Below are 105,308 nucleotides of genomic sequence, written 5' to 3' on the forward strand. Positions count from 1 at the left end.
TTAATAAAATGTGTGAGAAATAGAAAATAGGGAAATAGAAAAAGGAAGTTTATACCACACCTTTTAGTAAATTCATATGTACAATATGGGCAAATCGTATTACTCCACATCAACATATTTCCCCATGTAAAGCAAGGATATGCGTACACAAGGCATCCCATACTCCCTTGCTCTCTGGGATCCAGCTCTGTTTATCAGAGGCACACTGTCCGGTTGTTTGTGCTGACTTGCAAACCAACTCTATCTTTGACCCATTTGGGGCAAAAGTTCTCCTCCTTATCTTCACATATTTTGTGCAGTGCACAGAACACCCGATAACATGAATGGCACTGGGCACACTAACATCCAAACAGGTTTGTAGGCAGCACCACCTTGCCTTCAAGTTGGCAAATGCACATTCTACTCTCATCCTGCAATTACTCAGTGTGTAATTAAACCTTCTTCTGCCAGATGTCCTTAAATCAGGGTATAGGTTCATGAGTCAGAACAGGAGGATAGGATGCATCCCTATATAATAGTGGGCAATGACACATCACTGCTATTCATATTATTAGGAGGGAATAATGCCTGTTGTTGTCCAAGTAGGTAAATGCCATATCTCCTGAGCACCCTGGCACCATGTATCTTGTTGGTGCAGCTCACGTTAGTTTTCATTTCCCTCCTTCTGTGCTATTATGCAAGGCCTGCATAAAGGACAGTTACCTGTTCCGTAACTGGCGTTCTTCAAGATGTGTTGCTCATGTCTATTCCACAGTAGGTGTGCGTGCTTGCCACTTGCACAGGCGCCGGAAGTTTTTCCCTTAGCAGTACCCATCCTGGGGGAGCACCGCGGCGCCCCCTGGAGTGGTGCATGTATATTGCGCTATAAGGGGAGCCACATGCTCCCCCCACCCTCGGTTTCTTCTTGCTGGACAACTCCGACAGATAGGAAGGAGGGCGAGGTGTGGAATAGACATGAGCAACACATCTCGAAGAACGCCAGTTACGGAACAGGTAACTGTCCTTTCTTGTTCGAGTGATTGCTCCTGTGTATTCCACAGTGGGTGATTCCAAGCAATATCTGTTGGAGGTGGGTAGGAGTTCACACTAGACCAGGATGGAGTACCACCCTGCCGAATCCAGCGTAATCCCTAGACTGGGCGACGATCATGTAATGTGAAGTAAATGTGTGAACTGAGGCCCAAGTGGCCACCCTACAACTATCTTGGATAGCGACATGGGCTAACAATCGGTGGTGGGTGAACCCCTGCCAGATCGTAACACATGTGTATGCATGAGGTGATCCAGCGGGAAAGACGCTGGGTGGAGAGAGGTCGCCTCTTCACCCTCTCGGCCGAGGTAACAAAAAGCTATGAGGATTTCCTGAATGGCTTAGTCCGTTCCAGATAAAAGACCAGCACTCTACGCACATCGAGCATGTGGAGGCGGTATTCCTTGTTGGATGAATGGGGCTTAGGACACAGCATGGGAAGAAAGATGCTCTGTTCCATATGGAAGGTGGAGACTACCTTCGGGAGGAACGCCAGGTGTGGGCGAAGCTGGACTTTATCCCTTTGGGAGACCGTATAGGGGGGCTCAGAGGTCAAGGCCCTAAGTTCCGAGACCTGCCAAGCCGACGTGATCGCTACAAGGAAGGCCACCTTCCATGAGAGGTGAGACCAGGAACACGTGGCCAGGGGCTCAAAAGGAGGTCCCGTGAGTCGGGACAAAACCAGGTCTAGGTCCCATTGCAGCATGGGGGGGTCTAGTGTATGGAAATGAATGGTCAAGGCCCTTCAGGAAACGGGAGATCATAGAGTGGGAAAAGACCAAGTGCCCTTGCACCGGTGGGTGGAAGGCCGATATGGCTGCCAGGTATACCCTGACCAAGGAGGGTGCCAGTCCTTGGACCCTAAGGGACAGGAGGTAATCCAGAATGAGCTGGAGGGGTGCAGAAGAGGGGGAAACTCCTCACTCATTCGCCCACTTGGAGAACCAAGACCACTTTGCCAGATATGTCCGGCATGTGGATGGCTTCCTGCTTTCCAGGAGGACCTGCCTTACCTGCTCCGAACACCTGCCCTCCTCCTTGTCTAGCCACAGAGCAACCACACTGCCAGGTGGAGCATGGCTAGATTGGGATGGTGGAGGCAGCCCCCATCCTGGGAGAGGGGGTCCTGGCGCAGCGTCAGCGTCCTCGAGGGCACCGCCAAGAGGCGAAGGAGGGTCCCGTACCAGCGCTGGTGGGCCCATGCTGAGGTTTTGAGGATGACTCTCGCCTTGTCTGCTTTTATCTTTGGCAGGACCTTGTTGATGAGGGGAAATGGGAAAGCGTAAAGGAGCCTGCTCGACCACCGCAGAAGGAACGCATTGGAGATTGTGCTCCTCCCTACCTTGCCTCTGGAGCAGAACCAAGAGCAATGCTAGTTCTGGCGGGTTGGAAAAAGGTCGACCTGGGGAACTCCCCACTCTTGGAAGAGCCAGTGAGCGACCTCCGAGTGGAGCAACCACTCGTATTGAGGGGAGAAAATCCTCCGAGGTGATCCGCCTGCATATTGCGGATGCCCGGAAGGTGTATGGCCCTCAGGGAGATATTTTGGGCTATACAGAACTCCCATAGGCTCAGGGCTTCTCGGCAGAGGGCCAGGGAGCGAGTCCCGCCTTGCCTGTTGATATTGTACATGACGGCGTTGTTGTCCGTGAGGACTCTGACCATCTTGCCGCGAAGGCGTGCATGGAAGGCCACACACACCAACCTCATTGCTTTGAGCTCTTTGACATTTATGTGGAGGGACAGATCCAGGATTGATCAAATCCCTTGAGTCTGTGCGTTCCCTGTGTGGGCTCCCCAGCCCAAGTCCAACGCGTCGGTCACCAGGTCTACAGATGGGCTGGCATCCCAAAAGGGAACCCCTTGCAGCATATTGCTTGGGTAAGACCACCATTGAAGGGAAGCCAGTATCGGGGATGGAACCGTGAAAACCTTGTCCAGCCCATCCCGGGCCTGAGAGAATTGGGAGGCTAGTCAGAGCTGGAGGGGCCTCATTCAGAGTCTGGCATGGTGGACCACGTATATACATGCCACTATGTGGCCTAGAATTCGAAGGCACGCTCTCGTCGTTGTCACTGGGAAGGCCGTGACCGAGGCAATAAGATCTTTCAGTACCTCGAACCTGTCTGGGAGGAGAGAGGCTGTGGGCCTTGAGGAGTCCAGTAGTGCTCCAGTGAACTCTGTGCTGAACTGGAACTAAGGTTCACCACTAGGCCAAGACCGGCGCATGTTGAGAGGAGCATCCCCATATAGGTCTTTACCTCAGAAGTTGAGTGGCCCTTGTGAAGCCAATCATCCAGGTATGGGAAGATCTGGAGCCCTCCCTCCTGAGGTAGGCCGCTACCACAGCCATACACTTCGTGAAAACCTGGGTGCTGTAGACAGGCCAAACGGGAGGATCACAAACTGATAGTGGTCTGACTGCACTAGGAAGCAAAGGAAGCGCCTGTGCCCCTTGAAGATATGGATGTGAAAGTACGCTTCCTGGAGGTCCAGGGATGCATACCAATCCCCTGGGTCCAGGGATGGGATAATAGAAGCCAGGGACACCATGCGGAATTTGGAGTGAGCCAGAAAAAAGTTTAGGCCCTAGAGGTCCAGGATGGGTCTGAGGCCCCTTTGGCTTTTGGGATCAGGAAGTACCAGGAGTAGAACCCTGTGCCTTGGAATTCTACTGGACTCTTTCCACTGCCTCCAGGTGCAGAAGACAGTCCACCTCCTGATCTAGGAGTAGGGCATGCTCCGGGTCCCTGGGGACTACCAGGGAGGGCAGGTGGTTTGGCGAGGGTGAGGTGAACTGCAACATGTAGCCCCTGGAAATGGTGCTGAGGACCCACTGGTCTGATGCTATACGGGACCATGCCATGCGGAAGGCAGACAACGGTTGCAGAACACAAACTTTATTAACTGGGGGGTCTTCCTGGCAACTGGTCCGGTGCCCCCCTGCAAATAGTCATAACTGCCTCTTGCCCTTAGAGGGTCCAGGCTTCCGGGTGGAGGGGGACTATCACTGGGACCAGCGTTTCTGGTTTCTGAGTCTTTTATGTGGGGGCTCGTATCTGCTCCTCTCAGGTTCAGCCAACGGTTGTGGCCTGGCCTTGTCCTTAGCTGGAGGGACGTAAAGGCCCAAGGTCTGCAGGGTGGTACAGGAATCCTTCATCCCATGTAGTCTGATGTCTGTCTGGTCTGCAAAGAGTGCCCTTCCATCAAATGGAATGTCCTGCATCAGGGATTGGGCCTCCAATGACAGACCCAACAGGAGGAGCCACAATGCCCTACACATGGAAATCACAAAAGCCATCAATTGGGCCGCAGTGTCTGCTGCGTCTGACGCCACTTGCAGGGCTGCTTTAGCTGCTGCTGCCCCCTCTTCCACCAGGGCCTTGAAGTCCTTCCTGTCCCAATCTGGGAGGAGGGTCTCAAACTTAGGCAGAGACTCCCAAAAGTTAAAGTCATATCTGCTCAGTAAGGCCTGGTGGTTGGCTACCCTGGTGGTTGGAAACTGGCAGAGGAATAAAGCTTTCTACTGAAGAGGTCCAGTCATCTGGGGTCCTTATTTTTGGAAGTGGGTGCAGGCTGGCCCTGTTACTCCCTGTGTTTCACCGACTCTACTATAAGTGAGTTAGGTGCTGGGTGGGAATAGAGGTATTCGTGGTCCTTGGCCGGCACAAAGTACTTCCTCTCAGCCTTCTTGGAGTTTGGTGCCAAGGAGGCAGGAGTTTGCCACAGGGTGTTAGAAATGTTGGCTATACCCTGGTGCAGGGACAGAGCCACATGCCCAGTGCTGAGTGAGACAACACATTGAAGAGGGAATTGGATGGGCCCTCTGTCTGCTTGGTCTGCAGCTGAAGGCTGGATGCCCCCCACTTTAGCAGGTCTTGGTGCGCCTTGAAGTCCTCCTGTGGGACTGAAGGTGGATGTGCCGTTATGGTGTCGGGGAGAGGGCCTGCATGGCACCAAGGGCCTCGGTCAGTACCAGGGGGTAGAGCCCCATATCAAAGTCCAGGCACGGATCTGCTGACTCATGGCCCACCAACTTGTCTAGTAGGCAACTGGACGAGGCCGATGGAGCCTGAGACACTCTGACAACTGAGCGAGTCCCCATCTGGGCAGGAATCAGTGGCCACGGGACCCATTGGCACCACTGCCCTTGCCACGGGGCCCCTTGCCACTGACCTGGCTGGGAACCCAGTGGCACTATCTGTCCCAGATGAGCAGCACGGACCGAGGACGGGCGGCTGGGTGCCGAGGCTGAGGATAGCATCGAGCACAGTGTCTCGCGAGAGTGGTAGGAGTGGTGGTGCCTGCGACGCTGGCTCCCTCGGGCCCCAGACCTCAGTGTTGAGGAATGGCACCCACTCAAACTGCTGCTTCGGGAAGTCCGGTGCCCCTGCGCCGAGGCATCGCGAGGGGAGCCTTGAGTGCGATATCTAGGTGAGCGGGAAGCAGAACGAGATGACGACATCTATCCCATTGAGAGCGACTGCAGTAGTCATGCCATGAAAGGGAGCGTCCCTGGTGCCTCTCACGGTGCCTACGCTTGCTGGCAGGTGGTTTCGAAGGCCCCGAGACTCCCATCCAGGCAGCGGCAGCCCAGATGGCCTGGCCAGCGTCAAGGGCAGGCGTGAGCTACAGGAAGATGGGTCACTGTATGCCAAGCGATGCGGGGAGCGGTCCTCGGAGTGGGAACTGTGTGCCACCGGGGAGGCTTGATGGGCACCCAAAGGAGGCTTGCCACGGGACCTGGGGACTGTCCCCTGCTGCATGCCCAGGACCGGCAGGCTCATGATGTCTTTTGCAGCCTGCATCGCCTGTGGCGTCGATGGCATCTGTACCGGTGGGGATGCACGCATGAACGGCACCAAGCTGCTCCACTCAGCCTGAGTTGGAGGCCTTGAGCCCGGGGGTGGGTGAGGCCTGAGGCCTCCCCTCTATCCTTGTCTTGGCGCCGCTGCGAAGTAGGGCCTTCCCTTGTTTCTTGGAGGGAGAGCGGTGCCAGCTGGTCAAGGGGGCCTTGCTTTGCCCGGACGACACGGCAGCAGGGGCGGAGTCTGCTCGGCGCACCAGAGTTGGGCCAGCACCAACTCCGTCAGGAGAGCTTGAAGTCTAATGTCTCTCTCCTTCTTAGTCCTTCGCTTAAATGATCTGCAGATCTTGCAGCTGTCACTGATGTGAGTCTCACCAAGGCAGCGGAGACACTTAGTGTGAGGGTCACTCCTGCGCATAGAACGGCAACAGGAGTTGCACGACTTGAAGCCTTGGGCATGGGGCATCCCCCGAACCCACTCTAACAACTGAAGAAACAATCCATGAATAGTACCACTAAGGTTGAGAAGAAAAGCTGCAGCAGAGCTGGAACACAAAGTTCTGACTACATTCACTGACGGCAAGAAGGAACTAAGGGTGGGAGAGCGTGTGGCTCCCCTTATAGCGCTATATACAGGCGCCACTCCAAGGGTCATCGTGGTGCTCCCCCAGTATGGGTACTGCTAAGGGAAAAACTTCTGGCACCAGTGCATGTGGCGAGCACGCACACCTACTGTGGAATACACATGAGCAATTGCTCAAGGAAGAATGAGCAAGTTAGTATTCTTGTGGTGGTATATTCATGTGCACCTTGTGGTGGCATACAGTGGATACATGCTATTGATGGTCCCAGCACAGTTTGAGAATTCTATTCTCTCAAAGCCAGCTATTATTTCAAAGGGTGAGGCAGTGTTTCAGTGCAACGGCACACCCTCTAGCCAAGTGTGGCACAGCCCCTGGGCTCACATAGCCTAGCAGTGCTGTCAGTCTATTTCCGGTGCCCCAGGAGTCTGAAAACCCTTTCTACACTCCTAAGTCCATCACATGGTTAGTAGGGAAACCCAGGCCTGCCCACTCCACTGGGTTCCAGCCAGTGGTGCAAGTAGAAATCATTTCTTGTTGGTAATGCACTCATGGGAGGGACACAAGGGGGGAGGGGGGCATGTGACCTCCCAACGTGACCCTCCATGTGACTCCTGCCCCCAGCCCGCCCCCCCCCCCGCTCTACCTGTCCCCTCTGACACTCCCCTTATCTGTCTAAAAATTTACACCTGCATCTGTTAAACATGATGCTTTTGGCCCCTGTTGCCATCTGTACTTCCAGGTGCCATTGAAGATCCAGCAGAATCCCAGATTGAAAAAACTTTTTAAATGAAAGAATAGGAAGAACAATCACCCCACTTTCCCTTAACACACTATCAGTGCCTCCCCTTATGTCCAAATTAACATTCTGCCAGCTTACCTTTCTCTAAGGGTATGTTCTTTATGCGCTTCAACATGGCTTTAATCGGTCCTAGCACTATAAAAAAACACCCCAGCCCCACGAAGGGAATAGCTACCAGCTCTGGTGCACTATCTACACTAGCACTTTACAGCGCTGAAACTTGGATTGCTCAGGGGTGTGTTTTTTCACACCCCTGAGTGAGGAAGTTTTAGCGCTGTAAAGTGGCAGTGTAGACAAGGCCTAAGTATTGCTCTCCACTGTGTGATCTGGGTTTGATGGAACAGAGGCATAGAACTATGTGTGCCATGTGCATTTTGATAGAACTACAGCCTAAATTGTTTTATTATTTTCCTCAGCATGACATATAGGAGGGGCAAATAAAATCAGCCTGGCAGAACGTGCATGAGAATGGTCTCTGGACAGATAAGCAATTGATCAAATCACATTCTCTGATCTCTTGGGGTCAAATTCTGTTCCCATTGAAATCAAAATAAGTTTTGCTATTGACTTCAATGGGAACAGGCTTTGACATTTGAAGAGGAAAGAACAAAACCACGCAAGCAAGGGCTATGTTGCTTATACCACAGATATCAAAGGCTGCTGACTCATGTGAGGAAAGTCAGCTGACATCTGATTTTTGTCCATTACAAGGGAGAAATCAGCAATCAATGAAGCTAGAACAGTCTTTGTACCATATACAACTCAAAAGTCCATCTGCAAAGGATCATGGAAATATGAAGGCTCCAGATTCTCTTAAAGTTTTCAGTCCCTTGGTTAGAATGCTCCCATCAGTATATGTTCATAGTCCAGAGGCTGGAGCAGGAAACAAAACCACTGTTTAAACACCTTCCATCTCCCTCTTCCCCTCTTGTGGACTCCTGACCAACTTAACAGCACAATACATATGCTAACGAACTTTAACAAAGCCTTTGTTTAAGTTTGTTAGCATATGTATTGTGCTGTTAAACCCAAATAAAGAATGAATGCCTTCCCTAGCCATGTTCTGATCCTTTAAGGAGCAGAGTGCAGCTCCACACACACACTCCCGGGGGAGGGGAGGCTAGCCTCCTCAAATCTTTCCGGTACCCTGTACCCACTAAAAATCTCTTGCTGGTACTGTCTACTGGAGCATACCACCCTACTTGGAATCCTGGTTCCAGTTCAGGGCTCTTGAGCTAGGTAAGCAGAATCAGGATTCTTTGACTCTCACAATACCCTGAGCTTCTTTTCCTCTCCTCTCCTGCATCTCTGCAAGCTCTCCTGCTTATCCCCTCCTGGGATGTTGTCTTTGGGCAGCTCTCGAGTAGCTTGCTGGCAGGAGCTCCTTTCTCCAGTCTGCTCACTCTTCTGGTAGCCATCATGTTCCTCTGCTTCCCAGCCCTTTTATCCTCCCAGCTACTGTGAGGCTTCCAATCAGCAGTGGCAAGCAGTGCCTGTACTAACCTTTTGGTCACTGGTCCAGAGGCGGGTACATAAACCCCATGACACAGGGATATTAGCAATCTTCACCAGCTATGGGTAGACCACAGCAATGATTGCCTCACAAACTGCCATCACTACACCACCAGCAGCTGGTATGATATGAAACTGGTTAGCCGCCAACTTGTAGCAGTCTGGGGCAGCCTGCTTCCAGATGCCAATGGCAACCCACTTCTGGATTGGAATGGGTGCCCTCATGTGTCTCCCGGTGCTGAAGGGTCAGGGAAAGCTCCTCATGTAGCTCCATGAAGGTGTCCTTCCTCATGCAGAAGTTCTGGAGCCACTGCTGGTCATCTCCATATGCATGACAAGGTAATCCCACCACTCTGTGCCCGTGGTTCTGCTCCAGAACCACTGGTTAGGATGGAAATTCCATAGCTATTAAGCTCACATTATATGTCACTGCTTCACCATGTCTGCATGCAGCCTGCATGATCCCCTAACCAAGACGTCTGCTTCCTTCTCAGGCAACAGATCACTGCTGAAATGCCTTCTCTTTGCCTGAAGTTGTAAAAACAGGTGTTGCATTAATGCCAACAGCTAGAACAGGTCATGATCCTGAGCTGGAGCCATGCCGTGGCATCTGCTGGAATTGTGGCTGCTGACAGAAATGAGAATCATACAGAGGCGGAAGTACTTTAGTTTACTGCATTGGTGGGCTATGAATTCTTATGCACAGGAGACCAGGGAGGATACAAGTCCTCTCACAATACACTGGGATAAAGCAGATCAGCTTAGTATAGCACTAAGAACCATGGGAAATACTATGGAACCCAGAAATACTAGCATCTAGCCTGGGTTAGTGCAGTGCCAATGCAGACACAGATAAAGTGTCGCTTAACATCATGGACACGCCACATCCAGGCTTCTCATACCTTGCTGCTCAGACTCAGGTGAACTGCAGTGAAGACATACCCTTAGATTCCAGACTCCAGAGAGGCAATAAGAACATCTATTCCATTGCTTTAGGGAGAGTAAGTAGGAATTTAAGAGGGAGGGACATAAGATATCATGTGGAGAGGCAAAGGGAAGGGAGGGCCCCCCATCAAATTACAATTCTTCCAACAGACCAGACATTTCTCATCAAAGATGTCTGAGAAGGGTAGGAAGTAACTGAGAGCATTTGAACGAAGAAGACGACTAATACTGTTTCTACAGCAAACTTATATTAGCTGACAGACACAAATGGAAACAACTCCTAGAGAACAAAAAGAGAAAGGTAAAGCTACGTTTGGATTTTGTCTTTTTAGAGATGTCATGAGAAAACATTAAAGGAGTTAAATAAACAAACAAACTGATTTGCAGTTCCATTAACATGTAGATAGAGGTGGGATGGGTTTCCTTTAAAAACAAATATATGCTTAAGCACTTTGCTGGATTAGGGACCATAGTATTGAGCACCTTGTAGGCACTCTATGCCAGCAGGAGAGCTCTCCCGCCAGCATAACAACCCTCCCACTAATGAGCGGCAGTAGCTGTGTCGGCAGGAGAGTGTCTCCCTCCAGCATAGTGCTGTCCACATTGGCACGTTTGTTGGTGAAACTTCTGTCAGTCATGGGTGTGCTTTTTACTGACTGAGAAAAAAGTTTTATCAACAAAAGTGCCAGGTATTCTTATATCTCACATGCCTACTTTTCTATAGATTATCATAACCTTGCAGAATTCAAAAAGCCTAGAATGTTTAATAACAACATATACACATTGTTAGTTATCATAAAAACATCCTTACATCTTTGCTTTTTTCCTATTTCAACATCATTTCCACCTAGCACAAAAGAAGAATGTTGTCCACTAGGACAAAGTGTGAATAGGTAAGCAGGTCTTTGCTTGAAAACATTTTTCTATATTGCAAAGAAATCCAAATATTCCTTACGTTCTGAAGCCTGTTCAGTCAGCAAAACACTCGACAGTAAGACAATGAGAGGTAAGAAGTTGCTGAAATTGGACATTGTGAAGCTGTTACAGTAAGAGACGACTCAAATTCTTCTCCTCTATCTGTTGAACAGCTGTTAAAGGTAACAGTTATTACTTTTGTTTTTATCATAGCAGATCAAAGATCATGGATTTTGAACTTGGTTTATAGCATCCTTCCCTGCACATAATTACTAATTAACCTCTCTCTAATAAACTTACTGGCATTTTTATTAGCATATAAATCTTCTATCGTTACTAAATATGTCTATAAAAATCTTTATTATTTACCCCTTTCTTTCTGACCTCTTGCAATCATGTAATTAAAATCACATTAGTGGCATAAAGGGTTAAAGAGATTCAATAAGAACATTTATTTGTTTAGCTTTGTTCTTTCTTTAATGTAGCTTTTCACACAATTTAGTTTTCTGAGGACTGAAATACTGTGGGCGAAATTTAATGGTCTTTGATATGCAGGAGGTTAGAGTCAGGGGCAGTTCTAGGCATTTTGCCGCCCCAGGCACGCCTGCGGGAGGTCCGCCGAAGCCGTGGAACCAGCGGACCCTCCGCAGGCAAGCCGCTGAAGGCAGCCTGCGGGAGGTCCGCTGAAGCCGCGGGACCAGCGGACCCTCTGCAGGCAAGCCGTCGAAGGCAAGCCGCCGAAGGCAGCCTGCCTGCCACCCTCGTGGCGACTAGCAGAATGCCTCCAGTGGCTTGCCGCCCCAAGCATGCGCTTGGCGTGTTGGTGCCTGGAGCCGCCCCTTGTTAGAGTAGATAATCTAATGGTCCCTTCTAGCCTTAAACTCTATGAAATCTATGAAACAGAAGCCTTACTAACACAATGAATATAAAGCATTTTATTAGTAAACATTTTTAGAATTAACAAAAAGATGTATAATGACTTTTTCCTATTTGGCATAACTTCTGTGTAACAGTTTCAAATAAGAGAGAGAAAAAGAAAAAAACAAAATGTCAAACCTAAAACATTCAGTAACACATTTTAGTATCTAATATTTCATTTTATGATTAATATTTGTATGGCAAAGATTCATGTATCTTACTTCACTGACACAAAGGCACCCAAAAAGTCTGTAATATTTCATTTCATTGGACTGGAAGAGGTAGAACACTGCAAGAATATTGTGGCCTGCATCTATCAAGACATCTTGATATCAGTTAGCTATAGAGCTAAGGTAATTCTGAAGGACATTGATCAAAAAGCCATTTACTCAGGAATAAATGCACTAACATTTATTAACATGCTGTCAGGCCAATAATGGCTTCCAAACATTTTCCCATTTGGAGTTTAGAAATGCTGAGAAATTTTCCTGTAATTTTATTTAAAGGAAGTGAGCTAGCTCTTTAGGTGCAATTGAGCTCTGCTTGATGCAGTACCCAGTGGAAATAAAGGTGGCTTTATTTTACCTTTTAAAACACACTCCTTTCAATCTTGGGTTGGCTGGGCTCATTTTGGCCCCCAGCACAACTTAGAGCAGCTCAAGGTTGCTCTCATATGTACCTTACTGTAATGGTCCTTAAAGGACCTTTCTGGATGTCAAGCATTACTGGAGTATAGTACCACTTTATCCATACCTCTTTCCCCTGGCCACACCACAGTTTGGTTACAAAACATGTTCATCACATGTTCAATTTTTTGCTATGATTTCTATGGCTGACAATATTTGCGCTTTGATTTTAACACCACTTCTCCCAAAGTTTAAAACGAAACACCTACATCTTTACTTTTTAATGCACATAATATCGTCTGAGTTTATACATCTTCAATTCTATTTCTGAAGGGAGGTATTTACAATTCTATGTTCTTTACCGTAAAGTTTCCAGTAAGACTGATAATTCTTACACTACAGAAATTTCCCCTGAACTTTGTTCTTTCTGTATATGAGGAAATAAACTTAAGATTTATTTCAGACTGAACTTTAGCTTTATTCAGGTCACTGTCACAACCCTGTTGCCCTGTCGACTTCAGGTGTAGTAAACAAAGATCTTACACTTATAATATGCTTTTCATCCCACAGGTTCACACAGCACTTAAACTAACATGAAAACTATAGAGAGGGACCATTTATCCAGCACTGAAATGCAGCCACGATTCTAGCAGCACACAAAGACACTATATAAAAGTGAGTGGTAGTAGACCACTACTGAGCCTGAAGTGCAGAGGGAATGCAGGGAGGCAGAATGGACCCAGATATGCCTGCAGGAAAACTGCAAGGACACTATCATGGTTTTCCTGGGGTCGCTCTTTTGGAAAAGTTAATGCAAGGTTTGGGCCAAGGGGAATTGTACCAAGAAAGATAAAGGTAACAGTGCAAGGGTCCTTGTAGGGTATGTCTATACTGCAATTAAACACCTGTGGTTGGCCTGTGTCAGCTGACTTGGGCTCACAGGACACAGACTCTGTGGCTATTAAATTGCAGTGGGGACGTTTGTGCTCAGGCTGGAACCTGGGGTCTCGACCCCTCAGTCCAGCCCAAAGCCTGGGCTCCAGCCTGAGCCCAAAGGTCCCCATTGAAATTTAATAGCACCACAGTCTGAGACATGTGAGTACAAGTCAGCTGACACAGGTCAACTGCAGGTGTTTTACTGCACAGTAGACATAACCAAAGAAGTCTGATCAGACCCAATGTAACATCCTTAAATGAAATTTGGTCTAGACTCTGAGATTAACATTCCTACATGACAAAAAACAATATGCCATGGAATCTTTAATGGTCACAAGTGATCAGGAACTTGATTTCATAAATTCTATCTGCAAGACAGAACCTCTTGCTGCACAATGCCTGCTAACCTCCCTCCCAGCACAGTGGTTCAATAGCAAATGTGTCAGCTATAGGGCGGACTATACCAACACTACTTCCTGCAGTTTCCTGGCATTCCTGTTAGGCCTCTTATCCAAGAACTGAGCCAGCTCAATGTGATTTAACATGTGAGGTCTGATGGGATCACAACACAAATGGGAATTGATTGGGTGTCCTTTAGACTGAGTTTGTTTTCTAAATTTGTGGAATTAAGTCTCTCTAGAACAGGGGTGGCCAACCTGTGGCTCCGAAGCCGCACGCGGCTCTTCAGAAGTTAACATGCAGATGGAGCTACAGGCGCTAACTTTCCAACGTGCCAATAGAGCTCATTGCTCAACCCCTGGCTCTGCCCCAGATCCTGACCTGACTCCACTCCTTCCCCAAAGGCTCCTGCCCCTTCCCCAGAGCCTGCTGTGCTCTTGCTCCTCCTCCTTCCCTCCAGGAGCCTCCTGCACGCTGTGAAACAGCTGATTGTGGCGGGTGGAAGGCATAGGGAGGGAGAAGGATGCGCTAATAGGTGGGGCTGCTGGTGGGCAGGAGGCACTGGGGTGGGAGGTGGGGGTGGGAGGGGGGAGCTGATGGGGAGGCTGCTGACATATTACTGTGGCTCTTTGGCAATGCACACTGGTAAATTCTGGCTCCTTCTCAGGCTCAGGTTGGCCACCGCTGCTCTAGAAGAAGGAAAAATATATAGCTGATGGGGGAAAAAAAATCAGCTACTATTCAGAAATACATTTACTTTGGCCAGATGATACAAGCTGCTCTAACCAGGAAAGTGGGGTGCAGAGAATTATCAAGACTCAGTAGAGACCCTTTGGTAGACTGAAAAGTCTCTTGAAGGGCAAATTCCCTTAATTAAAAAAAAAGTTGCAGAAATGTGCACACTGCAGCAAATAGAGGAAGCAGAAACTAAAAAGTGCACAGAGTCACGTGGGAAGATGTATACTTGGTATGAAATAGAAAAGAGGAAAACAAGCAGAGAACTTTAAGACTGAGAAAAGTCTGATTAGTCTGCAGTGATGAAAGACAGATGTTGGACTGCCCTTATTGTCCATTTCCTCCCACCTCCTGTCCAGCCATCCTCTCCCTTTCCGTACATATCCTCCTCTCCGAGCCCTGAATCATCTTGCACACCCAAGACTTCCACTGCTCTCCCCGTCATGCCTAATGCTTCCAACATACTGTCATGTCTCCCAATTCACTTATCTTTGTGACAGAGTCCATCCCCTACGCAAAGAAATTATAGGAGAGAACACTGGAGACAGCCCTCCAATATCCCCTTCTGGGCAGAGAACATAGAACTGGTACAATGGAAAGCAATTGCTCCCCATAAATCAACTGAGTTTAGCTCCCCTCCGTCTTTCTTTTTCCAGTCTCTCAATGATTGATTTTAGTGATCCCAACAGCCTGCTATGCCATGAACCTGAGGCAGGGGAAATGTGAGTATTGTGATGCTGATTTCCATTGTGACTACCCATCTGCTCAGGAGCTGCTGGTTTAAAAGAAAGTAGTAGGTCACAAGGATAAGTAGGGGTAGGATGTAACTAAGGCAGAGGCAAGGAGCGGAGGCCAAATTACCACATTAGTGAAGGAAAGAAAGTGCTTTTTGAAATGGTGAATGAGGAATATCTCCCAAACGGTGGCCCAGCAGTGATCCATCTCCCTCCTGGGAAGTAATCAGTCCTCTGCCTCCTGCTTTCCACAGGTCTGGCCTTGGCGCTGGCGCCATGAGCTGTTTCCGAATCCGTCCGGCAGAGCCCCAGGACTGTCCTGAAATCCTGCGCCTCATCAAAGTAAGAGGGACAGTGAAGTGTGCAGGCATCTTTCCCTGAGTCAGTGTTTTTCCAAGTTTCCTTTTTAAAGCTTACTACTATTTCCTGTGCTAGGCATAAACCTCAGAGCATCTTTATTAGCTACTACTGTTAATGTGCTGGTGGATAATGGTACATAAGACAAATTAGATAGATGTCTCAGACAGACAGAAGTAGAAGTATGAGGTATAGACGTAACCCTTGCCTAACCTCTCTGATACCCAGTCTTTTTGTTCCCCCAATCCATTTCCCCTTTTAACTCCATTCAAAGCACATGACCACCTGCCCCCTTCGTGTCTTTCTCTCAGTCCTATTTCCCATCCTTCCTCCATGCTGCTCCCTCCTGGTCCTGGTCTGCCATGCTTTAATCCTCTTTGCCTTCAGCTCCTTTCATTTCTTCCAAAATACCATAAACCTCCCTACAAAATAAGTGACCTGGTAACAAGACTGGGGAAAAAAATCAAACTATAATTATGGAGCTACCAAGACATACAGCCCTGTGCTAAACTTCACCACTCACTCACACTGCTTTTCATTACCTCCGTCCCCTTACCGTGATTAGTATGCTGTATCTTTACACTATAAACTCTGAGATAGGGGCCTTATCTCTAAACACCTAGCACACTCCTGGTGCTGTACAAATATTCTAATCAATTATGAATAAAGATGGGAAGAAATTCAGTTTTCACTGACATGTAGACTATAGATGATGTTTGCTTAAGTTTATATAGAAATTTGTTGAAATGTATGTTGGCCCAAAAATCTATTGCCTAAAAATACACTTGATGACAGTTGGGCAAGGCCTGGTAGAATACGAGTGAAGTAAAGTGAGACAAGGTAGAAAAGCAAGCTGGAGATAAGTTATGGCATAAACCTAGGTCATGTTGTAAATGTATTTTGTGTTCCAACTGGTTTTTACAATTATTTTAGATAAAATGTTAATGTTTTGAACAACGCAATCTATATAGTTAGTTATGGGTATGGCATTTACACATATATTAATTAAAAAGATGGTTCATGTTACCTAGCAAATAAGAAAGCAGAAAATATTTAATTATAGTAGCGGAAATACAGATAGGGTAAAAGGTGGATTTAATGTTAATTAATTAATTAAGCCCCATTATTATGTTGACAGTACACTAATTTTATATTAGAGGTGCCCATCCTCCATCAAGGTTACCGAAAGGATTGTGCCTTGTGTATGGACTAATCGCCATAAATATATAATTTAATTTTAGAATATAACCCTGCAATGCATTTATACTCATAATTTAATGCCAGTTTGCTTAACTATTTTATATTAAAGTTTTTAATTTTATCACTCATTGTGTCATTCACAGTCCACCGCTAAGTTACATTTTCTGTAACCAGCCTGGTGGCTTGAACCTTAAAGAATTCAGTTTGATTTTATTCCTTATTTTTAAACTTACTAATTGGGAACACATAAATCAAAGGTTACATATGTGAGATTCATTAGTTGTTAGTCTCCCAAGGAAAGTAATAGAAACCTCATCACTTGGCATTTTAAAATGCAGACTGGATAAAGCCCTTAGGATGGAATTCACTTCTTCAAGGATGGCCTATACCAGCCCCTCTGTGCTGTCAATGTCCCATGTTAACCCTGTGTGTGAAGGCAAAGTGACTCAGAGGAGTCCCTCTTTATCCCCTGTATACCATGCAGATGGGTTCCATGACAACTTTAAACATACTAGAATGGAGAAGCAGCCTGGGCTTTGGGCGTGCCTCATGGATCCACACTTATGTGGACCAGTAGATAGGACCAATTACCAAGTGCCAAAAGATTGCACTGCAACTCTGAGTCTTGCCTATATGCTGGAGGTGATGATAATTCCATGTCCTCGATCCCACACCTTGCTCCTCCTAAAAAGCTTGTGCACTCACTTTCTGCATTGATCTTCTCTTCAAGACTGCACAATGGACTCAATTTAATTGAGTTTGATTTTTTTTTAAATTGCCCTTCCTAAGATCTGTGAGATATATATATATATATATATATATATATATATATATATATATATATATATATATATATATAAAAATAAATGTATTCAGGTTTACCAATGCCATAAAAACATTTCTCAAATAAAATACCTAATGCCCACAAAAAATATGTTCCCCTGCCTACTTCTCTGTTCCCCTTTCTTTTTTTATCACTCCTGAACATGGTTATTCTACCAATGCTGCACAACAAACTGCCCTTCATTTCCTTCTCTGTGCCTTACTCCATGACACCTACAATTACCTCCCATATCTGGTCAGAAATGCCTGCACCCTCTTCACAGACCTCTTTAAAAGTCCTTTCAACATGTCGAAAGGGAAAGCAATGGTGTTCTTCTGACAGAAACATTAAAAAAAAAAGGAAAAGAGGAATGGCAAATGGAGCACTAACAAGAGTCATGCTTAGCTTCAAACACAACCATTTTTCTTCTTTTTTCATACCATTTCCCATCCTTCAGTTGCACATTTTCTCACTAGATTGCAAACTATTTGGGAAAGATCTTGTCTTCTTTCTCATCTGTAAAGTTCCTAACACATTTTGGCTGATAAATAATTAGTAGTACTAATACTCTGGCTTTGGACACGGAGTGGTGAGTTACACTTTAAGATTGTGGCAGGTCCTGACTGGTGCATTAAGAAGTGAAAGCCTGCAATATCCCCACCCTCTTTGTGCCCCTCTGGAAAGGCTAGTCACAGTTATCGTGGATAGAATTGGCCACTGTGGGAAGAGCGCTGAGGTGTGGACACAACCATGTCCCTGTCCCTTCCTGCCAGTTGAGTTGATACATTGTGGATGCAAAAGCTTATATTATCCCATTTCAAAGACTGGAGTAACTTCAACTTCACTGTGCACGACCTCTGAGCCACAGTAGGAGTTAGGCAGAATTCTCACAGTGACAAACACTGCACAATAGCCCAAGTACAATCCCCACAGTGTGGCCAGTGGGTAAGAGGCACAATCTGGCCATTACTATTCATATTCATCTCTCCCTATCAGGCCTTTAAAGATATCCTCTTCTCTAGAGGTGATGTGTCTGAGACTTACATCTAGGAAAAAAACCCCAAAATCTGATGTTGTTCCCAAACTGGGGTCCTCCAGTTGCCATTTTAACTTTTTGTATTTATTCCATTTTCCCTTTCTAGTTTTTGACTGCATCTCACCTGCAAGCTAGGGAGGATATTACATCATGGACCCACAAAACAAAGGGCTAGTAAGGTTAACATGCAAAGGAATGATATAACATTCCTCTATGCAAGAAATAAGTCCAGATACTTGTAAGCTAAGAGAATATGCTCCTACACCTGTTGGAACAGTACTCTGACTTATGAAGTCAGTGCAAGTGATACAGCAATCCTTCCCATAGATAAAATCTTCACCAACTTTAGGAAGCGTTCATTCCTCAATGGTCCATGAGGAGAGTTTTCTAATCAGTTCTGAAATTCAGGTCTTTTGCAGGGGTAGCTAAAATACTGCCCTCTTTTGGAGTTACTTTTCACTAATATGGCAGCAGCTTTCTGGAAAATACTCAGCCAGCCTTAACAGTAGTTTTTCCATTATCATTTATAGAGTTCTGCTGATGTGACAAGACAGCATGCTACATCCTTCACAAAATACTTAGGAATGTTCTTTCTAATACAAACAAAAAGTATCGCTAACGGTTGGAGCAGATTAGTGGAACTTGGAACTCCCATATTCTGTTTCTAGCTTTACTACCCAACTTACTTCAAGACTGTGGAAGTCATGGGTGTAGCAACTACCCTCTGCTTCCATTTACCTGTCTCACAAGTGTTGCGAAGCATCATTAATTAAAAAAAGTCACACCTGAAATGTTGAACATGTACATGCCGTACAAGTGACACCTAAAATTACTATAAAACTAACTAGCAGTGTATAGTACTAGGTAGTATATAGTCAGTATCACTATTTCTTATATGTAGTTCTCCTGATTTTTTAGGTCTTTCAAACAAGGGAGATTTTGTTTAACAAAAAAATAAAAATGGAATTGTAAAATCACAAAAATTGGAAGGGGGATTTGGGATAGAGTAGTCTATGAAACTACTTCTCTTTTTAAAAGTTGACTAGACTTCAAGCTGACAGCCTTTAATGATAAAAAGTGCTATGCAAGTGTAAAAGTATTATTATGGTCAGATTGTGCTCAGTTTATAGAATAACACATATGCTGCAGTTTCCCCCCCCTTTTCCATAGTGAACTAGAATGTAGCAGATATAGAGCAACAGTTTCTGCCTACCTCACTTGCAGAGTTCACTGCAGGATTGGGGCCTAAGGTAGTATTTTGTATCGAAATCAAAGTTTAGCATAAACCTTAATATTTTGCATAGTATTCTGTGAAGACTGCACCTATTGATGAAACCTCAAACTCCAATTTGTTCATCCAACAGGAACTAGCTGCATATGAAAATATGCCAAATGCAGTAAAATTAACAGAAAAAGGTAAGATTATACTCTAAATAAAAACACGTATGGAAACCTATACATTATACAGTCGAACGTCAGAGTTACGAACACTAGAGTTACAATCACACACCTCATTTGGAACTAGAAGTATAGAATCATCAGCAGCAGAGGAAAAACAAACAAACAAACAACCCCCTCCCAACAGTACAGTGTTAAAGGTAAACTACTAAAAAAATAAAGAGAAAGTTTAAAAAAAGATTGGTAAAGGTAAGGAAACTTTCTGTGCTTGTTTCATTTAAATTAAGATTCAGATGCATTTTTTTCTTCTGCATAGTAAAGTTTCAAAGCTGTAGTAAGTCAATGTTCAGCTGTGAATGTTTGAAAGAAGAACCATAACATTTTGTTCAGAGTTATGAACAACTTCCATTCTTGAGGTGTTCGTAACTCTGAAGTTCAACTGTATATAAAAGAACTATGTACTGTATATTTTTGAAAGATTATGATGAATATTGCTGTTGGAGGCAATGCATTATAGTAGTTAGGACAGACAGAAAGAACTCAGTTCTATTCCCAACTCTGCCATTGGCTTACTGCTACTTGCAGTTACACTTAGGCTATGTCTACACTAGCGACTATGTTGGCAAAATTTATGTCACACAGGGGTGTGAATATTCCACCCCACTTGAGTGACATAAGTTACACTGACATAAGCCCCGAGCGTGCACAGCACTACAGCGCCAGGAGAGCTTCTCCCGCTGACATAGCTACCACCACTTATTGGGGGTGGTTTAATTAGGTCAAGAGGAGAGTTCTCTCCTGTCGGCATAGAGCAGCTACACGAAAAATCTTACAGCAGTGCAGTTGCATTGGTACAGCTGTGCCACTGTAAGCTCTCTAGTGTAGACATAGACTCACAGACTTTAAGGTCAGAAGGGACCGTTATGATCTTCTAGTCTGACCTCCTGCACAATGCAGGCCACAGAATCTCACCCACCCAAACCCCTGACCTATGTCTGAGCTACTGAAGTCCTCAACTTGTGGTTTAAAGACTTCAAGGTGCATTCTACAGCAAGTGACCCATGCCGCACGCTGCAGAGGAAGGTGAAAACCCCCCAGGGCCTCTGCCAATCTGCCCTGGAGGAAAATTCCTTCCCAACCCCAAATATGGCAATCAGCTAAACCCTGAGCACGTGGGCAAGACTCATCAGCCAGACACCCAGGAAAGAATTCTCTGTAGTAACTCAGATCCCACCCTATCTAGTGTCCCATCACAGGCCATTGGGCATATTTACCGCTAATAGTCAAAGATCAATTAATTTCCCAAATTAGGCTATCCCATTATACAATCCCCTTCATAAACTTACCAAGCTTAGTCTTGAAGTCAGATATGTCTTTTGCCTCCACTGCTCCTCTTGAAAGGCTATTCCAGAATTTCACTCCTCTGATGGTTAGAAACCTTTGTCTAATTTCAAGTCTAAACTTCCTGATGGCCAGTTTATATCAATTTGTTCTTGTGTCCACATTGGTCCTGAGCTTAAATAATTCCTCTCTCTCCCTAGTATTTATCCCTCTGATATATTTATAGAAAGCAATCATATCTCCCCTCAGCCTTCTTTTGGTTAGGCTAAACAAGCCAAGCTCTTTGAGTCTCCTTTCATAAGACGGATTTTCCATTCCTCGGATCATCCTAGTAGCCCTTCTCTGTACCTGTTCCAGTTTGAATTCATCCTTCTTAAACATGGGAGACCAGAACTGCATGCAATATTCCAGATGAGGTCTCACCAGTGCCTTGTATAATGGTACTAACACCTCCTTATCTTTACTGGAAATACCTTGCCTGATGCATCCCAAGACTGCATTAGCTTTTTTCACAGCCATATCACCTTAGCGGCTCATAGTCATCCTGTGATTAACCAATACTCCGAGGTCCTTCTCCTCCTCTGTTACTTCCAAGTGATGTGTCCCAAGTTTATAAGAAAAATTCTTGTTATTAATCCCTAAATGCATGACCTTGCACTTTTCATTATTAAATTTTATCCTATTACTATTACTCCAGTTTACAAGGTCATCCAGATCTTCCTGTAGGATATCCCAGTCCCTATCTGTATTGGCAATACCTCCCAGCTTCGTGTCATCTGCAGACTTTATTAGCACATTCCCACTTTTTGTGCCAAGATCAGCAATAAAAAGATTAAATAAGATTGGTTCCAAAACCGATCCCTGAGGAACTCCACTAGTAACCTCCTTCCAGCCTGACAGTTCACCTTTCAGTATGACCCATTGTAGTCTCCCTTTTAACCAGTTCCTTATCCACCTTTCAATTTTCATATTGAGCCCCATCTTTTCCAATTTAGCTAATAATTCCCCATATGGAACTGTATCAAATGCCTTACTGAAATCAAGGTAAATTAGATCCACTGCATTTCATTTATCTAAAAAAATCGGTTACCTTCTCAAAGAAGGAGATCAGGTTGGTTTGGCATGATCTGCCTTTTGTAAAACCATGTTGTATTTTGTCCCAATTACCATTGACCTCAATGTCCTTAACTACTTTCTTCTTCAATTTTTTTTCCAAGACCTTGCATGCTACAGATGTCAAACTAACAAGCCTGTAGTTACTCGGATCACATTTTTTCCCCCTTTCTTAAAAATAGGAACTATGTTAGCAATTCTCCAGTCATACAGTACAGAGTTTACAGATTCATTAAAAATTCTTGTTAATGGGCTTGCAATTTCATGTGCCAGTTCCTTTAATAGTCTTGGATGAAGATTATCTGAGCCCCCCGATTTAGTCCCATTAAGCTGCTCGAGTTTGGCTTCTAGTTTGGATGTGGTAATATAAACATCCATATCCTCATTCCCATGTCATCCTACCATTATCCCTAAGCTCCTCATTAGCCTCATTAAAGACTGAGGTGAAGTATTTGTTTAGATATTGGGCCATGCCTAAATTATCCTTAACCTCCATTCCATCCTCAGTGTTTAGTGGTCCCACTTCTTCTTTCTTTGTTTTCTTCTTATTTCTATGGCAATAGAACCTTTTACTATTGGTTTTAATTCCCTTTGCAAGGTCCAACTCTACATGGCTTTTGGCCTTTCTCACTTTATCCCTACATGTTCTGACCTCAATAAGGTAGCTTTCCTTGCTGATCACTCCCATCTTCCACTCTTTGTAGGCTTTCTGCTTTTTCTTAATCACCTCTCTGAGATGCTTGCTCATCCAGCTTGGTCTACAACTCCTGCCTATGAGTTTTTTCCCCTTTCTTGGGATGCAGGCTTCTGATAGTTTCTGCAACCTTGACTTGAAGTAAATCCAGGCCTTCTCTGCCTTTAGAGCCACAAGTTCTTCAGTCCAATCCGCTTCTCTAATTTCCTTAATTTTTTTAAGTTAGCCCTTTTGAAATAAAAAACCCCAATCATAGATCTATTTTTATTTATCCTTCCATTTAGTTTGAACTGAATTAACTCACGATCGTTCGAACCAAGGTTGTCCCCTACAACTATTTCTTCTGTGAGGTCCTCATTACTCACCAAAACCAAAACTAAAATGGCATCCCCCCTTGTTGGTTCAGCAACTACTTGGTGAAGGAATCCATCAGCTATCGCAGCCAGGAAAATCTGAGCCCTATTATTACTACTAGCACTTGTCCTCCAGTCTATATCTGGGAAGTTAAAGTCTCCCATGATCACACAATTCCCATTAGTATTTACTTCATTAGAAACATTGAAGAGGTCTCTATCCATATCCAAATTGGATCCCGGTGGTCTCTAGTACACCCCAAACACTATCCCAGGGGAGACTCTAGTAGCTTTCTTCCCCAATGTGATTTTTGCCCAGACAGACTCGGTCTTATCCATTCCATCACTTTTTTCTTTACAGTCTACCTCATCACTGATACACAATGCTACTCCAACACCTTTGCCTTTATTTCTATCTTTCCTAAAGAGCACATAGCCTTCAATACCTGTACTCCAGTCATGACTACTATTCCACCATGTTTCTGTTATCCCTATGTTTCCGTTTCACTTCCTGCACCAATAGCTCTAGTTCCTCTATTTTGTTACCAAGGCTCCTTGCATTAGTGTACAAACATCTTAATTTTTGATGTTTGGCTTCTCTTACATTCTTTACCTGATTAGGCACAGAAATTCTACCGCTAATATCACCTATTAAACTGGTATCTACACTATCCTTCCTCCTTATGTCCATAGCTTTAGAGTCACACAGTTTGTCTCTTCATCTGTTACTGGAGAAAAACACTTACCTCATTTAAAAGCTACGAGATCTTCAGCTGCAAGATTCTTAAAAGTGCTGCATAAGTGTGAAGTATTTTATCCCTTTCACATACTTTTCTTTTTGCAATTGGCTTTATTTCCTGTCAGGTTCCATACTGAATTTGTATCCTGAGAGAACTGTAAATAAGAACGCAACGCTAACTTTTAAAACACAGAAATTTAAGTTTTATGTTGTGTGACAAATGGCATTTCATCATCTGCCTCAGCCTACTTATTTCTGGCCTTGATTAAAGGAGAGGACAACAAACTAGGGTCCTGATCTTGTAGTCTTTACTCATGTGAGGAGTTCTACTGAAATCAGCAGGAGTACTCATATGAGCAAGGGTTGCAGGATCCGTCCCCTCAACATTGTTATCACTGGTTTAGGAAAATTTCTTCCAATTTAGTTGCTAACTGAAACAGTAGGTGAAATAATCAAACTACTTTTAAAGCTCCAGTTCCAGATCAAAAGTGAAGTGCAAAAATTGAGTTTTTATATTTAAGACTTTACTGCTCTAAACCATGACCCTTGAATGTTTCCTTGAAGCACTGTTGCAGCAGAGTTGGAAGTGCTCATCGTGGGCCTGATCCAAAGCCCACTGAAATCAACAGAAAGAATCCTATTGCCTTCAATAGGTTTTGGATCAGGCCTCGTGAAAGGGCCAGTTCAGCTGTAAATGATAGTTTCTCATGTCTATGTTTTGATAGTTCAAGAGCAGATACATGTTAGTACTTTTCCCCCCAAATATTGATGCTTGAACATTTTCCATTTCACATTTTATTAAAGATTATTGCAAATACAATCTAGTGCATTAATATCTAGAGTCATGCTCCTAAATAGCTTTTATTCTCACCATAACATACCTATTTCTTTTTCCTTTTATTCCAATCTACCCCATTTGAACACTCCATGCATTCTTCTGGAAAAGGCTGATGGACTGTAATGGTACAACCATCAATAACTATTTCCAAGTACTCCCTCAAATGGAGAGCTACTTTACAAATATTCTTATTTACTTTTTATTTTTAATGCAGTAAGCTGGCCATTAACTCACAGGTTTTAATTTTAGATTTGCTTGAAGATGGCTTTGGAGAACATCCTTTCTACCACTGTCTAATAGCAGAGGTGCCAAAGGAGGGACAAACAGGAAGTAAGCTAAACATCTTTCAAATATTTATCTATTGATTACCTCTAACAATTCCTGATTACACAAAGACAGGTTTCAGAGTAGCAGCTGTGTTAGTCAGTATCCACAAAAAGAACAGGAGTATTGGTGGCACCTTAGAGACTAACACATTTATTTGAGCATAAGCTTTCATGGGCTATAGCCCATTTCTTCCAATACATCCGAACAAGTGGGCTGTAGCCCATGAAAGCTTATGCTCAGATAAATTTGTTAGTCTCTAAGGTGCCACCAGTACTCCTGCTCTTTTTGCGATTACACAAAGAGTGACATAAGAGATAACAAGACTGAGAAGGCTGAGGTTGTCTGAAGCTCCAGTATGGACCCATTAGCTGACCACAGCAAGGGAACTTCATGGATTTTTCTTTTAGCTATTTTAATAAAAAATTCATTGCCATCAATGGATGAATGAACAGAGACTGAATTATCTTCTCTATCTAAAAGGTGTTCCCCATCAGTCATAATTGAGGCACACGGGTGCACATTCCACTTTGTCGGTTTTTAGAGATTGACAGGAGTGCCAGTTAGTGGTACTAATTCTGTGGATGTGATCAAATGATAATAGAGATTAGACTATTGTTAGTAAGGTAAATAAATTTAATCTGAAACCAGTTCCTTATGAAGAACCCCTTCACCCAGTACTTCCAGATAATTTTGCAAAATGCTTTTGAAAATACATTCTGCCTTCTTGATTACACCTTAGTATCAGCAAGTATCTGAGGTTTCCTTCCTAATAGCTAAGATTTTACAAGTGTCTTCTGCATGAAAAATACCCAAGACTTTTAAAACACCCTGCAGTTTGGAGTGCATGCCTTTCGATATTATTATAACAAATATTGGCTTTGTGGTGCTTGTTTCGTCTGAAATCTATGTTTGCTGCATTTTAACATGATTCAGTACACAGGAATTTTCACTGAGAGCTACCTGTGTTTATATCAAAAGTTTCCTTAAAAGGCTGAAGGATAGCTATAAAGAATCATATTGACATTATACTTTACATAAGCTAACTAGTTATTTCACTTTTTCTGTTCTTTCTGTCAGGTAGTTGCATTGTAGGCTATGCTATGTATTACTTTACATATGACCCTTGGATTGGCAAGTTACTTTACCTGGAAGACTTCTATGTCATGGAACCGTATAGAGGTAATAAATAAATGGATAAACAAACAAGCTTGTTAACAAGCCTCACTCTTCACAAAAAACAACAAATAATTACTCATTTACTCTTTCAGTATGAATTAGCTTCCAGATTTCTCTTTCCATACTTCTAGGCAATACAGTTCTGTAAATAAATATCCTGCAACTTTTATAAGGGAACAAAGCATTTCCAACCATTAGAGGACTTTGTCTTCTGAAACATAATATATTTGAACACTATTATTAATACATTCTGTGCATGATTTTGAGAACTCTTCCAAGAAATTATGCTGAAGAATTTTGAAACTTTAAAGGTGAAGCTAATATTGTTTTCTAATGTCAGTGAAATAGGTATATTTTAATTTTTAATCATGTTTAAAAGCAACTTTTAATGCCTTTAAATTTAATTTAATAAAAGGATCAAGAGCCTGACATGCAATAGAAGTGATATTGAAACAAAATAAAAAATAATCAACTTTTAAAAAAAGTTCCCATGCATGAAAGTGCTAAAATATATCACAATTACTCACAAATAAAATCAAATTTAAACAAATTCCAAAATTTCATAATAGTACAAGTAATCTCAAATGAAAATATATTTTATGCAATAGTTTAAAAGTAGTACTACTTCACTGTAAATCAACATTTCCTTATGATCCAGTCAAAACACACATAACTTAGTTCAATACATTTATCATATAAATTAAATATACAATTATAGAAAATGCATATTTTCTCACTCCCAATGACATTATTTATTAGAAAAGTAATTTCCTATATGAAAGTTACATTAATTTGAATTTCCCATTAAATATTTGAAATGTCCAACTATAATTTCATAAAAATATATCTTGCTATGAAACTGTGTGTGTGTACTGATATTTTTAATGTTTGCACTATTTAATAGGCTTGGGCATTGGCTCGGAAATCTTAAAGAGATTAAGCCAGGTATGTAACATTTAAAACAAAGATTTACAAACACTGCATAATTTAAATGGTCATTTCCCTCATTTTCTGACCTATGACAGCGTAAGATTTTGATTAATAAATTCTCTGTACAGTATATGATGAATTAATGTAACACAAACATGCATACTTGTTTTCATATAGATTTCTTTTCCTGCCAATGCAAGTCTGTTCTCAGCAAAATTTTATCTAGTGATTTTTTTGGTTCGGTCTAGTGGTAAATGGACTCTTAAAGCAGTGGGACTTCTACATCTTATACAGGGAGATTTTCTCTTAACTTAATAGAGTCTCACAGTTCAGTTAGGAGAATCCTTCTGATATTTTGTTTAAGTTTCCCTATGCTCAATTTCATACGGTTATATACCCTGTTGTACCTCTTTAGAAACACACTAGGTAATTCTTCTCTGGCCTTCATACTTACTTTCAAATAATTAGGGGGAAAATCTTACGCGTGTAAAAAGATCCCAGTAGGCAACAGAACTTGTGTGATTATGCTGGAGTACAAGAAGCCCTTCAAGGCGTCTCCATTAATTGTGTTCCAATGACCTGGTCTGCAGAACAAGAGAGGTCTTAGATATGTGTCTAACGAGCAAACTAGGCAGAGTTTAATGGGTAAACTAAGCACCCCTGTGGAAATCAGCAGAACAGCTGCAGCCTTCCTATTGCAGTAATAGACGTGGATACGCTCCAAGGCTAATGTTGGAATATGTCCCTACACTGTAACTAGGAGCAAGCCTCCCATGCTTGTGCTAGTGGGGCTTGCACTAGTGTGCTAAAAATAGCTGTGTGGATGTTGCAGCACCAGTGACTAGCCTGAGCCTTCACTAGTGCTGCAACATCCACAGAGCTGTTTTTAGCACACTAGCTCAGGCCCTGCTAATACAAGTTTGTCTATGTCATCTGGGAGGCTTGCTCCAAACAAACAGTCATGTAGACATACCCTTGGAGTTGCCATCCCTGGCTTGGCAGAGGGATTCTCAGGTGGCCCATATACTAGTGTAGTGCAGAGTTTCCAGAAGTTGGACCAGAGACTAGTTACACTGCCTTTTTTCCCCTCCGTTTAACTAAGAGTGATCTAATCTAGCAGGCTACGTGCTTGTTCATCCTGTGAATATCATGATGACAAAAGAGAGTAAGGCATCCCTGCAGAGAATTTTGGCTCAAACTGTTGCTATTTTCTTGAGTTCATCACTATACCATGTGCAAAAAGGGACTAGCTGGTTAGAGAACATGACCTGCTCTGGCATCTGCTGTATGTGCAGTGGCCTTTTGAAATGGTACCACTGGCCCTTTTCATAGATTGCTCTTTCTATTTATAGATGAGTATCCGAACTAGTATTGGAGAAGGCATCCCAAAATAATGCCTTGCAAGTAATACAGAATGCTATCTGTTGAAAAGTAAACAATCAAAACAAACTGTAGCTGCATGCATTTCCTTGTAGTCATTTGGAACAAGCCATCTATAGAGTACTATGTGAGACGTGGAGCTTTAGACCTTTCCACTGAAGAGGGCTGGCATCTCTTCAGATTTGACAAAGAGAATCTTCTCAGAATGGCATCTGGAGAATGAAGGAAGTTCCCATTCACCATTCCAAGATTTGTGAGAGATTAGATTATTACTCTGCAATCAGTTTGTCCTGCTTTCGGTTCTGCGCAATAGAACATCTGCTGCTAACACCATGGAGTTCCAGTTTGTTATGCATTTAACAAGATTAATCAAGTCTATGTAACTGCTTTGTTTTATGACCAGCACCTTTATTACTATTCCGTACTATTAGAGTTACTAAAGTTTCTTTCATCGTTTGTTACATAACTGGACACAATTCAAAGAGACCCCATGTTTATCTCCCCCCATCACATTAACAAATAGATGTATATGTTAAAAGTGTTACTGTACTGTATGCATTGTATCACAAGCTTATTTATATTTAAAGTAATCCTGCCTGCTACAAAAACAAGTCTTATGTTACTAACCTCTTCCACGATGTGACATCATCAGTATGATGAATGATTGTGTCATCTTTCAGGCAGGTAGTAGCCAATCAGGATTAGAATTTTTCATCTAGTTCTTTCTCATCTCGGAGGTGCAAGTAGGCATCCCCTGTTCATGAGCAATGTAGCTGGAGAACATGATCATCTAAGCTAGTCACTTTGCCTGAGACTAGTCATTCACTGTGGCATTTGTGGTCAGTTTTCATATTGGTGTTGCTACATCACAGAGAGCAAGGTGAGAGAGATTTTTTTTCTTGTGATGCTGGTGCTACCATTAATGAATGATGAATGGATCCAGCTACAAGGGAGGAAGGAGTAACTAAGGAGAAGTTAAGACAGACTAGGCTAAAGTGGCAAGAGGAGAAGATGACCATGAAGAGCCTATTCAGATGAGCAAACCTCCTGAAGGTAGCCTCTTTAAAACTGCTGAGGAAGAACCCCTATCGGGTCTTGCTGATCAAAGACTTCTTCAGCAGATGCAAATCCAGCCAGTCCTGCAAGTTTGGATCCTACAGAAAAAGACAGATTTACACACCTTCTCCTCTTTATGATCCCCTCTGAACAGCATGAACAGAGACCTGGATTTGGGGAATATTTTACATGAGGTAATGCATACTGCAAGCTCTAGGGGATCCAGGGAATGCCACCACACCAAGTCTGGTCTTGGGGTCATGGCAGAAGTTGGGAAGCAAGATCTCATTGCTAAGGATGAAGGCTGAGAGGCCACCTTCAGGAGAAAACTGGGGTACATTCAGAGAATTAGTCTCCCCTTGTAGAAAATTACATATGAGGGATTGCAAGCTACAGGTACAAGTTTCTTGACTCTTTGGGCTGAGAGCATGACAACTATAAAGGCCACTTTCCTTGACAGGAAGACCATTCAGAATGGTAAAGATGTGTTCCAACAGGTCAGAGTAGATTATCTATGGAGGGGAACTGTAGACTTTAAAGTAGGAGACTGCTTTCAGGAACCTGGCTAACAGTGGGTTGGACCCCACTGGGAACCCTTCGATGGAACTTCTGCGGACACTGCAGGAGGAGGCCTGGACCCTAGGGCAGCTAGTAGAGAACCTTTTGTCAAACCCATTCTGAAAGAATTCCTGATTGGAAGGGATATTGGATTCCTGGTCAAGATCCCAAGGGATATGCAATACTAGGAAGAAGACAGACCATACAGCTATAATAAGCAGACATAATGCTCTTCTTTCAGGAATAGATGAGGCAACACAAAACCAGTATTTATTAAGCGAACCCATCTCAGCCACTCTGTGGCTATGACAACAGGAAGACGTTGATTTCTTTCTGCTTTTTCCCTTTTATCTAATTCTACAAAACACTTAGATAATTCTTTTACAATTGGATAATGCACTGAGTTTATTAGGAAAGACAAGACTAATTTGGTCACTGCAGATGACAAAAGTTAAGAAAACTGCTGGAACCGGAAGATTTACCATATTCAGGTTTTAATAAAGTTTTATAAACATACAGCTTTTTCCCTGAAAACACACAGACTTCAAGGTTCTCCTTCTAAAACACTTCTGTAAGCATTATTGTACGGTTTCTGAATGAATCATGGAATTGTAATAAGTTCAGTGTCTGTCTTGGCAAGACAGACAGATAGAATCAAATTCAGAAACTTCAGTAAGTGCACATTAGTACTCTGCATCTTGGTCTCCAACACTATATTACGGAACTTCAGTTTAGGATTCCCAATTTCTTTTAAAATATTCTTAATTCATTTTAAAATAAGATTTGCAGAGGAAAGGCAATCTGTAATCCTTTGTGTTACCTTCCCACTTTTTCATAACCAAAAGGATTAAGAAGTGAATGATGGTTAACTTTGTAGAATCTAAATCATGGGTCGGCAACCAATGGCACGTGAGCCAAATTTGTAATGGCACGCAGCTGCCTGCTGGGACTCCCCTGTGCCATTAAAAATCCTGCCCGGTGCAGCAAGCCGCAGGGTCTGCGGTCCTGGGCTGGAGCACTGGGCCTAGCACAGCAAGCCGCTGGCCCTTCCCCTACCTTCTCCCCTCCCCTGGAGCCCTGCCGCCACTCACGCAGAGCTCTAGGGGCTGTGCGCTCCCGCGGGACGGTGTTTGGCTCTGCGGGGAGGGAAGGACGATCCACACTCACCCGGAGCCCTGCTGCCACACGTGCAGCGCTCTGAGGGGTGGGGCTGTGTGCTCCCGCGGGGCAGTGTATCTGGCTCTGCTTGGAGCCTCAAGATAAGGGGTCCGGGGCTGGGGGCAGTCAGGGGACAGGGAGCAGGGTGGGTTGGATAGGGGGTGGGATCCTGAGGGTGGTGGTGGCTAGGGGCGAGGGTCTCTGGAGGGGACAATCAGGAAGCGGGAGGGTGGATGGGGCATGGGAGTTCCAGGGTCTGTTAAGGGGAAAGGGGTGAATAGGGGTCAGGGCAGTCAGAGGACGGGAAGCAAGGAGGGTACTGGGGGGACAGTTAGGGTGTGTGGGGGTCTCTGGAGGGAGTGGTCAGGGGACAAGGACCTGGGGGGGTTGGATGAGTCGAAAGTTCGGGGTGAGGGGGGCTGTCAGTAGGCAGGGGTATGGAGAGGGGTTGTGGCAGGCAGGGAGCAAGGGGAGGGTTGTATGGGTCAGGAGTTCTGGGGGTCTTGTCAGGGGGCGGGGAGTGGTTGGATGGGGCACAGGAGTCCCAGGGGTCTGTCTGGGGTGTGGGGGGGTGGATAAGGGTTGGGACAGTCAGGGGACAAAGACCAGGGAGGCTTAGATAGGTGCCCTGACACCTGCACCCCCCTCACATCCCCAGCCCCCCCCACCCCATGCACCCCCCACATCCTCACCCTCACTCTGAGCACCAAATGGGAGCTCCTGAACCCCCCCACATGCCCACCTACATCCCTCATATCATATGGGAGCTGCCCAGGTAAGTGCCCCAAACCCAAACCTCCTGCCCCAACCCTGAGCCCCCTCCCTCATTCTAGCTCCTGGCCAGACCCTTCACCCCCAGCCCTGTGCTCAGTGAACTCCCACCCTCAGCTCAGTGCAGAGAGAGGGGAAGAGAATGGGCCAGAACCAGGGAGAAGGTAGATACCCATTGTATGTGGGCAGAGCTGGGACCCTAGACTGGCAGCAGGCTGAGCGGGTCCGGCAGCCGGGATCCTGGCAGGCAGGAGCTGGAGGATGGAATCCCTGAGTGGCAGTGGGTTGAGCCGCTCAGTCCACTGCCGGTCTGGGGTCCTGGCCGCCAGCCCCACACAGCCCGCTGCCGGTCTGGGGTTCTGGCTGCTGGACCCTTGCCAGCCAGGGTCCCGGCCACAGGCCCCGCTCAGTCAACTGCCAGCCTAGGTGAACAGAACCCCAGACCAGCAGTGGGCTGAGCAGGCCGGCAGCATAAGATCAACATTTTAATTTAAATTTTAAATGAAGCTTCTTAAACATTTCGAAAACCTTGTTTATTTTATAATACAACACTAGTTTAGTTATATAATATAGAGACTTATAGAGAGAGACCGTCTAAAAATCATTAAAATGTATTATCGGCACGCAAAACCTTAAATTAGAGTGAATAAATGAAGATTCGGCACACCACTTGTGAAAGGTTGCCGACCCCTGATCTAAATGCAGTGTCTCTCCTCAAGCCATTGACTTGATTCATGCTAAACTTTCAGTGTCTTTTGTGTGTGTATTACATGGTATCTGGGGACATAAGCATATGACTTCCAGTGACACTAATGGATATCTTGTGGCTAAATCACTATCTCTTTAAAAATTTACCTCTAAGTTTCACACAGAAAATTGAACTGCATTTCCTCTTCTAATCTATTATTTCCCTCAGTTAGGTGAGATTCAATTTCAGAAGAACAAGAAATAATATATATCTTGTATTGTCCCACTGTTGTAGACTCCTAAAGCGCAAGCATGCAAAGACACATGAATAACTTTATGACTTTGAGTAGTCCGAATAAATTCATCTGATCCTTGCCTAGCCAGATATTGAAATCACTACACTTTCATGTTGGATTCAATGGGAATACTCATGGTGTGTAAATTATGCACACAAAACAGTTTGCAGGACTGAGACCTTAGCCACTTAACAGGAACTAAGTATTTTAGGTATTTTTGTTTTTTTGTTTTCTTTACTGAAACAGCCATGTTGTTTTTTTAAAAAGAGGCTGCTAGCCATAGGCACAAACTACTTTTCACATTTTTTTTAACTGTATGTTGATACTAAACTGTTGACACATGTGATGTAGGCATAACTACTAATAACTACTTCAAGAGGCAAAGAATTGTGTATATGTTCTGCTCCATAAATGACAGCAATAGCTCGATAGTGCCAGAACATGCTATTCTTCATAAGTCAAACAAACAGTCCTTAAAAAGGATTTCCATTTTGTCTCAAAGCACTTTATCATGTCAAAATTTTACTAGAATGAAAAATTCACTCTAAATATTTGCTCATTCTTACATTCACAGAAATCCCACTGAAGTCAATGGGCTCTGGGTGTGCATGCTTCAAAACAGACTGTGGACCTTGGTTTTATTCTTACTAACCACAACTTTTTATTCTTTTTTTAAGTTAAGCTGTGAGAGCACTTTCATCCAATAGTATAACTGCCTGTTTTAACCTCTGTGTCACTAAAATGCCCAACTTTCCTGCCATAATTTGCTAATATATTCCACATTAGCACAAACAGTATCAGTATCATGGGCTAGAGTTGATGGAGCTGAAAAGCAACTAAATAAACATCAGTCTATGTTATTAAAGGTTGACTGAAAACTAATGTGTGGTCTACAAGAGATGCTTTGAAGTCTAGCCTCAATTTTTCCTTTTCATTTTAAATGTTACTTTAAAATCAGGAATGCTACACACATGCAGAACAAAATTTATTTTCTATTCTAGTTACCTCAGTGGAAGAGGTTAACAGCAGTGATTTTTACAAAAGAAGGAGTTAGCTTACATAAATCTTAAAGCAACTGAATTTGAGAGAGTACAACAATGACAGCTGGTTTCTTTTGTATTATGAATGCTCAGACTACTAAGATATTTGAGCCAACATAGATGCCAAATGCTATCATTTGTCCATAGCATTCCAGAGCTGGAAGTGAGTGAGAAGGGGGACAACAATAAAAAGATGACTAGATTACTCTTTTACTGCCTTTGAACTACTGAGGAACTGAAAGACAGAAATACATTTACACTTTCAAACCCGTCCCTTATAAAGGTGATTTATGTTTATTAACAACTTGACATTGACAACCCTGATATACCCCATTGCAAGCACATATTGAGAGAAATATAATTTTCAGTGTCAAACAGGTAATTATTGTTCCAAGAAATTAAAATATTTAATTGCTTATAGGTAGTAAGAAACAGTACACAGTAAACAACAAGGACAAAGTAGATTGACTGTACATATTGGGATTTAAGAAAATACCTGATTAAATTATACCACATTAGGTACAATGATACATTGCATAATCCTTCCATTTTTCTTTGCTATTGTTAGTACTTCCCAATATTTGTAAATTGGTGCCTTAGCTTCTAGTACTGTACATATCCACATCCTCTGGGCTAGACTGACCATGGTCCATAAGCCTGGGGTCAAGCTTAAATTTTGCTGTCTTCGCTACATCTGTTAAAGATATTAAAATGAAATAAAATTATAATAAAGGCATAAAAACTTTTTTTAAAAAAAAATGCTTATTCAGACGTTATACATACTGATAGTGTGAACATTCAAGCATTATAATAAAGTACTCTACAGTTATAAATTAATTGTAAATTACATTGGTGTGAATAATGCAGGCAAGTTGTTGCCGTGCAACGAAAAATCACAGGAAGTAAGAAAAACATTTGAAAGATCTCCAATATCTGACAAACTCATCACTAAATTGTTTTCACAATTACAAAGTAATCTATTAAAAGCCTGATGATGGCATGCCCAGAGCACTGGCACAAGGGAAAAGGGGGTAGTGTGTAAGGCTCTCCTTTACACCATACTGCTGCTTCCTGGGGCAGCAGGCTCTGCAGAGCTGCTACATCCCTCCCTTCTTCAGGTGGGAAGTAATGAATGAGACAAATTGAGAAGCAGACAGAACCTTGACTCTCCCCCCAGGAGCACACTGCAGAGTATGCTGTAAAAGGATCAGTTTAGTACTTTTTGAGAGCAATAGGGAGACTGAGAAGCAGATAGTGACTGAGTCACTATCTCCCTCACAGCTGGTCCAGGGGGCAAACTGAACAACTCACTGCACCATACTATGAGCTAGATCACAGACGGATTACCTAGGCCTAAATCAGTGCAAATAAATTCACACAATTTGACTTTATTGGTGATTTTGTAAGTTTATTAAAATGTGGAGGCAACACACACAGTGCAGAGAAGAGAGGCAAAGGAAATGCCTTGTACAAAGTGACTCTCCCAAACCATGTGTAGAGTTTATGAAATGTGAACCCCATCCAGCCCATCTGAACCAAAAAGATAGAAATCTATTGGCTCCACTGGGGACACGGAATGGCTTCCACCTGGAAATGTGGTGACAAACAGGAAAATCTTTATTTTACCTTTCAACTTGTATAAGTATATATGTTTAATATGAAAGAAAAAGTGGGAGCTGAGGGAACTGAGAAAGTTATGTATAAAGAGACCCAATAATTCCACAAACTGAAAAAGGAAAAATAAAGGAGCAACCCGGGATAAAAAAAAGGATTCATATGTTAAAGATCGTATAGCGGGACATGTCACCCAGGGACCTCCTGGTGCCAACTCAGAAGAGGGCACGGGGTGCACAGGATTACAGGGATCTTCTGGTTCCAATCTCTACATAGTAGTTCATCAAAGGGAGTCATGTAAAGTCTCTACTGAAAGCTTGTGTCACATTGACCACTGTAATCACTGTGGAACGTATGTACAGATAACATGTAAGGAGTTATGTATATATACACACAAAATTATGGTCTGTGAGTTGGAGCTGGTCACCAGAAGGTGTTAAATAAGTTTCTTTCAGGCAGAGATGCTTATCTACCTGTCCGACTTTATAGGTGTGAGTATTGTATACTTCACAATGAAAGCCGATTTAGTCTGATCAAGAGATGAAAAGTCTCCAGGGGAGATTCTAGACAGGAAAAAATAAGCAGCAGGGGCTACCATGTTTACAAGTGAAGACAATGGATCATGGGACATGTCTGGGGTGCAGAGGTACACCCTGTTATGCTTCACCTAGACTGACAGTGTATTTGGTTCATAAGAAAAGGATCACAATCAAGTCTGGCTGAAAAATGCTGGAAAGACTTTGGGGTAAGCTAAACTTGATTTGACAAGATTCTTTTTTTGGTTTTGTTAATTAAATCTAGGCTCTAGACTGCGTGTTAGGATTTTGTTTTATATGTAACTATTTTTCTCCAATATTTCTACTTGCTGTCACTTGAATCTTTGCTCTTTATTTTTACCATCTTGTTTTTACCATAAACATATCTAAGTGCTATGTGTTAAGCGGAGCTCTGATAGGGTATAACTCGTAAGCTGGGTGTACTGTTCCTTTGTGAGCAGAGGATCAGTGAATTCTGTAAGTATCCACTGGGCCAGGGAATGGGTACTTCACGGAGATGCTTGGAGGACTCAGAGATTGGAGCATGCCCATCATTAACCTGTAAAGAAAGAGCGAGGCCTGCAGAGGCCTGGAAGGCAGTGCTTGTGGTGCTAGAGGCTGAACCACAGGAGTCACAGACCAGGATTCCTCACACTGAGGACAGGTGACAGCAAGGTGCCTCAATATCATGGGTATCCCTGGGAATGTAATGAGGATAAAAACAAACAACAATACATTTTAATAGCAAGTTCCTAACAAGTTATGTTTGGTTACATAAAGACAGATGAGCATGTATAAAAGGTGATAGGAGGATATTGGAAGAACTTAATATTTTCAAATTAAAATTCACATTATCAGTGGTAGGGGAAGCTCTGTTTCACTAGATAAGGCCAATACCACTTTTCTTGATTACTACGGAAATGATTGTTACTGACAGAAGGACATATTAATTTCACTTAAATGTCACTATATGGATTGAGTTGTTAATTATGAGCACATTCAAGGATTTTTCACTATCAGCATGCCATGCAATGGATCACTTATTGATCACTTAAGATGCATGAAAAGCAACATAGTAAAGAACTAGTGAAAATCAAATACAATGCTTCACATATACATTGTGTGTGCTTCGTCAATGCCCTAGGGTAGTAGCTCTCAAACCTGTGGCCCCTAGACAGATGGCTGATCACCTGGTGCTGGACCTCTCTTTGTTTCCAGCTATTTTTACAGATACCTAGATATTTCACTACAAGAGAGCCAGGATGCCTGCAAAAGCCACTGGAAACAAGAAGAAGCCACACTAGTTGCCTTCACAAGTAAGCTGACATGAGGAAACAGATGTTAGCTTCAAGCAATATTATCTTTTTACAAAAGCAAATGCTGAAATTTCCATAGAGAAGAAGATGTGCAACTGACAGAAAGAAGGGTCCACGTGATTAAGAATGGGAAGTGGTCTACAATACATATTTTTTATTGAGGTGTGGTCCACATTGTAGGACCTATCACCTCTTTGGGCTCTTGATATAGCATACTAAATTTTATGGAGTTTACCACATCAGAAAGCTAAATTTGACAGGCCTGCTAGAGTTGCTTTTTAAAAAAAGAATAATGAAAATAACATTAAATAATTCACAATTCACTGCAGTTGATGCTAATTTGAGTTTCGTACCTGAAATGACATTTGGCACTTTTATTTCTGCGGGCAAAGGCACTGGATCTTTTGAACTCTGAATCTTCATTACAGGAGAATCTGTTACAGCAAGTGGTTTTGACTTAACCTCAGATTCAAGGGTTGTTTTTTTAATCTCTGCACTTTTATCCTCTCCCACAGCTGGTTCTGGAACTTGTTGCACATGTGAACTAGGCTAAATTGCAAATGAACCAACCAAACAAAACAGAACAATATTTAGGTGTATGTTTATTATATTGTTGATAAAGGAAATTACAAAAGAGCTGTCACGTTTTAATAAATTATTTCCAGATATGCATTCTGTGTGTACAAACTTTCATACCGAATACACAGAAATATGCCAAAAGAAATTAGTTTACTGTATGCCTCAATTCACTTCATGTTAGATTCAAATAATTGACAATATTCCCTGATGATGTTGAGGTTGTTTGCATAAAATAGGCACCACAATAAGGGGACAGAAGATGCATTTCTGAACACTATCAAGATACAAGGAACTTCAGTTTGACGTCTGGAAGCTTGTTTAATGGTTAATGAATACTACTACTAAAAGACGGTTACTCACCTTTGTAACTGTTGTTCTTCAAGATGTGTTGCTCATATCCATTCCAGTTAGGTGTGTGCGCGCCGCGTGCATGTTCATTGGAATTTTACCCTAACAACACTCGGTGGGTCAGCTGGGCGCCCCCTGGAGTGACACCGGATATATACCCCTGCCAACCTAACCACCCCTCAGTTCCTTCTTGCCGGCTACTCTGACAGTAGGGAAGGGGGGCGGGTTTGGAATGGATACGAGCAACACATCTCGAAGAACAACAGTTATAAAGGTGAGTAACCGTCTTCTTCTTCGAGTGACTGCTCATATCCATTCCAGTTAGGTGATTCCAAAGACTTACCCTAGGCGGTGGGGTCGGAGTGAGATGTGGCAGAATGCAAAACCACCGAGCCAAATGCTGCATCATCTCTAGACAGTTGAAACAGAGCATAATGCGAAGCAAAGGTGTGGACTGAGGACCAGGTAGCTGCGCGACATATTTCCTGGATTGGTACGTGAGCCACGAAGGCAGCAGATGAAGCCTGAGCCCTGGTAGAATGTGTGGTGAGATGGCCCGAGGGAACATGAGCCAAGTCATAGCAAGTGCGGATGCGTGCCATCACCCAAGAGGAGATCCTTTGGGAGGAGACAGGTAGGCCCTTCATTCGGTCTGCCACTGCAGTAAAGAGTTGGGGCAACTTACAAAAGGGCTTCGTCCGTTCGATATAAAATGCGAGTGCCCTACGGACATCTAGGGAGTGCAATTGTTGTTCCCGTCATGATGAGTGCGGCTTCGGGAAGAAGACCGGAAGGAAGATGTCCTGATTGGTATGAAAGGCCGATACCACTTTAGGGAGGAATGCTGGGTGTGGTCGCAACTGCACCTTGTCCTTTTGAAAGATTGTATACGGTGGGTCCACCGTGAGCGCCCGAAGCTCGAAGACTCGTCTGACCGATGTAATGGCTACAAGGAAAACTGTCTTCCAGGACAGGTATAGCAGTGAGAAAGTTTCCAACGGCTCGAATGGTGGAGACATAAGTCTGGTTAAGACTAGGTTGAGGTCCCAGGTAGGGGCAGGGCAGTGTACTTGGGGGTATAGGTGTTCCAAGCCCTTAAGGAACCTGGAAACCATAGGGTGTGAAAACACGGAGCGGCCACTTTCACCTGGGTGGAAGGTAGAAATGGCCGCCAAGTGCACCCTCGATGATACCGCTAGGCCCTGCTGTTTGAGAGACCAGAGGTAGTCCAGGATGGTGGGGATCAAGACCTCGATGGGATTAACATTTTGTGTTTCGCAGCAGCAGGAGAAACACTTCCATTTGGCCAGGTATGTAGACCGAGTGGAATGTTTTCTGCTACCAAGGAGTACTTGCTGCACTGGGGCAGAGCAACATAACTCTGACTGGGTTAACCACGCAGGAGCCATGCCGTGAGGTGAAGGGACTGCAGGTCTGGGTGGTGAAGCCTGCCGTGGTTCTGAGTTATGAGGTCTGGATGACGAGGAAAGGTGATTGGGTTGGCTATCAACAGGTCGAGCAACATGGTGTACCAGTGTTGCCCGGGCCACGCTAGAGTGATCATGATCAGGTGAGCTCTGTCCCTGCGGAGCTTTAGTAGGACCTTGTGAACCAACGGGAATGGTGGAAAGGCGTAAAGTAGATGGCTCTTCCACGGAATCAGGAAGGCATCCGAGATCGAACCCCGGGAGAGACCTTGGAAGGAGCAGTACCTCTGGCATTTCCTGTTCTCGCGGGAAGCAAAGAGGTCTATGTGGGGAAATCCCCACTTCCGGAAGACAGAATGTATAATGTTCGGACGAATCGACCACTTGTGAGACAGGAAGGATCTGCTGAGTTGATCTGCCAGTGTTCCGAACTCCTGGGAGAAAGGACGCTACCAGGTCTATTGAGTGGGTTATGCAAAAGTCCCATAGTTGGATCGCCTCCCGACAAAGGGGGGAGGATCGTGTCCCTCCCTGCTTGTTTATGTAGTACATGGCCGTTGTGTTGTCTGTAAACAAACACTCAGACACAACGGCCCTGTAGGTGTTGCTGGAACGCCTGGCACGCCAGGCGGACTGCTCTTAGTTCTCGGACATTTATGCATAATGCCAGCTCCTGAGACGACCAAAGACCTTGAGTGCAAAGATGTCCGAGGTGAGCACCCCAGCCGAGAGATGACACATCCATCATCAGGGACACGGAGGGCTGTGGCGGATGGAACGGTAGTCCTGCACACACCAGGGAGGGCGTCAGCCACCAGTCGAGGGAGCCTAGGATGCTCGGGGGAATGGTGACTACTAGGTCTATGGCGTCCTTGCCTGGGCGGTAAACCGAGGTGAGCCAAGTTTGAAGGGGACGCGGATGTAGTCTGGCATGCTTGGTCACGAACGTGCAGGCAGCCATGTGACCGAGGAGGCTGAGACAAGTGCGAGCCGAAGTTGTCGGGAAGTTTTGAAGGCTTTGTATAATTGATACTATTGCCTGAAATCGGGGTCATGGTAAACTGGCCCTTGCAAGACTGGAGTCCAGGATGGCCCCAATGAACTCTATTCTTTGCGTGAGCACTAGAGTAGATTTCTCTAGGTTGATCATCAGGCCTAGTTGCATGAAGAGGTCCTTGACGATGCCCACATGACAGGTGACTTGGGCCTCAGAGGTCCCCCGAATGAGCCAATCGTTGAGGTACGGGAAGACATGTATTCGACAACGACGGAGGGAGGCAGCGACTACAGCCATGCACTTCGTGAATACCCGAGGGGCTGTAGAGAGGCCAAACGGAAGGACCGTAAACTGAAAATGCTGATGGTTGACCACAAACAGGAGGTACCATCTGTGCAGAGGGTAAATGGCAATGTGGAAATATGCGTCCTTCAGGTCGAGGGCGGCATACCAGTCTCCAGGATCCAAAGATGGGATGATTGTCCCCAGGGACACCATGCGGAACTTCAACTTTTTCATGAACTTGTTCAGTCCTCGCAGGTCTAGGATAGGCCTGAGGCCTCCTTTCATCTTGGGGATTAGGAAATAGCGGGAATAGAACCCCTTGCCCCTTAGGTCCTTTGGTACCTCCTCTATATCTCCCATGGCAAGGAGCGTCCGTACGTCTTGCAAGAGGAATTGCTCATGAGAGGGGTCCCTGAAGAGGACAAGGAGGGGGGTTGGGAGGGAGGGAGTGAAATAAACTGGAGGTGGTATCTGAATTCTACCGTGCGTAGGACCCAACAATCTGAGGTTAATTGGGTCCACACAGGGAGGAAAGGGGAAAGGCGGTTGTAAAACTGAAAAGGATCCTGGGAGACTACTGGTACACCGCCCTCGGGCGCACCTTCAAAAGTTTGGTTTGGATCCCGTCGTTGACTTGGAGGGACCGTTATTCTGACCCCTTTGAGGCCCAGACTGTCGTCTGCAGTTGCCTCAACCTCACCTCCTGACAAAGTCCTGTCTTGGTCTAGGCGGGGGGTAAGGGCATTGAGGTTGGGTGCGGAAAGATCTTCATTGAGTCTGTGGTGTATGCATCCCGAGTGAATGCATAATCACCCGATTATCTTTCAGACTCTGTAGCCTAGGGTCTGTCTTCTCAGAGAAAAGACCCTGGCTATCGAATGGCAAGTCTTAGATAGTGTGCTGAAGTTCAGGTGTCAGGCCTGACACCTGACGCCATGATATACGCCTCATGGCGATTCCAGAGGCCACAGTTCTGGCTGCCGAATCGGCAGTGTCCAGCGAGGCCTGGAGAGAAGTTCTTGCCACCTTCTTTCCTCCCTCCAATAGTGCCTTAAATTCTTGGCGAGAGTCTTGTGGGACCAACTCTGTGAATTTCCCTACCGCCTCCCAGGTATTGTAATTATACCTGCTAAGTAGGGCTTGCTGGTTCGTCACCCTGAGTTGGAGGCCTCCCACGGCCCAACAAATCCATGCGCCCAGCCTCCTTAGATTTTGGGGCAGGGGCTTGCTGGCCATGGCACTCCCGTTCATTTATGGACTGTACAACCAGTGAGCAGGGAGGAGAGTGCACGTATAAGTACTTGTATCCCTTAGAGGGCACCATGTACTTCCGTTCCACACCTCTGGTCATGGACGGAATAGATGCTGGGGATTGCCAGATGGTATCTGCCTTAGCTTGAATCGATTGAAAGAATGGTAAGGCCACGCGAATTGGTGCATCCGCCGACAGTATATCTACCACGGGGCCCTCAATCTCTGGAACCTCCTCTACCTGGAGGTTTATATTCAGGGTGACACGCCTCAGGAGGTCCTGGTGTGCCCTGAGGTCAACTGGAGGCGGGCCCGATGAGGATGTCCCTGCTACCGCTTCATCCAGGGAAGAGGAAGACGAAAGGCCCGGGACGAGTGGGTCCTGTGTGGTCTCCTGATCATGGGGGACGTCAGGGACCGGTGGGACCTGAGGGTCCGGTGCATGGATGGAAGGTTCCTCTGTACCCGCAGGAGTGGGGCGGCTGACAGTGGCCTCTGGCACCCGGTGTTCCGATGGAACGGAGCGCGATGTCACTGCGGGTCCACCTTGGGCTTGGTGATATGCCCAAGGTGTCCAGAAGGACCACTGATGAGGTCCCTGGTCTGGGCCATGGGTCTCTTGGAAGACTCAGCTGTGAGTATCCGAATCACAGTCATGTGCGTAGGAGGCACTGTCCGCATGTGATGATACTGATGTATGGCGAGACGGCCACAGAGGAGCTGAAAACACTTGGAAAGAGTCTCTGCGTCTGGTATCCGTCTCCACGCAGCACCGGAGAATGGTACCGGGCATCATACTGGTACCGGGAATGAGACCGGGACCTGCGACCGGAGTGGTGCTGTGCCGGAGGTGCGGTGCCATGAACGGTGCCGGGAGCTAGATCGGTGCTGAGAGTATCAGGTCGGTGAGCGTGATCTTGAACGGTGCTGCGAGTATGACCGGTACCGAGATGGAGAGCACTACCGGGACTGCGAGCGGCATCGGGACAGAGATCAGTGATGGGACCAAGGACGCCGGCGGGACCTTGATCGTGTCGGGTGCCTTTCAGCGGTGCCGAGCAAGGTTGGTCTCAGCAGAGCAGGCTTGCCTACTGATTGGATAACCCAGACCGGCGATGCCGGGGTTTGAGGCAGCGCAGGGTCTGTCAGGGCAATCAGTTCCCTTCCTGTAGAGAATATCTCCGGCGTGGAGAGAACAATAAGCTCAACTACGGCATGTGCCGGAGAGCCGTCAAGCATCGGAATCGATGGCTCTTGTGAGGCCGGAATCAACGGCACTGAAGTTGTCGGTGCCGTAGCAGTTGTCGGTGCCGGGCGGTCCAACTTAGGCGGGTGCTCTGACTGCGACGTAGGCACGGACATCGCAGGAGTCTTGTGCCTCTTGACCCGCGGGGAGAGAGCGCGGTGCCGGGCAGGTTTCTGGGCCGGCAACGGTTGGTGCCGAGGGGCCTTCGCGGTGCCAGTGTGCTCCGGTGCTGAAGATGCACTTCTCCCCGGTGTGGACTGTCCGGCGCTCGGTGCCGAGGGCGGAGGAGTAAGGGCTGCCTCCATCAGGAGCTGTTTGAGACGAAAGTCCTGCTCCTTTTTCATCCGCAGCTTGAAGGCCTTGCAGATGAGGCACTAGCCTGCGAGGTGGGATTCCCCGAGGCACTTAAGGCAGGAGTCGTGAGGATCTCCTGTCGGCATCGGCTTGCAACAAGCCGAGCAGGGTTTGAAACCCGGTGAACCAGGCATGGACCCCGGCACTGGGTGAGGGGAAAGGGCTAATCCCCAACCCCTCTTAACTATATACAATAACTACATTAAAGAACTAATAAAACTAAGTAGAAATATAGAAAATTGAACTATATACGCAATGATGATGAAAGAACTACGAGAAGCTAGGGTGGTGGAGATTAGCTAAGCCGCGCTCCACTGTTCCAACGACCAACACAGGCGGTAAGAAGGAACTGAGGGGCGGTTGGGTCGGCAGGAGTATATATCCGGCACCATGGCGGCGCCACTCCAGGAGGCGCCCAGCTGACCCACCAAGTGTTGCTAGGGTAAAAATCTTCCGACGAACATGCACGTAGCACGCGCACACCTAACTGGAATGAATATGAGCAATCACTCGAAGAAGAACTTTTGATATACTGCTTTTCATCCAAGATACTCAAAAGATTTTACAAAGAAGGGGACAAGTCATTATCCCCTTTTACAGATGGAGAAACTGAAGCACAGAACAAGGCCAAAGCAATAGGTGGATTTACAGGAGAATGCCAGCCTTACCAAAGTTATTAAGAGACTCGGAGTTTGAATTATCACTAACCACTTAGATCAAGATAACTAACAAACCTCCTGCAGATCATTCTTGATTAGTGATGAGCAACTGTTCAGTTTAGGGGCAGGTCTACGCTATGGCAGGGATCGACGCTCTGAGATTGATCCACCAGCGGTCGATTTAGCGGGTCTAGTAAAGACCCGCCAAATCGACTGTAGATTGCTCTCCAGTCGACCCCAGTACTCTACCCTAGATAAGAAGAGTAAAGTAAGTAAACAGGAGATTTTCTCCCATCGACCCCCCCGCGGTGTAGACCTCGTGGTAACTCAACCTAAGATAAGTCGACTTCAGCTACGTTATTCACGTAGCTGGAGTTGCATAGCATAGGTCGACTTACTGCAGTAGTGTAGATAAAGCCTAGGAAACAACAGACTTTATTTAGCAAAACTGACAGTTTATAATTCTTCTTACCATGACAGTTCTTATTTCCCTAACAGTTTCTCATGATTCAACTGAAAGAAAATACGCTTCAGTCAGAATTCTGTTCATGGTTGTCAATGGAAATAAAACTGAGGATTAACAAAAATGTCAAAATTATATCAGTGTTTTAATAGCTATATCAAAATATTTGTTTGCTGGAGTAAACCAAAATATTTAATTTCTAGTCGATTAAACATTGTATTTCCATATATAGTGCTTCGATGCCTCATGCAAGTTGTAGTTTGGGCATTTTGTGCCCTCACTTTCTCCTACTGGCCTGGCTCTCTAACCAGAAGAAGTGGGTTTGTTTTTGTGGATATAGACTAACACGGCTACCCCTCTGACACTTGTGAGCCAGACTACATCTCCCATGATGCAGTGTGGTCTCCTCCTCTGACTGAGCCGTGTGGTGCATCAGCGGAAATGTAGTCTGGCCAGTGAGCTGGGTGCACTGCAGTAAATGGAGCATGAGATGTCCAAATCTATAAGTTTCTTGTGTCTGTGTTCTCACAGGGAAATGCAGTTTCCCGTTGAACCGATTCAAAATGTTTTGTTTCTATCAAAAATGCTTAAATGAAATATTTCACCATTTCTGAAATCAAAAATTTGTTTTGAACTTTCCATTTGTGAAAAATATTGCTTTCAACTTTTCATCCAAATTTGGGATTTTTTCTTTTTTTTTTTTTTAAATGTTGAAATATCAGCATTTCCCTCAGGCTAGAAATTCCAATATTTGCTCAGATCTAATTATTTATTAATTATTATTATTCAGATATTCAGCCACATTCTCATAAACTGTAAACTGGCATTCAGAACATTCATGTTTCCAAACTAGAGTAAGTCAAATTCACAAATACCTGGAATCATCAGAACCAATGGAAAATCTGCATTTTTTATTCACTAAAATGAAATGTCCTATTTACACTTTTAAATCACAATAAAATAGATATGTTCTGGCCAGCTGACACTGGATAGGCATTCACATGCTAAAAAGCATCACATTTTTCATACATTAGCGATATCAACAGAGGCGCCAAGGACTTATCCTGCAACCAATTACATGTGTTCTTAACTATGTTACCATGAGTAGTCCTACTGAAATCAGTGAGGCCACTCATACATAGAAAAGATAAGCATGTCTAAGTGTTTGCAGGTCCATGGCCTGAATAAGGAAAATGAACTATCTTCTTATGGTTGCATCTCCAGATCAATGAGGCCTATTAAAAAGGCAGTGAAGGGAAGCTCACCTAGCTGTTATGCATGCTGAATACGTTGTATAAGTAAACAGATTTCAAGGTCTATCAATCTGGGATTTGTCACAAACACTATTCAAACAATTAAAAAAAAACACTTCTACTGTAAGCTCTTTGAGGCAGGGACTGTCTTTTTGTTCTGTGTTTGCACAGCACCTAGCTCAATGGAAAACTGGTCCAGGACTGGGACTCCTAGGTGCTACAATAATACAAATAATAAACAACAACAACAACAGCAATGAGGACCTTTGTGCCTCATAACACACTTCATTGTGATATTAAATAGTATCAACAAACACACCTGTATCTTTTTGCTTAAATTTGCATTTCAGAAATCAATCCAAGGTATTGAACTGAATAACTAACTGATCATTCTTTGGAAAAACCTACCTTGGTATCTTCTTTCTGTGTGAGTAGCACTTCTTTCATAGAGGATTTTTTTGTCCATAGTGATCCTATTGCTTCATAGGTTTGATGGCTTGCAGCATATACTTTTTTCCCTGTTATCTAATTTAATTAGTTAAAATGTATTATTTTAACAAGAAGTTTTAAAAATGGTAGGGTTCACAGAACATTTCAAGTAAAGCAAATATTCTCCTTTAATAAACTGTGTAGCTCCAATACTGGAAGACAGGAAATCTGCATTTCACAAATTTGATGCACCTCCCCACACTCTCAATCTTATATTATAAATCATGTTTAAACTGGTATTGTAAATCGGTTGCAGTGCATCCATTTACACAAAATGGATTTAAAACTTAACCAGGGAATAGTGATTTGAATAAATGAATGCACTGGAGGTTGAAACAGCAAGAAAAGTTAGACATATCGTACGTATGTTACAAACTTGAAACAAAAACATGACTAATTTTAGCTAGATTCTTTTCATTCATGCAAAGACAATCATAGCAAAATGTATGCCCGGGTAAAACAAATCCCATGGTGAGGAAAGATACAACCAAGAAATAAAAGGACCTGACTGAAATTAACAAACATTGCTGTTTTGCTTCACAAAGGTCTGAATTTGTAAATTCTTACTCAGCCTGTAATTATTCAAACTTTGTGAGATTGCAGCAACATCTGTGGAGTGGCTCTGTTGATAGAATCCTCCGTGGCTGCAGCTTACTTCCTCATTCACAGAGAACTATGCACAAAGTTCTGGTACTATGGTTATGTATACACTGCCCTGCCATTCGGACTATAAGAGTGTAAATAGCAGTATACACCAAAGTGCTGTGCTGAAACTCCCCCATATGGTCACTACGTGCGCAAACTGAAAGATTCTTCATTTGTACTAACATAGTCTTGTCTAAAGAGCACTACATTTATGTAAACTAGGACTATTTTAGTTCACACCTACAGCATCCACACAGGGGAATTACAGTGCAGCACTTTGGTGCACACTGCTATTCACACCCTTGTAGCTAAACTGCGGGGCAGCATAGTTAAGCCCATAAAATCAATATTTTAAGTAGCTAGCCAACAAGTAAACTTCAAGATGACAGTCACAAGAAAATAATGAGGGGGAATTCTCTGTTTTACATGGATCCATCACTGGATGTACATTAAAAAAAAGAGCTTCAGAACTGCCACCTGTGTATCCATTCGGCAGTTTCTTGTACAGTATTATTTTAATGCATGGAAATGAGTAGCTGTTAAAAAATGCAATTTTCTGTTAATTAAAAATTTAATTGTATTGTATCTAAAAATGAAACTCTCCTTTCTCCAAGTAAGAATTAAATACAGAAAATAGCACTGTATTGGCCAAGTAAATTCAGCCATTTTATTCGTTTCTGATGGACACGTAATTAACAACTGTGATGCAATATTAAAAATTTTGATATTTTCACCCTATGAAAGAACAAAACAAAAAAAACTTACCTTAGCAAGTACTACTGCCTGAGCTGGGTAACAAACGGATACAGCTAATGTGGTAAGTCCCAGCGGGTACGCAATTTTCTTAATTCTAGAACCTATGTAAACCACACAAATAATTTAAACAGGTACCAGATACAAATGAAACATAGTATAGGATAGCTACATAATTTTAACCTCCGACTCTTGGCAACTATCTAGATCAAATCTATAGCAGGTATGACTGGCGTAGAGTTAGGGTCTGTATTCCAATGGATCAACTGATGTTTCAGTAAAATTTACTGAATTAAAAAAATGAGGATATATCTTTAATTATGAAATATTATTAAATCTTCTATATAACTTGTTCAAATTCCAATGTGTATTATCTTGCATTTATTAACAAGTTTCCTCTGCCATCATGCTACCCAACCGCCAGGCTCTCTCAGGCTTTTATGAATACTCACAGCCTTCTGTGCTCCTAACTATCCTATATAATTTTGTGGTATATGTTAATTTTACCCACTTTTTCCAGATCACTAATGAATGTATTAAACATTTGTCCTATTACATATCTCTGATGCAATCTATTGTTAACACTGATCACTTATTCCTACTCTTTGTTTACAGTCTCTAAGCCAGTTTCTAATCCATGACAGTTCTTTCCTATCAGGACTATTTAAGTTTACTTTAAGTTTCTTTGGCAACGGGTTTTTGAAAGCCCAAATAAATTGTATCTAGTAGTTCTCTTTTACCCACTATTTTGTTGACACACTTAAAATCTAGCAGACAACAGAAGGACATTTTCTTGAATAAACTGTGCTGTTTTGTCTGTATTATATTCACCTACTGGTAGATGTCATATAACTCTATGTAAATATTGTTTCAAGTATTTTACCTGGTATTGAAGTAAAAGTCATTTGTCAGTTACACACTTCAACAGCTGTTGTAAAAGTAAGTACTTGCTACTCTTCAGTGTATAGTACATTACATTAGTGAGGCTGCGTATTTTTGCTAGCACCTTAACAATTTCAATTCACCCTTGGATCTACACTATCCAGTCCTGGAGTTTTTGTTGCCTTTTAAGGACTTGATCCTGCCAGCTGTTTCACGTGGATCAGGGTCAAATTTATCAAATTGTTCCAGCACTTTTTCTTTTGACCCTTCAAACAATCATAGTGGCTCATTTTTAATTACCTATCGATTGTCATTCTATCATGTTTCAAAAATGCCCATTTTTTCAAGTTCATCTTCCATTGCCAAGTACTTTGGTTCACCAGTTTTTGCTTTTAACCTCTGCATATCTGATTCCTTTCTGGAATCCCTCCCTTAGATCTAGGCTGTCCTTTCCCCAATTCATTCTGCAGTTCTTAATGCATTTAAATCCCTCCTTTTAACTATACTACTAATGTATAATCCAAACTGTGGGGAAAGATTTAGATTTGGGGCTATTTAAAAATCCAAGGAAATGAAGATCATTTGCAAATGTGATGTTCCAATTATGCCCAGTATTCTCTTTTAATTTGTTGGTGGCTTTACCTAAAAATCACATTGCTGTAAACTTCCATAATTTAAATCTTTATTTTCCCTGACATTTATTCTTATGAAAATTTCAGAAGGAAAGATTTGTAAATTCTATAGTAATATAATAAAATATAAAGCCTACAATATTATATCATAATTTTACAAAAATTAAGTCTGGTGATTTTGAATATATATTTCATCATTTTATGAAAATTAAATCCAATGATTTTTGAATACATCTCTTCTCTCAAGCACATCTCTGTTCCTGTGTCAGTGCACCCAATTCCCCACTGTCTTACACAGCTCCATTTCAACATTCCATGTCACAACTACCATCACTTTGGTCCAGGAGCACAGAGAGAGAGACTCTTCAGTGTTCACTAGAAATACTCCTCGATTGGCCAGGAGGTTCATTGAGAGGTTTGAGGTGTTCCTTCCTCCAGGAAGACACCTACAACTTATACTGATCCTTTTAAGGCGCGGGGAAGGTATTCTGTGATGCAGAGTATTGTATAGGAGTAATTTGGATAAGTTCCTCCTCAAACCCTATCCCCTTGCTGGCAGAATTGACAGAATCTTTTTCATGTGGCTCTAGATTTGCATACCTTTCCTCTTACTGTAGAAACTGTGAATATGATCATTTACACTGTGAGCTGATTTAAAATCAATCAAATAATATATTACCAAAGAAAATTAAGGCATTTCTGATGGCACAATGGGGTCCTATAATTCTAATAAAATAATTCTTAAAATTACAGAATTACATATAAAATTGTTGTTTTAAATGAGTAAATTAAACAAAGCTGTAAAAGAAAAAAAAGTCTGCTGGTATCGCCTTTACATACTATAATAATCTGAAATCTTGGTTTGTTTGTTTTTAAAACTATGTAACTGTTCACAAGTGTTCAAAAAGTTTTTACCAAAACTTAAGTCAAAAATTGCAGAAAGCATAAAATAAAGTATGCTAAATTAAAGACGTGTCATACAATTACCAATCTGACAGTATTTGAAAACAAACAAACAAACATACCTTTTCTTGCAAGAACTAAGCCAGCTAGACCTGAAATTGTAAGTACGGTAACTTTTGGAAGAAAGTCTGGAGGCGGATTCTTCAGATAAACATATGTATCTATATATAAAAAAAAATCAAAACAACTATGGTATAATAACTGAAGATTAGTCAATTTTCTCTCTCTTTTTTTTTCTCTCCCATTTTAAGAGAGAGCAGTAAAGTCATGTCTATCAAGAGTTGAATGCTGAGGTAGGCCCTGTCTTACAACTGGATCCACTACTGCGGATACCTGCATCCATGTCAAGCGCCACTTATTGACTTATTTTGCAGGCTGACACATGGGAGTTAGCACTGCAGTATCAGGATCCTGATGTGTCATTCGTAAAATATACATTTTGCAAAGTTCACAATGATGCTCTTTAGATAGCTTTTTCTATTTAATAAAATGTTAGCACTTGTTCCTAATGCAATTGACAGGGTTTTCAGTTTTCAATGCATGTCAAAAATGTATTTAAAAATTGATGAAAGGAGATGCCACTATGCTGATGTTTCTTGATTTTTTACTACTACTAGTATATAGTGCTTTTCATCAGTAGATCTCAAAGTCTTTCACAATCTTTAATGTATTTATTCTTGCAATGCCCCTGTGACATAGGGAAGTTTCATTATCCCTGTTTTTATAGAACTGAAGCACAGAGAAACTTGCCCAAGGTCACACAGAATGCTTGCAGTAGAGCAGGGAACTGAACTGTACTCATCTAAATCCTAGGCTAGTGCCCTAACCACTGGACCATCATTTGTTTCTTTTTAATGAAACTTATTTTCCACTGTTAATTTCAGAAAGGCATCTTTAATACAAAGAGTATTTTTATCTTCAATGGCAAAATTAGGACAAACTGTGATGTGTAAATGAGAACTAAAATAAGGAAGAAAGGGAAAGGAATTCTTCTCACCTATACAGCAGTTCTGTGTACAGCAGCTGTGTAGCCTCCTCCCTACTGCTTAGGGTTGCCAAGTGTCCGGTTTTCGATCGGAACACCCGCTCAAAAAGGGACCCAGGTAGCTCCGGTCAGCACCGCCGACCGGGCCATTAAAAGTTTGGTTGGCAGTGCTGTAGGACTAAGAAGACTAGTCCGCACTGTCCTGGCACCATGCTGCACCCCACAAGCGGCCAGCAGGTCCGGCTCCTAGGTGGCCGGGCCATGGGGCTCCGTGTGGTGCCCTGGCCCTAAGCACTGGCTCCGCACTTCCATTGGCTGGGAGCCAGTGCCAATGGGAGCTGGAGGGGAGGTGTCCGCAGGCGAGAGCAGTGCGTGGAGCCTCCTGCCGCCCCCTTCTCCCTCCGCCTAGGAGCTGGATCTGCTGGCTGCTTCCGGGGCACAGCCCGGAGCCAGAACAGGCAGGGAGTCTGCCTTAGCCCCACTGCGCCGCTGACCGGGAGCCACCTGAGGTAAGCCCGCACTTCACCCCGAACCCCAGCTCCTTGTCCCAGCCCTGAGCCTCCCCAAACCTGGAGCCCCCTCCTACACCCCAAACCCCTCATCCCTGGCCCCAGCCCAGAGCCCATACCCCCTCCAACACCCCAAACCCCAGCCTTCTCCCCTATTGCGAATCCCTCAGGACCCCCCCTAGCCTGGAGGCCCCTCCTGCACCTCAGACCCCTTATCCCCAGCCCCAATCTAGAGCCTGCACCGCCAGCCAGAGCCCTCATCCTGTCCCACACCCCAACTCGCTGCCCCAGCCTGGAGCCCCCTCCCACACCGTGAACCCCTCATTTCTGGGCGCAGAGCTGTAACAAAGGCGAGGTGAGTGAGGCACTTGCCTCGGGCACGCAAAGCGGAGGGGCGCAGGTCTACCGTGATTGTCGACACTTTGGCGGCAGCTCTACCGTCGCCGTTTCTTTGGTAGCAATTTGGCAGCGGGTCCCTGAGTCCCTCTTGGAGGGAAGGACCTGCTGCCGAATTGCCACCGCTACTTTATTTATTCTTCAGCGGCAATTCGGTGGTGAGTCCTTCTCTCAGAGAAGGACTCGGGGACCCATCACCGATTTGCCGCTGAAGAATGAATGAAGCGCCAATGGCAATTTGGCGTCAGGTCCTTCCCTATGAAAGGGACTCAGGGACCAGCCGCAGAATTGCCGCCAAAGAGCCTGGAGCCGGCTCTTGCCTCGGGAGCAAAAATTCATTGTTATAGCTCTGTCTGGGCCTACCCCAGAGTCTGCACCCTCAGTTAGAGCCTTCACTCTCTCTCGCGCCCCAACTCTCTGCCCCAGCCCAGTGAAAATGAGTGAGGGTGGGGGAGAGCGAGCCATTGAGGGAGAGAGAATGTAGTGAGTGGGGGGCCGGACTTCAGGGAAGGGGCGGGGCAAGGGTGTTCAGTTTTGTGTGATTAGAAAGTTGGCAACCCTACTGCTGTTACCACAGCTATGGATTGTAATAGGAGTAGGATTACTTATGCACCACCTATATGGAGGTTTAAGCATGTGATGCCACTCCCCAAATCATGCTCTGTGCTGCTAAGAGAAAGCACAAAGGAGAAAAACTCTACAGCATGTAGCGCACTGGGAACGCAGAGACACTCGGGATGTAGAGCTTCTTGCTCCATTCCCCTTTTATCCAACCCTGCAGCAGAATCATGACAGTTCTCTAATATTTAGAAGCTTCTGAACCTGCTGAGGGCTTGGGTGGCATTTGGCCTCAAAATGTCATCTAATATTAAAAACAAAGGAATTACAAACATTAGCTAAATTGGTTGAGTCATAATTACAAAAAGAGATTAGGAGCTTCCTTTTTGTTTTCAAACAAGAGACTACGGTAAATAGCATGAAGCCAGCTTCTAGGGAAGGCATTTATACCCCTTCTGATTTATTGATTCTTGTGTTTTCTCTAATACAATATCAATATTTTTGATAGAATTTGCTGTTCTCCAGTATAAACCAGCTTTGTAACTTTCATAGCCAAACAATGAGCAAGAAGAGACTAGTTTTAAATTTTGACTATATGACTCACTTACCTTTTCCAAACTGTATTGAATCCATTATCCCATTTTTAACAAAGACATAGGCATCCTACACAAAAGAAAATTTAGATAAAGTGAACTCTGTTTTTGAGTTTAAGTCTTCAATGCCATGGATACAACACTAATACACTACATACTTTTCCACTCTGGCCAAAGTGGATCGAGTAATTACATAACAAGTAAAAGAAACAGATCAGTCAAAAAGCTTTTAGAATGAAAAATGCAGAGATACATTTCTACTTTGCTCCCTGTACATACAATGTATGTTTAAATTATATATGGATGGTGTGACAGATATTGCAACCATGTGGATATCTTTGAGGACCACATTGTATTAAGCATATGAATGGTTTATACATCATTGTGGGCCAGGGACTGTATATGGCTCCAGAGGGGAAAGGCTGTTACAGCTCTACCAGGAACAGAGCACATCCAAGCATGTGGACAAGGAGAATATAGTGTATTTAGATTTTCAGAAAGCCTTTGACAAGGTCCTCACCAAAGGCTCTTAAGCAAAGTAAGCAGACATAAGACAAGAGGGGAGGGTTTCTCATGGATTGGGGAGGGATAGCTCAGTGGTTTGAGCATTGGCCTGCTAAACCTAGGGTTGTGAGTTCAATCCTTAAGGGGGGCCATTTAGGGATTGGGGGCAAAACTCTGTCTGGGGATTGGTCCTGTTTTGAGCAGGGGATTTGATTAGATGACCTCCTGAAGGGTTCCTTCCAACCCTGATATTCTATCATAACTGGTTAAAAGTTAGAAAACAAAGGGTAGGGATAAATGGTCAGTTTTCAAAACGGAGAGAGGTAAATAGTGGTGTCCCTAGGGGTCTGTACTGGCCATATTCATAAATGAACTGGAAAAAGGGGTAAACAGTGAGGTGGCAAAATTTGCAGACGATACAAAACTACTCACGATAATTAAGTCCCAGGCAGACCACGAAGAGCAACAAAAGGATCTCTCAAAACTGGGTAATCGGGCAACAAAATGGCAGATGAAATTCAATGTTGATAAATGCAAAGTAATGCACATTTAAAAACATAATCCCAACTATACATATAAAATGATGGGGTCTAAAGTAGCTGTTACCATTCAAGAAAGAGATCTTGGAGTCATCGTGGATAGTGTTCTGAAAACATGACTCCATGTGCAGAGGCAGTCAAACAAGCAAACGGAATGTTGGGAATCATTAAGAAAGGGATAGATAATAAGACAGAAAATATCATATTGCCTCTATATAAATCCATGATACACCCACATGTTGAATACTGCATGCAGAAGTGTTCAGCCCATCTCAAAAAAGATATTGGACTTGGAAAAGGTTCAGAAAAGGGTAACAAAAATGATTAGGGGTATGGAACAGCTGCTGTATAAGGAGAGATTAATGAGACTGTGACTCTTCAGCTTGGAAAAGAGATGACTAAGGGCGATATGATAGAGGTCTATAAAATCGTGATTGGTGTGGAGAAAGTAAATAAGGAAGTGTTATTTACTCCTCATAATACAAGAACTAGGGGCCACCAAATAAAATGAATATGCAGTAGGTTTAAAACAAACAAACAAAAGGAAGTCAACTTGTGGAACTCCGTGCCAGAGGATATTGTGAAGGCCAAGACTATAACAGGGTTTAAAAAATAACTAGATACATTCATGAAGTATAGTCCATCAACGGCTATTAGCCAGGATGGGCAGGGATGGTGTCCCTAGCCTCTGTTTGCCAGAATTTGGGAATGGGTGATGGATCAATTGGTGATTAACTGTTCTGTTCATTCCCTCTGGGGCAACAGGCATTGGCCGCTGTTGGAAGACAGGATACCAGGCTAGATAGACCTTTGGTCTGACCCAGTATGGCTGTTATGTTCTTAACTAAGAACAGTGTATGAGGTAGTGGTGGTAAAGGTGAATCACTCAGTTTATAAACATCTCCAAAGAGGTACCACCCATTGGGAGGCTTCCACATACTGGTTAAAACTGGATTTTCCAGAGACCCACAGAGAAAGAAAGAGGTTTGGGAATAAAAAGGCAGTGTTTAAACAGACCCAGGACTTTCTGATCCAGCAAATTGACAGGACTTATTTTCCTGTATGGGCCCTAATCCTTGTGGTAAGGTTAGAAAGACTTTGGCCTATGCGGGCCCCATAATGCTGATAGGTGATGACTGGTATGTTTAGTGTGCGCTTAAATCTATTTATTGCTTTTATTATGCTTTTACCTTAAGAATAAATGTGATTGCTTAGAAGGAGCTGTGTGATAGCTTGTGACGGCTGGTAATACCCTGTTCATAGCCTTGAGAGAGAAAACAACACACAAGTGCTGGCCTTTAGGCTGACTGGCGTGCTGGGGATATTGCAGTGTAAGGCAGGGAGCTGTGCAGCTTAAAACTTCACAGTCACAAAGGAGTGGGACAAGGGTCCCTGCCTAGAGAAAGGTAACAGCTGGAGACTTGACGGGGCAATCCACAAAGGGGGATACACAAGCAGTTCCCCTGAAACCGTGACAGATGGTATCTTTTAACCCCCACCCTCCCAATCGCTCTTGTACATACTGAAAGTTTTTGCAAATTTCAACACAACTATGGCATTCCTTGAAAAAAAAATGTACAGTAATTTAAAAAAAAATAACCTAGGGAGTTAGGTTGTAATGTAAATGTAAAAACTTATTCTTCACTGTATCTGAAATATTTCATGTAATATTATTTAATATAATATTATTCAAAATTGATTTTTTCCCATATAGTAAAGTAATGCTGGCAGGGTAAAAGCCCAACTTCTCTATGTGCAGTTACACCTAATGTTTAACTCCTCTATAAACGTAAAGATTACATGACGTACAATAGCGATTTGCATTGAGTTATTTGCGTTCAGTGATATAGTTCAGTCAGATGTGCAACCTAGCCTCAGAAAGTAATTTACCAGTTAATCCTATTGACATCCAACAAGAGAACCATTCACATGTTCTAGTCCACAGCAAAATTCATATTTAACATTTTTCTTGAAGTAGTATGGGACGATACAGTCTGATAGCCTATAATTTGAATCATCATAGTGAGGCTTACTAAGCATAGTGAGAATTAGTATATCGCACATGCTTCAGAACATCTATTAACTTCAGATTATAAGGTATAATTCTATTTCTTTTATGAGAAATTTTGTTGCAATCAGTTTTTGAATTTATACCACAAGGGGTCACTGCTATTCAAGCATTGAAATACTAAAAACCACTTTAGAAACTGTTTAAGCTAATACACAGAAAAAGTATGATACTTTAATTGTGAATGCTTTAGGACCAAATCCTTGTTTCAGTGAAATCTCCCATTGATTTAAATGGAATCAGGATTTGACCTTGAGTAAGTACTGATGACAATGATTATGGTTACATTTTCCAAAGTGCCTATGTGATTAAGAGGCTTTCTGAACATGGGACTCAAGTCATTTAGATGCTTTTGAAAGTTTTGCTCCAAGGGTCTAAATAAAAAAATAATAAATACCAAATGGAAGAAAGGGGGAGTTGATAGTAATGAATATAAATCACAAGTTAGGAATTGCAGAAACTTGATAAGGGAAATCAAGGGATACAAGAAGTTTATTGTCATTAGACTTAGGGACAATAAGGAGTTTTTAAAATATATTAGGTACAAAAAGAATCTGACAATGACATTAGTCCATTAGTAAATGGGAATGGTAGAATCATCAATAATAATCAGAAAAGGTAGAAGTGTTCAGTACAAATTTGTTCTGCATTTGGGGAAACACAGATGACACAGTTTCATCATACAGTGATAATATACTTTCCATTCCACCAGCATATCTGGAGAATGTTAAACAGAAGCTACTGAAGTCAGACTTTTTAAATCAGCAGGTCCGGATAACTTGCATCCAAGAGTTTTAAAAGTGCTAGCTGAGCAGCTCACTGGACCATTAACGTTAATTTTCAATAAGTCTTGCAGCACCACGGGTGTTCCAGAAGACAGGAAGAAAGCCAGTGTTGTACCCATTTTTAAATAGGGTAAATGGGATGATCCAGGTAATTACAGGCCAGTCAGATTAACATTGATCTTTGGCAAGATAATGGAGTAGTTGATATGGGGCGTGATTAATGAAGAATTAAAGGAGAGTAATATAATTAATGTAAATCATTATGGGTTTAAAGAAACTAGAATCTGCCAACTTACTTAATATCTTTTTTTATGAGATTACAAGTTTGGTTGATAAAGGTAATAGTGTTGACATAACACACTTCTTTAAGAGGTTTGACTTGCGACATCTTGATTAAAAAACTAGAACGATGTAAAATTAACATGGCACACATTAAATGGATTAAAAACAGGCTAAATGATAGGTCTCAAAATGTAACTGTAAATGGGGAATAATCATCAAATAGGATTGTTTCCAATGTGGATCCTGCAGGGAGTGGCTTTTGGCCCTTTATTATTAAACATTTTTAACAAGGACCTGGAAGAAAACAAAATCATCACTAATAAAATCTGATAAAAATTGGGTGAGTGGTAAATAATGAAGAGAACAGCTCATTGATTCAGAGCAATCTGGATCACTTGGTAAACTGGGTGCAACCCAACAATTTGTGTTTTAATATGGTGCAATGTAAATGTATACCTCTAAACAAAGAATGTAGGACATATTTACTTGATGGAGGACTCTATCCTGGGAAGCAAGGACTCTGAACAACATCTGGGGTTATGGTGGAAAATCACCTCAACATGAGTTCCCAATGTGATGCTGTGGTCAAAAGAGCTAATGCAATCCTGGGATGTATACAGAGGGGAATCTCAAGTAGGAGAGGTTATTTTACCTCTCTGTTTGGCTCTGACAATTGCTGCTGGAATACTATGTCCAGGTCTGGCACCCATGATTCCAGAAGGGAAGAGGGTTGAGAGAGAGCCACGAGAACGATTAAAGGATTAGAAAACCAGCTTTATAGTGACAGGCTCAAGGAGCTCATTCTATTTAGCTTAACAAAGAAAAGGTTAAGAGGTGACTGGATTACAGTCTATAAATGTCTACACTGAGAACTAATATTTAATAATGGTCTCTTCAATCTATCCGAACAAGGTATAACATGTTCCAGTGGCTGGAAGCTGCAGATCAACAAATTCATACTGGAAATAAAATGTACATTTTTAACAGTGAGAGTAATAAACCACTGGAACAATTTATCAAGAGCTTTGGCAGACTATCCATGACTGACAAAATTTTAAATCAAGACTGGATTTTTTTCAAAAGATATGCCCTAGCAATATTTTTGAGGGCCTTCTAGGCATGTATTATACAGGAGGTCAGACTAGATAATCAGAATGGTCCAATCTGGCCTTGGAATCTATGAATTATCCCTATGTACATGAATAACCATACTCTATAGTGTATATGTGTTTGCACAACTGGGGCTTAAAAGTAGCAACAATTACGAAATGTAAGAAAAATCTACTTTGCACAGTTTCTTCAGGTTGCTCACTTCCCTTCCTATAACCTGATTATTTAGTATCAAAGATTGTTTTGGGTGATTTGCTTATTGTGAAATCTTTGTCAAAATAGAATTTTACTAAAATATCATACTTAAAGCATATCAGAGGTAGTTCATGTTGTGCTATAAGTGCAAACAAAATGTATATACTTTAAATAAAATAATCTTGCACTACTTTATAAATATTAGTTTAAAATCCTCATGACAACAGCTCTGTGGTGATGAGAAAATGGAACATATTTTATAAAAAAAGCAATATACTGACACGGAATGTATATTTACACTAGAAGATCATATAAGATTGCCAAAGTTAACACCCACCGTTAATTTGGTTAAGGGATACTGTGACACTCTGTACCTCAAAGTAGCACCCTGGAACCCCCATATTCACCGCTTGATATTATTATTCTGTGTTTTGAATAAAGTATGCCTTGTATGGTTTCATTTTGTAATTCTTGAGATGTTGAACAATAATAACCTGTTGAATTGTACGTACTATCATTGTATGTGAAGTTATGAAGTATTTCCATGTGTTACTGAAATACGTTAAGAGGTTGGGAATACCCACAACCGGCCTTTCGGTTACAAAGGAATAGTCATCAATAGGCAGACGGTTGTTAATGGCTCATCGGCACACAATGTGCTATCCCAGAGGCTTCTTGGAGAAGGCATGTACACAATAGAGATTGCTTGACTAATAGGGATTGCCTGACCCCCACATCACAGCAAGAATCTTTTCAGCAAGCTAGAAGTGTAAAAGAGAGACAGTGACATCATCATTTGGCCTCTTCCCCCTCAACACCAGGAAGAACGTCTGGAGGACAAAGATTTTGAACTGGGGAAGTTTGGTCTTAAGGTCTCTGACCTTTATACTTACCACTTGTTATCACTCAAAATCTACCTTTCCGTAGTTAATACACTTCTTTTAATGTTTTATCTTATCAGTGAGTTTTTCTAAAGTGCCTGGGAAATTTCAGCTCAAATTACAAAGGCTGGTGCATGTCCAGTTTCCTATGAAGAAGTGGCAAACTAAGTAATAAACTGAAACTGGTCATGTTTCTGACCAGTGCAAGACATTACAATTCTGGAGTGCAAGACTGGGGAGTTGGAGGAAATTGGCTGGAGCTTCTCTGTTGATGGTTCATGAGTGACTGGGAGATCATTCATGTAATACAATTGGGTGTGTCCCTGCCTATGGATGTCTGTGTAAGTGCAGTTCCAGTCAGAGGCTTGTAGCTTGACATGAGCATCACAGTGTGACAAGCAACCCAGGTTGGTGGGACACAGGGCTCAGCGGTCCCACAACACAGGTTTCACCCTGGGGACCCTGTCACAGTACATGCTCCCACATCAAATGGCACAAGGGAACCAACGTAAAGCTTTATCGGCTTTTTACCTTTGGGCATGCATTGTACACAACTTGAAGGCAAGGAGTGCTGTGCTCAGCAAAACATCTGTAGCTATATCTATGGGAAAACTACAAATTATGGAGGATTACATGGATTCACTCTGAGTTAGACCTGGTGTACACTAGGAATTATTGCCAGTATAGTAACATCACTTAGGGATGTGATTGTTTTTATTACATCCTAACAGAGATGCAGCTTATATCAGCAAAAGAGTGCTTCTGATGGTATAGCTTATGCTTATGCTTATGCTGATTCCCCAAGCAAAATAAACTATGCCAGAAAATGCACATTTTTGACAGAATAATTGAATCTACAGTAGAGTTTTTCCTAGTACGGAAGTGTCATAAAAAGAAACAAACCAACAAACCCCCACAAGCAACATTTCTATAGCAGCAAAACCTTAAATGTACACCTGGCTTGAGTCACTAGTTTAGATCCAACTCTGGTCAGCGTTATTGAAAAGATAATAGAGTTCTGACAGTTGTTCAATATCTTTATCCAAGATCAATTGGAAGTTTCAGTCTAGCTGCTACAGGACCAGAAAGCACCCTGAGTAACCCCTCAAGTATGTCCCATGGACTTACTGTATTCTTTCTTCAGGACCTCATAACTACCCCACTGATTATTCAGTTCATCCAGACAATCTCTGCATCACTGAATTTCCTTCCCTTCTTAAATCTTTTTCTCCTTGTTAGCTAACATTGCACTTTTACTTGGCATAGGGATGGAGTGTGCATGAAAATGAAAGCCAAGGCAATCTTTTACATAAAGTGTATGAACGTGCAAAATATATATCTTAGTTTGATGAAGACCATAGCAAAGATATGGTAATAACACAGATTCTTTAAATAGTGAGGTCATAAGGCTAATGGATGAAAAATAATTTTAAATGTCAAGAGCTCTAAGGTAGACATCATAAGAAATCACACAGCCTAACTGTACTAACAATGGCAGCTGAAAGAACTATGGTATTAAATACAGTTCTTTGGATCCAATTAAAAATCTGAATTATTAGCTTCTTAAACTGGAAAACAGGCTTTATTCTAATGAAAAAAACAAGATAAATGTTTTTATTCCTTTTACTTTATTGAGCTAAAACAATCTGCAATGCTTAAGTAACTCTGATTACTCTAAGTTTCTTAACATTGACATTTGTAGTTTGAGACGTGAGGTTTTAAAAATATGGAACTGACCAGGTGGTCTGAGGAGTTAGTATTACTACTTAATGATTGGGTTAATTGTGTAAAATATTTCTATTTGAATGATTTAATCAAGCAAACTATGAGAAGTCCTACAACTTGCATATTCCCAGGCATTCAAATTTTCCATCAATCCATTTCAACCAATGCAGTTGGGGAAAAGTAAAATTACACTGTCAATTCAAAATTGGGCTCCATTCCAGCAAAGACTTATGCCTCAGTGAATATGCCTATTCAGTTAGGGTGGACATAATTATTTAATTTAAATGACTTTTAAAAATAAAGTGACAAAAATAAAATGTAATAGCATTGGAAAAAACCAATACATTAATATATTCTACTCTTGCTTTAACCAAATAGTGATTTTGTATGCTGCCATTAGAGGCTGTCAAAATTGTGAAATTCAGGGGTAGACAGAAAGGGATCTGTTCGGGGTCACTGCTGTTTGGTTTGGACTGCAAGGAGACTGAAGAGGTCATCTTACTCTCCACACACCTTTCTTGGTTCCCTGCTAAGCTCAGGCCAAGAATAACATTCATACTTATCCCCTACATACCATGGCAATTTGGATTTAATTAAGTGCCCAACAAATTGGATGGAATATGCTGTTCTCTAATGTTGTACTCAAGTGTTAAATCAGGAATTCTTGAACATTTTGTCTTCAAGCATTAATCAAACTATATTTCTTACCTTGCACCACTCAACATAATGACTAGTTGTCTTTCTTAATGTAGAAAATCCCACTTGTAAATGACCAGGGTCTTCTTCAACATATCTTGATTTCAGAGGTGGCACACAATAAATGGGAAGCTGAAAGGAAAAGAATCTATTCTAGCGAGCTAGTTTCAGAAACATATAAAAAAGTCACTACATGTAAATACTAAATTTTAGGAACAACTTTGAAGAAAATAGCAAATGTTCTTTCTTCCCATAAGACAACAAAGCCTTCATATCATGTTGTATCTATAAACCTTCTTTACAAAACTGTGGTGCGGATTAATTCTTATAAAGTTCTTGGAGATGAGAAGCATTATATAAGTGTTAATTAGTAGCATTATTACTGAGTATGATATAGTGTCTCTCTCTCTCCTCTCTCTCTCTCTCTCACACACACACACACACGCACACGCACACCCCTTGTACTTTAGAAAATAAAATGATGGCAAGAATTGGAAAACCAGTTTTTTTAACATGAATACAAATATCTAAATGTGTGATATTACTTAATTGAACTTTAGAGCAATAGTAATATGAAAGTCTCTGTAAATACTGTTGTGATGAACTGAGGCTACAGCTGTGCAACTTATGACTTCTGGTTGATATTGTGAAGTTGTATTATGAAAAAATGGGGGCCTATATGCATGTAGTTCCACCAGTGCAGACAGGTCCTGTAGCTCACACACACAAGATAGGGACAATGGACATACTTGAGATTAATGACAGTGTTTCAGCCACATCAAAAGATTATAGAGAAGCACAGCTTACCCTTGGAAATCAAGTTTAGTGGATTCATCTGAAAGGTGGGGGGAGGAGGGGAGGGAGGAAGGGAAGATAGGAGCAATGGAAAGATACCCAAAGGACAAAACAAAGGCAGTGGGGTAGGGGAGGTTAAATAGTGAGCCAAATGAGAAGAGGAAGCAGGGAGGCAGAAAACGGCAAGGTCACAGAAGCTGAGTAAGGGAGTTCACAAGAGGGAGAGAGCCTCTGTGACGCAGGAGACCCCCTGCCTGCCTGCTTTTCTGAACATCTATGATCCCCAACAACCTAGAAAGTGAAGGACACTGCAGTTTAAGATTTTTATTGGTGTATGAGCTGTTATCTTCTGTTTTATATGATTAAAACAAAGAACAAATGCGTTAGACTCTGTGCAAAGTATGCATGCAAATTAACTGCTTCACAACTGCTGCATCCCCCTAAGAATTAACCATAAACCAAAAGGTTCACACATTCTGAGTGGAGTTTTGGGAGAGGACGTGTTTAAGAACAAGGGAGTTTGGAAGAGCTGCTTTGGTCCAAGGCGCCAGGCAGCTGGACAATGCTTTCCAGTTCTCTGAAAGGGATGCCACATAAAAGGTCTGTGTCCTGACAGTGCGACTAAAGTTCCCAAGATTGGGGCAATGGCTGGACTCTGTTCAGACTCCAGGGGCTTAATGCAACTTGGGGACCCATGGACACAGAGGCTTGGATTCCCCTCACAGCAATCCTAGTGAGTGGCCAGAAGGGGTCACTTGCTAGGATCTGTGACAACTGTATTCCCGCCTGCTTGGCCTACATCTGTAAAATCTATATTATTAAACTTTAAAATGATTTTTTCTGTAATTTTGTCTATATTTTGATCACTTGTAATAGCATATGAAACAGTGCTATAGCATTCCAAAACATCTTCTAAATATTATTCTGTCTTCTGTAGGATATAGTTTACAGAAAAGATTCACTGGTGTTGTATATGTTCACTTATTGTCAAAAAAATGCATGAGACCATAGTAAGAATCTTACCTGATTTGGTTTCACTAACTGGGGTTTTGACTCTTCTTCTGTCGCAGCATATATATTAATAGACACAAATGCCAGACCAGCCGGGATAGCTGCTAGCGTTGCCCTCTGGGAGAGAGACAGAGATAAAAAAAAAGAATCTTTAATTAGGAAACTCTTTTCTTCTCTTCACTAAAATCCAGAGGTCATTCCAGTAACACTGATGTGACTGATCTAACAGACCAAGCACGTCAAATGATTTTAAATTAAAAATCAGGTTAAGAAAGTACCTTTTAAAATCCACTTCTATCACACAAAAACATCAGAAACCTTTTTGATACAACAAAAATACAAGAGCATTCACTTCGAAAGAGATCCAGAGCCTGAAAAGTGCCCTACTACTAGTTTTTCAGTAATTTTTTATTTAATCAGAATTACCTCTGAGATGCAGTTCAACATTGCACTATTACACCAGCTAGTTCAGTTTCAAAAAGCAGCAATTAATATTGTTTCCCCAGACATTACTGTTAGTACCATAATGCTATGTTTGGGTACTTCTGACTACACTCATTTTATTTAAAGTAATGTGGATAGAATAGTTTTGTTAAACAAAATAAACAACAATACATCAGAAAGAATATGTATTGCGATAGCATCTAGGAGACCCACTCATGGTTCAGCCTCATTTTGCTATACCCTGCTTAAACAAAGAAGAAAGAGCAGTGCTAAAGAGTATGTATTTCCTTCACCACAATGGCTTTCTATTTAAAGCTAGCTCATAGCATGTATATTAATAAATTCTGCTTCTCAAATATTGGATTTTACTAGTAAAATCTCAGTGTTATAATACATACACAAGTAAATACTAAAAGTTTTATGGAGGAGGTACGTTTTATCTTTGAGCTCTATTTCAGATTCTGACATACATACCTCTACCTTGATATAACGCTGTCCTCGGGAGCTAAAAAAAATCTTACTGCATTATAGGTGAAACCACGTTATATTGAACTTGCTTTGATCCACTCAAATATGGGTGTAGCTCTGCAAGCAGAAACCTACCTAATACAAGCAACATTACATTGACCAGAGTATAAGGAACAGGAAAAGGCTTTGGATTTCAATTTCTTTATAACTTATGGATAATTTTGATAAAGCATTTTAGAACAGAAAAAAAAAAGAAATTTAATTTACATTTTTCAGTTTATAATTGTTTTAAAACAGCAAAAAAAAAAGAGGTTATTTATCACCTCATTCACAAAACTGAAGAACTAAAAGCAAAATATATGGAAATGAATAGTTTAGAACATCAGATAGTTGATAATCCAAAAAAACAAAAAAAGGGAAGATACTCTTTGTAACTGGAGTCCTTCAAGACTTGTGGTCCCTATCTGAATTCTATGGTGGGTACGCATGCACTCCATGTGCCTGAAACCAGAGAATGTCTCAAAATAGTGTCTGCTGGTTCGTGCCTACATTCTTGCTCACCTCATGCTCTGTGCTGAGGGTATAAAGTGCGGTATGGTCAGACACCTCTCCAGTACCTCCGCTTATTGCAAATCAGAGATGATATGAAGTAGAGGGAAGGAGGGCAGGTAATGGAATACAAATAGGGTTGACACATCCTGAGAAATCCAGTTATGAAGGGTAACCTCCCTTTATTCTTCAAGTGCTAGTCCCTATGTGTATTCCGCTGTAGGAGATTGAAAAGAAGCACTCAAAGAAAAGGAGGGGCAATATGGTAGTGATATGGCTGCTTGTAAAATCACCATCCCAAAATCATCTCATCAAAAGTTGAGATGGAGGAGACATGGACCAAGGTATAATGTCTCATGAATATGAGGATGGAACTCCATGTTGCTGCCTTACAAATATCAAGCAGAGACACTTCTTGAAGTGATGCCACAGAGGCTGCCTGTGCTCTTGTAGAGTGAGCAAGTGTCCCATGTGAGGGAGGAAAGTGTGCCAGCTGATAAAGTACAATACAGTCAAAGATCCACTTGGAGATCTTCTGTGCGGAAATAGTTTGCCTTCAGGCTCATTCTGCTAGGGCAACAAACAGCCTAGGTGACATTCTGATTGGTTTCATTCTCTGCAGGTACAATGCCAAAGTTTATCTCACATCCAGAGAATGAAGACTTTTCTGTAAGGCATGGGACTTCAGGAAGAACACAGATAAGTGGTTAACCCAGGTATGTGAAATTCCAAAATTTCTTTAGGAGTGAATTGCACACGTAAACATAGTGAGACTTTGTCTTTATGAAATATTGTGTAAGGAGGGTCTGCCATCAGGATCTCTAGTTCACCTACTTGTCTTGCTGAGGTGATAGCAATGAGGAAAGCTACTCCAGTGACAGGTCGGTGAGTCATCAAAGAGGTAGCCACAGATTTGAAACATGGCTGAGTAACAGTTAGAAGTACTAAATTAAGGTCCCATTGAGGAGGTGGTCTTATTACCAGTGAGAAAGTTCTAATTAAGTCTCATAAGAACATGGAGTTGCTAAATGTTGGAGGGTGATGTGCACTGATTACTGTCAAGTGAACCTATGTAGAACTAGGAACAAGACCTGTCATCTTGAGGGTAAGGGGGTAATCCAAAAATATCAAGAATACCCATTGTCTCAGGAGATATACTGAGCTCCTGGGTCCAGACAAACGCTTCCACTTTCTTAGATAACATTTTTTGGGTGCAGTCCTTCCTGGTCTTAGTAAGAACTGCTTGCACTGATTTGGAAGAACAATGTTCTAGGTCCTACATCCATTCAAATATCATACCTTGATATGAAGAGTTTCTGAGTTGGGCTGACATACACAGAAGACTTGGGCCATTTGGGCACAATGAGAATGACTTGTTCTCTGTCCTGTCGAATATTCTGCAGTAATCCAGGAAGAAGAGGGATAACAGAAAAGACACATTTCAAGCAGTCTGTTCAAGGGAGTAGGAGAATATAGCTTCTGGAGTACAGATCCTGAGCACCCCTGGAACAGTATGTATGGCACTTACTGGCAAACAGGTTCCAGGTATATTCGCCACTGAGTGAAGATGTTCCTCACCACTAAGCTGTGTAACTTCCACCCATAGTCAGTAACAAACCAGCTGCTGAGGCTGTCCACCAGCAAATTCTAGGTTCCTGGGAGGCACACTGCTCATAGGGTGATGTGGTTCTTGATACACCAGATCCATAAATTGACCACTTCTATACACAAAGAAATGGATCATGCTCCTCTGTGTTTGTTTACATCAGATATGGTTGTCATATTATCTGACATTATGAGAATGCGAGGAGACTGGATTAATGGTAAGACTGCCCTGAATCTTTCTTGGGCTGCTCTGAATTCCAAGATATTTATATGCATTCTGGTTTCTCAGGGCATCCAATCACCCTGTACTGTGTGACTGTCCACATGAGTGCCCCAACCTAACAAGGAAGAGTCCATGATTACTGTTCTATCAGGCATGGAGCACGGGAACGGAACTTGTGCAGGAGCTTTCCATCAAGTCAGAGAAGCCTTTATCTTGATGGGAAGTGTCACTATAGTGTTCATGCTGGATTTACTCATTATGTTTATTGTTCAAAGCTAAGCCTGCAGGCAGCAGAGGTGGAGTGTGGGAAATGGTGTTACATAAGTACATGACACCATGTGAGCCAACATCAGATCCAGACCCATGTCCGAAGGTTGTATATAACCTGATCTATCAAGTTTCCCATGGCTTGGAATCTATACATAAGGAGATACCACCTTGTTCTGACTGAGTCTATGATCACCCCTATAAAACCTACTCAGGGTAGACTCTTACAGCAGGAGGTCATCTAGTCCAATCCCTTGCTCAAACAGGACCAACACCAACTAAATCACCACATATCAATGACGGATCTCTACCATCCTGTCATTTTGGGGACTAGAAAATATTTGGAATAAAATCCTTTTTCCTTCATGCTGTAGATGTACTCACTCCATTGCAGGGACTGGAGAAAGGAGTCTCCCTCCTGAAGGAGGATCTCCTCATAAGAGTGGTCCCCGAAGAGGGACAAGAAAGGGGGTTTTGGAGGTGGTGGGGAAGGAAACTCGATGATAAAACTGGAATGGATGATATCCAGCATCCACCTGTCCAGTCATTGTGGAACACTGTGCTAGGTGTCCACCACAGCATCTCTCTGAATCCAGTGGAGATGGAATCAACACTGGTACCAGGGATGGGATGAGAGATGGGCTTCTCCCTAAGTCCATGTCTTCTACTGACAGAATCTCCATGCTAGGATTGGTCCCAACAACAAGGGAGATTGCAGGTATGGAAGGAGAAAGATATCCTCTGGAGTTCTGCCAAGATACTGGAACCTCTGAAAGCTGCATCACATTGATTTGCACCATTGGAGCCAGTGTAAAGGGACCCTTAGTAATCCTTATAGGGCTGTGATGGTACCTCCAGTAAACAAGTGTCTGACTACATGGTCTTTGTCTGTACCAACCATTCCCAGTCCCTCAGCTATGATGCTTTGTTTTAGTTGGTACCATGGTCAGCATCAATGACGATGCAAGGAATGGTACTGAAAAAGCCTTGCTCCTATGCGTCTTCTAATCAACAGTCACAAGGCTTAGGAGGACCTAAATCCTTGTGTTCTAGGCATGAAGTCTCGCTTTATCTGGACAGGATCAGGGAGGGATCTCTTCTCTTAGCAGAAGATCTGCTCTTCTGCTTCTGAGCGTCCCTTACTCTTATGAGAAAGCCCAGACGAATTATATTCCTGAGTCAAAAATCAAGCTGGGAAGAGTAATCCTCTAGGGCTCAGGCCAATGTACAGGGGGGATCGCTGCAACCTGGATCCGAGTGAGGTCTCGTGGTGTTCCATAGGTGCTTTTGGAGTTGAACTTCTTATGCCTGCCATGTTCAGCTGGGGAAGGCCAGGTGGACACTAAATTTAACATAGATATGAGCTTTTCTGAGGAAGTACAGGCAGCCCTGGCGGTCATTGCTGACTGAGAAGGAGCAGCAGCAGATGCAGTTCCTGAAGCCCAGGCATAATCTAAGTCCCATGCCGGGGATCAGAGAATTCCCTGGGGTTGAGGTTCTAACTAACTGCTACTTAAATCTGTAAAACTAGTAATAATGCTAACTACATATAAATCTTTGAAATAGCTAGCTCCAGACACTGGAGACTCAGGGCATGTACTGGTAAGAAGGAACCGGAGAAGTCCACAGAGCCCTTTTTCCCTCAGCACAGAACACAAGGAGAGCAAGGGAGCAGGCATAGACCAATGGACACTACTTGCAAGAATTCTCCAGTCTCAGAAGCATGTATACCACACAGTGGAATATATATGGAGATCATCACTTCAAGGAGAACACATTATTCTTAAGTATAAAGAAATATATAATCATAACAACAACTTTACCTCTAAATATTTCCTTCTAAGTGATTCTGTTAAATGGAAAATACTGGTTAATATTTTCATTAACTAAACCTGTTGAAAATGTTTATTCTAATAAGATTGTTTACGTAGTTTAATGAGGAAAGTATATAAAACTAACTTAGCATAATTATATGTTAACTTCCATTTAATGCTGATCAGTGTGACACTACTGTGTGCATACGTAATTGCTATTGTTCTTTTTCAAAAGTTTGTGTTGTGTGTGTATACAGAGATTACTGAAAAAAGAATAGTATTTATTTTGGTTAACGTTATTGTGGTGTGATGAAGTAAACAGAGATGGAGTTGAAATCTTGATCCTCTAGCTCTAAAAACAAAGGACTATCACTTGATCTATAAAAATGCATTTTACTCCATCTGTAAAATGTAGGGACAGTATACTTAAGTTAGCGGTATGAAACCTTACTTAATAATGAGGGCTGTGAAGTGCACAGAATTAACATTAGCAAGCAGAACAACCAAAATTAGAAGAGATGGGTTTCCTCCTGGCTCCTAGCCTGGCACTTTGTACTATAAGCCAAAGGGATGGCATCTGTTGCTGTGTCCTGTCTGGAGCTCAAGCTCTGTGGGTCTGGGGAGCTCAGTCCAGCTGGAATATTGAGAGGTATTAGCTGAAAGCCTTACAAAGATCTGTTGAGTACATGCAAACAAACATTTTCAGCAGTTTATAACCTGGTGACATTTGGATAAATTTTCGTGGGGATAGAAATAAGTGCCTCTCACATCCCAGGATTAGTCACTGCCAAATTTTAAGCTCCTACTTCAAATCACAAAAGCACTAAAGCTCTTCATAGAAATGGTTTGAAAAAGAATTTTAACATTAGCAAAGTTACATATTTCCCTTAACCTAATTTTCTGAAACTGCAACTGAATTTTTGCTGAAACTTAACAAAATTTAAAAATAAAAATTCCACCTGAGGCAGAGACCAAGCATGGAAAATTTCAGCACCAATGGTTAAAATTTTATAACATTATAGGCAAATGAGAATGGGGGCTTGTAATGGAAATTGTTATGCAAACCTAACTATGAAAGTGTCACTACCAATTTCATAAATAATATTTAAATAATAGTACCCTAAAATAGAAATCTTCACACTACAAAGGACACAGAGTAGAGCAATAAACAACAAATAGTAAATGTAGCATTGATTTGGAGATTCTGACCCGGAGTTCTGGTTACAGTGGTAAAAATTAATCAGTGGGTTTCAATTTTATCATCTTACAATTATTCCAGATCAGATCTTTTCAGTTTATATGTAAAATAACTTAAAAAAAACAAAACCTGCCAGTTTTGCTAATTCAACCAGGAAACCAAATATCAAGATGCATTCTTTCTGGTTCACTAAAAGATGTTTCATTTGGAACGATTCTGATAAAATATGAACCAAAACAAAATCCCCCAAAATTGTGTTGACTGTGCAGGAATAATGAAAATAAGGAGCAGTAATCGGTAAAGTCAGCAGTTATGACTAGAGCCCTGCAAATCTGCAGATATCTGTGGGCCATTTTTGCAGATTGAGGACCACATGTGGATATAGATACAAATTTTGTATCTGCACAGGGCTTCAGTTATGACTCTGAACACAGAAAGTCTCGTCTATATGGTACAAGCCTTTTTCTTAAAGTTTCTCACAGTTGCTTTTCCACTAGTAAATTTCCAAAGATGGTAGCACTAGTATAGGGAGGCTGCCAGCAATTTAACCACCATATGATTAACCTGAACAGGGTTAGGATGTTGGTTAAAATGCTATTGTCCACTCTATAGTAGTGTAATGGTGGGGAAACATGAAGAAAAATGCTGGCATAAACACAGTCACAAGTAAGTTTGTTGTATTAAGAAATGTCATTTTTATATGATCATTTTTAGAACATAACTTTAAAATGATAATACATATGATCTTAAAATAATCTGTGATGTGTTTTCCAGAACAGACTGATGAACAAATAGATCTTCCCTCTCATTATATTTTATGATCCAGTCAGTCTAATGAAGAATAATTAATCACTGTTCAATCTTATTCATGTACATTCTTCTACAATTATACAATATAGACATTCTCTGACTATTTTAAAACTCTACTGTAAGAGTTTCACAGGTCTGCTTAAGGTCACTAGAGTATGTCTACATGAAGATAAAATACCTGCAGTTGACTCAGGTCAGCCACAGCCATACTGTGGGGCTTTTATCCCTGTGTAGGCATATCCTTAAATACTTTATGCTAGTGGTTTAAATTAGACAAAGGCCATGCAGAACAGGATTGGAAAGCTGTAACCAACTCCTTGATGCCCATCCCCCTACACGTAAAAAAATTTGGCATGGAAGTGAATTAAATACTCCATCTTTTTGTTCCTGATTTTTTTTTAAATTAATTTATTTTCTTCCCCCTGCCCACATTTAATAATCATATCAATTTTCTTCCAGAATTGAGTGTATAACGCATGACTTTATCCCAAGGCACCATCAATATTATACTCATGGTAAAGTAGTTTGAAAAACAGTGGCGCCTGTAACCTTCTAGTACCACTTCCACATTGTCCACCTATCACTGGTTTTCTGCTTAAGAGAATTTACCCAGCAGAGCAACCCAAAGGCCCAAAAGTTTTGCTGTCTCTCCTGAAAACCATCAGAAAAATGTTCCTTCCATACTCCCAAAGCTCTCAGTTGTTGTAAATATATATATTTTTCAAGACTATTATTCTGAACTACATAAAAGCAATGTTATGGTGACTAGATTCATCGTAAGGTAGATCTGAATTTAACATTAACTAAAATTTAGCATGTGTTTCTGATATAACACAAGCCAGTGACAAACTGCAATTAGTCATCAAAATACTACAAGTGGAGCAGTCATTAGTGCCTTAATAGGAGTTTTCAGACTCCACTGCTCTTTTATTAATTAGCCCATAATAAGATTTTACAATAATTTGCAAATAAATGTATTTCTGACCTCAGCATCTCTCTAGAAATCATGGACAGAGGAAAAACTAGTAATATCCTTTCCAATGACATCAGCGAAAACCATAACACTCAGGTTTGAAATATCTAGAGATCCCAGAACATTATGATCAAATCAAAACGAGGCAGATTTCTCCTTTAGACATCTCAGGTAAATTATGTTCTATGCAATTTGGATGTTTCAAGTGCATGAGGTCCTCTCTATTCCGTTTCCATAGCATTATTTGTAAGAACAGGAGATTTCGCTCATATCATTGGCCAAAATTTCTTCTCACACCACTATGCAGTGAGCTACAATACTGCTAGTTTGAAGAAGCTGCCTTTTATCTGCACATCAATGATAGAGCAAGGATTTAAATTTAGCACTGTGTGACTTCCAACTTTGTGCTCATCCCTCCAGATCATGAAACTGTTTATAGATATGATCACGAGCAGAACCACAAGACAATTTGTTCTGAAAAATATACACTGCACTCATCTTAAGTCCAAATACAGCTGAATGTTCTAATAATTAAGAGTATTATTATTTAGTATTTGTACTGCAGTAGCACATAAAGGATAAATCAGGACTGGGGCTTTATTGGGTTGGGTACTGCGCAAACATAAAATGACACTGTCCATGTCTCAAGGTGTTTAAATATAAGACAGCTGAGGAAATCTAAGGAACAAAAAGAACTCTAATTCTAAAAGTGAAATGTTTAGATCATGATGATACTATAACAGCACACATTACTTAACCAATTTTAACTCTAATCTAATGCATCTTTTTTTTTCCTTTTTCATTATTGCATCCTTTCATTGCCACCTAACTAAACTGTCTGCTATAACATTTTAAACTTTTAATAGTTTCTAAAGCAACATTTTATAAAAGGAATAAATTCAAAGACTATTTTCTAGAGATGAATCTAGGGTGAGTATGGATCCAGATTTCACTAGAATTGTATGGTATTCAGAGCCAGAATTTTTGGTTCCTGAGTTTCTCAGTGACTTTGGCATTCTAGACTGAAAGCTGGTCACTGAAAACAATCAGAAGGATTGGCAAAAGGAGACATCAGTACTGTGTAGTACATCACAGTGTTCTTCTTAGCCTGCATGAAATTCTTTTATTTGGAGGGAATTTTGTTTTATTGTGGGAGGGCTGGGAGCAGCGGTGGGTCCTGCCTCTGGGAGTGGGGGCCTGTGGGAGGCCGTGGGAAGGGGGTTGGGTGGCCCCCCGGGGAGGGAGGGTGCACGGGAGAGGGGATAAGGTCCTGCTCTCAGGGTGGAAGGGGTGATCCTGGGGGAAGGTAAAGGGTCCTGCCTATGGAAATATATGGGTGAAGCCCAGAGGAGGCATCAGGTCGGGTCCTGCCCCCTGGTGATGGTTTTGAGTCAGGTCCTGTCCCTCTGAAATCCCTGGGGGATCGGGGTCCTGCTCCTAGGGAACGTGGAGGGAAGCCATGGCGAGGAGGTGGTTGGGTCCTGTGCCCAGGGGATAGGAGGGGTCTGCAGAGTAAGCCTGCCTATACTCAACCCATAGCAATGGCTCCTGTCCTAGCCTCCTTCTCCAGGCATTGCTTAAGAACGTAGAACATAAAAGTGGCCATACTGGGTCAGAACAAAGGTCCATCTAGCTCAGTATCCTGTCTACCAACAGTGGCAAATGCCAAGTGCCCCAGAGGGAATGAACAGAACAGATAATCATCAAGTGATCCATCCCCATCGCCCATTACCAGCTTTAGCAAATATAGACTAGAGACACCATCCCCACCTGATGCAGTGTTGCAGCGCTGCTCAAGTTTGGCCCAGCCACCTCTCCTTCATGACCAGTGGAGTGGGGGTCAGATGGGCCAAATTTAAATGAGTTGTACTGCGACTCTGTGCACCAGGTCACAAAGCCTGGAATGGGGGACTGGGCCAAGCTCTGTGGAACACGAGCAGCGGCTGCAGGATAAGGTTTTCATTTTATAGGTTGTTTTTATTTCATTTTGTGTTATTTTGCATTTGCAAAAAACACGAGGCTCTAGATGACTGATCTGCTTTTTATCCATACAAAAGACATCTCATCGCAAAGGACTAAACTAGTTTTATAAAACAGAACAGACTAACAGTCTTGACATTATTTTTGGTCACAGAACCATGAACAGCAGATATTTTGCTTAAGTGGAAAAATTCTGGTATAGCTATATTTTCGAGGGAAAAAAAACCTGCTAAAGGCATAATTTCTACAATAACAGAACTGCAGTAAAACACGTCAAAGTATAATAATAAAGCTATCAAAATATACCTACATAATTTGGGCTTTAAGTCTCTGCATTTCAAACAATCTACTTCCAAGTGTTGAAATAATATCAGAGATCAAAAATATAGATTCTGCAAAAAGTATGAAAATTAAAGAGCTACAGGACTACAACGTATACAGTGCCTTACTATTCAAAGATTTAGGGCTCCATTATGCTTTAATCTATATTCCACATTTATGTGACTCTCCTGGAAGACTATTCTTCTCATTAAAACTCATGAAAACTTGGCATTCTCCCTCCAAAAATGTGCTGTAAAGCTAAGGAAACAAACCTAGCAGGTTGGGATAAATCTCAAGTGAGAAAACATAAAAGACTCAAATAAACAGAAAGCAATAAAGAGTCCTGCAATAAGCAAGGACTCCTAAAAGTTACTTTTAAAAAATGTGTCTGTCTTTAATAAAGTTGCCTTCAGCAGCTTGCTCTCACAAAACCAGTACTTAACAACCAGATCAAGATAGGTCTAATTTTAGCAACTGCTGCATGGGTCATAATTTCACATAGGTGAACTCTTCTTAAAGCTGCATATCTTTGATATCAAGTATAGATGCCTTCCATGACCACTTAGTTTTCTATAACTAACATACAACCATATTCCACCTTCAAACTCTGTACAGATATCTTGCTCCTTTAAACAGGGATTCCACAATTTGATCAAGTACAAAGTAATGAGTGGCCTTAGTGAAAAAAAAAATTATCTAATACTTCAGAACGCCTTACCCTTTTGAAAGTATCTCAGGGGAACAACAAAGTGAAGATGTTATTCCACACCCATATGAGGTCTGTTTGGTTCTCTTAATAACTACAGTGCGATAAAACAAATGATATGTTTTATTATTATTTTACCAACAGCAGTTGTGTTTTTGAAGGCAAATCGATTCAGAATGTTTCATGATGTTCCCATCTCCATACAATGCATATGGACACCAGCAGTACTTGTGGAAGAGAGCAAATTTTACAGGAATTGGGAGTCGTAGAGACAGGAGAACAAACAAGGAACTCGAGTCTAGCTGTAGACAGATCCTTTTAAAGAAAAAGCATCTTAACTGAATTTTAAGTAACAAACCTGATTTTCATCCTGTTGACTCAACCTGTACAAATATGCAAGGGTGCAAGTATGTTTGCACACATTTGCTTCAATTATTTTGTAGGGGCAAACAACTTTAATGTCTCATTTAAAATTATGCAGCATTTAACATCTGCTGTCTACGATACATTGAATGTATTTAAAACATTAATTTAGTTATAACTTAGCATGTTTTAATGTCATGTTTTCTTATGTATAATTGCATCTTCCAAACATAAGGAATTAATTTCTATTTTACTTATAGGCTATTCATAAAAATATTAATCTTGTTTGTATACTTTTATGAATGCAAAGTGAATAGTTATGTGAAATGCTCTAGTTATTCCATGGTACTGTACATCTCTTTTAAATTAAGTAAAAGTCAAGCTGCACAGGTCATGCATAATAAGTGGGAATGGCCATGGTTTGAAACAGAATCTTACTGGTAAAATTGTGTGTGATTATACTTGCTCAGTGGCATACAGACATGTCTTAAATTTGCTGATAGTCCATTTGTTATTCACTTATCAAACATTTTATCAAAATGTTTGTAATTTCTTAATACATCACTGTACGCTGCATTCTAATTTCAAAGTCAAAAGGGTGCAGTCTAGTTATTTCAACATATGAGGGGGAGCCAGGAACTTTGGAGTGCCAAACCTGGCTCTTCGAATGATGTCTTCTGAAGCTTTGGGCAAGGCATACTGGGTTCGACTCTGCAAAGTATCAGCATCTTGCATGATCAAGTTCTTAACCCCTGCTTTGATTTCACCTATCTCACGGGGGTATTGTGGGGATTCATTTAGTTAATATCTGCAAAATGTGAAGATGAAAAGGGACCGTAAAAAAATAATTAACAAAACTAAATTTCTTTTTAGTCTTTTTTCATATTTTAATCAGACACCACTTTATTTTTGCCAAGAAGCAAGACTAGCAGCTCTCAGAGAGGAGAAACCAATCCTATTGAGCAGATAAGAGGGGTTAGCTAATAGCTGGAACTCTACCCTTGAGAGGGGAAGGGTAATCAAAGTTTTACTGATGTCAATCTGGAATAACTCCACTGAAGCAATGTGTCTCAGTTACAATAAGATGTCAGATTACATTCCCATTAAGTAACAGACTGCATATTGTAAATTCATTTCCTCCCACATTCTCCAATAAGTAAGTATACTTTGTTTCAAGTTTTATTAATGGTAAATATAATTTAAAGGCTAGATATGATTATATGAAACATGGCTGACAAGATGCAGGTATTATATTTTTAATATAGAGGATTTTTTTCCTTTTAAATTTTCTCTATATCAAAATTTTAAAAATAAGAATCCATTAAATGAAACCTGCCTGTCAAAAGTATCAAGAAGCATATTCCAAGATAGCAAATAGTATTTCTAAGTTCTCTTAAAATTCTTGTTTTCTTCCATGTGAGTAAAACATAGAAAGTGTTTAGAGAGAAATGAGCACTAAACCGCTAAGAATTTTCAAGTATCAGAGGGGTAGCCGTATTAGTCTGGATCTATAAAAGCAGCAAAGAGTTCTGTGGCACCATATAGACTAACAAACGTATTGGGGCATGAGCTTTCATGAGTGAATTTTCAAATCATTTTCATATTTTTACTCTTTAAAAACCTTTATTTCAACTTTCAGTTTACCTTTGCAATTCAAAAGAGAATCTTTTGTATACTTGTGACAAGGGAACATTATGACAGGCAATGTATGTTCTATTATTAAGGACAAAGCAAACATGAAGTAATTTAGTAAAAGAAAAATAATTGGGGGTATCGGGAATATTACTCTTTGTTAAACGTCTATGATGCAAGAACATCCGCATTACTAATTATATACAATAGTGCATCAACTGATAAACATTCTAAATGGAGGGCAGGAATAAAGTTATCTACTGGTTGAGTTAAATTTCTAGAAATCAGGACTCCTAGGTCTATACCAAGAGATGCCATTGTCTTGTTGTTATACCTTGGTCGTGTTACTTTACCTCTCTGATGACTCAATTTAAAACAAAACAAAACAAAAACAAAAACAAAAACACAGCATTAGAATATTCTATCTACTTTACAGGCTGTTGTGACGCTCCATAATTTCATTATGGACGCTTCTGTCTCAACTCCACTTAATGGATAGGTTTAGACACTGTTCTAAGCTCTATTTTGCATTGCCCTCTAAGTCAGGGATCTCAAACTCAAATGACCATAAGGGCCACATGAAGACTAATACATTAGCCCGAGGGCTGCATCACTGACACCTCGCCCCTGCTACCCCAGCTACACTCCACCCCTTCAATGAGGCCCCGCCCCTGCCCGCCTCTTCCTACCCCTGCCCCTATTCCAACCTCTTTCCCAAATCCCCACCGCCGCCCTACCTCTTCTTCACCTCCTCTCTTGAGCATGCGTCTCCCTACTCCTCCCCCTCCCTCCTGGAAAGCGCTAAGCACCACCAAACAGCTGTTTGGCAGTAGGAAGTGCCTGGAGGTAGGGGGAGGAGCAGGAACATGGGGGGGGCAGCGGGTGAGGAGAGCTTGACAGCTGCAGGAAATAACTGGAGGAGGGGCAGGAGGAACTTGGTGGTCCCCAGCAAATAACTCCATGTGCCATGAGTTTGAGACCCCTGCTCTAGGTTTTGATATAAGTAACTGATTTTCATACAAATTGGAGTATTTAAAAAGGAGGGAAGAATTATTTTTTGGAGAATTTGAGAACCGAAGGAGTTTTTCTGCTTTTTAATTAAAAATTAATTGGCTTTACATTCTTCCACAGTGCCTAAGGCTTCTTTGGCACAGTAGTGATAGATTCAAACTTCACACTCAAGAATCAGATCCTTACCCACTTATGAAGGGTGAATTTTTAATTGGTAGGGCTTTTTTAAAGAAACAATTACCTAGGAGTATTAGTCCTTAGGAGCTGAGCCATAGACATGTCATAGACAATAGAAGAGTCTGTAGCACCCACATTGAAGTCATAGGGCCTCCATGTGGGCACAGCAGTCCATCCTCATGCAATATACTGCAGGAGCTAGGGCTTACATTTGTATTTTACACCTACTGCTTTTACACCTGATCAGCCATTAAACACTAGACCTTAAATAACATTTTTAAGGCCATCTTAAATTCCTCCACTTCACTCTGTGATATGATTTTAGCACCCAATATCTTACAAACCAATTTAAGCATATACATAAAGGTGTGCAAGATCAGAGGTATCTTTTTATTGTAAAGTTAGTATACAAGCTTTCTTAGAAACAAAACTATAACATTGGTTTCCACTAGCCATTTAATTGGGTTTTGGTAGAATGATGCAAAATAAGGGTGTTGAGTTTCATTTTTCTTTTCTTGTGGCAATGGGAGAAGGTTATCTGAAATGACTTCGTCAACTTATTATTAAATCAATAATATTTAAAATTGGTGTGCGTACAAATGCTACATTCAGTGCATTTTTAAACAGAACATAAGAGGAAAGCCAGTATTTCCCTGGGTGACTGCTTCTAGGTAAATACAAGACATCTAGAAGCAGAGTCACATTTTAAAATGTCAAGGAAAAAAAAAAGTGACTCAGTAACTCCAACAGATATTTCTAACACACCCTAAAAGATATACAGGTAATCATGAGTAAGGCTAAGTTTTGGTCACGGGGTCACAGACTCCATGAATTCTGCAGAACTCCATGATTTCAGACTGCAGCCACTGGGAGCTTCAGGGTACCTCCACCACCCATGGTGGCTGGGAAATGCAGGATACCCCTGCTGCCTGGAATAGCAGGCCCCCTGCAACTCCCCAACTGCTGGGGGGATGGGAGGGAGGGGAAAAAGGGGGAATCCCCTGGAGCTCCCCAGTCACCATTAACCACCCTAAGGCAGGGGCTACAAGTGGCTAAGGCGGAGACACAATAAGAGTGTGGAGAGAGCCAATGAAGTGAGGTGATTATGACTACACAGACCCATGTCACGCCGTCCCCGCGCCTACAGTGCAGAGCCCCACAGTCTCCATGGCGGGTACCCGCCCCGGTCACAGGCTCTGGGCCATCGGTACGAAATAGCTCCCATGTGCCTCTTCTGTCCATGCTGGAGGCTCAGAGAACATCCCAGGCCAGTGCCGTGCAGACCAGCCAGGGCAATGCCTCTCCCAGCCGGACGCCCCTGTCGATTGGGGGCCCCGCTCCGCAGCACCGTAGGAAGGAGCGACCAGCTTCCTGCGCAGCCGGGAAGCCCCAGGGCAACTGTCGGCGGAGCAGGCCGGCTAGGATCCCTGACGGGAGGGCGCCCCCCGTGGCCCTGAGGAAAGAGCTGGGGGCAGACAACGGCTGTGGGAGGGAATCGGGGGGAACTGCTGTCCCCGCCCGATCTGCTGTCGCCTATAACGTGTCCCGGGGGCAGAACCGCTACCCCCGCCCCATAGCAGTTGGAGCCAGGACAGACGCTCACCTTAGCCGCCATTTTAGTGACCCCTCCTCCTGTCCCGTCCCCCAGCAGCGGGTTCGTACGGCAAGCGAGGAGGTCAAACCAGTGCTCTGCTTCCGCGGGACCGGCCTGGCACTCCCGCCCCGGGAGCGTGACAGGCGGTGGGCGGGGCTAGAGACGCCGCTCATCAGAGCCTGCCTGTCAGATTTGAATATCAAGCGCGCGCGCTAATGCAACGAGCTAAAGGTTTCTTCTCGAGAGGCTGTAATCGGGTTTTGTTCGTCATTGCTAACAGCTTGGCCGTTCCCCGGGAGTTCGCCTTCTAAATTTCAACTTTAAAAGAGCATGTAGCAACACAATACGCTCATTCACAGAGCATGTAGCAACACAATACGCTCATTCACAGAGCATGTAGCAACACAATACGCTCATTCACAAGCTGCAGGGGCTCAGAGTGACACCTACAACATAATGGGGTTTAGCTACAATATTTTCCAGCTGAGGTAAAGAAGGTAACGGCAAAACGAAGGACAGCTCCTGACAAAAACACAGGCGTGCGAAAGAAAACGTATGACCTCAACTGTGAAAGGTAACCCAGAGCAGGGTTACAGTTTTGAACAGTCAGCCAAGTACCTTGTGACCCTGAGACGTGGTGGCAGAAGCTATGAAAGTGACTGGACGGATTAATATCAGTTATGTCTTCTCCCATTGAAATAGGAAACTTTAATCACTCATGTTTCTGGGGAGCAAGAGAGCTGGAAATATAATTCAAGCTTCTGGGAAGGAATAAAGTAGAAAAAGCCCTTTCAAGCTTGTAAGAAGTGATGTGCTTCTGACATGTATTATTTCAAAGGGAGGGATTTTTTGGAGAAAATTAATCAGAGAAAAAGGAAACTTGATCTTCCAGTCTGATCTGGCTGCTTTGTGCTGAGCCAATGAAGCAAAACAGCCAGGAAACCAGCTTAATCTGTGTAGGAATCCTGAGATGGGGTAAGATTGTTGTAATGACTTGGTTTGTATGCCATCCCGTTCCCAGCGTCTAGCACAGGGATCTCAAATATACAGCCCCTGGAGTTATTTGCTGTGGCCTGTCAAGCTTCTGCCACCCCCCTAAATTATTTCCTGTGGCTGCCGAGCTCCCCCAGCACGCCCTGTCCCCGCACCTCTGCCTACTGCCAGGTGCATCCTGCCACCAAACAGCTGTTTGGTGGCTTAGCACTTTCCAGGAGGGAGGGAGAAGGAGCAGGGAGCTTGGCAGTCAGGGGAGAAGGAGGAGAAGCTGTAGGGCAGGGATTTTGGGTAGTGGTTGGAATAGGGGCAGGGAGGGGGAGAAGTTGAGGTGGGGACTTTGGGAAAGGGGTTGGAATGGGGGTGGAGAAGAGGCAGGGTTGGAATCGGGCCTCATGGAAGGGGTGGAGTGGGTTCAGGGGTGTCAGTGATGTGGCCCTGGGGCCAATGTACTAGTCCTCATGTGTCTCTCCTGGTCATTTGAGTTTAAGATCCCAGTTCTAGCATAAATGAATATTGGCATAGCAATGCTCAGTGTTGCTATCCCTAACTTTTAGGCACCTTTAAAATCAGTAATATTCATAAAGCCTCAGCTAGGTTTCCTACAAAATAAATGTGGGGAGGTAAGCAGCTATGAATAGGATTCATAAAAGCCAAAATGCTAGGGGGCGCCCTGCCTAAACTAGCCAATAGGAGATGCCAAGTGGAAGAGTGTGTGGTAAGCCCCACCCCTCACAGAGAGTTCAGTCCCTAAATCTAGGCTTGAAGCAGTTGCCTGTCTCTGTTTAGGATTCTCAGCTGTGAACCCAAAGCCAGGTGCCTAAAGGAGTTTCTTGCAGTAAGCTGTGCGGGAGGAGAACCTTCCTCATAACTTTTAGTGATTTGGATACTTACCAGGGATGTGGGAGACCCCTCCCCCTTCAATTCCGTCCTCTGCTTGAGGGAGAGAAGGGAGATGCTACCTCTCAGGAAAATACCTTAATGACTGGGGTATGGTATATTCTGAAGGGGGGAAGATGGTGCCCTCCAATCTCTGCTTTTAAAGCTGTTCCACTTTAGACAAATAATTGAAGAGTCATGGTAGCCAAGGGGTGAGATCCTAGATCTCTCACATGCTGAGTGAGTGCTCTCAGCAAAAGGCTATAGAGTCCTTGTGCATATGTCAAATTGGCAATCCTATATTATACCATTCCAAAGAGTATGCAGTAAACTAATAAAAATATTTTACATAAATGAGAGAATGTTGAAATAATAGCTTTTTATTAACTAATGAGAAAAATGATGAGGCTGGTAATGAACTTGAAGCTGTGTATGAGCGTGCATATGCCCACACAACTGAAAAGGAAAAATACATTTTAGATATGGTCCCTTATGTATTCTTCGAAATTATAAAAATGTGTTTTAATTCTTTAGTACAGGGGAAGGCAACCTATGGCACACGTGCCGAAGACAGCACGCGAGTTGATTTTCAGTGGCACTTTCACTGCCCTGGTCCTGGCCACCGGACTGTGGCCTCTGCATTATAATTTAATTTTAAATGAAGCTTCTTAAACATTTTAAAAAGCTTATTTACTTTACATACAACAATAGTTTAGTTATATATTATAGACTTATAGAAGGAGTCCAGGGCTGCCCAGAGGATTCAGGGGGCCTGGGGTCTTTGGTGGCAGGTCCCGGAGCGGAAGGACTCCCCTGCCAACGAATTGCCACTGAAGACCCAGAGTGGAAGAAGCTCCAGGGGCCTGGGACCCGCGAGAGTTTTCCAGGGCCCCTGGAGCGAGTGAAGGACCCTTCTTCAGTGGCCCCGAAAAATTCTCGTGGGGGCCCCTGTGGAGCCCAAGGCCTGGGACAAATTGCCCCACTTGCCCCCCCCCCCCCGGGTGGCAATGAAAGAGATCTTCAAACAACATTAAAATGTATTACTGGCACACAAAAGCTTAAATTAGTGTGAATAAATGAAGACTCGGCACACTGCTTCTGAAAGGTTGCCGACCCCTGCTTTAGTATCTAATTGGTATAATTTTTCTCAATAATATATATTGTCTGAAACTGAAATATTGATAATAGGGCTGTCAATTAATTGCAATTAATTCACGTGATTAACTCAAAAAAATTAATCATGATTAATTGCAGTATTAATTGTACTGTTAAACAATAGAATACCAAATGAAATTTATTAAACATTTTTGGATTTTTTTTACATTTTCAAATATATTGATTTCAATTACAACATAGAATACAAAATTTACAGTGTTCACTTTTGTATTCATATTTTTATTACAAATATTTGCACTGTAAAAATGATAAAAGAAATTCAGCCAATCTCTGAGACAAACAACTTTGTTTATATTTACAAGAAATAATGCTGCCCACTTCTTATTTACTATGTCACCTGAAAGTGAGAACAGGCATTTACATGGCACTTTTGTAACTGGTGTTGCAAGGTATTTACATGCCAGATATGCTAAACCAGGGGTGGGCAAACTTTTTGGCCCAAGGGCCACATCTTGGTATGGAAATTTTGTGGCAAGCTATGACTTGTATTGCAAGCTCATGAAATTGGGGGTTGGGGTGCAAGGGCTCCAGCTGGGGGTGCGGGCTCTGGGGTGAGGCTGAGAGGTGGGGATGTAGGAGGTTGCTCTGGCCTGGGATGGAGGGGTTCGGAGGGCAGTAGGGAGATCAGGGCTGGGGAAAGGGCCGAGGTGCAAGTTCCAGGCAGCGCTTACCCCAAGCATCTCCCAGAAACAGTGGCATGTCCCCCCTCTGGCTCCTACGCCGAGGCATGGCCAGGTGACTCCGCAAGCTGCCCCTGCAGCTCTCATTGGCCGCAGTCCCCAGCTAATGGGAGCTGCAGAGGCAGCACTTGGAGCGGGGGCAATGTGTGGAGACCCCTGGCTGCCCCTATGTGTAGATGCCACAGGGGGGACATGCTGCTGTTGATTATGCTTTCCGGAGAATCATGAGTGTCAGTGTTGGAAGGGACCTCAGGAGGTCATCTAGTCCAACCCCCCGGTCAAAGCATGACCAATCCCCAGACAGATTTTTGCCACAGATCCGTAAATGGCCCCCTCAAGGATTGAACTCACAATCCTGGTTTAGCAGGCCAATGCTCAAACCACTGAGGTATCTCTCCCCCCCCCCTAATATGTCTGGAGGGCCAGATGCAGCCCCTGGGCCGCAGTTTGCTCACCCCTGTGCTAAACATTTGTATGCCCCTTCATGCTTTGACCACCATTGCAGAAACATGCTTCTATGCTGATGATGCTCATTAAAAAATAATGCATTAATTAAATCTGTGACTGAACCCCTTGGAGGAGAATATGTCCCCTGCTCTTTTTTACCTGCAATCTGCCATACTGTATATTTCATGTTATAGCAGTCTCATATGATGACCCAGCACATATTGCTTGTTTTAAGAACACTTCTACTGCAGATTTGAAAAAACATAAAGAAAGTACCAATGTGAGATTTCTAAAGCTAGCTACAGCGCTCAAGCCAAGGTTTAAGAATCTGAAGTGCCTTCCAAAATCTGAGAGGGACGAGGTGTGGAGCATGCTTTCAGAAGTCTTAAAAGAGCCACACTCCAAAGCGGAAACTACAGAACCTGAAACGCCAAAAAAGAAAATCAACCTTCTGCTGGTGGCATCTGACTCAGATGATGAAAATGAACATGTGTTCGTCTGCACTGCTTTGGATCGTTATCGAGCAGAACCAGTCATCAGCATGGACACTTGTCTTTGGAATGGTGGTCGAAGCATGAAGGGAAATATTAATCTTTATTGCATCTGGCACATAAATATCTTGCAAATCTGGTTTCAACCATGCCATGCAAACGTCTGTTCTCATTTTCAGGTGACATTGTAAACAAGAAGTGGGCTACATTATCTCCCGTAAATGTAAATGAACTTGTTTGCCTGAAGCAATTGGCTGAACAAGAAATAGGACTGAGTAGATTTGTAGGCTCTAAAGTTTTACATTGTTTTATTTTTGAATGCAGTTTTGTTTTGTACATAATTCTACATTTGTAAGTTCAACTTTCATGATAAAGAGATTGCACTACAGAACTTGTATTAGGTGAATTGAAAAATACTATTTCTTTTATTTACAGTGCAAATATTTGTAATAAAAATAATTATAAAGTGAGCACTGTATATTTTGTATTCTGTGTTGTAATTGAAATCAATATATTTTAAAATGTAGAAAACCAAAATATTTAAATAAATGGTATTCTATTAACAGTGCAATTTATGATGATTAATTTTTTTCATTGCACTATTAATCATGGTTAATTTTTTTAATCGCTTGACAGACCTAATTGATAAAGTAGCAAATCTCAGTGTTTTGTACTGTTTCCAAATGTGCACATAAGACATGGCTTTTAAAATATGTCATCGAGGTTTGTGTACTCTGCTTTTCAATGTGCTCCTTCTATAGAGTGAAATCCAGGCCCTATATAAGTCAATGGAAGTTTTTGCCATTGACTTCAATGGGGCTAGAATTTCAGCAATTATTTTTTTTTAATGTTAAATGGGAGTTAAGTAGTACTGTCTTTCCAAGGGAGTTTATACCATATTAAAGTTATTCACACAGATTATGATTCTTTGACTGTTCTTCATTTTAAGGACAGCATTCTGTGCTCCATTAGCCTCCTCATTGTTCTTTGGTGGCACTGCTTGGGGAGATTGCTTCCTTCTCTCTGATAAAAGTTGTGTATCATTTTGTTTTCAAGTAATGTATCTAGGGCAGTGGCCGCAACCTTTTTGAGGCCAATAGCACATTCATGTTTTCAGAAGAGTGTGGCGGGCGCCAACAATTTTTCAAAGCTTATTTTATGTTTGTACATTAAATAATACAAACCCCATCATATTTAATATTACATAATATATGAATCCAGAGAGAAGCTGCAAGGACAGAGAACACCGGTTCCTGCAGCCCTGGAGTACTCTGTTCCCAGCAGGCGTGGGGCTGCAGCTTCTCTCCCCTGCTGGGCACTAGCTGGGTCCTGTGCCTGCCTGGGACCGAGAACACTGGCGCCTGCACCCTGCAGCCTTGGAGTTCTCTGTCCCCAGCAGGCGTGGGGCCGCAACTTCTCTCCAGCTTAAGCTGCGGCCCCACACCTGCCAGGAACTGAGAACACCAGCGCCCACAGCCTGCAGCCCCAGAGTTCTCTGTCCCCCGGGGGCACAGGGCCGTGGCTTCTCTCCCCTGCTGGGAACTAGGCAGGCCCCGCCCCTGCTGGGAACAGAGAACACCGGCACCCACAGCCTGAGTTCTCTGTTCCCGGCAGGCGCCGGGTTGCAGCTTCTATCCCCTGCTAGGCACTAGGTAGGCGCACATAAATGCCCCGGTGGGCGCCATGGCACCTGAGGGCACCGCGTTGGGGACCACTGATATAATTCATTTCACAATGAACACTTTGGGATCACAACCTGCACCCAGCAAAGCATACCACAGAACTGGTACATTGCGGCAGCAAGTTCATAAGGAGATGGCAGGCCTGCTGGACAGGGAATAATTAAAGAGTCAAACAGTCCCTGGGATGAGAAGGTCGTTTTGCTGATGTTTACAGGGAGCTCCTCCTGAGTGTGGGGGGCAGAATGGGAGAAAGCATGTAGGGGCTTGTTTGAAGATTTAACAAGGTAGCGATGGAGGCAAGCATCATGGGCCATGTAACTGCGAACACTGTGTGGCCTTAGATGAGGGGTGGGCAAACTGCCCTGTTTGCAGGCGCCGCCTCTGAAGCTCTCATTGGCTGTGGTTCCCAGCCAATGGGAGCTGCAGAGGTGGTGCTTGGGGCACGGGCAGTGTGTGGAGTCTCCTGGCTTTCCCTATGCATAGAAGCCAGATAGGGGATGTGCTGCTGCCACACAGAGACATGGCACTCACGTTTTTGTTGCTCTTATCTGGACGCTCTGCAATTTGTCCACGTCTTTCCTGAAAAGTGGTGCCCAGAACTGGACACAAGACTCCAGTTGAGGCCTAATCAGCGCGGAGTAGAGCAGAAGAATCACTTCTAATGTCTTGCTTACAGTGCTCCTTCTCTTACCTCCATATTACAAGTGACAAACTGAGGCAAAGGGACACTAAACCCAAGTTTTTAAAGGTATTTAGGCCACATAAATCCCATTGAAATCAATAGGATTTAGGAACTGAAATCCCTTTAAAAAATCTGGCCCTAAGTGGTTTGCTCAAGGTCGCAAAGGAAGTCTGCAGTGGAGGCGGTTTAAACTCAGACCCCTCAAGTCTTAGGCAAGTGCGATAACCTCTGGCATCCTTCCTTTCTCATGTGGCTATCTAATGATGTGTTTCTGTCTATCTAACCCCAGACATAGCCATGTCTCTGTCTATCCCCATAGAAAAACATCCGTCTGTCTAGTGTCTACCTGTCTGTCCTCGAACAAAACCATCTGTCTGAATATCTATAAAAGCCCTTCTCTGTGTGCACCTCCCTTTAATTAATTGTACAGTGATTTTAGGTGGGGGGGCTATGAGAACTGAGATAACAGCGGTGACAAATGGAAATAATTACAGTCTGAGTATCTCCTCTTTATATCATCTGCTAAATTAACCAACATAGTTCAAAAGGTAGTGGAACAAGCAGGAGGCGATGCCTATATTGCAGAAATCACATATCAGTGCATAAAGGAGAAGCTGTAACACAGTTACTGGACACTGTTTTTCAAGGGACATGACACCTTCCTTCATTATCGGGCTCAAGTTCCATTTGCATATTGTTTTCTCCTGTAAGTCACATGATGACAGAAATTTCTGCACAATGACTTAATGAGCAAGAACTAGCTCATATCTGCACTCCAGTACTAATCAGAAAAACCAGTCCCCATGTTTACATCCAGCGAGGAATAATTTTCTGGTATATTGTCCTCCTCAGAGCATCCTTCACCTCCTTGTTCCTCCGGCTGTAGATCAGGGGGTTCAATATGGGGATCACAAAGGTATAGAACACGGCCACCATTTTCTCCCAGTCCACTGAGCTGCCAGGGGAGGCTCTTAAATATGTAAAGATTGGGGCCCCATATAAGAAGGAAATGGCAGTAAGGTGGGAGGCGCAGGTAGAGAAGGCTTTGTGCCTTCCTGCTGTGGAGCAGATCCTCAGGATGACAAAGATGATGTAAATGTAGAGGATGAGGATGGTGAAAACGGTGCCTATTGTTTCTATGGCTGCAAAGATGAAATGCACTCGCTTATTGATATGAAAGTCAAAGCAGGAGATTTCTTGGAGTGGGCGAATATCGCAGAAGAAATGATCGAGGACATTGGAGTGGCTGAAGGACAGACTGAATTCAGTACACATATGCCCAGTGGCATTGGCACAGGCGCATAGGGAAGAGCCAGCCACCAGCTGGAAGCAGACTCTCGGTCGTGACGACATAATAAAGCAATGGGTTGCAGATGGCCACAAAGCGACCGTAGGCCGTCACAGCCAGGAGGCAAAGCTCATTGCTGGCACAGAAAGAGAAGAGGAAAACTGAACCACACACCCAGGGAATGACATGTCTTTACTCGTCACTAGGAAACTGAGCATTGCCTTGAGGGCAATCACAGAGGAGCAGACAACATCTAAGAGGGACAAGTTGTTGAGGAAAAAGTATATAGAGCTGTGGAGTTGGGAGTCAACGCTAATTAGCACAATCACCCAGACCTTTCCCACCAGGGTGCAGAAATAAATGGCAAAGAAGAACACAAAGAAGATGTTTTGCAGCTTTGGACTGTCAGTTATTCCTCGGAAAATGAGGCCAGTCACTCTGGTGCAGTTTCCAGTAGCCATTTTTCCTGCCACTGTGCTCTGTGTCAAAGAAGAGGCAGAGGAGGGGATAGAAGCAATGGGTACCACGACAATAAATCTGATGTACAGTGGAGACTTGTGTTATCTCTTAAGAGATGCTGAAACAACAGAAATTCAATTTAGTCATAGATTCCAAAACCCAAAGGAACCATTTTGATTATCTAGACCAGTGTTTTTTTTCTCATTTGTAGATGAATCAAACATTTTGAATGGAGGTGGAAATTGTAGACACAATCTGTGGACCCCAGGAATCCATGGACCACAGGTTGAAAAGCAGTGTTCTATGGTAACAACAACCTTTGGAGGACCCCTTAGATATAGTCTGTGGATCCCACGGTGTTCGCAGACGATAAATTCAACTCCCCCAATCTAGTCTAATTGCTTGTATAACACAGGTCATAATTTTTTTCCAATAGTTTTCATTGTAAATTAGAGCATGTCTTTTAAAAAATCATCCAATCTTGAATTAAAAATTGTCCGTAAACTGAGTATCTACCACGACCATTGGTAAATCATTCCAAGGATTAATTACCCTCCCTGTTAATAGAGGCTTTTTATGTAGAGCTGGTCAAAATTCCCACCTATCCCCTTGGAAATTTTTGAGCTTTTATGAATAAAACCTCAGATCCAAACTATTTTGGCACTGGTCTATTTTGGCTGAGATCTGAAGTATTTTGGTTTTGAAATGGAGCAACTGGGAGATGCAGTTGAACCAACAAGACTGGCCTATAAAGAATGGAAGCATGAGGAACTTCAGCTAGACAGATCAACATGTGGACTGCTCAGTGCTGAAGGTGTTTGAGAACAGGTCAGAGAAACACCCATCGGGATATTTACTTGATGTTACTTGGTCTTGCCCCAGCATGGGGAGCCTGACTTGACTCCATGAGGTCCCTTCCACCCTACATTGCTAGGACTCCCGAATAACTATATTTGTATTGATTATTATTATTTTATTTTATGTAAAAATGCTGACATTTCCATGGAAAAGTTCAATGCAAACGAGATTTGTTTGTTTTTGTGGGAGGAGGGCAATTTTCATCTATTTCCTAGGAATGTAGTGTTCCCACTCACTGTAGGAGAGTCTGATCCAAAACAGATTGATACCAAGGGGAGTTTTTCCATTGATTTCAGTGCGCTTTGGGTCAGGCTATTTGTTAATATCAGATTTAATCATCTTTCCAGCTAGCAGAGTGAGAAGCAAGGCAAGGTAACACTCAGTGTATTTGAATCTTTTGCACTCCCTAAAGGAGGAGATCTTCAAAGCAAAGAGATTAGTAAAGTTCACACCAAATTATAAATGTATATGAACTCAGAGAGGAAAAAACACTTCCTATTTTACTGAACTATTCAGTATGAGATTTTGAATGCACTGAAATCAGGAAATGGAAAGCAGAGTCTAAAATCCCAAGATGTTTGTGACAGCTTTACCTGCCTTTAATTGATTAGTAGAATCATAGAATATCAGGGTTGGAAGGGACCTCAGGAAGTCATCTAGTCCAGCCCCCTGCTCAAAGCAGGACCAATTCCCAACTAAATCATCCCAGCCAGGGCTTTGTCAAGCCTGACCTCTAAGGAAGGAGATTCCACCACCTCCCTAGGTAACCCATTCCAGTGCTTCACCACCCTCCTAGTGAAATAGTGTTTCCTAATATCCAACCTAACCCCCCCCCACTGCAACTTGAGACCATTACTCCTTGTTCTGTCATCTGCTACCACTAAGAATGGCCGAGCTCCATCTTCTTTGGAACCCCCCTTCAGGTAGTAGCTATCAAATCCCCCCATATTCTTCTCTTCTTCAGACTAAACAATACCAGTTCGCTCAGCCTCTCCCCATAGGTCATGTGCTTCAGCCCCCTAATCATTTTTGTTGCCCTCTGCTGGACTCTTCCCAGTTTTTCCACATCTTTCTTATAGTGTGGGGACCAAAACTGGACACAGTACTCCAGATGAGGCTTCACCAATGTCAACTAGAGGGGAATGATCACATCCCTCGATCTGCTGGCAATGCCCCTACTTAAACAGCCCAAAATGCCATTAGCCTTCTTGGCAACAAGGGCACACTGCTGACTCATATCCAGCTTTTTGTCCATTGTAACCCCTAGGTCCTTTTCTACAGAACTGCTTCCTAGCCATTCAGTCCCTAGTCTGTAACACTGGATGGGATTCTTCCATCCTAAGTGCAGGACTCTGCACTTGTCCTTGTTGAACCTCATCAGGTTTCTTTTGGCCCAATCCTCTAATTTGTCTAGGTCCCTCTGTATCCTATCCCTACCCTCCAGCGTATCTACTACTCCTCCCAGTTTAGTGTCATCTGCAAACTTGCTGAGAGTGCAGTCCACGCCATCCTCCAGATCATTAATGAAACAACATCCATAACAAAATGGCATGACCAGTTCACTGGCCAACTCAGCCAATACAAAATAGAGCCAGACCTACCCAACCATCTCTCTACGTGGGCTCTTACCTGAAATCTCTTTAAAGGTAAAGTTATGGAGACAGGGACTGAGCTGCTATAAACTGGAATAGCTGGTGGACTTTTCATTCGAGCACTTTAATACTTTGAGATCATTTTCGGTTAAAGTCTTGCAAATAAAAAATAAAAACATGGTGAACAATATATTTGCATGAATATTCAGTTATTTCCCTGAGATATGCATCTTCTGCACAAACTGGTCTTCTTTGGCTGCTTTTTATTACAGCCCCTAGTTTTTTTCAGATTTGCCCATCTATGGTTATGAACAAGGTCACCAGTAATAAAATTCTTGCACTTCTCCATGAGACAAAGAAACACCAAAGATAGGAATCAAAATTTCCATATGGAAATGGAAGCATAAAGTCACACTCATCTGGAAGCCCTGTTTCCTAGTAATGTTTCCTAGTAATGTTGCTATTTTGGTACTACAATTTTCTACAATTCTTTACCTTATCAATGTGAAAAATTAAAACGCATGTGCACACACACACACATACACAGATGCACACGTTTCAATTGTCCTGTTGGGACTAATCACGTTTCACCATAATAGGAACCCATCAGAAAACATCAAGAGAAAAAAACATTATATTAAACAGACAATTGAAAAATAAAGGATTTTTTCCACCAAATGGAATATTAATATATTATATCTGTTATCATTTACAGGTTTCAGAACTGCTCCTAAAGCATCTTCAACCCTTTCTAATATCCAGAACACTTTCAAATGCCATGTTCCCTCCTAATTGTGATGTAATGTGGGATAGAAAAGAAATTAATTCAAGAATCATTTTTAGGGAGAAAGAGCCAAAATTGCTAGTAAGTGAAAACATCTAATCTCTAAGTAAATCACACTAATACTGTAGCTATTTCGAGAAACTGAACTGAAAGACAATGGCAGAGAAAAAGAATTACTTTAAAAAGAAGGAGGTGTCATAAACAGATAGCTAAGGGTTAATGTCTCTTTCACCTGAAACACCTGACCAGAAAACCAATCAGGAAACCGGATTTTTTCAACTTTGGGTGGAGGGAAGTGGGTGTCTGAGTCTTTTGTCTGTCTGCCTGTTTCCTCTGAGCTTTGGAGAAGTAGTTCTATTTTCTAGTCTTCTGTTTCTAAGTGTAAGGACAAAAAGATCAGATAGTAAGTTCTATGGTTTCTTTTCTTTGGTATTTGCATGAATATAAGTGCTGGAGTGCTTTGATTTGTATTCTTTTTGAATAAGGCTGTTTATTCAATATTCTTTTAAGCAATTGACCCTGTGTTGTATCATCTTAATACAGAGAGAACATTTGTATTTTTTCTTTCTTTTTTATATAAAGTTTTCTTTTAAGACCTGTTGGAGTTTTTCTTTACTTCAGGGAAATTAAGTCTGTACTCACCAGGGAATTGGTGGGAGGACGAAATCAAGGGGAGAGCTGTGTGTTGGATTGCTAGCCTGATTTGGCATTTCCTCTGGGTGAAGAGGAAAGTGCTTTTGTTCCAGGATTGGGAACGGAGAGGGGGAATCACTCTGCGTAGTTTCACAGAGCTTGTGTCTGGGTATCTCTCCAGGAGCATCTGGAGGGGGGAAGGGAAAAAGGATTATTTCCCTTTGTTGTGAGACTCAAGGGATTTGGGTCTTGGGGTTCCCAGGGAAGGTTTTTCAGTGGGACCAGAGTGCCCCAAAACACTCTAATTTTTTGGGTGGTGGCAGCAGTACCAGGTCCAAGCTGGTAACTAAGCTTGGAGGTTTTCATGCTAACCCCCAAATTTTGGACGCTAAGGTCCAGAATCTGGGAATAAGGTATAACATGAGTGGCAGCGGTTGGGAGATAGACAGAATCCAGAAGCCAGTAGGAATATTATATTTTTCTTTTCTCTGCTAAGGGCTTTTTAGCAGAGAGAAACAGTTTGGTTTTAAAAGGGAACCAGAGAGAATTTTTTTTCTGCTCTCTCTAGCAGTTTGTGGTTTGCATGTTAAGCGAGAAGACTGTTAAGGGTCTTTTGTCATGCAATAGCCCTCCCATTAGGAGGCAAGTACCAGCACTTATATGCATGCAGATAAAGTGGTTTTTCTGGTTTCCCTTAATTGAACATTAGCTAGAGAGAGAAAAGGAAAAAAGCACTGTTGCTAGGCAGACTTCAGGAGGCAACAGAGAGCCTGCAGTTCAGAAGATAAACACCGGAGGGCACCCCAACACAAAAAAACAGGAACCATGACTTCTAAGGCAAAGATTGACGCCGAAGAACAAATCAAAGAAGCTGAACACAGGCGACAAATGGAGATGAAAGAAAAGGAAGAAAGCATCAAACAGGCAGCCCAAGAGGCAGCACACAAAAGAAAACTAGAAGAAGAAGAGGTAGCCTACCGAAGGAAACAAGCAGAAGATGAGTTGGCCCACAGAAGGAAGCAAGAAGAAGAAGAGTTGGCCCACCGCCGAGAAATGGAAAAACAACAAAAAGAGAATGAAGAAAAGGAAAAACAGAGAAAACATGAACTGGACTTGGCAAAAGCTGGGCTGCATGTGCCAGCCAACCCTAACAACCCGGCGCCAATTATTGCTCCACAGCACAGGAAATTTCCCACCTACAAGGCAGGTGATGACACCGAGGCCTTCTTGGAAAATTTTGAAAGAGCCTGTCTTGGGTACAGCATCCCCGAAGACCAGTACATGGTAGAATTAAGGCCACACCTCAGTGGACCTTTAGCAGAGGTGGCAGCTGAAATGCCCAAGCCGCAAATGAATGACTATAAACTTTTTCAAACCAAGGCCAGATACAGGATGGGGATAACCCCAGATCATGCCCGTCGGCGCTTCAGAACCCAAAAGTGGAAACCAGAGGTGTCATTTCCCAAACACGCCTACTACATTGCAAAAAACTATGAGGCCTGGTTAACAGGAAACAACATTCAAACCTTGGAAGAAGTGAACCTCCTCATACAAATGGAGCAGTTCTTGGATGGTGTTCCTGAAGACATCACACGGTACATACAAGATAAAAATCCCAAAACTATCGCTGAGGCGGGGGAGATTGGAGCCAAATGGATGGAACTGGCAGAAAGCAAAAAAGCTACTGTCAAGGGGAACGATTACCCCAGGGGGCACACAGACCATAAACCCTACAACCGAGGACAGCCAAAGACCCTACATACCACCCAAGTAAAGCCACAGATACCCTACTCTTCAACCTCACCAGTCTCCAGTAACTCACCTCGGCCCAGTGACCCATCAGATGGAAGATGCTTTAAGTGTAATGAACTGGGACATATCAAGGCCAACTGTCCCAAGAACACCATGCGAGTGCAATTCATTACACCACCATCACCCCAAAGATCCCCAGGCCCGGATGCCTCTCAAATACCCGTGGAGCGAAGGGAAAATTTGAGAGTGGGCGGAAAGAAGGTTACTGCGTGGAGAGACACGGGGGCACAAGTGTCAGCTATCCACCAATCCTTCGTAGACCCCAAATTCATCAACCCAAAGGCCAAAGTTACAATTTACCCCTTCATGTCACAAGCTGTAGACTTGCCTACAGCTCAACTGCCTGTCCAGTACAAAGGCTGGTCAGGAATGTGGACTTTCGCAGTCTATGACAATTATCCTATCCCCATGCTACTGGGGGAAGACTTGGCCAAGCAGGTGAGGCGGGCCAAGAGAGTGGGAATGGTTACCCGTAGCCAAACCAGGCAAGCTTCCAGACCCATTCCTGTTCCTGAGCCGTCCACAGAAGCCCCGTCTGTGTTACCAGAGACCCAGACAGAGGTAGTGGACCCGGATTCCATGCCTACCACTGAAACAGCCACAGCATCTCCAGTCCCAGGCCCGGAACTGGAACAGCAACCAGCACCAGCAAGTGCAACCACATCTTCAAACTCAACGCCAGAGGGCGCCAGCAAGCCAGAACTGGCAGAAGCAAAAGACAGCCATACCCAAAAGGCTCAGCCAGAGCCTGAAATACCCTCAGGTGCACCAGCGGAGAGCGGTTCACCAGCAACGGAAACAACCCCATCACCTACATCGCTTCCAGAGGGACCAAGCCCAAGTCCACAGTCTGAGGAAGAACTGGTGACCCCAGCCTCAAGGGAACAGTTCCAGGCTGAGCAGGAAGCAGATGACAGCCTTCAGAAAGCGTGGGCGGCGGCACGGAGCACCCCACCGCCTCTCAGCTCTTCTAATCGATCCCGGTTTGTTATAGACCAAGGACTTTTATACAAGGAAATTCTTTCTGGTGGACACCGGGAAGAATGGCAGCCGCAAAAACAGTTGGTGGTTCCAGCTAAGTACCGGGAGAAGCTCTTAAGCTTAGCCCATGATCATCCCAGTGGCCATGCTGGGGTGAACAGAACCAAGGACCGGTTGGGGAAGTCCTTCCACTGGGAGGGGATGGGCAAGGATGTTGCCAAGTATGTCCGGTCTTGTGAGGTATGCCAAAGAGTGGGTAAGCCTCAAGACCAGGTCAAGGCCCCTCTCCAGCCACTCCCCATAATTGAGGTCCCATTTCAGCGAGTAGCTGTGGATATTCTGGGCCCTTTCCCAAAAAAGATGCCCAGAGGAAAGCAGTATGTACTGACTTTAGTGGACTTTGCTACCCGATGGCCAGAAGCAGTAGCTCTAGGCAACACCAGGGCTAACACTGTATGCCTGGCCCTAGCAGACATCTTTGCCAGGGTAGGTTGGCCCTCCGACATCCTTACAGATTCAGGGTCTAATTTCCTGGCAGGGACCATGGAAAAACTGTGGGAAACTCATGGGGTGAATCACTTGGTTGCCACCCCGTACCACCATCAAACCAATGGCCTGGTGGAAAGGTTCAATGGAACTTTGGGGGCCATGATAAGAAAATTCATCAACGAATTCTCCAATAATTGGGACCTAGTGTTGCAGCAGTTGCTGTTTGCCTACAGGGCTGTACCACATCCCAGTTTAGGGTTTTCACCATTTGAACTTGTGTATGGTCACGAGGTTAAGGGGCCATTACAGTTGGTGAAGCAGCAATGGGAGGGGTTTACGCCTTCTCCAGGAACTAACATTCTGGACTTTGTAAGCAACCTACAAAGCACCCTCCGACACTCTTTAGCCCTTGCTAGAGAGAACCTAAAAGATGCTCAAGAAGAGCAAAAGGCCTGGTATGACAGACATGCCAGAGAACGTTCCTTCAAGGTAGGAGACCAGGTTATGGTCTTGAAGGCGCAACAGGCCCATAAGATGGAAGCATCATGGGAAGGGCCATTCACGGTCCAAGAGCGCCTGGGAGCTGTAAACTACCTCATAGCATTTCCCAATTCCTCACTAAAGCCTAAAGTGTACCATGTTAATTCTCTCAAGCCTTTCTATTCCAGAGACTTACAGGTTTGTCAGTTTACAGTCCAGGGAGATGATGCTGAGTGGCCTGACGGTGTCTACTACGACGGAAAAAAAGACGGTGGCGTGGAAGAGGTGAACCTCTCAAACACCCTGGAACGTCTGCAGCGGCAACAAATCAAGGAGCTGTGCACTAGCTTCGCCCCATTGTTCTCAGCCACCCCAGGACGGACTGAACGGGCATACCACTCCATTGATACAGGTAATGCTCACCCAATCAGAACCCCACCCTACCGGGTGTCTCCTCATGCCCAAGCTGCTATAGAACGGGAGATCCAGAACATGCTACAGATGGGTATAATCCGCCCATCTACCAGTGCATGGGCATCTCCAGTGGTTCTGGTACCCAAACCAGATGGGGAAATACGCTTCTGCGTGGACTACCGTAAGCTAAATGCTGTAACTCGTCCGGACAACTATCCAATGCCACGTACTGATGAGCTATTGGAAAAGTTGGGACGTGCCCAGTTCATCTCTACCATAGACTTAACCAAGGGGTACTGGCAAGTACCGCTAAATGAACCTGCCAAGGACAGGTCAGCATTCGTCACCCATACGGGGGTGTATGAATTCAATGTCCTTCCTTTCGGCCTTCGAAATGCACCCGCCACCTTCCAGAGGCTGGTAGACGGTCTACTAGCTGGACTGGGAGAATTTGCAGTTGCCTACCTCGATGATGTGGCCATTTTTTCAGACTCCTGGCCCGAACACCTACTCCACCTGGAAAAGGTCTTTGAGCGCATCAGGCAGGCAGGACTAACTGTTAAGGCCAAAAAGTGTCAAATAGGCCAAAACAGAGTGACTTACCTGGGGCACCAGGTGGGTCGAGGAACCATAAACCCCCTACAGGCCAAGGTGGATGCTATCCAAAAGTGGCCTGTCCCAAGGTCAAAGAAACAGGTCCAATCCTTCTTAGGCTTGGCCGGATACTACAGGCGATTTGTACCACACTACAGCCAAATCGCTGCCCCATTGACCGACCTAACCAAAAAGACCCAGCCAAATGCCGTTAAGTGGACTAATGAGTGTCAAAAAGCCTTTACCCAGCTTAAGGCAACGCTCATGTCTGACCCTGTACTCAGGGCCCCGGACTTTGACAAGCCATTCCTAGTAACCACAGATGCATCTGAGCGTGGTATAGGAGCAGTGCTCATGCAGGAAGCAACAGATCACAACTTCCATCCTGTCGTGTTTCTCAGCAAGAAACTGTCTGAGAGGGAAAGTCACTGGTCAGTCAGTGAAAAGGAATGCTATGCCATTGTGTACGCCCTGGAGAAGCTACGCCCATATGTTTGGGGACGGCGGTTCCAACTACAAACTGACCATGCTGCACTAAAGTGGCTTCATACTGCCAAGGGGAACAACAAGAAACTTCTTCGTTGGAGTTTAGCTCTCCAAGATTTTGATTTTAAAATTCAACACATCACAGGAGCTTCTAACAAAGTTGCTGATGCACTCTCCCGTGAGAGTTTCCCAGAATCCAGTAGTTAAAAAGTGTTCTTAAAATGTAAAAGTCTGTTAGTTATATACTTAGTAGTATATGTAAAGGTGCATGTGTTGTATTAATCTGTTTATTTTCAAGTTCTAGAAGGAAATTGCCGCCAGTGAGCTTCCCCACTGTCTGCAATTTGGGGGGCGTGTCATAAACAGATAGCTAAGGGTTAATGTCTCTTTCACCTGAAACACCTGACCAGAAAACCAATCAGGAAACCGGATTTTTTCAACTTTGGGTGGAGGGAAGTGGGTGTCTGAGTCTTTTGTCTGTCTGCCTGTTTCCTCTGAGCTTTGGAGAAGTAGTTCTATTTTCTAGTCTTCTGTTTCTAAGTGTAAGGACAAAAAGATCAGATAGTAAGTTCTATGGTTTCTTTTCTTTGGTATTTGCATGAATATAAGTGCTGGAGTGCTTTGATTTGTATTCTTTTTGAATAAGGCTGTTTATTCAATATTCTTTTAAGCAATTGACCCTGTGTTGTATCATCTTAATACAGAGAGAACATTTGTATTTTTTCTTTCTTTTTTATATAAAGTTTTCTTTTAAGACCTGTTGGAGTTTTTCTTTACTTCAGGGAAATTAAGTCTGTACTCACCAGGGAATTGGTGGGAGGAAGAAATCAAGGGGAGAGCTGTGTGTTGGATTGCTAGCCTGATTTGGCATTTCCTCTGGGTGAAGAGGAAAGTGCTTTTGTTCCAGGATTGGGAACGGAGAGGGGGAATCACTCTGCGTAGTTTCACAGAGCTTGTGTCTGGGTATCTCTCCAGGAGCATCTGGAGGGGGGAAGGGAAAAAGGATTATTTCCCTTTGTTGTGAGACTCAAGGGATTTGGGTCTTGGGGTTCCCAGGGAAGGTTTTTCAGTGGGACCAGAGTGCCCCAAAACACTCTAATTTTTTGGGTGGTGGCAGCAGTACCAGGTCCAAGCTGGTAACTAAGCTTGGAGGTTTTCATGCTAACCCCCAAATTTTGGACGCTAAGGTCCAGAATCTGGGAATAAGGTATAACAGGAGGTGAGCGTTGGAATTTCCAAAGGCGGCTTGCTTCGAAGCAATTGACAATTGCAAATGTTTTTTTTTTCCCAAATTAGCATTTTAGAAATGCCAATCACAAACAATGCAAAGTCAGTCATTGCGAATATAATTTTCTTCTTAGGAAACTAAAAGGCCAGATGTCACCATAGCCACCTGATCTATGGCAGGCGGTGCTTGGAATGGTAGATTTAAGCCTCATATTAGCACTCTAGCACCTTTCCATAACTAAACCAGGAGCTATGCCATTTATAATAAGTCAATTAAAACCACAAATTAGGAATAAACTCAGATTATGTTAAATAACCAGCATTCTTGTTGAAATCAGTAAGATTACATTCACACTGGTTTACTCTATATTAACTGAGGAAATACGAATGAAGAGCAAAGTTAAGCAGCAGGAGCTGAATTAAAATGATGGGCGAGACCCTCATGCCTGCTCTGGCTTCTTGCACAGCCGAAAGCTGGAGTTCTGCAGTGGGGAAGCAGAGGCAGCAAGTGAGTTTGGAAAAGCTTCCACCTCTAAAGGAAAGAATCCTAATGAATACTAAGTAAAACATCTCTCTCTCTCCCGTGCTTACATGTAGTATCTTATCATCCTGTACAACCTACAGCTACAAATCTCTATAATTTGCCACGAGTGAGTGGAGACAGTGGGAGGACCAGCCTGTCCTTCTCAGAAGATAGTTCTTTAGCAGAGTCATAAAGCAGCTTCCTAGAGAATACCCACTGATCTCCACCTAAAGGGCCACAATGAATTGTAGGTCAAACAGCAAGAAAGATGGTTCCCTTGGAAGCTAGGTGGGTCCAGATGTTCCTGTTCCTTCTCCCACTTCCAACTAAGAAGAAAACTCAACTATGCAAGAGAGATTTCATTCCATTATCGGTGTGCATCCACCCTGAACCCATGAGACCTTCCGTGGGGGCAGAGAATGGTGCACTGGGGAACCAGTGCTGCCCATTCCATACTGTACTGTCTTTTTTCACAATCTTCTCTCTCCAGGGCTGTCAACTGGGAATATTTCACCAGCACAAAACTTACTCTGGGAAATTTAAATGTAAATATTTGATATTCAAATAAATGAAGCACATTTTTAGAAAAAACCCTCCATTAAACAAGATTCTGTGAACCAAGGGGTAATTTTAAACAGACTATTATCATCTTCATATGCACAGCGTATGAAATCTTTTAACTCAGTACAGCACAATGAACCAGACATTCAGTTGGTATCAATCACCGTAGCTCTGCTGATGCTGATGGATTCATGACAACTGACGCCAGGTGATGATCTATCCTGATATTCCCAAACTCTGACATGCAGTGTTCAGGTTAGTTTAGGCAGTTGGTCCCATTTCACTGCAAGTTATTTTGTGAGAGAAAATGAAGACAACATTTTGGTGTCAAATGCATCAGCATTTTGAGAACAAAAAAACAATCTTTTCTCTTGGTAGACAGAATGGATTTTGGAGATCTCCTTCAGTATTAGAACTGAAAGAAAAATAGACCACTCACCTTAGTCTTTGCCCTGTAATGTTAAAACTTGTTGCGAGAGAGATCTCTCTTTCTTGAACTCAAATGGATTGTGTAAGGGGTAATTGGAGGTGGGGTTTATTTGTTCTGCCAACACGAAAGGACAGAATTAATAGAATATTAGTGTTGGAAGGGACCTCAGGAGGTACCTAGTCCAACCCTCTGCTCAAAGCAGGACCAACCCCCAGACAAAATTTTACCCCCATTCCCTAGATGGCCTCCTTAAGGATTGAACTCACAATACTAGGTTTAGTAGGCCAATGCTAAAACCACTGAGCTATCCCACCTGAATTTCAGGTCAGGCACAAGTACAGTGTGTGTGTCATTAAAATACCAGTTGCGTCTCCCAGCAGCAGGAGGCAGTTAGACACCAATATATGATCTTCAAATATTGTTCAAGTTCTTAGACATGTTGATGGTTCTCTTTGTCTTTCCCTCTGTTTTATGCAGTTCATCTCTCTGAAAATCCCCCCTAGCAAGAAGCATGTCCAATCACAAATACACTTAGAGGAGCACAGTAAGATTTTAATCAGTATCTGCCAGGATCAGAGCTGTGAACATGGTTTCTTTCAGAACAGCAGGACTAGACACAGGGCTGGCTCTTGTTTTTTTGCTGCCCCAAGCAAAACGATTTTTGGCTGTCCTCAACCCCAGTCCTGGGCTCTCACACCCCCCCCCCCACTATTGCCCTCCCTCACCCGCACTCCCTGCTGCCCCAGCCCTGGGCTCTCTCTTCCCTCCCCCCACTTGCACCTCCTGCCACCCCAGCACTGGGCTCCCACCTACCAGTGCTGACTCTGCTTGCTACCCCCTCGCCTCCAGCTGGTCCGGCGCTGGCAGGGTCTGGATAAAACCTCAGCCCAGGGTCCTTCCAGCCAAGTCTCCTGCCTCCAGGATCAGCCAGGAGGGCAGAGCCAGGGGACCGCCCTGGCAGGGGGCTGAGGAGCTGGGGCACGGTAGCCCCAGAGGGAGTGGAGTCCCAGAGAACGGGACATGGGCCCGCAGGGCAGCTCCCCGCCCTCTATGGCCCCACTGCGGCTGCTCCTTGTGGCCGCTCTGCCGCAGTCCTTGGGTGGCTCGGGCTGCTTCACCCATCCCCAGCTGCGGCACTGGGGGGTGGCCACCCTATGGCACCTGCAGGTGGCTCCATGTGCCCCACAGGGAAGCCTCCAACCCAAGTGTCCCCCTTGGAGCCTGCCCAGCCCAGCCACAAGGTGTGGACGCTGCTCCCCCTCGTCGCGAACCACAGCAGCCCCAGGGCGCCCCCGGCGCATGATGTGCGGCTGCTGCTGCCATGGCCGACTCTAGGCTTTTGCTGCCCAAAGCAAAAAAAACAGATGGCCAGAATGCTGCCTCTGAAAATGTGCCACCCCAAGCACGTGCTTGGTTTTCTGGTGCCTAGAGCCAGCCCTGACTAGATGTCTGTGTGTTGCACAGCCAAAGGGCAATGAGCATTCTGCTGCTCAGCGCTTAGCGAGAAGGAACTTTTGAAGCAGCAGCATGAGAGGGTCCAGGAGTCCAGTAAAAAGTCAGGAAATGCACCTGCACATGCCCGTCCGATTCAGATCTCGATTGGGCTGTCAAGGGTCCTCAGCAAAGAGTCTGTCATGCCACATGCCATTTAGCTGAGCCCTGGTGGGATCCTTATCAGGCAGGATAATGAGGGTGATGCTGCAGCTGGGAACAGGGAAGATCCTAAAGGCCAGGATGTGACCTCAGATTATATCAGGAGGATCAGTTTGGAGACGATATCAATGAAAACTCTGGAGAGGGGGATGTGCCTGGCCCAAGACTGGAAGTCCAGGTGGTTACTGCAACTCTCTAACCCCTCCCTCCCATTGTTTTCTAGAGAAATTGGACTTTCAACACTGAGGATTTTGTAGATTATGGCCAAATAATTTACTGTCCTGGATATTATGCCCTGCATTGCTGTGTGTGTGTCTGTGGGGTAGTGCAGACGCCACAACATTTGCATGGCCTCCCCTCCCTTCCACCAGCCTCTGCTGGGCACAATCCAAAGTGGATACAGAATACTGGGGGGAAAGGTTTCGGAAAAGCCAGCTTTGCTGTTTATCCAAGAGTTCAGAGTATGGGCTATATGGCTTGTGCTGAAGCCCACGGTCTGTAGCAAGTTCACAACTAGAAATCAGTGCTCCTCTGTCCGTTTCACCGCAGGCAGGGGTGGAGGGGTTCAAACACCACTTGGATCAATGCTCTCTATCCTAGCTCAGGCTTTGCTTGGTTTCCTTCATTTCCCCCCAGTCCTGGTAGCTTATTCTGGGAAGTTTCTCAGGCAGCGGGAATTCTCTATGGCCTTTCAGGAGAACTGGGAGTGCAAACCTGCTCAGGCCTCCATAATAACCAGGTCCCTACCACATTCAGGGCTCACTTTGACTAATTTAGAAACCCTCTGGCCTTGAAACTGACCAACGTCACCATTTCGATGTTTCCACCTGACATTTCATGGTATTGTAACCATGGGGGTCCCGACCAAACTGGGAGAATGGGGGAGTTCAGAGGTTGTTGTCGGGTGCATTGCCACCCTCACTTCTGTGTTGCCTTCAGACCTGGGCTCCAAGGGCAGCAGCCAGCAACCTTTCTGAAGCTAGAGGAGGTTCCCAGATGTGCAGGTGGGTCCCTGCTGTTGGGAGCACCTCAGCTCCTACCATTTTCGGGGCATCCAGAGAAATGGACACCTGAGCCCCAGAAGGAACTGCAAGGGAAGCCCCGAGCTCCCGCTTCAGATGCCAGGCAGAAGTCCCGAGCCCAGGCACCCAGAGCTCCAGCAGGAGTGGAGAGGGACATGAAAGTCCTGAGCCCGGTGCCCCAGTACTGGCTGCAGCCACAGGGGGCCAGAAGTTCTGAGTCCAGGCACCCAGAGACGTGACTGGAGCAGAAGCTGCCAAGGCTAAAGCCCTGAGCCCAACGCTGGGCTGATGCAGCACACTCACTTCAGCATTGCCTCTGCAGGTGCAGCTGATATCCCCACAGAGAGGAAGTCCTGTCCATAGCCGGGCAAAGAAACAGCTTGGAGGCCCCTACAGGGTTCTCCTGGCTGGAGGGGCTCCCAGGAGGACGGAGAGATCGGGTTTCACAGGGAAGGGCTAATTCAATCTAGCCAAAAAAGGCACAACAAGAATGAACAGCTGCCAGCTGACGCCAGAGAAATTCAAATGAGACGGAAGGCACAAATTTTTGACTGAGGGAGACTAGCCACTGGAACAAATTACCCAGGGGGGGAGGTAGAGTCTGTTTCCTGGTGTCTTCATGTCACAACTGCCTGTTATTCTGGAAGGTGCCTTTTAGTGAATTATAAGTAATTGGGCTTCATATGGTGCAAAGTGTGTGAAATTTCATAGCCTGTGAAATAGAGGCCAGATTAGGAGATTGAATTGTTTCACAACCGATGCCTCTATGAAAAACTCAGTGTGGGGTGAGGAACAGACTCTGCTGTTTTACTGGGTGGCTTGCTTGCTCCCCAGAATCAATAATGAGCAAGTGGGGTGATCCGGCTGCAGTTTAAACATCCAGCTGGGTTGGCCAGGGGCAGACATCAGGCCTGCCAGGGAAAGGTAGGTGTGGCAGTGACTTCACAAAGGCCTTTGGCAGGAACTCAGCCTATTGGGCAAAGATAATGAGGCGTTTGTGACCTCACAGAGCTCCCTTGACAACAGCCAGGCAGGACAGGGATGTGGGGCAGGGGGAACCTCGGAGAGCCCTGTAGCCTTGCTGCAGCAAGCCTCCATCTCCTGGTCTCTCGCTGAGGACCAAGAGGCGTTGGTGTGCAGGAGATTCAGTGTGATCATTTTTCATTTCCTTGTGGATTTTTTTCAAAGACATTGTCATCTGTGTAGAAGGTAAGAAAAAATATAGGCTCTAGATATAGATACAAGATAGGGGACTCTATTCTAGCAGATTCAAAGGCATCACCACCCTCCTAGTGAAAATTTTTTTTCTTAATATCCAAGCT

General features: G+C 43.2%; 1 protein-coding gene and 1 pseudogene across 3 annotated transcripts; one reads left to right on the plus strand and one right to left on the minus strand.

Moving 5' to 3' along the window:
* The first annotated feature begins 15,216 nt into the window (after window positions 1-15,216).
* Window positions 15,217-29,829, plus strand: LOC115658002 (annotated as a pseudogene).
* A 4,314-nt stretch (window positions 29,830-34,143) lies between these two features.
* APOOL (apolipoprotein O like) lies at window positions 34,144-80,793 on the minus strand. Of its 3 annotated transcripts, XM_030575300.1 has the most exons (10): window positions 80,680-80,790; window positions 67,296-67,393; window positions 64,548-64,652; window positions 62,742-62,861; window positions 53,960-54,014; window positions 50,966-51,064; window positions 48,439-48,530; window positions 46,948-47,064; window positions 38,031-38,226; window positions 34,144-34,905 (listed from the first exon to the last, which is right to left on the minus strand). In XM_030575300.1, exons 2-10 carry the CDS (start codon window positions 67,347-67,349, stop codon window positions 34,808-34,810), a joined length of 936 nt encoding a protein of 311 aa, XP_030431160.1. In that variant the 5' UTR covers window positions 67,350-67,393; window positions 80,680-80,790; the 3' UTR covers window positions 34,144-34,807. The 3 variants fall into 3 exon arrangements, with proteins under 3 accessions (XP_030431160.1, XP_030431161.1, XP_030431162.1); XM_030575301.1 differs by lacking the exon at window positions 67,296-67,393 and having other exon boundaries at window positions 80,680-80,793; XM_030575302.1 differs by lacking the exon at window positions 50,966-51,064 and having other exon boundaries at window positions 80,680-80,791.
* Between the last annotated feature and the right edge of the window lie 24,515 nt (window positions 80,794-105,308).

The sequence above is a fragment of the Gopherus evgoodei genome, chromosome 9, assembly GCF_007399415.2.
Source record: "Gopherus evgoodei ecotype Sinaloan lineage chromosome 9, rGopEvg1_v1.p, whole genome shotgun sequence".
Lineage (NCBI taxonomy): Eukaryota > Metazoa > Chordata > Testudines > Testudinidae > Gopherus > Gopherus evgoodei.

Coding starts and splice junctions, on each gene's coding strand:
- APOOL (XM_030575300.1), bottom strand. CDS start 67,349: ATGGCCCAAGTCTTCTGTGTATGTCAGCCCAACTCAGAAACTCTTCAT. Junction 47,065..48,438: donor AGGCAGTAGTACTTGCTAAG/GTAAGTTTTTTT, acceptor TAATTAAATTAG/ATAACAGGGAAAAAAGTATA. Junction 34,906..38,030: donor AGTGCCAAATGTCATTTCAG/GTACGAAACTCA, acceptor TATCTTTAACAG/ATGTAGCGAAGACAGCAAAA.